The 144,179-nt window shown below is 43.6% G+C and overlaps 3 protein-coding genes and 1 pseudogene across 9 annotated transcripts; 1 reads left to right on the top strand and 3 right to left on the bottom strand.

Moving 5' to 3' along the window:
* Window positions 1-28,130: 28,130 nt before the first annotated feature.
* On the bottom strand, window positions 28,131-54,805 carry LOC135555718 (signal transducer and activator of transcription 3). Of its 7 annotated transcripts, none has more exons than XM_064988400.1 (23): window positions 54,591-54,805; window positions 45,547-45,696; window positions 38,899-39,235; window positions 38,712-38,793; window positions 38,383-38,516; window positions 37,371-37,522; window positions 36,966-37,124; window positions 36,637-36,729; window positions 36,447-36,506; window positions 36,301-36,330; window positions 35,876-35,969; window positions 35,737-35,784; window positions 35,496-35,579; window positions 34,323-34,421; window positions 34,006-34,141; window positions 33,768-33,820; window positions 33,568-33,662; window positions 33,159-33,298; window positions 32,773-32,991; window positions 32,549-32,591; window positions 31,647-31,709; window positions 30,279-30,376; window positions 28,131-30,167 (listed from the first exon to the last, which is right to left on the bottom strand). In XM_064988400.1, exons 2-23 carry the CDS (start codon window positions 45,672-45,674, stop codon window positions 30,091-30,093), a joined length of 2,424 nt encoding a protein of 807 aa, XP_064844472.1. In that variant the 5' UTR covers window positions 45,675-45,696; window positions 54,591-54,805; the 3' UTR covers window positions 28,131-30,090. The 7 variants fall into 7 exon arrangements, with proteins under 7 accessions (XP_064844472.1, XP_064844473.1, XP_064844474.1 ...); XM_064988401.1 differs by having other exon boundaries at window positions 28,131-30,143; XM_064988402.1 differs by having other exon boundaries at window positions 38,383-38,483.
* A 2,225-nt stretch (window positions 54,806-57,030) lies between these two features.
* LOC135555717 (caveolae-associated protein 1-like) lies at window positions 57,031-79,508 on the bottom strand. Its single transcript, XM_064988399.1, has 2 exons — window positions 78,676-79,508; window positions 57,031-60,554 (listed from the first exon to the last, which is right to left on the bottom strand). The coding sequence occupies exons 1-2, from the start codon at window positions 79,183-79,185 to the stop codon at window positions 59,670-59,672; spliced, it is 1,395 nt and encodes a 464-aa protein (XP_064844471.1). The 5' UTR covers window positions 79,186-79,508; the 3' UTR covers window positions 57,031-59,669.
* A 4,412-nt stretch (window positions 79,509-83,920) lies between these two features.
* On the top strand, window positions 83,921-104,402 carry LOC135555716 (V-type proton ATPase 116 kDa subunit a 1-like; annotated as a pseudogene).
* A 9,706-nt stretch (window positions 104,403-114,108) lies between these two features.
* Window positions 114,109-130,396, bottom strand: LOC135555715 (serine/threonine-protein kinase 17A-like). The gene is made up of 7 exons (XM_064988397.1): window positions 129,814-130,396; window positions 124,066-124,278; window positions 118,741-118,885; window positions 117,319-117,445; window positions 117,145-117,193; window positions 116,791-116,970; window positions 114,109-116,073 (listed from the first exon to the last, which is right to left on the bottom strand). Exons 1-7 carry the CDS (start codon window positions 129,909-129,911, stop codon window positions 115,788-115,790), a joined length of 1,098 nt encoding a protein of 365 aa, XP_064844469.1. The 5' UTR covers window positions 129,912-130,396; the 3' UTR covers window positions 114,109-115,787.
* Window positions 130,397-144,179: the final 13,783 nt, after the last annotated feature.

Here is a 144,179-nt window from a genome sequence, read left to right as displayed (position 1 = left end):
TACTACAGTCTCTCTTTCCCTGTCTTTCTCTCTTCCTCCCTTCCTCCACTCTCTGCTTAAAAATGTTCAACCCATTTCACGCTCACCCTAGTGAGGTTTAATCTCAGCTTGGACTGGACAACACACTGTTACTCAGCTGAAGGCAGAGAGAGGGAGAGAGAGAGAGAGAGAGAGAGAGAGAGAGAGAGAAAAGAGAGAGAATGTAAAAAGAAACCAATCAACACCATGGCCATCTGAAAAAGGCCACGGCACACACTTAGGTACTCATTGGCTGTGTTTGAGATCATTAACACCGCGATATATCATGGGTAAATCGTGACTGACTGATCTACAAATAAGATTGAGTCGTTTTTTAGATGCAAGGTGATTTGTCGATCAGTCAGTCTCGACTCGCCTTTAAAGTCGGCTGCAATGTTGAACGCGCCCACTTCCTTGTAGCCTACATGACACCGCACTCTGATTGGGCAACACTTCCTCATGCTCACATTGGAACCCCCTCTTAGTCCTAATATAAGATTTGATTATCCTACCCCAATAACAGCCTTTATGATTGTCAATGGTCAAACATGAACAATTTCAACCTCCTATCAACACCTCCTCCCCTTTTCCCTTTTCTTCCTCCTTCCCTCCCCCCTCCAGCGGCGTGTATTCATGGACGCCAAGAGATGCCAGACCCCCCCCCTCCATCTTCGGTCTCCCTGTGTTTCATCATTTTCCTTCAATATGTATAGGTCATCTATCTGATGCTGTCTGGTTTAAAAGAGTATGACATTGTTGCCGCCAGTAGAATTGAAAGCAAGGGAAGCCAGCGAGCATTTGGCTTCCCTTGATAAAGAATAGCCAATCAGCGTTGAGAGAAGCTGAGTGAGCTCAACTGTGCACCACCAAAAAAGTGTTCTCTGTACTTCTTTCATCTTTGCCTCAATCCTGACTAGTCTCCCAGTCCCTGCCCCTAAAAATGGTGCCAGGTTTCCTACAGACGCAATGCTTGGCATTCAGGCAAAAGAGTTCAATCTTGGTTTCATCAGACCAGAGAATCTTGTTTCTCATGGTCTGATAGTCCTTTAGGTGCCTTTTGGCAAACTCAAAGAGGGCTGTCATGTGCCTTTTACTGAGGAGTAGCTTCCGTCTGGCCACTCTACCATAAAGGCCTGATTGGTGGTGTTCTACAGAGATGGTTGTCTTCTGGAAGGTTCTCCCATCCCCACAGGGGAACTCTAGAGCTCTGTCAGAGTGATCATTGGGTTCTTGATCACCTCCCTGACCAAGGCCATTCTCCCCCGATTTCTCAGTTTGGCAGGGCGGCCAGCTCTAGGAAGTCTTGGTGGTTCCAAACTTCTTCCATTTAAGAATGATGGAGGCCACTGTGTTCTTGGACCATCAATGCTGCAGAATTTTTTAGTACCCTTCCCCAGATCTGTGCCTTGACACAATCCTGTCTCGGAGCTCTACGGACAATTCCTTCGACCTCTTGGCTTGGTTATTGCTCTGACATGTACTATCAACTCTGGGACCTTATATAGACAGGTGTGTGCCTTTCCAAATCATGTCCAATCAATTGAATTTACCACAGGTGGACTCAAATCAAGTTGTAGATGTTAAGGTTTTCTTCCGTCGAAGGAGAGGAGGACCAAAATGCAGCGTGGTTATCTTCATACATCTTTAATAAAGATAATGACGATACAATACAAAACAATAAACATAACGTGAAAAACCTAAACAGCCCTATCTGGTGCAAACAAACACAGAGGCAGGAACAATCACCCACGAAACACTCAAAGAATATGGCTGCCTAAATATGGTTCCCAATCAGAGACAACGATAAACACCTGCCTCTGATTGAGAACCACTCCAGGCAACCATAGACTTTCCTAGACTAATCTACTATAACACAATCCCATAACCTACAAAACCCCCAAGACAAAACACACCACATAAAATAACCCATGTCACACCCTGGCCTGACCAAAATAATAAAGAAAACACAAAATACTAAGACCAGGGCGTGACAGTAGAAACATCTCAAGGATGATCGATGGAAACAGGATGCACCAGAGCTCAATTTTGAGTCTCCTAGCAAAGAGTCTGAATACTTACATAAATAAGGTATTTCTGTTTTGAATTTTTAAGAAATTAGCAGAAATTCCTAAAAACCTGTTTTCGCTTTGTCATTATGGGATATTGTGTGTAGATTGCTTAGGGAAAAAAATATTTAATCAATTTTAGAATACAGCTGTAACGTAACAAAAGGTGGAAAAAGTCAAGGGGTCTGAACACTTTCCGAAGGCCCTGTATATGAATGATTTTATAAAGCCAGGCACATTTAACTGTTAGGCTATTGATTATAGACTTAATGCATTTGGGATTTCCTCACTAAGGACAATTAGACTAAGGCAATGGCTGTTTCCTCATCTCTGCTACCTCCGCCGCATTGTTCTCAATCCTAATATGCTGGTGAACTTTGCTATTATGCACCTGGCAACATAGGGAAAGGCACACTGAAGATCATCTTTCAGAAATGTGGACAGCGAATGTACCCAACGCGGGACAAAGCACATTTGTTAGATATATTAGATATATTAGTGTTGCACCATTATTTTTACATAATATAAGCATATACACTATCAGTATCACATGTCTTAGAGTGATGGACTCTCCCATCCCTGTGGCCTCCGCATTGGATTAGTCCACTGAGACAGGTGCGAATCAGATATCAGATGTCTTGTGCCCCATGAAAAAAATTATAAATTGCGACTGCTTGACTAAAGAAATCTCAGCCAACCAGCAGCTTATTGACCAAACAATTGACCAGTCGACTAACTGGGGTCAGCCCTAAAATATGTACAATATATACAGAGCTCTCTGCCTAGTGGACCTCACAGCGCCATGGAAGCTACTGAATTCAAACGTGTTACATCCATGAATTCATCACAGGCATGCATGGAATACTTCAACTAACCATCCCTTTTCACCAGCATCAGAGCAACCCACCCATGCACCAAAACAACCCACCCATGCACCAAAATCTCTCATCTTCATTCCTCCAGCACTTCCAGTAAAGACCCATCCGGTCAGTATCACTGCCATGGCTTTCCTGGTAGCAGGGAAGGAGATAAAGTGGGGGAACTCTGGCTAAGCACACGGGCATGCTGTGACCACATGGCCTGCCCCGCCTGTTGAGAGACGGGATCCTTAAACATAGGGTTTCCCCTGTTCCCCTGCTGTTTCTGGGGTTGTCTTTCTGTGTCTGTTTCTGCTCCCTCCCTGCCTAGGACAGGTTGTGCTGTCCAACTCATGTGTGCCCAGCATGGCGACTACCCGCGTCAGCCAGACCCAACACGACCTCTGAAACTTTGTCTTGGCAGTGGAAATAGCCAGTTACATAGTCCAGTTGAATGAACCATGTGGGCTCCCCAGGCAGCGCTTCACATAATGTCAAGTGGGTCAGGGTTAAGTGGTGCAAACAATCCTTGATGGTTTACCATAACGGTTTCCATTGATGTCTGACCAAGTGCTTATTTATTTTAGACAGGGAAAACACATCCCAAATTGTGCAGATGAAGCTGGGCAGACAATCCATTATGGAAAATCTACAGGACCTGGTACCACAAATTCTTTGCAGGCATCAGGACAGAAAGCCCAATACAGCAGAAATTATAAGCAGCCAAAGAGAAAATGGAGCAGAGCCAAAATGCCATGGATTCCTACGGACTTTTCTTTACGCACACCTGGCCACTATTCCAAGTGATTAGTAATTGTATAAGTGTGTCCTTGGTTTACCATTGTCCTGTTGATTATTGTTACATTGTCCGTTGGTTTGTGTGAGTACCTGTGCTGTGTGTTTTGGCTTTCGTGCCCTTGTGGATTGTGCAGATGATTATGGGTCTCGTCCTATGTGTTAATCATTGTGCGCGTGTGTTCTTTATTTGAGGTACTCCTCACTCTTTTGTTTAGGTTTCAACCCTGTGTTTTTGTTAGTGTTTGTTTGGTCTTCGTCCCCGTGCCTTTACATGGCACGTAATTTGGGCATAAATAAAAACCCTATTACGCATTCCTGCGCATGTCTCCCGAATCATTCATACCAGCGTGGCACAGAAACTTTTCAAAATCCAATCTAAGTAATAAAACATATATAGAGCCAAAGTCTACAGTATTTCTTCAAAAGTCCTCATCTACTAAAGGGCATGCAGCCCCCAGACAGAAGTAGTAGATAGCAGTGAACGTGGTATGACAGGAGCACTCGGTTCAGGAACATCAATACTGCAAACATCCTTCTTTCAATCTCTACTTCAAACCAAACAGGCAAGATGACCTGATGTTGAGTACCCAACTAGTCAGAGAGCCATGGATGGTGGAAGGGTGGTGGAGGAATAAGGAGTGGTTGTGGGTGGTGGAGGAATAAGGAGTGGTTGTGGGTGGTGGAGGAATAAGGAGTGGTTGTGGGTGGTGGAGGAATAAGGAGGGGTTGTGGGTGGTGGAGGAATAAGGAGTGGTTGTGGGTGGTGGAGGAATAAGGAGTGGTTGTGGGTGGTGTAGGAATAGGGAGTGGTTGTGGGTGGTGGAGGAATAAGGAGTGGTTGTGGGTGGTGGAGGATTGAGGAGTGGTTGTGGGTGGTGTAGGAATAGGGAGTGGTTGTGGGTGGTGGAGGAATAAGGAGTGGTTGTGGGTGGTGGAGGAGGAATATGGAGTGGTTGTGGGTGGTGGAGGAGGAATATGGAGTGGTTGTGGAAGAGGAATAAGGAGTGGTTGTGGGTGGTGAATTGTCTGGGGAAGCTACATTATGCTGTGGAGGAGATATGGGGTCAGAGAATTCAGATAGATCAGGGGTATTCAACTGGGGATCCTTTTTTAAATGAATATTAAAAATGAATATCACCAGCAACAACAGAATAAACACATTTTTATGTCAACTTGATTTCTGAACTCCTAATATTGAGCAACTTACAGTAATTGGAGCTAATTACACTCACTGGAGTATCTGATATAGACTGAAAAAAGCAGGTGAGGCTGCTTGACTTGGACATTAGTTTTTGCCAACACATGGCTACCTTTGTTTAACCAGCTTAACAGCTTCTACTAGCAAAAATGTGTTTGGAGATAGCCTATTAGCTAAAAAGGTATGTTAGAGTTTACACTTCGTCTTCCAATTATAACGAGCCTGACTACCCATCCACATCCCTTCGGCCAAACACCACACCCAGTACCATTTATTCTCCACCATGAATGTATGGAGCAATCGATAGAGCAGCAGAGTTAAATTCAGAATGAGTCGTCAGGCAAAACTATAACTGCAGGAGGTCAGAATAATGAAAACATCTACCAAATCAATTAATTTTCAAGGGGTGGTGGGTTGGGTCAAGGAAGTCTGCTAGCGCACCTGACTGTTACCCCTGGTTAGCAAAACACGCATCAAAGCATCCTGACCTGTGCTGCTGTCAGTTGGTGTGTGTATAATGTCATTACAACATGAAAGAGGTAGGATACACAGGGACAAGGTGGGGTGCAATCAAACTGCATCGCAGGAAGTAATGACTTTCTTTATCTGAGTTTCTTTAAACAAACATCAATGTCCATACTCAGTGTGGTTGTAACGCACACACACGCGGACACACACACAAATCTTATCACCACTCAAGCTCGCAGTGACATTGACATTTTAGTCATCAACACATCAACACATCAACAATTTATGGGTATTTCCTTTATACAGAGACCTGTCTGTGCTTGTAAGGTTAAGCCATATGACAGTCTAGTAAAACACTATAATATCAATGCATGTGGTGACATTTCAGCTAAACACCAACAACTATGTTTCCAATTACATACCTTTGCATGTGAGTCACACAGTGCACTATTACGGGACATGTCCATGTCTTCAGTGACAACAACCACAACCATACAGCACTGCGTTCAGTGGCATTTTAATGCAAACACATCTGTGGCTTCTGTGACATTAATTAGGGAAAGGTAAAGGGGATATCTAGTCAGTTGCACAACTGAATGTATTCCACCGAAATGTGCCTTCCGCATTTAATCGACGTCCACATCATCGATACTGTGATGGAGCTTCTTCTAACCCCAATATCAACAAATGTGATGGAAAACTAGTGAATGAGCTCCCTTTATAACACAGTGTGAATCCATTCATCTCTCTCCGGTTAGTTGAAGCCCATTGTGTACAAAATATGTTGAGCTCATTTCTCACAAAAGAGGAATAAGAAAGCAAACAGAATAACAGTTTTGGTACTAAACCGATTACTCATACAGCACGTGTTTGTTATTTGTTTTCATGTTTGTTTTCATTGTTATGACGACTGACCACATTTTACACAGCATCCTGTGTGGCCATTTTGTTCTAAAACAAGTAAAACACTAACTGACATATATCAATGAGGGATTGGGAGACTATTAGAACAACTAGATGAAGTGGCTTGTTTTATTCCAGATTTAATTAGGAATCATTGACATAAAGCCTCTTTAAATGAAATCCATTGTTTGTGTTCCAAACACCCATGTTTACTCAGTTGTGGTAAGGAGGCTTGGAGAACAACTGTCATAAAGCACTCAAATAAACAGGAGCAGAGAGAATGTCACACCTTGACTGCATCACCTGACCAATAGCCAGGCTGCCTTGCTCTCTGAGTGGAATAAGATAAACATTGGACTACTTTACCAGCATATCAACACCACATTAAAAGTCTGCAGCCAATATGGCCTACAGTAGCAATTGTGCACAGTTGTGTATTATTACATTGTTGTTAACATTTTGTCAAATTATTCAGTTAATTTATTCAGTTAATTCACCAGCAAACCTTTTTTTTTAACATTACACAATACAAAATATTCTGCCAAATAATGTGCCATATCCACAAACACTTTAGAGTGGATTATTACTCATACTTTCTTTGTTGCACTGAAAGTCATTCCAATAATATATAGCGTATTTGTCTAAATGCAAATATATATATATATATAAAAAAATATAACTGCTTGTCTTATTATTATAAATAATAATACAACTGCTTATTTTTTACATTGACAGGCAGACATCATATTTTTTTACATCGGCATTGATCATTTATTTATCTAGTTCTTATCTAATTTCGAAAGTTACCAAAATAAAATATATGTGCAATACAAGTTGAACTTTCACCTGTTAGGCTACAAAACAACTTCTTGAGAGGAGTCCCACACGCACATTCATTATACCATGATATGCGCCTCACGCTGGCTAACGGTTTGATAAAATAAACTCACATTCCAATTTGCGTTTGACCTAGGCTACATGCTATTTCAATGATCCGTATAACATGTGTTATAGCCTACATGCAAATTATGTTAATAATATAGCCGTTAAGATGTTATGTTAAAAACGTTGTGCAATGTTGAAGAAAATAAATGATCTAGCGTGTTCGAGTTCTCGCTTGACTCCCAGGAGGGGTTGGACTCAGCCTGTTGATTCAATATATATATAGGAGAAAGGGTCAACAAACACCAGTATCAAAGTAAATATTATATAACCAATACACTCAATCAATACTGTAAACGCTAAAAATATATTTGTAGCTTCACATGTGGTATTGTCGGTGACATTATAGCCACGCTTGGCTAGCCTAAAAGACGGCAGAGCCACACAACTAAACATAGTTTGTTTACAAAGCGCTGTCGGAACATTCTTTCGCAATAGAAACCGTCTGCACGAAATATGCTTTTCCAAAATCTTCTCGAAGCTGACATAGTTAACAAACCTACCTTGACAGGACGATCAATTGAGTTGTCTTTTTGCATAAAAGTAAGGGAAAGCTCCGCAACGTACGTACGACCCAGAAAATGAACCTCTCCCGTCTCTTTCTAACTGTTCGCTACGCAGTTTTTTTCATTCTCTCTCTCGTGTCTTTCGCTTGCGCTCCACTCTAGGATCGGTCAGTGCAATAAAGGATACTTGGGACGTCCATATCGTAAACCTTAACATTAACCATAAGCCTTACCTAACCCTTGCCCTTACCTTAACTATTTTAAATGTCAACTTCAATGGGGGGTATTGGCTTCCCAAGGATCCCAGATAGCAGGAACCCTCTAAGTTCTCTCCCTCTCTCTAACCGCCCACTTCCGGCGTTTTCTGTTTGACAGGCGAATATTGTCATATGAAAACATTAACATGTGCAAAATATTGTCCCTACTTCAGTAAATTAATTTACCAGCATAATATAGCCTAACCTAACAAATGTAAGGCAATTAAATGATCAAATGATCAAATTCTGTATTGATGATGAAATAACAACAATAATAATTATTATTATAATAATAATAAATAGATGAAGGAGAAATAGTTTATTATTATTATTTTCCTACATACTATCATGTTATATGCTATTGTTATAATCATCATTAGAAGTAGTCTTGTAATAACTGAAGTAGCCTTTGTAAGAGCAATGTGATCTATTTCTAAATAGCACTACAGTACATCGTCTATTGATGAACCACATTGAACCACATAACAGGTGTTTACAAGAATAGGCCAACATGTGCACATGTTGCCTTCAATGTGTCTCAATGGGAAGAAAGTGGAGAAAACCAATGGGAATTTGAAGAGATGGAGATTCCCAGTTCTAGGAAGTAGCAAGGCCAAGAGTGAGAAACCTTTCTTGGATTTGTAGGCCTTTGTACCCTCTATGTTCTGCTATGCACTCAAATAGCCGCTGACAGACAGACCTTCAACACACAGCTAAGATTCTGTTAAGTCAGATGGAAAATAGCATGTATTTTATAAGTACTTTGTTTGTGAACAAAATAGGCAGTGGCTTTTGTCTCATTTGACTAAAAGCAAAGCACTTTATAGTAAAATGCATGGTGGAGTGAAAGAAAGACCAAATGAAAGTGATTCATCTTTTGCTAGGTCCTTGCAGGCAGTAGATTTAGGCACAGCATCTTTCTCCCTTCACATGAATATAATGTTTTGGCTGCAGACCGCACCAGAGCCTGAGAGGTGTTAGCAGAGAGAGGCTGTGTGTCACTTCCCAGAGGGAGTCTTTTTCTCGGCCCTTTCCAACTGTAAATAAGTTAAATGGTCAAATATGTGCTACACGCTATTCACACAGATTTACACAGATCTACACACACCAACTGCAGACAAATCCTGCATTGTAGAATACGAAAAACCTTTTGATTGACTGTAAAACATCCCGTTGTTATTAGTCATCATGGATACTCAAACTTTAAAATGCTGCACATTGTAATATTGACACGTTCTCTAGCTGGAGGAGCACAGTGACACCTTGTGGTAGAGGGACAGACAGGGTTAAAGTGAATATGTTTTGGATCTCATTTAGGATACCAGATTTTCCATGACAGGTAAAACTTCATCCAGCAATCTCTCATTGAGCATACAATGAGTGATGAAAGTGACATCATCTGGCAGAACAACTAAAGATGGAAAAAACAGATTTAAATATAAAAAAACAATGTTTGTGAGCTCACACGTGCACATGTGATTTTCTAATAGAGATAGAGAGAATGAGAGAGAGCGAGAAAGATGTTAAACTGAGTTCATTGGGAGAGGGCAGACGTCTACCAGCTTTACAAGCAGTTCCCTCTGAGGGAGATGCATAGAGAGACTGACAGGGAGTAGAAGAGACAGAGACGTGTGCGAGTCATATCTTAGATCTGTGTAAGCCTCAGGTCCTGGTAACCTGTACACACAAAAGCAGGTTTTGATAGTTAGTTATGTGCGTCTATGTTTGTACATAGCTAAGTATATGGCTGGAGACAAAAAACAATCAGGAAATATGAATCTCATTGAATAACCTCCATTACAGATAGAAAGGCCTACATGCACCCAATCCCAGCAGTGTTGGTCCCTAGAGACTGAACAGTAAATTACATGTTGACTTGTGTGATTGATACTGCATAAACACATAAACTATTCAGTGACTAATGACTAATTTATGAAGCAGAATTTGGTCCACAGTCCATTTTCCTCCTCTAAGTAAGTGTCCTTTGGGAACGCTGCTAGGCATTTGAAATATGAGAGTTTTCCGACTTAACGACTGTCACTTGGCCAAACGCAGCACCTGGAAGTGGAAGTGTTTTTTTTTCGGAAAGCCAACATTTCTCAAGACATATAATGCATGGCAGTACTATGAACACATTTTTATTATTTCTAACTTCGGTTTCACACACAAAAAACGTGGTTAAGGCAACAACAGAAAACACACACTCCACTTGGCCCTCTGTGCACACACACAGACACACACACACACACACACACACACACACACACACACACACACACACACACACACACACACACACACACACACACACACACACACACACACACACATACAACTCCAGCCATACATCAGGCCACTCCACAGCACACCGTTAAAATGGAATCGATTCTCCAAACGGATTAGCTGCTGGCCAAGCAGGCTGGAGGGGTGACATTTTGCTTTCAGAAACTGAGTCAGCAGCTGCTGATGAAAGGCAAGGCTCTCAGTCTCCTTCTGCCTCTTCACGCCCCTTCATTTCACCATTCACCTTAACTCAGCTCCTCACGCCGAGCAGGACGGGGGAAGGCTAGTTCCTATCAGAGATAAAAGAGAGAAGAAATAGAGAGAGAGAGGAAGAGAGAGACATTGACAGACATACATTAAGAATGTAAGGAGACTAGAATGATACGAAAAATACTTTATTTCACATCTTCCATTTCAGACCAGTTTACACAAAGGAGTGACTCAACGGGACAACTATAGACAATGTAAATAAGTGAAACCACAGTGGAAGCCCCAGACCAGACCTGTGTGCATACAGTATGCTACTATGCAGTGAATGTGAGACACCGTAGCAGATGGGTTTTCTCAGGGTAGTGAAGCAGCACACATACTCAACGTGCCGTCATATTATGGGATTTCCAGTTTCACCACGTACAGTTAGGCAAGGGAAGACCACTCAGTATCATTTTGACAGATTGAGTCAAAACTCAGAGGAATTGACAAGTAACATTCCAAAGGATTTACATTTTATGCAGAATCGCTATCACATAGACAAAGTCAGTCATTTTGGTGGGGTTTTTTTGTCTGAGACTTTGCTAGTCTTACAGCTATAGATGAAAGCCCAGGGTAAAGGCAGTGTTGAAGCAAAGGCAGAGCGACAGACATCCCTGATGAATTACGTATTGGTTCAACAGACTATCACTCATACAAGTGTTTTCTGATCAACTCAGGCGTTAGCATGCTTCAGTTTGGTTAACTCCTAAACGAAACACACAGAACTCAGGCCCTGTGTGTAGTTAACCGTCCCTCTCTGCCCATTCATCTCCATTTTACCTGTTGATGTTGTCTTAGCTGATTAGCTGTTGTTTTCTTACCCGTTGTTGTCTTAGCTAGCTCTCCCAATCAACACCTGTGATTGCTTTATGCCTCGCTTTATGTCTCTCTCAAATGTCAATATGCCTTGTATACTGTTATTTAGGATAGTTATCATTGTTTTAGTTTACTGCGGAGCCCCAAGACCCACTCAAATGCCTCAGATCCCTGTCCCACCTCCCACACATGTGGTGACCTCACCCAGCATAACTAGCGCGTCCAGAGATGCAACCCCTCTTATCATCACTCAGTGCCTGGGTTTACCTCCACTGTACCCACACCCCATCATACTCCTGTCTGTACATAGAACCCTGAATCTATTCTACCACGCCCAGAAATCTGCTCCTTTTATTCTCTGTCCCCAACGCACTAGACGACCAGTTTTGATAGCCTTTAGCCGTACCCTAATCCTACTCCTCAGTTAACCCAGGCCCTGCGTGTCCCCAGGCTCTCTCATTTGTTGACTTCTGTAACCGAAAAAGCCTTGATTTCATGCATGTCAACATCAAAAGCCTCCTCCCTAAGTTTGTTTTACTCACTGCTTTAGCACCCTCCGCCAACCCTGATGTCCTTGCCGTGTCTGAATCCTGGCTTAGGAAGGACCCTAAAAATTCTGAGATTTCCATACCCAACTACAACATTTTCCATCAAGATAGAACTGCCAAAGGGGGAGGAGTTGCAATCTACTCCAGAGATAGCCTGCAAAGTAATGTCATACTTTCCAGGTCCATACCCAAACAGTTCGAACTACTAATTAAAAAAAATACTCTCTCCAGAAATAAGTCTCTCACTGTTGCCACCTGCTACCGACCCCCCTCAGCTCCCACCTGTGCCCTGGACACCATTTGTGAATTGATTGCCCCCCATCTAGCTTCAGAGTTTGTTCTGTTAGGTGACCTAAACTGGGATATGCTTAACACCCCGGCAGTCCTACAATCTAAGCTAGATGCCCTCAATCTCACACAAATTATCAAGGAGCAGGCCTTTCTAATCGACCTGGCCCGGGTATCCTGGAAGGACATTGACCTCATCCCGTCAGTTGAGGATGCCTGGTCATTCTTTAAAAGTAACTTCCTCACCATTTTAGATAAGCATGCTCCGTTCAAAAAATGCAGAACTAAGAACAGATATAGCCCTTGGTTCACTCCAGACCTGACTGCCCTCGACCAGCACAAAAACATCCTATGGCGGACTGCAATAGCATCGAATAGTCCCCGCGATATGCAACTGTTCAGGGAAGTCAGGAACTAATACACGCAGTCAGTCAGGAAAGCAATGCTTCAAACAGAAATTTGGGACACTGTAAAGTCCATGGAGAATAAGAGCACTTTTTTTTCTTTTTTTTAACCTTTATTTTACTAGGCAAGTCAGTTAAGATCAAATTCTTATTTTCAATGACGGCCTAGGAACAGTGGGTTAACTGCCTGTTCAGTGGCAGAACGACAGATTTTGTACCTTGTCAGCTCAGGGATTTGAACTTGCAACCTTTCGGTTACTAGTCCAATGCTCTAACCACTAGGCCCACTGCTCTGAGGCTAGGTAACACTGTCACCACCGATAAATCCACGATAATCGAGAATTTCAATAAGCATTTCTCTACGGCTGGCCATGCTTTCCTCCTGGCTACCCCGGCCAAGAGCTCTGCACCCCCCGCAGCTACTTGCCCAAGCCTCCCCAGCTTCTCCTTCACCCAAATCCAGATAGCAGATGTTCTGAAAGAGCTGCAAACCTGGACCCATACAAATCAGCTTGGCTTGACAATCTGGACCCTCCCTTTCTAAAGGTAGCCGCCGCCATTGTTGCAACCCCTATTACCAGTCTGTTCAACCTCTCTTTCGTATCGTCCGAGATCCGTAATGATTGGAAAGCTGCCGCGGTCATCCCCCTCTTCAAAGGGGGAGACACTCTAGACCCAAACTTTTATAGACCTATATCCATCCTGCCCTGCCTTTCTAAAGTCTTTGAAAGCCAAGTTAATAAACAGATCACAGACCATTTTAAATCTCATCGTACCTTCTCCTCAGCTACGCTCAAGGTACTAAACGATATCATAACCACCATCGATAAAAGACAGTACTACGCAGCCATCTTCATTGACCTGGCCAAGGCTTTCGACTCTGTCAATCACCGTTTTCTTATCGGTAGACTCAACAGCCTTGGTTCCTCAAATGACTGCCTCGCTTGGTTCACCAACTCCTTCTGTGACAGAGTTCAGTGTGTCAAATCGGAAGGCCTTTTGTCCGGACCTCTGGCAGTCTCTATGGGGGTACCACAGGGTTCAATTCTCGGGCCGACTCTTCTCTCTGTATATATCAACGATGTCGCTCTTGCTGCAGGTAATTCCCTGATCCACGTCTACGCAGACGACACCATTCTGTATAAATCAAATCCAAGTTTGTCACGTGCGCCAAATACAACAGGTGTAGACCTTACAGTGAAATGCTTACTTACAGATTCTAACCAATAGTGCAAAAAATGTATTAGGTGAACAATAGGTAAGTAAAGAAATAAAACAACAGTAAAAAGACAGTGAAAAATAACATATATATACAGTAGCAAGGCTATAAAAGTAGTGAGGCTACATACAGACACCGGTTAGTCAGGCTGATTGAGGTAGAATGCACATGTAGATATGGTTAAAGTGACTATTCATATATGATGAACAGAGAGTAGCAGTAGCGTAAAAGAGGGGTTGGTGGGTGGCGGGACACAATGCAGATAGCCCGGTTAGCCAATGTGTGGGAGCACTGGTTGGTCGGACCAATTGCGGTAGTATGTACATTAATGTATAGTCAAAGTGACTATGCATATATGACAAACAGAGAGGAGCAGCAGCTTACAAGAGTGGTTGGTGGGGGGTGGCACACAATGCAAATAGTCTGGGCAGCCATTTGATTACCTGTTCAGGAGTCTTATGGCTTGGGGTAAAAACTGTTGAGAAACCTTTTTGTCCTAGACTTGGCACTCCGGTACCGCATGCCATGCGGTATTAGAAAGAACAGTCTATGACTGGGGTGACTGGGGTCTTTGACAGTTTTTAGGGCCTTCCTCTGACACTGAACCTTTTGAGGATCTCAGGACCCATGCCAAATCTTTTTAGTTTCCTGAGGGAGAATAGGCTTTGTCGTTCCCTCTTCACAACTGTCTTGGTGTGTTTGGACCATTCTAGTTTGTTGTTGATGTGGACACCAAGGAACTTGAAGCTCTCAACCTGCTCCACTACAGCACCGTCGATGAGAATGGGGGTGTGCTCGGTCCTCCCTTTCCTGTAGTCCACAATCATCTCCTTAGTCTTGGTTACGTTGAGGGAGAGGTTGTTATTCTGGCACCATCCAGCCAGAAGTCTCTGACCTCCTCCCTATAGGTTGTCTCGTCGTTGTCGGTGTTCAGGCCTACCACTGTTGTGTCGTCTGCAAACTTAATGATGGTGTTGGAGTCGTGCCTGGCCATGCAGTCGTGGGTGAACAGGGAGTACAGGAGGGGACTGAGCACACACCCCTGGGGAGCTCCAGTGTTGAGGATCAGTGTGGTAGATGTGTTGCTACCTACCCTCACCACCTGGGAGCGACCCGTCAGGAAGTCCAGGGATCCAGTTGCAGAGGGAGGTGTTTAGTCCCAGGATCCTTAGCTTAGTGATGAGCTTTCAGGGAACTATGGTGTTGAACGCTGAGCTGTAGTCAATGAATAGCATTCTCACATAAGTGTTCCTTTTGTCCAGGTGGGAAAGAGCAGTGTAGCGTGCAATAGAGATGGCATCATCTGTGGATCTGTTTGGGCGGTATGTAAATTGGAGTGGGCCTAGGGTTTCTGAGACAATGGTGTTGATGTGGGCCATTACCAGCCTTTCAAAGTACTTCATGGCTACGGACGTGAGTGCTACGGGTCTGTAGTCATTTAGGCAGGTTGCCTTTATGTTCTATGGTGGTCTGCTTGAAACATGTTGGTATTACAGACTCAATCAGGGACATGTTGAAAATGTCAGTGAAGACACCTGTCCTTCTTTGGACACTGTTAACTAACCTCCAAACGAGCTTCAATGCCATACAACACTCCTTCCGTGGCTTCCAACTGCTCTTAAAAGCTAGTAAAACCAAATGCATGCTTTTCAAACGTTTGCTGCCCGCACCCACCTGCCCGACTAGCATCACTACTCTGGACGTTTCTAAAGTAGAATATGTGGACAACTACACATACCTAGGTGTCTGGCTAGACTGTAAACTTTCCTTCCAGACTCATATTAAACAAATCCAATCCAAAATTAAATCTAGAATCGGCATCCTATTTCGCAACTAAGCCTCCTTCACTCACGCCGCCAAACATAACCTCCTACCGATCCTCGACTTTGGCGATGTCATTTACAAAATAGCTTCCAATACTCCACTCAGCAAACTGGATACAGTCTATCACAGTGCCATCCGTTTTGTCACAAAAGCCACTTATACCACCCACTACTGCGACCTGTGTGCTCTAGTCGGCTGGCCCTCGCTACATATTCGCCGCCAGACCCACTGGCTCCAGGTCATCTATAAGTCTATGCTAGGTAAAGCTCCACCTTATCTCAGCTCACTGGTCACGATAACAACACCCACCCGTAGCATGCGCTCCAGCAGGTATATCTCCCTGGTCATTCCCAAAGCCAACACCTCCTTTGGCCGCCTTTCCTTCCAGTTCTCTGCTGCCAATGACTGGAACGAATTTCAAAAATCGCTGAAGCTGGAGACTTATATTTCCCTCACTAACTTAAAACATCAGCGATCTGAGCAACTAACCGATCGCTGCAGCTGTACATAGCCCATCTGTAAATAGCCCACCCAATCTACCTATCCCATCCCCATATTGTTGTTATTTACTTTTCTGCTCTTTTTTCACACCAGTATTTCTACTTGCGCATCATTATCTGGTCATCTATCACTCCAGTGCTAATTTTCTAAATTGTAATTACTCCGCTACTATGGCCTAATTATTGCCTGACCTCCTCACACCATTTGCACACACTGTATATAGACTTTCTTTATTTTCTATTGTGTTATTGACTGTATGCTTATTTACTCCATGTGTAACTCTGTTGTTGTTTGTGTTGCACTGCTTTGCTTGGCCAGGTCGCAGCTGTAAATGAGAACATGTTCTTAACAAGCCTGCCTGGTTAAATAAAGGTGAAATAAAAATATATTTTTTAAACGAACGAGTGCACTCACATACTCCCTTAAAAGACCTTTGCGTAAAGAACGAGAAAAACTCGTACTGTTTGTCCATTTTGAGATGCTGTAGCCACCTCCTCAAAATAGTCCAAATTAATTGTTACTGTCGAGATCTTACTCGCGCAATTTTACATCTTACTAAAATTTTTGGTGCAGTATTCTTCAATGAAAAAATATGCATCAAAACGAATCGTCTCTCGCTGAATGACAACAGATACAACTGTTGACCAATCACAGACGAAGGGGCGTAGATTCCGGCTCCGAACTTCGGCTTGCCTCACCAACAAATTATGTGTGCCCAAACCAAACACCTCACCGAAGTCCAAAACGTCACAAAATATCATCATAATAATATGCACGAACTCTACCGAACTGTTTCGGCTGGGAAGCATGTGGACGCTTTAAGGATCAAGCAAGATGTGTTGCCAACTAATTGTCATGGTAAGTTGCTAGAGGCAGGTTGATTTGTTGCTAAAAGTTGCTAAATTAAGTTGTGATGTCATTAAGTTGAATACACAATAACGTTACTCAAATTGACCGGCCAGCTGGAGGAGGTGCCAAGATGGCGGCTTGAACAGATTCTTTTTTACCAAGCTCCATACCAAACTTTATAAAGATTGTGAAAAAAAACAAGTTTACAGTCATTACTATTTTTAGTTGTTCAAGATATAAGACCTTTCCTGTTACTGGAATAATAATTGGATGATTTATTTCGGCATGTCCATGCAAAGTGTGAGGATTCTGTGTTATGCACACTAGCCCGTTACCATATCATATGTGATTGAATATTATCTGCTGTTGGCTTGTGTGGGTGTATGTGTTATGTAACATAGCTGACTTGAGACATTGTCAACAGTTTCAGGGTCATGGGCCTTTCTCGGGATGGAAAAATACAGAATAACATAAAAACAGGAACAAACAGTCTTTTGTTAGATAACAGGAGCCAGGTGTGTGATAACTGTATCGAGTGCATGAGCGCATAGATATTCTACACAACTACAACGACTGACCGCTGAAGCGCCTAGGGGGTTGGGACCAGCTCGTGCACCAACAATCAACGATAGGCTGAGTGAGTTTAAACCACACCCAGTCTCTACTCTGACAGGCCGGCTCGGAAGCAGGAACTACTTCTGTCAGAGTATATTATAATAACTTTGTCAGGAACAAGTCAGTTCTCTGTTTGCCCTGCGAGGTGTGACAGAGAGCCCGTATATACGAAATCCGCATTTACCACTTGCTTAGCTAATAAAAAGTACATAGTATACAATCGGTGACTCAGTGTTATACTTATCCTGATACCAGATTCGATTGACACAACCCTTAACAAAAGTCGTGACAAAAAAGAAAGGAAGAAGTTAGCCGTTCTATTGCTAATCAACAAGAGAGAAACGTGCTTATAGACAACAGCGATAACTACGCTTGGCCTATGGATAATATCATGCTTTCGAATGCTGTTGAAGATAACAAATTCCCCTCTCTACCAGTTACAACCGTGCAAACCTCCACCCTCCAAAAAACCACAACATGAAATCTGACATAGTGGCTACCCTCTCCATACTCATTAACTCCAGGTCTGACGCCATTGAGAAAATGGTTTGCGCGAACACCATGCTTATCGAAGGCTTGAAAAAGACTGTGGAGTTTGCATGTGGTGAAATCAAGGATGTGAAAATGAGAGTGGCAAAGGTTTAAAAAGGTGTGGAAAAGAATAACAATGTCTACCATAGACGTCTCACTGATCTGGGACAATACACAAGAAGATGGAACCTGAGACTCTACGGCTTGCCAGATGTGGAGAATGAAGATGTGCGAGGAGAGGCTATCCGCATCTGCCAAGAAGTTATGCCTGGCAGAGAAGAACAAAGTTGGTGATACCATTGACGTTGTGCATCGCCTCGGCAAGAAGCAACAGAAAAACGATTCAAGACCAAGGGGTATCATCATCCTCTTCACTGCCAGATTCTACAGGGATGCTGCCTGGAAAGTTGCTAGGAAGAACGCCTTCCTTTAGAGCCATGGTATGCGTTTCGCCGAGCATCTCAGCTCGGAGGACATAGAAAGAAGGAACAAGTTGTGGTCAACGATCAAGATAGCACGAAGTGAGGGGAAGGCTGCTTACTTCGTCGGAGGACGAGGCTTCATCAACGGTTCAGAAATCCATATTCCTCCCTAAAATCTCACCAGAAGGAACAGGTTGATGGTTTCAGCCATGGTATTCTCCTTTTCCTTATGTTGTTTACTTAACAAGCACCAGGTGACTATTTTTCAGGAATACTCAGGTACTTACATTTACATTTACATTTAAGTCATTTAGCAGACGCTCTTATCCAGAGCGACTTAATTTATTAGTTTGTTCTTGTATGATCGGAAGTCCTATTTGGTTTACAAACTTACGAAGAAGATTCTCACTCAATTTCGGCTGATGCCAACTTCTGGAGGTCACAGTGGGGCAACAATATTTGGCTCTCCCATGGATCTGAACGCTCCGCTGGTGTCACTACAATGAAAAATACCTTTGGTGGTAATATTCTACACTCGAAATGTGACCCCTTTGGTCACTATATTTGTATTGTGATCAGTTACAATGTCATTATGCTCATTTTTAAAATGTATTTTACCTTTATTTAACCAGGCAAGTCAGTTAAGAACAAATTCTTATTTTCAATGACGACATAGGAACAGTGGGTTACAGTGCCTTGCGAAAGTATTCGGCCCCCTTGAACTTTGCGACCTTTTGCCACATTTCAGGCTTCAAACAAAGATATAAAACTGTATTTTTTTGTGAAGAATTAACAACAAGTGGGACACAATCATGAAGTGGAACGACATTTATTGGCTATTTCAAACTTTTTTAACAAATCAAAAACGGAAAAATTGGGCGTGCAAAATTATTCAGCCCCCTTAAGTTAATACTTTGTAGCGCCACCTTTTGCCGCGATTACAGCTGTAAGTCGCTTGGGGTATGTCTCTATCAGTTTTGCACATCGAGAGACTGAAATTTTTTCCCATTCCTCCTTGCAAAACAGATCGAGCTCAGTGAGGTTGGATGGAGAGCATTTGTGAACAGCAGTTTTCAGTTCTTTCCACAGATTCTCGATTGAATTCAGGTCTGGACTTTGACTTGGCCATTCTAACACCTGGATATGTTTATTTTTGAACCATTCCATTGTAGATTTTGCTTTATGTTTTGGATCATTGTCTTGTTGGAAGACAAATCTCCGTCCCAGTCTCAGGTCTTTTGCAGACTCCATCAGGTTTTCTTCCAGAATGGTCCTGTATTTGGCTCCATCCATCTTCCCATCAATTTTAACCATCTTCCCTGTCCCTGCTGAAGAAAAGCAGGCCCAAACCATGATGCTGCCACCACCATGTTTGACAGTGGGGATGGTGTGTTCAGGCTTATGGGCTGTGTTGCTTTTACGCCAAACATAACGTTTTGCATTGTTGCCAAAAAGTTCAATTTTGGTTTCATCTGACCAGAGCACTTTCTTCCACATGTTTGGTGTGTCTCCCAGGTGGCTTGTGGCAAACTTTAAACGACACTTTTCATGGATATCTTTAAGAAATGGCTTTCTTCTTGCCACTCTTCCTGTAACGACGTTCTTCGTTTGTCGAAAGAGAGTCGGACCGAAATGCAGCGTGTTGGTTATTCATGTTTTTAATGGAACAAATGACGATACACGAAATAACAAAAACAACAAACGGAACGTGAAAAAACCTATACAGCCTGTCTGGTGAACACTAACACAGAGACAGGAACAATCACCCACGAAATACAAAGTGAAACCCTGGCTACCTAAATACGGTTCCCAATCAGAGACAACGAGAATCACCTGACTCTGATTGAGAACCGCCTCAGGCAGCCAAGCCTATACAACACCCCTACTCAGCCGCAATCCCAAATACTACAAAACCCCACTATGAAATACAACAACATAAAGCCATGTCACACCCTGGCCTGACCAACTAATTAACGAAAACACAAAATACTAAGACCAAGGTGTGACAGAACCCCCCCCCCTAAGGTGTGGACTCCCGCAGCTCAAAACCATAGGGAGGGTCCGGGTGGGCGTCTGTCCATGGTGGCGGTTCCGGCTCGGGACGTGGACCCCACTCCATAAATGTCATAGTTCCTCCCCTTCGCTTCCTGGGATGATCCACCCTCGCCGCCGACCATGGCCTAATAGTCCTCACCCAGAAACCCACTGAACTGAGGAGCAGCTCGTGACTGAGGTGCAGCTCGGGACTGAGGGGCAGCTCGGGACTGAGGGGCAGCTCGGGACTGAGGGGCAGCTCGGGACTGAGAGGAAGCCCAGTACTGAGAGGAAGCCCAGTACTGAGAGGAAGCCCAGCCCTGAGAGGAAGCCTAGCCAGGCAGTTGAATCCGGCAGATCCTGTCTGACTGGCGGATCTGGAAGAGTCTGGTTGACTAGCAGATCTGGAAGAGTCTGGTTGACTGGCAGATCTGGAAGAGTCTGGCTGAATAGCAGATCTAGAAGAGTCTGGTTGACTGGCAGATCTGGAAGAGTCTGGCTGACTGGCAGATCTGGAAGAGTCTGGCTGACTGGCAGATCTGGAAGAGTCTGGCTGACTGGCAGATCTGGAAGAGTCTAGCTGATTGGCAGATCTGGAAGAGTCTGGCTGTCTGGCAGATCTGGAAGAGTCTGGCTGACTGACGGCTCTGGCTGCTCCATGCAGATTAACAGCTCTGGCGGCTTCTTGCAGACTGACAGCACTGACTGTTCAATGCAGACTGGCAACTCCATGCAGACTGGCAACTCCATGCAGTCTGGCAGCTCCTTGCAGACTGGCAGCTCTAGCTGCTCCATGCAGACTGGCAGCTCCTTGCAGACTGGCAGCTCTAGCTGCTCCATGCAGACTGGCAGCTCTGGCTGCTCCATGCAGACTGGCAGCTCCTTGCAGACTGGCAGCTCTAGCTGCTCCATGCAGACTAGCAGCTCAGGCTGCTCCGAACAGGCAGGAGGCTCCGGCAGCGCTGGAGAGGAGAAAGGCTCCGACAGGGCAGGAGAGGCGAGGCGCACTGTAGGCCTGATGCGTGGTGCTGGCACTGGTGGTATTGGGCCGAGGACACGCACAGGAAGCCTGGTGCGGGGAGCTGCTACCGGAGGGCTGGGGTGTGGAGGTGGTACTGGATAGACCGGACCGTGCAGGCGCACTGGAGCTCTTGAGCACCGAGCCTGCCCAACCTTACCTGGTTGAATACTCTCGGTTGCCCTGCCAGTGCTGCGAGGTGGAATAGCCCGCACTGGGGTATGTAGGCGAACCGGAGACACCGAGCGCAAGGCTGGTGCCATGTAAGCCGGCCCAAGGAGACGCACTGGGGACCAGATGCGTAGAGCCGGCTTCATGGCATTTGGCTCGACGCTCAATCTAGCCCGGCCGATACGCGGAGCTGATATATACCGCACCGGGCTATGCACCCGCACTGGGGACACCGTGCGCACCACTGCATAACACGGTGCCTGCCCGGTCTCTCTAGCCCCCCGGTAAGCACAGGGAGTTTGCGCAGGTCTCCTACCTGGCGTAGCCATACTCCCTGATAGCCCCCTTACAATAAATTTTTGGGGCTGATTCCCGGGTTTCGCTCTGCGCCGCCGTGTCTTTCTTTTCGACTCCATTCTCCTATAGCCCTCTTCGCACTCTCCAGCGAATCCCTGGGGGGCTCCGGCACTCTCTCTGGGTCGGCCGCCCACCTGTCTATTTCTTCCCACGTCGTATACTCCAATCCTCTGCTGTCCATAACATCCTCCCTTCGCTGCTCCAGCTGCCTGTTAACACGCTGCTCGGTCCGTGTGTGGTGGGTGATTCTGTAACGACGTTCGATTCTGTAACAACGTTCTTTGTTTGTCGAAAAGAGTCGGACCGAAATGCAGCGTGTTGGTTATTAATGTTGTTAATGGAACAAAACACAAAATACTAAGACCAAGGCGTGACACTTCCATAAAGGCCAGATTTGTGCAATATACGACTGATTGTTGTCCAATGGACAGAGTCTCCCACCTCAGCTGTAGATCTCTGCAGTTCATCCAGAGTGATCATGGGCCTCTTGGCTGCATCTCTGATCAGTCTTCTCCTTGTATGAGCTGAAAGTTTAGAGGGACGGCCAGGTCTTGGTAGATTTGCAATGGTCTGATACTCCTTCCATTTCAATATTATCGCTTGCACAGTGCTCCTTGGGATGTTTAAAGCTTGGGAAATCTTTTTGTATCCAAATCCGGCTTTAAACTTCTTCACAACAGTATCTCGGACCTGCCTGGTGTGTTCCTTGTTCTTCATGATGCTCTCTGCGCTTTTAACGGACCTCTGAGACTATCACAGTGCAGGTGCATATATACAGAGACTTGATTACACACAGGTGGATTGTATTTATCATCATTAGTCATTTAGGTCAACATTGGATCATTCAGAGATCCTCACTGAACTTCTGGAGAGAGTTTGCTGCACTGAAAGTAAAGGGGCTGAATAATTTTGCACGCCCAATTTTTCAGTTTTTGATTTGTTAAAAAAGTTTGAAATATCCAATAAATGTTGTTCCACTTCAAGATTGTGTCCCACTTGTTGTTGATTCTTCACAAAAAAATACAGTTTTATATCTTTATGTTTGAAGCCTGAAATGTGGCAAATGGTCGCAAAGTTCAAGGGGGCTGAATACTTTTGCAAGGCACTGTAACTGCCTGTTCAGAGCAGAATGACAGATTTGAACCTTGTCAGCTCAGGGGTTTGAACTTGCAACCTTCCGGTAACTAGTCCAACGCTCTAACCACTAGGCTCCCCTGCCACCCCATTACTATATACTTCTACGGGTACAACACCAAACATGAGAATGATCAGTTACAATGACATTACACTCATGACTGTAAACTTCTACGGGTACAACACCAAACATGTGAATGATGAGTTACTTGAATCTATAGAGAAACATATACCTCATTGGTTATCTAAATTTCCCATTTCTTTATTATTGATTGGAGGGGACTTTAACATTACTATAGCTAATTCAACTGATACAGTAGATGGCCCCCAGGTAGACCAACCAATCAGAATTTGGGTTTAATACTTTTTATGGAAAAGTTTGATCTTACTGATATATGGAGAGAGAGGTTTCCGGCCGACAGATCATTCACTTGGAGTAACAAAACAGGTTCAAGACAATCCAGAATAGATTTTTGGCTTATATCCAAATGTATTGATAGTGAGTGTGTTACTACAACTATTTGTACTACTCCCCTCACAGACCATAGGGCAATTACATTGATATCAAAATATTTACCCCTGATACTACCCTTGGTAGAGCATCCTATTGGAAGCTAAATAGATCATTATTAAATAATTATATAGTTCAATTTGAGGTTAAAGATCTGCTCTCACACATTTGGGAAAGAGCTTGCGAAAAAAAATCTTATTGCAAGAACTGGGAGCTCTTTAGGTTTCAGGTGTCCAAATACCTTAGAAAATATGGTAGTATTCTTGCTAAGACCAGAAGAGCTGAGGAGGAAAAGGTGATCATAAAGATAACTTCCCTTTCTCAGAGGTCCCCAGCCGACCTATCAGGGGAGAAGAAGATGGAACTAATTGAGTTACAAAATAAACTGGATAATATATATAAATTAAAAGCAGAAGGAGCCTTTATTAGATCTATAATGTTCACTCTATCAGTGATATCGAATCTAAACAGTGTGATGAACCCATCAAAGTTGAAGAGATTAGAGTCTATCAAACATCTAAAGAACAATAAATCACCAGGTGTTGATGGAATTATATCAGAATTTTACAAATTATTTTCTGAACAAGTAGTTCCCTTCCTATTTGAAGTCTTTTTAGAGAGTATTAAAAACAATGTTCTCCCTCCTACAATGAGTCAGGCTTTAATAACACTGATACCTAAGCCTAAAAAAGAAGTGCTGCTCATCGATAACTGGCGTCCAATTTGTCTTCTTAATAATGACTACAAGATATTAGCCTTACTACTTACAAAAATAATTAAAGAAGTCCTGGATGCAATCATTGATGAAACACAGTCTGGCTTCATGGGGAACAGACATATTTCTAACAATGTCAGACTAGTATTAGACATACTTGACTACTCAGACCTAATAACTGAGGATAGCTTCATATTATCTATTGATTTTTATAAAGCATTTGACACTGTAGAGCATCAGTTTCTCTTCCACTCCCTTGAGAGACTTGGCTTTGGGGATTTTTTTTCTGTAAGGCTATTAAGACTCTCTATGCAAATAGTAACAGCTCTATCAAATTGAAATATGGCACCTCACCTATATTTGAGTTAAAGAGAGGAATTAGGCAAGGTTGTCCTATCTCTCTGTACCTGTTATTATTAATCACCCAAATTATTGCAAATTATTTAAATAATAGTCCTGTACAAGGTATTTCCATAGCTGGTAAATAAATTATTATAAGCCAGCTGGCTGATGATACTACACTTTTTTCTGAAAGACGCTAACCAAATTCCCATATCGATCAATGTGATACAATCCTTTTCCAAAGCGTCTGGTCTATATCTTAAAATTAATAAATGTGAACTCATAGCTGTCAAAGATTGTGTGACACCTTCATATTATGGTATTCCAGTAAAATAAGAACTTACATATTTAGGCATAATCATTACAAAGGATCAGAAGTCTAGAGGCTTACTAAATTTTAACCCTCTTATTAAAAACCCCCAGAAGAAGCTAAATCAATGGCTACAGAGGGACTTATATTTAAAAGGTAGAGTCCTAATAACCAAGGCTGAAGGTATCTCTAGACTAACATATGGCACTATATCTTTTTATCTTCAGTAAAATAAGCAAGGAGATAGACCAATGTTTTTCAACTTTCTGTGGAGAAACCGTACCCATTACATTAGGAAAACTGTTGTAATGAACACTTATAAGAATGGTGGACTGAATTTTCTGGACTTCACTTCTTTAAATAACACTTTTAAGATCAATTGGATAAAACAATTCCTAAGAAGACCCACTTCTATCTGGAATTTTATTCCTCATCATGTCTTCTCTACTTTTGGTGGCCTTAACTTCATGTTGTTTTGCAATTATAATATTGACAAAATTCCAGTGAAACTTTCTGCTTTTCATCAGCAGATTTTCTTGTTATGGTCCTTAATTTATACACAATTTTTCTCCACACATATATTATATATGGAATAATAGGGATATATTGTATAAAAATACTTATTTGTTTTTAGAATATTGGTTCAGAAATAATATCCTATTGGTGAGCCAACTGGTAAATGCAGAGGGTCTTTTACTCAGTTTTAAGGAATTCTTATCACTTTACAGGGTCCCTGTAACACCTAAAGATTTTGCAATTGTTCCCCTTGCAATTGTTTTTGTTACTCTGTTATTCAGGAACGTGTCAAGACCTGACCCTCAGAGCCTACCTTCTCTTGACCCTGTTGACTCATCAGTAGGAAAGATTTGTTTCTCTTTTGGTCCATTCAACAACAGAGCGATACGAACCTTGTTTCAGCAGGATGTCATGCCTTATTGGAATGGATTTATTGATCATATCTGTTGGGAAAAAGTGTGGATGCTGCCACACACATACCTACTTGTTAAAAAAATTAAGGAAGTTTCCTTTAAAATTATTCATAAATATTATCCTGCCAACCACTATATGAAGAAGTTTAAGGAAAACATCAACTCAAATTGCTGCTTTTGTAATGACCACCCAGAAACAGTGTTACATGAATACAATGCCAAAAAATATGCAAGAAAACTCTGGCAAGACATCAGTAGATGTATAATTGAACACATTTATGAAGATTGTACACTATTGTGGAGAGATGTACTGCTTGGATTCTTTACAAACGATAGAAATAAGCTGAAACATTTTTACGTAATTAATTTAATTATACACAAATGTAAATTTACAAACAAAAAACAAATTTTCTTACCCTTCAAAAAGAAATTGAACTGTATTTTAAGACAGTAGAGTATTTAACTAACAAAAAAGCTGTTACACTTACAATTCTGTCCCTTAAGGTCCTTGTGTAATTGTAATGTGATATTGTACCCCCTAGCTCGATTGTCCATTGTTTATAATCTATATATACACACTTGTGTTCCCTCATGTACTTTCTGTATTGATTTGTAAAAAAAATAAATACAAATTATTGTCTGGACAGCTCGGCAAAAATATGATTTGACATTTGTTCAGGTACAGACTCCCACTCTTTTCTGTACAATTTTGATTGAGACATGCTGATTGATGTTGTAAGTTCTGTTCAAGATCAAACATTCGTGAGCAACTAGAGTCATTGGGTTTGGCTCGTCGAACCCGTACTACTACTGCTGCAGTCAGCGAACAATGATTTGCAATTTGCTGCTGGTCTGCTGACGTCACTCACAATGCACTTTTGCAGCCAGGCACGTGTGTTGCGACAGAACATCGTTTTGTTTCATTTAGAGGGAAATCGCGTGCATTTTAGCATTTGAGTCATTTTTAAAAGTTGCCAAATTTGTTGCTAGGTGCAGTTTGGAAAAAAAAGTTGCCAAGATAGACTGAAAAGTTGCTAAATTGGCATCACTGATACTCAGATATGCAGTCAGGAGACAAATTATGTGAAGCTCTATAATTGTCCTTCTGCATATTCATGACTTGCATGTCTTGTCACAATATGGTTTTGAATGTTTTGGACTGATGGCTGACTTAGCATTCTACTCAATGCCTTGTCAATAGGCACTGATGAAGATTCTGTCAAGTGCATTAGTGGCTTGCAAATACAATGACATTCAAACTGATTAGCATGAAAATCTTTTGTCATCATTGTGATGTCACCAGATAGACTTTAGATGCAGTATGTTAGCTAGCTAAAGTTGAAGGGAGGCCACTGGATTCTAGCTAGTGTTAGCATCGTTGTTAGCTATTATTGACAAACTGCTAGCAAATGACAACACTGCCTAAAGAAATGCTGGCAAAATTGTTTCTTACTAAATATTAGACTACTTTTGCAATGTCATCTTATTTCCAGACAATATAGCATAATTTAGACTAAACAGTAGATAGCCTCTATCCAAAATGACTGTGCTTATCACCACTTTGGGGCACCACCAACGATTTTTATAGCTAAACCAAGATGGGCCACAGCCTGTTGTTTCTAACAGGAACAAATGAGCCAGTGGGCAAAACAAGCTAGTTGGGCAGAGCTAAGCACGAGCTAGCGAGACCCTATTGGCGCGTTCTACCGTCATCTGCATATTTCCTTTAGGGAACACCTACTTTGTGAAGTGCTTGTGTGCAATTCACCTTTGCACTCAAAATAATTAGTCTAACCTTTGTTCAAAACAGATTCTAGTTTTGGGAACATCAAATGTTTAAACGATGAGAAAATTTGCAGAATGTCGGCCAAAATCCATCTCGTCACTACCATATTTGACCGAGTGACAGAGCTGCAACACATGAGAGCTTGTTTGCAAACACATATGTAAAGATACATTTAAGATATGCAACTGGCTCACGGGTTTAAAAAAAATCATAAGAAGACCTCAATCAAACAACAAGATAGACAAACATGAGTCCATGAGATATGTATTTTTTTGTTTTATGATTTTTAAACAAATATAAGATTAATTACAGCATAATTTACAGATTGTTTTTTCAAATAACATCTACAGAGTGAACTCAATTACCGATTCAACTGAGCACTTAAGTCAGGAAGTGATGGACAAGTGTGGTGTTGTGGCATCACATCATGCGCATATGCAGTCAAACAGAAGTGAAATATCACTTGAAACTGATACTAACATTATGCAAATTACAAAACAAACATGGTCAACACATTCAAGAAGTGTTAGCTTAAAATAAATCATTCATACAGTATGAGAAAGGCACTACATAAACCATTTAGGCAAAGACTAGTGCAGTACTGCAGCAATGATCATCTCTATTGTCATGGTTTAATGAAAACAACAAATGGTATTCTCATTATGACAAACTATGAAGGATAAAGGGGTATGTATGAATTCAAAACACCAAAGAATAATGTACATTTCTATCTACAATAACAGGTTGGCATTCATTGTCATCAATCTTGTCCTGGAGGGAGGCTCTGCAGTGGTCACAAGCTGGTACAGCGAGTCATAAAATCAGATTTTAAACCCAACCTTAACCCACACTGATAACCCCAACCTTAAATTAAGGGGGAAAAAAGTTACCTTTTCTTTTCATACATTTTTACATCGCCAATTTTGAATTTGCAGCTGGTCCAGCTAGTGGAAATTGCTCAGGGCAAGATTCATGACAAACATCAATGTACTCTACAATCCAGGGAAGAAATCAGTATTCTTCCCTTCCCAACTGAGACATGCTGCCTGTCGGCTGAGGGTTGAGCCCAGGGGAGAAGGTCAGAGAAATATCCTGCCATTATCAATGCCATTTCAGACACCTAAAACAAAAACCAGCACCACTCACATAAATTACCTATATGAATGAATGTTCAATTAACAAATTCACTAGTCACCTTGGTTCTCGTCTCCTTGGTTTTTACAAACACATATTACTGACTCGTGTTAGTGAGATTCTAGATACAGGTTTTTTGTAATATGTAATAAGGAATAAGATACCACTGGAAAGAATGGACCAGGATATTTCTCAATCAAATAAAGATACAGGTGTCCCCTTCAATAGAGAATGACATGGGACACAGACAGACGGACTACCAAAAAGGTTATCATGTAATAGGTAATTGAGAACTATGCAGCTAACTTATCTTTGAAAAGCTAGACAGCCATCTTCCTCTTTAGACATTCTTATAAAAACAAGCGCTGGTTCATAAATGAAGGTTGGAGATCAAAACCATTTTAAAAGAAAGTAAATGACATGGGACACAGACAGACGGACTACCAAAAAGGTTATCATGTAATAGGTAATTGAGAACTATGAAGCTAACTTATTTTTGAAAAGCTAGACAGCCATCTTCCTCTTTAGACATTCTTATAAAAACAAGCGCTGGTTCATAAATGAAGGTTGGAGATCAAAACCATTTTAAAAGAAAGTAAAGGAAACAAAAATATACCTTTGTATTAAAAAATCTACAATTTAAATAAAGTACTTTGTGAAAAACCCACAGGAAGTGAGACATGGCTTTTCGAAACATTGAAACCAACGCCTCGATCACACCGATAGCGTCATTGCATTTTGGTACACCTAAAGTACATGCCTTTCCAATGGAACGCTGCATTTGCCTTTATCTAAAGTATGCATCAAACTGTATGTGTCGATGGCTTGACAGAAATGGTAGCAGAAGGTGAATGTTGAACTTTTGTTGCACACATATCCAGATGATGCTCCGTACCATTTTGCTCAATGACACTGTCGGTGTGTTTTTAGGCATTAAGGTGAAAGGTAAAGAACAAAACAAGTGGCTAAATGTAATGCATCTCGTTCCCTTTCACAATATGGGACAGAGGTACCTGTGGATTACAGATTTTTGAAGAAAACGGGGAGTTAAAAGATTTAAAATTAGTCTGGCTCATTCGTCTCTTCACATGGGTGACGCCACGTCAGAACTCAACTCCATGTCCAGAGTGAGGGAGTCTGGGAAGACAGAAAGCAAGAGGGCTGCCATTAAAACAAGTTAAACCTTGCCTCACATGCAAGCACAGTACGAGTATGTGCATGTGTGTGTGTGTGTGTGCGCGCGCATGTGTATTAGTGTCTGTCAGGACTTACCCAGCGGGCCAGGGTTGGCCTCAGTCTCATTGTGCATCAGAGAGTCCAGGGTGCGAGGGGACATGGGAAACAGGTCACTGGTGTTACCAGAGTTAGTGCTGCAACAAGACCATACAGGAGAAGAGAGACACCAAGACGACATGTTAACACACAGACGTCATAGTGATAAGACCTCTGTCCTTTTTACCACAAGCGATAAGCTAACTGTCAGTCTACTTCCAGTGCGCAAGTCCTTTTCATCGTCACTGCTGTTATGTCACCATAGACAAGGACAATACTCCACATTATTACAGGTTGAAATACATGAATCAAGTAGTTCAGTGTTGACTGGGTCGGATTAGTAACAGGTTAGGACAGTTCAGCCACTATGTGTCAATGTGCTTCCCGGTGTTAAATGAATGACTGAAGTTAGACGACAGTAGCAGAAAGAAAGGAGAGCAGTAGATGTGTGAATGAGAGAGAAATTACTTATCCTCTTGGGGGCAGCACTGAGCACATTGTCACATAAGGATGCTGGGATAGTTAGTGGGAATGTTAATGACAAGTATTCTAGACAATCTAGTTTGTTAGAGCAGGCCAGTGGGCAGAAACACACCAAAACCCCCTACACCCGACAAACATTCCATTCTAAAAGTGCAATGTCTCACAACAACCTACTACTATAAAGTCATATGTGGAGAACAGTGGAGGCTGCTAAGGGGAGACGACTCATAATAATGACTGGAACAGAGCGAATAGAATGGCATCAAACCATGTGTTTTTATGTATTTAATACCATTCCACTGATTCCGCTCCAGCCATTACCACGAGCCCATCCTCAACTTCCCGCGGTGGAGAACTAAAGGAAGGACCAATTTTAGGGCTTTAGGAGTTCATCTCCACTGAAGGCACTTCTAATGAGAACTTCAGTCTACAGGCTTTCAATCCACAGCCTCTTCTCCCCTCCTGCTGTTCTAGCCCGTTCATAATGACATTGAAATGTAGACCATTTTGATACCATCATCAAGCTGTAAACTAAACATGGCTAGCGTGGACTGATTTTAATGGACCAGTACATAGACTTACAGGGAGTTTGAAAGGTGAATGATCTACTGAGGATGTGACTGGCCATCTTTGAGTAGAATGAACCCAACTTAAAATGGCTGCATACAATATGACTGGAAGATTCTGTGGTGTTAGAACCAAGGAGAGTGACAGTGAGTTAGAAGCAAAACGGTGGGGGTGGGGGTGGGGGGGGGGGGGAGGAGGTCGAGAGACTTATTACACCATTCCTTGTCTGAGTCTTACTCACCCTCTCACACACATACGTAGAGAAACACACACACACACACACACACGGCCCTACATGCCCCTCCCCCCACTGCCTACCCAGGGAATATCCCGTTCCCAAGCAGCTCGCTGTCCGGAAAGTCCATGAACACGGAAGGGCACCTACGGAGACAGGTCAGGATCTCACTGAGCAATCCTCTCCAACACCCCCCTCCACCAAACAGACACCTCTACCTATGTAATACACATACTCATCTAATCCTACAGAGACAGGTTAGGTTCTCACTGAGCAATCCTCTCCAACACCCCCCTCCACCAAACAGACACCTCTACCTATGTAATACACATACTCATCTAATCCTACAGACAGGTTAGGTTCTCACTGAGCAAACCTCTCCGACGCTGCTACACCCCCCGTAAACAGTACCTTCAACCCTGGGTTAGCCAGTATACACACCCTTCTGATCCCTCTGCTAAACTCATACACGCCCTCTCCGTCCCGGAATAGAGAGCACTGAATGGACTTCAGAACACCTCACACACACTGTCTGTTCCCCTAGAAGTGCAAGGAAAGCTTTCTCTTTGGTTCTACTAGTGGTGATCTATATGCTTGTCTGGGGATCGTTACTTGCTTCCTCCACTCTGCTTTGTCTAGAGAGATGTGTACACTTTGCTCCTGCCTGCCTACAGCCCTGTGCTTCCTGTTCCACTGTCCCCAGGTCAGATCAATGCCTGTATAAATAAGGGAAAGACACTGACCAATAGTGAATCCGTCTGTCAGTTTGTTGGTGATCTGGGAACCACTCTTCCAGGGTAAAACTCCCACCCTCCCCACACTTACAAGCAGCCAACAAGGGGATGTTGTAGAAGATACACGTTTTACAGTTTGCAACATGACTGTCCCAGTTTCCATTACACAACCTAGTGTGAAGTCACTTAGGAGCATTAACTCCTTGGAGGGAAGTGAGCACTAACAGCTCTCAAGGAAAGTGGATACTTACGGGGTTACACAGATGAACTTTGTCTTTAAGTATGGTTGAATGGCTGCGGGAGAAAACCAGAACACGTTTTAACGTACACACAGATCAAAATATTCCCCATCTCACAAAGCATCAACCCCCAAAGCGGTAAAGAGGTATTCATTGTGGAGGTACTTCCAGATCTTCTACCGTTAACTCATCCCACAGTTTCCATGACAATACGTTAAACTTCCTGATTGACTTACTGCTACACGGGTCTCCGAGCTCCGCCTCTGGAGCAGCTTCCGGTCGGCAGTACTTCCCGAAGGCGTCCTCCTTGGGGATCTCTGGGAAGAGGTAGACCAGCGGAGACACCAGGATGTTGGTGGCGTCCATGATCTTGTATCCCATAATGATCTCCGCAAAGGACATGCTGTTGAGCTGCTGCTTGGTGTAAGGCTCCACCGACTGGATCTGAGTCTTCCCTAACGACACGCAGAGAGAATGAGAGGGATACGAAACCATGTCACAAGAGCAATAATGAGATTAGGTTGCGCATTATTTCGTTCAGACAAAGACCAAATGACACGCACAATAGGAAAGCGAGAAAGACAGACAGAGCGTCAGCCAGCCCAACACGCTGTCCTCTTACCACTGATGTCCTTCTCCACCCAGGTGAAGGTGATGCCTCCCTCCTTACTGCTCTCACTGAAGCGCAGCAGGAAGGTCCCAGGAGGCTTAGGGCTCAGGATGGCCCTCTCCCTCTCCTTACTGATGAAACCCAGAATATATCTGCACAGAGAGAAATTACATTTTTTATTGTCACTTACACCGGATAAGACAGGGAAAGACAATTTAACTGCATTACACTTGTGCATTAACCCTAAAACCTGTACTCCTCCTCAATCCAGTTTCCTGCTATGTAGGGTTCAACGGCTCAGTATTACAGTTCTCAGCAGTGCTCATATGAACTCAATGTCATGAACTCAACTCCCTCCAACTTGGATTTTGCCCAGCTGTTCCAGTAACAAGTCGGTAAACAAACAGAAGCGACCTCTCACCCTTCATTCCACAAGGCCAGGATGTACTTCTTGACCAGGTCAATGATGTTGTCCAGCCATACCCAGAAAGAGAAGCCTTTACCCACCATGTTCTCCTGAGGACAAAGGAGGAACTAATCAATTCAAACTGTGAAGCTGTTTACGACAGATAGACAGCTATAACAACAAGGTCAAGAGAGACTGATTGGGCAAGGTCATACTTTGCAGAACTTGGCCCAGGTGATCTGGCATCCAGAGTAGTTCACACACGGCCCTAGACAAACAACACAAACACATTTAGTAGGCAGTGACGCCATACAGACCATCCATAGAAATACATTTACTGGAGTGGACACTCATTCCGACTCCCATTCAATGTTCTGTGATAGACATCATTCTATTGCTTTGGAGCCATGCAATCCAGATGAAGTTAGAGTTGCAGACAGAAAGGTTCCTCGCCTAGTAGTTTCTCAGCCAGGGTGGTGAGCTGCTCGATGGTCAGGCCTCTCTTAGTGGTGGAGGAGAACTGCCAGCTCAGCACCTCCGCTACCTGATCCCACGTCCCCACTGGAGGCTTAGTGAAGAAGTTCACATTCTATAGGACATGACAACAGGAAGAGGAGGTCAAGGTGGATTTCGTACACATTTTAACCCTCTCCAAGACAGATGCCAATGCAAAGAAGGTATGACACAGGAAAGATGATATCAATGAGACTATTTGGGGGACAGAAGTTGCAGGACAGCGGTCTAAGGTGAGGAGGCGCCAGCCGTCTTACCTTGGGGTGGTTGGTCAGCATGTTGTACCACAGGATGGAGGCCCAGGCGTTGGGCATCTGGCAGATGTTGGAGATGACCACCACTGGTAGAGAATGGGTCTAATGGACCATAGAGAAAACGCATGAGGAATGTTAACCTGGACGTAGGCTCAATTATCATATACGTATGGAGCAGAAACACCTTTTGCCAGGCTTTCAACACTAACCTAGGTTGTTAGGTCATTCTATTCAAGTCTGACATGAAATGCCATTTAACACATTCATTTAATTCTATTATTTTTTGGATTGCTGTGACAAAGTAGTCGGCCGTACGGGAGGAAAAGCTGTCCATGTTCTGAGTGAAATGGCAGAGACATGGCGTGCTTAGTCCCTCACTGAGAATTAAGTCTTAAATCACACAGCAGCACCTCTTGCCTCGCTAAATGGTGTCATTTATAGAAGACGGAGTGTTGTGGTAAATTATTTCACAACGTGGGAGTGCCAAACCCTCTCTCTCAAATGCCCGCACGCTAATTTCCCTCCATTTCTCAATGCTAATGTGTTAATTATCCTGGCTAATGCATTTTCACACTGCTGTGTTCAGGGTGGGGCATCACCGCAGTGTTGAGCTCAACACAAAGCACTAAGCTCTGCAGGACATAACCATTAGATGAATGATTCCTGTGTACCAGCAGGGGGCTTGGGCTAGCTACGGTGAAATCAGAGGGAGGAACCACGGTGGTGCTAAGGGAGGTGTTGAGCGGGTCAGAGACGGATTACCCCTGGACTCTCTCCACCGGCCCCGGGGTGGATGGGACGGATGATGGGGCGAGGAGCAGCAACAGTAGGGAAGCATGGAGAACAAGTGTGATTACTGAATCAGCTCATTAGTATTCTCTGCATGGTGAGAGCAGAGCCAGGCCCCTGGAAGCCTAGGGCGCCATCAAGCTAATGATAATGACTATTTTGTCTATTGGCTCACGTGTGTGGCAGAGCCAACTCGTGGCCTTAAATATCTAATCTCTGTGTAATTGCTGCTGACGTAGGATTAAGGTGGAGTCAGGGGACTACATGCTGAGCGTTTGGTGTGGCCATAATGAGACTTGACAAAGACCACCTGGGAGTTAGGAAGCACAACAGCAACTCCCCACGCAGCCTGTGTGCACACAGGTAGAGAGCGGAGCTAGGTCTCACCTCCAGGTCGATCTTCAAGCCCTGGTGGTAGACCTCTGTCTCAAAGGTGATGAGGTGGAGCTCCTCTGTAACGATCAGGGAGGCCTGGGGGGAACAGGACAGTCAGGGTTATAGGTCGATTTGATGCTACTGCTACTATCAATACTGATGACAATTCCCCAAATTATAGGTTTAAGTTAACAGTATTGCTAGATCAGTCAAAATAAGAAAGGGGGCATTCAAGATTGAGTGTGGGACTCACATCACTGTTGGTCCTGCCACCATTGCCACACCTCTGTTCCCTCAGGGTCTGAAAGAGAAGGGCAGTTATCAGTCAAGCAACATACTGCACAGTATCACACTAGACTCCCCACTGTACTGACTAACAGACATCCACTCACCAGGTGTTTGAACTCTGCCGACAGACTGCCGTTGTTGGACTCCTCCATGTTCATCACCTTGGTGTTGGTTCCTAGGATGTTGAACTTTCGGGAGCTGGGAGAAGCAGGGTAGAGCAGGTAGGGTAGAGCAGGCAGGGTAGAGCAGGCAGGGTAGAGCAGGCAGGGTAGAGCAGGCAGGGTAGAGCAGGCAGGGTAGAGCAGGCAGGGTAGAGCAGGCAGGGTAGAGCAGGCAGGGTAGAGCAGGCAGGGTAGAGCAGGCAGGGTAGAGCAGGCAGGGTAGAGCAGGCAGGGTAGAGCAGGCAGGGTAGAGCAGGCAGGGTAGAGCAGGCAGGGTCGGTTATTCACAGGCTCCATGGCAAAAGGGACGTTCTAATATTGATAGCTTAGGAGACAAAGGGTTTCAACGTAACATAAAAGTCACTTACCCTCGAATGGCAGCCACGTCCCCAGATTCCCTGAGAAACAAACAATAGGTCAGTTCACAACTACCCTGGGACTGAGTCGATCGTTGTGTTCTACGCAAATCAGACATGATCGTGGGAGTGATGGACGCAAGGCATGCAAAACTCACTTATCAATAATAACTTTGATCTTCAGCTGGTAATTCAATTCTGGGAACTTCACCAGTAATCTGAAAAGATTTGGAAAATAACATTTGGTGAGAGCACATAAAGCAAACGCCAAAGACATCAAATAAGGCAGTTTGGTATTCAACATAGTCATCAACTGGTGGCATTGAGTTGTCCCGCAGCTCCTCTTACCTGACTTTGTTGGTGAACTGCACACCTGTCTTGATGACCAGTGGTCTGTCTGGATGCATGGGCATACAAGGCTGCCTTTCCACCACGAACGCACTGCAACACAGTGACCAGATAAGAGGTGGTGCATTAGAGCACAACGGTGGAAGTCTGTGATCGACAAAACTCTGAAGCCAAAATATCAAAATAAAATGTCAAAATATCTCCATATTTGCCAAAGGCTATGCCATGTATCCGAAACATCTGAATATTATGCAAATTCGCTCCTATAATAAATATCCAAACCATCTGGATATGTGATAGATATTGAAGCTAAAAGAGAAGCTCCCCACCTCTTCATGAGGTTCCTGAACAAGTCCACTATCTTCTCCTCCAGAGCGGGCCGGTGCTGGATGATGGGGTCTCCCTTATAGGACACCTTCTGCTGGAGCTCCTCCAGCTTCTTGATCTGCTGGCGGATCTGCAGCTGAGACTCAGCCAGGGAAGTAATCCTAGAGGTCACAAAGGTTCATCTCGGTCAGTCATTATGGCGGTGCTACTTTGTTCGTTTAACAATTCTGAAACTACAATTTAATCTTATGGTGTCTTGTATCGACTACCAATAACAGCAACTTCTCCTTCTTCGCCATTCTGACGTTTACTCTACATGAGTGTTGGGGGAGATAGTGTATGGTCATGGGGAGTGCACATAAAATGATTTTAACGTTGAAAGTAAAGGCTACTAAAAGGTAACTGACCATGTCTCCAAGCGGTCCAGGCAAATGTTGGGTGGTCCTCCGATGCAGGCAATCTGCTGCCTCCTCTTCCAGTCAGCCAGCTCGTCATCTGTCAGGTTCTTCTGGACAAAGTCCATGGCTGACAGCAGCCCTGCCATTTCAGTCACGATTTGCTACAACAGAGGGGGACAACAACACATCCTTCAGACACTGATGTAACTTAAAGTGATATTCAGGGGGCTCTGGAATTACTTTTAAGATAAGATACATTTTATTAATCCACACGAGATGGACATCAGCCGCAGTGCAGCGCCCAATGAGCAGTTTAGGGGGTGAAGTTCCTTGCACCTGAGATATTGATGCCAGCAACCCACCGGTTGCCAGCTCACTCCCTGCCAGCACTAGGATTCGAACCGACAACCCTCCGGTTGCTGGCCTGGTTCTCGAACGTCGAGGCTATGATTATATCTTGCACACGATTCTTCGGATGATTATCATGTTAGACAACATGATTAGTGAATTTGTTTTACAATTTTGGCCTCGGGGAAATTTAAACTAAATAGTCTCCAGCCCCACATTCTCCAATATTAGACAGCTATTATCACCCTCCTCATCTTGCTCATAAATATTGAGTGCCTGACAGCAGCATGAATATTAGTTTAACTCAATTGAAAATGAATGAACGAGCACACATTAATATCAACACACATATTACAGATCTCTGCATGTGTAGTGAAACGTACTGCTGCGGAGTCCAAATGTTTATGTCGGGGATGCAACAGATAGGGAAGCAGGCTGCTTGGGGCAGAGAATTAGAGAATGACTAACCCAATTCTATTTAACAAACATGTAAATATGCAGGTTTATGTAGTTTACTGCGCACACGTATGTAGTTCAAGCAGAATGTCAACTAGCCTAGCCGATGTATCGCAGAAGTTCTAACTATCCTGATTCAGGGTATTCGGACCCTCCAAGAAGGGGTGTACGATGTAGGGTCAGATGGACACTAAGGAGGGGTGTACAAGGGCCCTACCCTCCTGAGCTGGTCCAGAGCACTCAGCATCTGTTCCAGCTGAGACATCTTCTGCCGGGTGGCTGCCGCCTGGCTGTTCCCATTCATGTCCTGGGACAACTCTGAGCAAATAGGAGAGGAGTTGGGTGGGTTATCTGTAGATTTAAGAGTCAGTGATATTTGGTAGTATTTGATGGTGGGCCAGAGATTCAAAACAACAAGCAAAATAAATAGTAGTAGTAGAGTATAAAATTAGAGCCTCTAACAGACTCGTATCATATCCATAAATTCAGATAAAATTCAATAAAAAGAAATCTAGAATTGTATGTAATATTAAAAGTGAAACTTACCACCCTGACTTTTAAGGGTCTTGTAGTTGAAGTCAAAATCATCCTGGAGATTCTCAAGCATCTTCATCTTTTGCTCCATATCCTACAGCAAAGCAACGCAACGCAAAGCATGTCAATCAAATGAGGTATAAAAAAAAAAACACGCCTGTGTAAAACCACATTCTTCGGACTAAACATGCAGTCTCACCTGCACCCTCTTCCTGATGTCCTGCAGGTTGTGCTCCAGGATCTGTTGTTTCTCCGTCACCACAGTGCCAGACGGGTGAGACGCCGTTCCGTCCTGTGCGGCGGTGGTGGCGGTCTGCAGCAGCCTCTGCTCTTCCCAGAGGCAGCGGGCTACGATGCGGGCGATCTCCATGGGTTTCTCCAGGTACTTGGACTGCAGGTGCTGCTTAATGCGCCGCAGGTTGTGCTGGTAGAGCACGTTGTTCTCCTGCAGGAAGCGGCTGTACTGCTGGTCAATCTCCCCCAGCAGGTTGTGGAACACCAGCGTGGCGTGGGACTCCTTGTTCGCTGCGTACGCCCTGCATAGAGCATATAGAGGGGTTTAGCGAAAGCGTACGTTTTTTTCATTTTATTATCTTGATTTAATTAACCAGGTAGGGTATTGAGAACAACCTATAGTAACAACCTAGACTCTAATAATGTTCAAATCTCTAGTTATAAGTCAAACAAATTGTAAAAACTAAATCCACAGATAAGACATTATATACTTCCTGAATGTAATGTATTCAGACCACGTTACACAGCCTAATTCTAAAATGGATTCAATTTTTTATTCTCCCCCTCAATCTACACACAATACCTCATAATGAAAAAGCAAAAACAGGGTTTAGAAAGGTTTGCAAAAGTATATTTAAAAAAAAAACTGAAATATCACATTTGCATAGGTATTCAGACCCTTTACCCCGGTACTTTGTTGAAGCACCTTTGGCTGTGATTACAGCCTTGAGTCTTCTTGGGTTCGACGCTACAAGCTTGGCACACCTGTATTTGGGAAGTTTCTCACATTCTTCTCTGCAGATCTTCTCAAGCTCTCAGGTTGAATGGGGTGCATTTAGATTGATGAGGACATGTTTTTATTGAATCCATTTTAGAATAAGGCTGTAACGTAACAAAATGTGGAAAAAGGGAAAGGGGCCGGACTACTTTCCTGAATGCACTGGTATCCATGTCATATGGAAATATGACCCACTGAATCAAACTTGCTTTGGTATGAAACTAAGAACCATGTGGCAGGAAAGATTGCAAGATATTTGCATTAGGAGCACAGACCTTTACGGTAACAAGGAAGTTTGGGAACTGAAATAGCTTTGGGTAAAAACATTTGTAGTCAATTTTTGACAGCATCACTTTTGCTTTAAACAAAACTTTCCATACATGTCTGCCAAAGGAAGAAGCTGTCAGAAAGACTGTTTGGACCTGAATGCCAAAACATGTTCAAAGTTGAACCATTTGGGTTTCCCCAGCACACCATGAGGCATCCATATCTTCACCAATGGAAAATATCAACGGTTGAGTTTGATATAATTTAAAAGTGTTGTCAAACAATTGTTTATTATTTTATTTGTTTTCTTAATAAAAACATTTTAAAAAAAATCTTTAACCTCAATTACGTGTAAACTCCGATTTTGTTCATACGTTGTAGCTTAGACCCTACTTCAGATCCTAAAAGGTGTTTGTGTTGTGCCGTCGTCGGTTGAGACACAACATGCTGTTGAATACAGGGTGGGTGTCATTTCAATCATAGAAATAGATTTAATAGAATGGCCTGATCAACTCTATGCGAAGGAGATGTGCTGCGCTGCATGAGGTAAATGCTGGTCACATCAAATACTGACTGGTTTTCTGATCCACGCCCCTACCTTCTTTTTTTTTAAAGGTGTCTATGACCAACAGATGCATATCAGTATTCCCAGTCATGTGAAATCAATAGATTAGGGACAAATGAATTTATTTCAATTGACTGATTTCCTTATATGAACTGTAAATCAGTAAAATCTTTGAAATTGTTGCATGCTGCGTTTATATTATTGTTCAGTGTAATTACTACCACAAAGATGACTGCCGGTCCACCCACCAACGAATGTCGAATTAAAAATGGTAATGTCTACTCTATGATGTATATTTCAATAGGTTTCCTATGGATGATTGGCAGTAGAATTTAAAACATATCCCCATTAAGTCAAGAGTCTCTGATGTGTGTGGACCGACAACCATGTTTGTGGTACCATTTGAAAGTTTCTCATTTGAGCACATTTATCAGCCAAAACATGACACCCACCTGTATTCAAAGAGCATGTTTTGTCTCAGCCGATGACGGGCACAACACAAAAACCTTAGATTATGTAAAAATAGGTTGTTACCCGCAACATATGCAAATATGTAATAAAAAAATAATAATAATTATACAGTTTGACAACCCTGTTCTTAAGCGTCTAAATTAAATTAATCTCCACCGTTTATCTTTTCTAGTGATGAAGACATGTCTCATGGTATGGTGGGGTATGCAAAAATAGGTCAACTTTGAGCACCTTTATCTCTTGAACGTTTTGGTATTCAGGTCCAAAAAGTCACTTTCTGAGCACTTACACAACGGGCAAATGTGTATGGAAGGTTTTGTTCAAATCAAAAGGGGTGCTGTCAAAAAGTTATTGAATTCATATGGATTTACTCTTTTTCCTGGCAGAACTGACAACTTGAAATCATGAAATGCCAATTAGGACAATCATTTCCTGTGTGTTGTTCCCTGACGTGCTCCTTGCTAACAGTCTAGCTGTAATGTTGTTGTTGCTACTTCAAAATAAAATCAAAACGGTTGTAGAGGAAAATCAATGCCACACTGATGTCAACATTGAGCGTGATGACATATTTCCTTCCACACTACAAACAAACAGAATGAGCAAACAGAAAAAGGAGCCATGTCATCCTGCACAGTGTTGCCAGCAGCAGTGGTGTTAGTGAACTGTAGGTACTAGGTGTTAAGGATTTTTTTTTATTAAGGATGACTAATTATGTTTGATTGATTCAATCAGGACATGTACTAATCATAATACTATTATGTTACTGTATATGTACTAATCAGAATACTATTGTGTTACTGTTTATGTATGAATTTTCTTTTTAATCCTAGTACTGAATATAATGTGTGTAAATATAATCAAGAATTAGAACGATGACTGTCTGTTCCTTGGTAGGAATGAATGAACTATATCGATCGCCAGACTGGCTAGAATGCTTATCTACACAGGCTGACCTTGGCTCTAGGCGAGGTGGGAAGGCTTGAGAACTATAGAGCCTTTCTACCAGTGTCAAGAAGAGACGGAACATTTAGAAAATGCTGACGTCATTTTCAGTTTATAACCTGTTTTGTAAAATGTGTAATGGGCAGTACTCTCGTGAATAAAAGCTGCTGTTTGACTTTAAGACTGGGCTCTGTCCATTTTAATAAAATAAGGGTCATACAAATCCTTATGAATTGACAGAGTGTTTAACTTTAATTGGGTGTTAATACATAGAGGAATTTAATTCCTGTAACAATTGGTCCTTCGAACGCCGGATCTAAATATCCATTCCTGCCATCTGAAGGTACTACGCCGAAAATCGTGCACGAGCGGTTTGGGTCCCGTTATTTAAGACCTGGCCTCTAAATTGAGGGTGAAAAGACCAGGCCGGTGTACACCCCAGACCGACAGGGACGGTGACTAGATCCAACGAACAGTGCTTTTCCCAGTCGGGGGCAAGGTCAGTAGCCTTTATTCTCGAATTTGGGAGGAATTATTTGGGATATTTTTGATTAAATGTTCTAAAGGAGTTTGGATTTAATCAATGATAGGTGCTTGAATATTCTGAACAAATACAATGGGTTTCTACTTTGTGTTTTAACCAAAATTGATAGGAAGGAAACAGGTCTGAAATGGACCTGTGGTAAGGTGCACTACCATAAATAAACTAGAGCTTAATAAATCCTGGTTTTGCAAGCCGGAAGGTTAATAAGGAGAGATATAGTACGTATTGGATGATAGGACGGTCGTTCTGTACAAATAGGATAGCCATTAATTCAAAAGACATACCTAAATAAAGTTTTAACCTGAGTAGTCTATCTGTATATGGGAAGTTGTCTGACTATGAAGAAGTAGCAGATAGATATATTAAAACAGGTGAGGATAAATTAGGCTTGGTGAGAAGGCATGGTAATTCTAGGCGAACAGAAAAATTGAACCTGTACAATGCTGAAAGAAATGAATGTCTAAAGAGGAGGAGATGGAAACTTAGTCTAGAGTAGTGAGATATGAGATATTAACGTTGAAAGTCCCAAGGAGAATATCCTACGGGTGAAATGTAATGTCCGATCGAAAGTCAAATCTATTGACGAAGTTTCCAGAAAGGATAAATACATATAGAATCCCAAACACATTGATTATCATTGAAGAGACACACACATAGTCAGACAGAAGAGCAACTAAAATAACTGTGTAATGATTAAATACACTTACATAGGTCATAGAAATATATACACAGGCAATCATGAGAGGCATATTCGCCCGGGATTAAGACGGGATGTTGAATAGGTGCTGGGGGATAGGACGGTGATCTTGTACAAATAAGATATTAACTAGGCGTGAGGAGGCAGGAAGGGAATGCTATGCGGACGAGATAACTGGAATGGTAATTTGAATTGTGGGAGTATTGATCATCGTTCCGATTCAACAAATAGTACTGAAATATCCAAATGAGGAGGAGAGGGAAAACCAAAATCTAGAGAAATGAGATAAAAGCCAACTCTATAGACAAGAGGTTCCATGCGAGAGGGAAGCCTAAGAAATAGTGGCATGAGATAACGATTATTAGCGTTCTTTAAAAGCTCTCTGACACAACCGGAAAATAAGATATTAACTAGGGATTTACGACCCCTGGGCTTATGGTTGAATAGGTAAGACCTAATATCTGATTCAACAGTCAAAGCTATTGACAAGGTTTCCATAAAGGAGAAAACACAAATAGAAATCCAAAGAGGTCCGGAACTAACGGGAGATTACCATTATAGGAGAACAAAGAGAATGGAGGGGAGGCGTCCAAAATATGACTCAGACAAAGAACCTGAATAGAAGCTGATATTACTAAAATAGTCAGGAAGGGTTTTAAATTAGGACGATTCTCTGAGAATTCTCGGTGTCGAAGTTTGCAACTACAGACAAATATAATAATATAGTTATTGGCGGGGAAACTCAATCATTTCGATAGCGGGACACCGAGGTTCATATTTCAGCTTTGAAACCGATAGACTATAATTGATTTTAGATTGTAATTCATCTATTTGTATGTTTTACCTGAAAAAATACGGTCGCTAGTGTTTGTATAAGATATGAACTGAACGTTTAAATATGTTGTTTAGATTGAATTGAAAAAAGAAGTCATTAAAAATAATGTTGAGACAATTTCAATGTAATACGCTATTTTGCCCAAAATGATCTGCTGGAATAATGTATTGAGATGGGAGTCGTATTTAAATAAATGTATCATAGAAGAGAAAGTCACCTAAACCTAGTTAAATGTAGGGAATAACGGAGAGATACAATACAGGTTTGTGCCACCAGGATGATATATTTTTTTTACGAATCGACTGACATATGATAAATTTGGCACAGAACATGGTACGTTTAAATGTTAGGGTATAGAAAGTTGAGAAGTTTGGTTGGTTTTACTTTGTTGATGGAATTTAAAGCAGAACTCAATCTGAATAGGGAATATATATATTTTACAGAGGCAGGCTGACTTGTGGCGTCGTTTTACGTTGACAACACCGTTCCTCAAATTTAAACAGAGAAAATGGGTTGTGGCATTTAGAGGGAAAATGTGTGCATTATAGCTTAGAGTTACTTTTCAAAAGTGGCTAAAAGTTCCAAATACATTTTTTTTAAAGGAGCTGAATATCATAAGGATAGTTTGAAAATGTTAGCAATGGAATTGCTAGGCATTCAATTGGGCTATATAGTGCACTACTTTAGACCAGAGTCCTATTCCCTATATAGTGCACTACTTTGGTCTATAAAATAGGTAAGAATAGTTGAATCGTAAAAAGTTGTGATTGTTTTCCAGAGTATTGATTTTTGGTTAGGTAACGCCAGTGAATTCGAAGAAGAAGTTAACGTATTCTAAAAACATGATCTGTTTTCATTACGGGGAACAAGTAAATGTCTTATCTTAAAGGGACAGTGCACGTTTATCACAGTGGTTTGAGTGTATAAAATATTTTGGGGCGACAATTTGGAGATTAAATGAGTTACATGAAACATCGAGGGATTTAAAACGAATGATGTGAAGGGATTATCATAATTATTAGGTTTCGTTGTTGTAGTAAACGTTTGGGTTAAAGGGATTTCCCTGTTCCCAGAGACAAGATATCTTAATGGGGTACACTCACATATGGAATATTAGGATTTTATTTTCTGAATTTTAATTAGACAAGTGAATAATGTATTGGGAATAGAGTGGTAATTAAAATGCTAAGTCAAAGACGAGACAGTTCCATCAAAATGAATTCTAAATGATAACGAAGAGACAATTACGATTTATGCCCATCGAAATGTTTGTATAAATTTAGCGAATTGAGAGATGAGAGATGTTGATTGAAGTTGTAAATTCTAATTCAGGATTCAATGAGCGTGATGACATATTTCCTTCCCCACTACAAACAAACAGAATGAGCAAGCACAAAAATGAGCCATGTCATCCTGCACAGTGTTGCCAGCAGCAGTGGTGTTAGTGAACTGTAGGTACTAGGTACCTATTCTGTAGCGGTGTTGTGAACCACAGGAACTAGGAAAGTACCCACCAGTCCTGGCTTTCGATCCAGGGGGCGAGGAACTGCCGGAGCTCCATGGGGAAGCTGTCGCTGTATAGGTGGTACAGCTGCTCCAGGTACCTAGTCTCCAGCTGCTGCAACTGGTTCCACTGGGCCATGCTACCGGCTGCCTCCACAACCCTGTATAGGACACACATGAGGAAACAGTTCGAGGGAGAAAGGGAAAGCAGGGAAGACACAAGGAAGCTAGATACTAATGAGGGGAACAGCTGTGGTCTCTTGATACAACGATCGGCTCTTGAGAGCTAGCCAATGCAGGACGAAACCTTGAGGCCACCGTACAGTACGCCTCTACTTTGAAACATTTCCAATACCTTGATCAATTGATTTGTTCTAACTACGATTGTCTTGAATCTGATGAGAGCATGTATAGACACGTCATATTCGACCTGACAGGAAGACCTCAGAAACCGAAGACAAAGTATCTGATGGCATCTTAGCCAGCTTCCTATAAACACACAGAAACATCCTGTTCAGCTCAACACACAGCCTTCACCGAGAAACACAGACCAAAATAAACCCTGGCCTTTGGCCAGACAGAAACTCTGTGGTCTCCCTCATTACAAGAAAACTATTCAGACTTCAAAGTAAACAGCAACCACATCATTGATATTCATCACCAGCAGAATATAATGTCACTGTTGTCATCGTCAACAAACCATTGAATTATGTAGGCCATGTAATACAGACGACACAGTCTGCAAGTTGGCACAAAAATGTTGCTGCTCCTCATTCCTTCATAACAGTGTAATTATATTTTCAAAGTGAGTGATTTTCCACTAACAGCGGGCATGATTTCAGTTAGTTATTTGAGCAGCCATGCTAACCCAGGCCTGGTATTCTTCCTACATTAGTGTACTTGCTAAAAGCCTTGACAAAATCCTAATTACCACCAGTGAAAGGTAGAGAACAACAGAGCATCCCCCCAGCCCTGAGAGATCATACAGTCATCAGCAAACATCTGCCACCCTTCTCATTTTACTGGACACAGGGAGGAATACAATGTTCTCCTAGTAGCTCAAATGCACAATAACTTGCAAGGTGGTGGTGAGGCTACAACTGCCCTGATAACAAGTCCCTATACAGCAGCAAGACCATGTTGTACTGTAGGCTAGATGTCAGGACATCCAGAAGAGAGAAACATTTTAGAATTCCAGTCGATTCAACAAATATGATGAAAAGTCAGTCAAATCATTTATCTAATGCAAGCAGAGGTTATGAGCCACAAGATCACACCAAAAAAGCTTGTGATGATGTGCACTGGAAAGCACCGGTGACAAATTGCAAAATGTTTGCCACTGTTTGTTATGTTGCTAGCGTGAACAAGCATATTCCTTTTGCTAAAGCTTTTTGTCGTCGTTGTATTTTACCCCCTTTTTCACCCCAAATTTGATCTCGTCTCATCATTGCAACTCCCCAACGGGTTCGGGAGAGGCGAAAGTCGAGTCATGCGTCCCCCGAAAACATGACCCGCCAAACCGCGCTTCAGAACACCCGCCCGCTGCACCAATGTGTCGGAGGAAACACCGTCCAACTGACGACCGAAGTCAGCCTGCAGCCAATACTTGCTAGCAGATATCCACAGAGTTCCAGTCCTTGCGCTAACGCTAGTTATCAATTGCGCTACAGCTAGTTAGCAACTTCCTTCAAACTGCACGCAGAGACATAATAATGGTATCGACGAGTTTCTCTGACTCTGGAGAAGTAGATACAATGACAAAGTATCCCTTGAAGTCATTCAAAAGTATTACTGTGCGTGAAGTTTTAAATGCATTCTGTCATTACTAAGTGTGTCATGTGATAAGACATTTTAACATTACTATTTTCATTTTATTTTTTACACACAGAACTGCTTTAACTCAGCGAGTTCTCAAGCCCTGCCACAACATCTCAATTGGGATTAGGTCTGGACTTTGACTAGGCCATTCCAAAACTTTTTAACCCTTTTCATGTAGACTTGATTGTGTGTGTTTGGATCATTGTCTTGCTGCATGACCCAACTGCGCTTCAGCTTACAGACGGATGGACATTCTCCTGTAGAATTCTCTGATAATAGAAGGAACCATGAATTCTGCTCTCTAAGGCAAGTCGTCCAAGTGCTGAGGTAGCAAAGCACCCCCAAACCACATGAGGTTGAGGTTCTTACTGTGGAAGGCAGCGTTTGGTTTTTGCCAGACATAATAGGACTCATCCAAAAAGTTGACTCAAGTTTTCCAAAAGGCATCTGGTTGATCATCAAAACTCTTGGAAGAATGTTCTATGGACAGATGAGTGAAAGTATAACCGTCTGTGAGCTGAAGCTGAAGCGCAGCTGGGTCATGCAGCAAGACAATGATCCAAAACACACAATCAAGTCTACGTGAAGATGGCTAAAAATAAACAAATTTTAAGTTTTGAATTGGCCAGACCTAATCCCAATTGAGATGTTGTGGCAGGACTTGAAATGAGCAGTTCATGCTTGAAAACCCACAAATGTCGCTGAGTTACAGCAGTTCTGCATGGAGAAGTGGGCCAAAGTTTCTCCACAGCAACGTGAGAGGCTGATCAACAAGTGGAAGTGCTTGGTTGGAGTCATTGCAGTTAAAAGGTGGCACAACCAGTTATTGAGTGTAAGGGGGCAATTACATTTTCACACAGAAGCATTGGGTGTTGCACAACTTTGTTTATGAAATAAATTAAATATGTAATTGTTGCTATTTGTTCACCCAGGTTCCCTTGATCTAATATTAGGTTTTGGTTGAAGATCTGATAACATTCAGTATCAAAAATATGCAAAAGTAGAGAACTAGAAAGGGGACAAATGCTTTTTCACAGCACTGCGCCTGATTAAAAGGTGAGCCACTTTCGTGGTACTGGTTATCCCAAGTTGAACTGAGTTGACCAAAGATCTCACTAACTTCTCAAACCAGATATGTAGTACAGGGCTCTGAACTCACCACCGCGGGTTGAGACTAGCGAGACCGGGTCGGTCATGTCTGCATATATACCTAGCAGGTTTGCATGCTCAGTAATTAGTATGTTCTATGTTGAGGGACGTTTTCCTATGTGTGTCCTGATATGTTCAAATATATTATGTATTGGCCATTGATGTTTAAATTATTGAGATGTATTGACTATGGAGTGACATATTCATATTGGCTGAATACCTGCTCAAGGGCTTGCTCATTTCGAGAGAGCTTAGGCTAGAGTGACATGTTGTCCCAGGGCTCTACTAAACTCTGCTGTGAGGGTCCACTACATTACAAGGTTATTTGAGAAAAGGAAAGATAGGAAAGTTAGAGGGCACCCCTACTCATTTCACATGTTAGACATGTCTCCTTTCCTTTCCTCATTCCTCTTTCACTACACTGATGGAAACAGGGGTGTCTGGGGTGTATTCATTATGCTAATTATGTTGTGAAAACGTTTTGTTTGGTTTGCTTCTGTTTGGTTCTTAAACGGTAAATGGCTTCCATTGCAAGGTATAATGAATACACTAGAGGTCGACTGATTAATTAGGGCCGATTTCAAGTTTTCATAACAATCGGTAATCTGCATTTTTGGACACCGATTATGGCCGATTACATTGCAATCCACAAGGAAACTGCGTGGCAGGCTGACTACCTGTTACGCGAGTACAGCAAGGAGCCAAGGTAAATTGCTAGCTAGCATTAAACTTATCTTGTAAAAAAACAATCAATTTTAACATACTCACTCGTTAACTACACATGGTTGATGACATTACTAGTGTATCTAGCTTGTCCTGCATATAATCGATGCGGTGCCTGTTAATTTATCGAATCACAGCCTACTTCACCAAACAGGTGATGATATAACAAGCGCATTCGTGAAAAAAAGCACTGTTGCTGCACCAGTGTACCTAACCATAAAACACCAATGCCTTTCTTAAAATCAATACACAAGTATATATTTTTAAACCTGCATATTTAGTTAATATTGCCTGCAACATTCATTTATTTTAACTAGGGAAATTGTGTCACTGCATTCTGTGCAAGCAGAGTTGGGGTATATGCAGCAGTTTGGGCCGCTTGGCTCGTTGCGAACTGTGTGATGACCATTTCTTCCAAACAAAGACCACAACTCATTTGCCAGAATTGTACATAATTATGACATAACATTGAAGGTTGTGCAATGCAACAGCAATATTTAGACTTAGGGATGCCATCCGTTAGATAAAATACGGAACGGTTCCGCAATTCACTGAAAGAATAAATGTTTTGTTTTCTAAATGATAGGTCATTAATATGGTTAAATCCGGAAACTAAGGCTCATATTTCTGTGTGTTATTATATTATAATTAAGTCTATCATTTGATAGAGCAGTCTGACTGAGCGATGGTAGGTTGCAGCAGGCCCGTAAAAATTCGTTCAAACAGCACTTTCCTGCATTTGCCAGCAGCTCTTCGCTTTGCTTCAAGCATTGCGCTGTTCATGACTTCAAGCCTATCAACTCCTGAGATTAGGCTGGCAATACTATGGTGTCTATAACAACATTCAATAGTCAAATGTATAAGAAATACAAATGGTATAGAGAGAAATAGTCCTATAATTCCTATAATAAACTACAACCAAAAACTTCTTACCTGGGGATATTGAAGACTCATGTTAAAAGGAACCACCAGCTTTCATATGTTCTCATGTTCTGAGCAAGGAACTTAAACGTTAGCTTTCTTACATGGCACATTTTGCACTTTTACTTTCTTCTCCAACACTTTGTTTTTGCATTATTTAAACCAAATGGAACATGTTTCATTATTTGAGACTAAATTGATTTTATTGATGTATTATATTAAGTTAAAATAAGTGTTCATTCAGTATTGTTGTAATTGTCATTATTACAAATATATATATAATTAATAAAAATATATTTTATTTTTTAAATCAGCATTAATCGGCATTTTTTTGGTCCTCCAATAATCGGTATGGGTATTGAAAAATAAATCGGTCGACCTCTAGAATACACCCCTGGTGTGAGATCATGCTACGTGCAAAAACCAGACACACACACACACACACACACAAAGCAGCTGAGCTGACTCATCATCATGTGTCAAAACTCAAACTGTCACCTTCTAATTCAATTACTTGTTGTTTTCTTTCAACTTCCTCTTACTGGAGTTTCTCAAGTCATACAAAGTGCATGGGCTTAAATGGATCCCATGTTAGTTAATGAACAGCTCAGCTTGTAATTTACAGTACCTCAACAGACAACTCTTTGGCAACAGGTGAAAACCCAGTCAAAACCCATAAAAAATAGATGACAAGATAGATGAACTACTAAAAAGCAGAAATTTCCTTTGTTCAACCAGACCCTGCATCCATAGGTAGCTTTTTGCAATTTTGGGGGGATTTCTCATGTCTTACTCATTGGTAGGAAGAAGTTTGGTGTTGGGTACTATATTTGACTATTATCTGAATCTTATAAAAAAATGTTTAGCCAATTTGGGTGCAAAAAAATGTGCTTAAATTCTCAGAGATCAAATTATACTTTAACAAAATTATTTTTTAGAAATGCTAAATCGTATCTTTCACTAACTACAGATATGCTTTCAGAACGATCCGAGATGGTGGGTGTTGAAATCCTATCTCTTTTTTGACTCAGTCACACTTAGAACATGAAAAGGACACCACACGATTCAGATCATATCCAAAATGGGCATTAATAGTGCCTATAAAGGTTGCTGGCTTCACTCTAGTTCTTCATAGACAACTGAAAAGAGCAGAGCTTTTGTCGAAGCAGCACTTGTCCCATCATTGCCATTACAGAGTGGGGTGGAATGCACAGGCAGACGACAGAGAGCCACAGAAACACAGAGCTCCACCAGGGTTAACAACACAGCTGTGTGAACAGTGGCACAACACCAGACAGGCCTGGAGATCTCTACAGCCTTGGCCTACAGAAGCAAGTCAACATGAACTGACTTTCACTGAGCCTGTGTCGAGAGAACTGTAGGTCTCAACAACAGGAAACATTCCATACTGCAGCAAGGCAGCACTCATTTAAAATCAGCAGTATGTCTATAGGTAGGCTACACCATAAAAGCATTGTTTAGACATGTGACAACCGCTTGTCTGAAAGAGTGTGGTGTACTGTACAGCATGGGAGGTGGGATCAGCCTTTCAAGGAATCTAGTCTGATGTTCAGCTAAAGATGATTTCACTAGAAAGCGTCAGTCATGAGGGCCATGAAAGCAGCCACATCCTCTTGCCCTGTCCATAACTAGGCATGGGCCTAGAACTTTCTATGTAACCGAAATAATGTTACTGTAGCTTTCAGCATTGTCATTGTACTATTGTTGCACAGTGAACTGTTAAACCCCATATTTCTCTAACTCAGGCAGGGAGTAAGTATAACACATTTCTACACCTCACTACAGTATCAAAGTCTGACTCAATGCAGTAAGCAGTTCTTTTAAGTCACCAGGGCGCCAGTTTTTCCAGATCAAAATGATCCTGTGTTTTGCTCCACCTTCCGACGTGGTCCGTCCTCATTTTTGGATGTAGTTTTAAGAAAAAATGGAAACAAATCTCTAACCACATCATATGCTACAACACAGATCATGTTATATGATACAATATTTCAACCAAATGTTATGGTCTTTGTCTTTTTAAACAGGGAACACAACACATGATCATTTTGTTCTGGATTATATGTTTAGATAATCTGGGCTCAGGTAAAAAAAAAAAACAGCAATTTAAACAATGATATTTAGACATAAAATATTCAGGAAACACCAAGAGAAAAACAACTTTCAGTTATCATAAAAGCACCGCAAAAGCTGAAACAAGAACATTGGAAAGATTATTTGAGGAAGAGATACCAGGAAAATGCATTACTTTATTCCGGTAAGTGTTTCCTGGTGCAGTGTCAGTAGAACATGGGACACGTAAGGAACAACATCAGCGACACCCTTGCAGCTTTATAGTCACTCGCCAATGCTATGTAAACAACTAATGATGACAAATAGGTGATTGTATGCTATTTGGCACATGGGTTATCTTACATGTGACATGTGCTTCTGCCCATCATCAAGCAAAAGGGGCCGCCGCAGGGGCCAGAGTGCACAAAGCTGTCATCAAGGCAAAGGGTGGCTACTTTGAAGAATCTCAAATATAAAATATATTTAGATTTGTTTAACACTTTTTTGGTTACTACATGATTCGATGTGTGTTATTTCATAGTTTTGATGTCTTTACTACTATTGTAGAAAATAGTAATAACAAAGAAAACCCCTGGAATGAGTAGGTGTGTCCAGACTTTTGACTGGTACTGGAGGCCCAAAGGCTGAGACAATAGAAGACGTTGTGGCAGAACTAATTCAACCACACCTTTGTTTCATCACAAAACCGGATAGCTACCTCTGTCCAGTGAAGTCCACAAAGCATATTGCATGTAACAAACAGCTACATGACCAATAGCATGGTCAAGCAAGTTAATGTTTCCCACATTTTCAGACCACTAAACAACTATTGATTTAAAATCACAGAGTTAATGCAAGTCACAAAGAAAACAGTAGCTGCCTCCACTATTCCAGCACCATTTCAACTTCAACTAAAATATACCAAAAACAATTTAGTCCAATCAACGTAAGCTAAATATGATGAGGCTGTCCATGGTTCTGATTTCTGTGTGTGTGTGTGTCTGTGTGTGTGTGTGCACGCCTTCGTGCAAGTAGATTGAAACGCCAATGCCATCCTCTCTTTCATGTTGATGAAACAGTCTATCACTATCATACAAAACACTCTTATTTTAGGCTACATGGCTAAAATGCTTGCTCCCTAGCCTAACTTCCCATTCATGGGCAACGTTAGCTAGTTAAAATTAACCTTCTACATTTAGCTACATATTGAGTTTCCATCCTCTAAGGCCAGGGGCACAACAATGTATGAATTAATAGTTGGATCCGAATCAGCATAATAATCATTGGCCATTACTGAGAATGAAGTAAAACCACAAGTCCAAATTCCTATCTCCATCCATGGCTAATTTAGGCAAGGGTCAATTTTAGCTTGCTGGCTAACCACAGGAGGACAACAACCCAACGAAATGGAAAAATTCAAGTTTTTCAGTCAATGACTTATCCTCTCAATGGGATTTGATAGGAGTGATTCCAAATCCAACGTGGCTTCCCATTACACTTTTTTTGGTGCGCCATGCTCATTCACAGTTGAGCTCAGCGGCTGATTGACTAATTGCTTATACTTTTTTTGTCCCATCGAGGCCAGACTGTTTTGATCGCTCTGATGCTTTCATCCTGTTAGATTCAATTCGCAAGAGGCTGAGCGTAGGACAATTATGAAACAGACGAAATAAATTATTTATTATTTTTCATTTTTGGGCTTCCCCTGGAATCCATTAATACACGTCACTGGTTGTGTGTGTTTGTAATCCCTCAAACTGTAGACTGGTTGTTGCAAACCTGGAGGCATGCATGGTTGATGTGATGACTTTCCCAAGCACCGTTTGATGGATCAAATGGCCGTGACATGCCCACATGAAAGTGGTCATCAAAACCTGCACCACTGGATGTGGCTTTGACCAAAGTCAGCATCCCATCATGGTTGCACTTGCAACTTCATAAAATGTGCAATATCATCTTTGAAGAAATGGCCAGCACATCATCACAATAATTAGGCATAAACGTGTCGGCGTATGCTATTCTTTGAAAGCAAACGTAGAACATACAACCGCTGCAACGATTGGTAGGCCTAATCTATTTGCGAAACAGTGTGATTAAACTTTTGGCGATTTATGTAAAAGCATGGAGGACGTAGCTCCAGTTACTTAGTGTCGAGTGAGTTTCACCGATTGGAGAACGTAACTCCAGTTACTTTGTGTCGAGTGAGATTCCCCGATTGTGTATCCTCAATCTGATAATACATTGATGCTGCTCGCCCACCACACACAACTACAATGTGTTGTGTAACACATTTTTAGAACTTTACTCTCGGGGCCCAACCACAATATGATGTATTAAGAATACAAAGCAAAGGGGTCTGCGAACGCCTACTTACCCTACTGTCCACGGGAAAGTGTCAGAAAAAGGATCCCGTCAAATCGTAGCCAGAAACCAGCCTTAAACCACCAGAACGAAATGTCTTATTGTACAGGACAATCGAGAACTTTTAACCAAACTGTATTTCTAACAATCGGAACTACGTGTAACGTAGCCTACTTCAATGTCGCGATACTATACACACTGACAGCTAGTTGTCCAATTCCACCAGGAGTGCAGACAAACTTCGAGAAGGCGTTGATTGACATACCTAGGATGCAACAGAAGACGAGAACACAATTTCGTCCAATCTTTGTGTAGGATATTGCAAAGAAGGCGGGATTAAAGCTAAAGGGAGGTTATGTGTGTCGTGTTTATTGCGCTCGACACGGAGGCTGTTCCGTGTAAAACACACTCCCTCCGTTTGTAGGGAAAATTGCATGTACAAGCATGACCTTGCAGCGGGAGAAGAAATAATCCCAACAGAACAGCTGAACTGGAAGTCATCTGAGTTACTGGCAGTCTCTACGTCATCAGAAGTGTAATAAGAAGAAAAGTGAACAACGTTGATATTTCTGTTTTACACAAATCAATATATATTCGCCATCGACAAATACTCTAACCAAGGCTTTGAAAACAGTTTTATTGTAGTATTTGCATATTCAAATTATACTTTAACAAAATTATAGCATATAAATGATATGCTATAGCATATAAAAATGGGGTCTAGTCTTCTTCATCATCATCATCATCAATGTAGGCTATAGCAAAACAGTTCAGCAATAATTAAATATTTGATCAACATGTTTACTTGGTTTCATGGGACCTAAGAATTACAGGGTTCTATGCTCCTAAACATTCACATTTTCCTTGTGCGGCATTGCCCATCAATTTGAGAGTGGTCATATCTCAGGTAGCTAACCTTATAGGCCTAGGTCATTATAGTACATTGTGAGACTAATAGCATAATTTGAGTGTCCCTTTTCAGCAGGGAAATAACAAGAGTAGAAACATTACCGAGGTTATCATAATCGTAGAAGGTCAGGTCACATGCTGTGAAAACCAAATGAATATGATTGGTTTCCTGAGATTAGGACTAAACCTACACTAAAACACATGCCCAATGGAGTTAATCTCACTGTAGCTACAACTCTGGATCCTCTATCACTCCCAAATTTTCCGTTGTTTGTTGTAATCTACGGAGGCAAGGAAACACGGTTGACAATGTTAACTTTCATTACAAACTCACTCACACATCGAAGCAGCATGACTCAAATCTATATCCCTAATGACCAATAGCTCAAGCACTCTTCTCTTTCATTTACGGTGTTTCGCATCATTAGTCAGTGTTTATTATGGAGTAACATCGGCCTATGGAGCAATGTCATTATTTACAATGTGTCGGTTTTAATGGTTTTCAAGGAAAAGTGAACATGTTGGTTTCTTCTTTATGATGTAAATTCATTCAAAGAAAATGAATGGCCTCTGTTTACCCCATGTGACTAATCTGAGTGTAGTAATGGTCTATAATAGAGCTGTACTGGCTGCACTTCACATAGCATTGGGTTGAACTTTGACCCATTCAATCATCACAGTGGTAAAGTCTGGTGTAAATCATATGTCTTTATTGATATATGTGGTTAGACAAAAAATAGTCATTTAATTCAACAGAAAAAGCAAGCTTCATTTTTTGATCTGTCATAACAATAGGGAGATATCATCATCTCAGTTCAGTTGAAAATGGCAGTGCTACGTTCTCTATACTTGTAATCAGGATATGTACAGTACCTGCAGGGTTGAGGTCAGTTGTCTTTCAATTCCAGACAATTCAGGAAGTACACTGAAATTCAATTGATCTTAAACGCTTTTCAATTAAGAACATTTGGAATTGTAATTTGGTTTACTTTCTGAATTTACTGGAATTTAAATGGAATTGGACCCAACCCTGGTAACCTGCAGTAGTTTGTCTGATTATTTTACAAAAAACTGCATATTGACTGACAATGCTGCGAGACTACACTACATGGCAAATAAATAAATAAACAGTTGAAAGATGAGCGGTCCCTGCTTGTATCTCCATTCTCTCCCGAAGAAGGCAGGAAATGCTATAAATCTCCTGGTTAATTGGGGGAGATGAGGGGTGTTTAGAGATGGAGGTAAACTTAGCTCGTGTTTGACAAAAACTTAGTCAATCTTTAATGTATCTGTGTGTTCAGTATTGGCCTTGGCATTTATGTAATGAGAATCCATTTCAACTGACATTAAGTAAACACAAAATAAACTGAACTGCACAAAGACCTACAGATTTTTTGAGGAATAACTTAGGTTGCTTTTTGACTGCATCATCTCTCCTTCTCTCTACACTGACCTTTCCCTCCACGTGATCACCCTGCCCCCCCCCCCCACTCTGTCGCTATCACACGCGCACACACACACACACACACACACACACACACACACACACACACACACACACACACACACACACACACACACACACACACACACACACACACACACACACACACGTCCTCTCTCTGTGTCCCGTCTCACTCTCCTCAGAGGAAGCACTCTCCTTAATCAGATTCCTGCCTCATTGATTATCCTAATGGTGTTCCACAGAGACCTCCCCCCCTACCCCGGCCCTTTCATCAAGGTCGGTCAGACACAGAGAGCTATGGAGACACGTAGAAAAGCCTTCTGGAGCTTTTCTACGTGTGCTTTCAGTCCTTCTGTACATAGTCTCACTACTTTGTTTTCCAGAGGCATGTCTTGTAGGTAGAGAAAGAACACGAGACAACAGCTTTTAGCTTGTATTGCATTTACTGGTCTTACTTCACGTCAAACTCAAATAATCTATTCTAATCACCATTGTCTCCCTATATCAGACCCTTGCCAAACCACACAGGCACAAACAAGCTGACAAGTAATTCAAATAGACAGAGACTGAGGTCCAGGAACAGACATGTATTTTATTTGTTCACCTTTGTAACACTGCCGTGCCATTCACAATCCCTTGTAATTTGCCGCCGGCACAAACAAAATTGGATAGCACTTACATTTCTGTATGTCACTAGAGACTTTCATTTAACTGTCACCTGGCACATTGACATGTGCTGGAGGGGTTCCTACAAGATTCTCTCCTTTGTCTCCCCACAATTACAGCACCCAATGCAGTCCAGTGGAAGTTCTGGATATATCCTGTCGTTAGCTGTGGCCATGGTAATAGATTCAATAAGCAAGGCTCTGTCAATCTCAGACAGACTCATCTTCCAGGAGAGAAGCCTCTGGAGTAACAGTAACGTGGCAGGTTAACACAGTTATGTCTGTGCTTATTATAGCATATATGTACAGTACATGCATGATTCTTGTAGCACTGTGAGCATACATGCATACATTTGTACAATGTGTGTCAGTACAATTAAAAATGTTTTTTTATTTGTATTTTTATGAACATTATCATGTAAGCACAGTGAGAGAAAAAAAAACAGGGAAACAAGTTAACTTCTACAGAACGACGGCACTAGGAACCTTTGATTAAAAGACGGCTCAAAATGTAATTCTCCTGTCATCAGTGACCAGCCCTAGTAACAACCAGGAAGTTTGGTGGTTACACTGGTAACTTAAAACTGAGAGTAAGATAACAATTTTCCAGATATCACAATATAGTACAACTTAGAAACTTGAAAACATTCTTTAAAAAAAGGAAGGCAAAACTATGCAACTAAATTCAGATCCCTTTCAAGTCGTCACTAATCCTTCTCGTTCTCTGTTTCAAAACAAAAAAAATAAGATCTGTTGCGATCCTGTTTTTTACGTGAAAAACTTTTGAAATAATTAAAGAGAAGGATTACTTTACACACCTGGCAACCATCCACCCCATGACATCATTTAAAGGTACACTAGTTTTTCCCTGATTGGCTCAAGATTTGTGGCTGAAATGTTACACACTCACAAAAATAGTTCCATTTATGCCAATCAGTGAGTCTTTTCCTCGTCTTTTAAATATTGCATTTGCCGTGACCCTCCCTCTCGGTCCTCCAAAATGAAAACAATCAACCATTAGGGCCACACTGTTGATCAAAAATGAAAGCTTCATAGTGCTCCTCTAAGAAAAATGAAAACTAGCTTAATCTTTATCCTTATCGTATCTTTCTCATCATTTCAAAACCTTAACATGTTGACAGAGCTTGTATGCCCACTCATACAGTAGAAATCTGGCTGCTCAAAATGGCTGTGAACATTTGTTTAACTGATCTGTAAACTCTTCAGCCAAGGAAAAGGAGGGTCCCCTGTGTCACTCGCCATGCATGTTGAAACCATCTTTAGATGTTTCCAGTTTGTGCTCTTACACTTCATTTGTCAAAATGTAATTTCTCTGACCTGCACATCACATGACCAACAACCATCAAATCAGAAAATCTCAAGACATCCCAACACTGGGCACACACTGGTCGAATCAACTTTGCTTCCACATAATTTCAAGGAAATGACGTTGAACCAACGTGGAATAGATGTTGAATTGACGTCTGTGCCCAGGGGGATATTTCCATATACACTGTTATGTACTGTATATCCTACGTTAGCAATTATTGGACATCAAATCACAATAGCAACTACTATTTATTCCATTAGCATTGTGGTTATTCTATTTCAAAAACAAAAAAATAAAACACAATTATATCAACAAGCAATATCCCAGACTAGACCAACCAGAGTCATTCACAAAGACAAGAAAATATGTAAGGAAGAAACAAATATGCAAGCCTTGGTTAAAGTGTTTTGTTGTTCTTGTCTAGAACAGCAAATACTACATTGAAAGTCATTCCTGGTGAGTAATACTTTTTTTTCTCAAACAAGATGTATTTAGGCACGTATGACTGTAAGTCGCTTTGGATAAAAGCGTCTGCTAAATGGCATATTATGTTATTATTATTTTTATTATAAGATGAATAGATTGTGAACACTGTCCCGACAGTCCTTATCATGCATGCTGTGTCACTGTCATCCAAATGTAATATGTTTCTCTCCTCTTCTTTACTCTCCTCATCCCTCTATCATATCATTCTTCCAATCCTGCTGGGCCCTGTAGACAGAGTTATTTGCTGGTTGTCTTCATGCTTGTCTTCACCACAGGGAGCTTACTCTCCAGCCTGATCAGATGCTCTGCCACCTGGTCCTCAGCCACCTCCAGGAAAGCTGCCATCTCTGGGGTGTCTACTCTCACCAGCTCCTCCTCCTCTTCATCCAACTCCAGGACAGCAGCCATCTCTGGGGTGTCTACTACTCTTACCAGCTCCTCCACCTCCACATCTCCCTCTCCCGCCTGCAGGGCCTCATTCTCGGCCACCTCCACCATCTCTGTGCCCTCTGTGTGCACCACTTCCACGTCTCCATCACGGAACTTCTTCACGTGGAAGGTGAAGGGCGGCACGCGGTACACGGTGGTCTTGGAGCGGGCGTAGACGGTGTGGTCGGGGGTCAGAGACTTCTTCAACATCTCCTTGGAGCCCTTTAGCTTCTCCTTCCGCTCCATGTTGGGGGTCATCTTGTTGCCCAGCTTGCCCATCTTCTTCTCCAGGCTATGCTTAGTCTTCTCTAGCTTGTCGTGGGTCTTCTGCCTGGTCTTCTCCAGCTTGTCGTGGGTCTTCTGCCTGGTCTTCTCCAGGTTATCCCTGGTCTTCTGCTTGGTCTTTTCCAGGTTGTCCTTGGTCTTCTGCGCTCTCTTCTCCCTCTGCTCTTTGGAGAAGGCCTTCTTGATGTTGTCCACGCGCGCCTTGCTGGAGCGTTTTATCTTCTCCGCCCGGGACTCTTCGATGATCTCCTCGATCTCCACCTCCTCGTCTGAGTTGAGGCCAGTGAGCGCTGCCTCGCCCCCCTCTTCAGGGATCTGCTCCAGACCCCCTTCCACAGAGCAGCCCTCAGCTACATTCTCTGCCACCTTGGATGACTTTAGAGAGGCTTTAGCGGCCTTATTCTCATCCTGTGAAGACACAAAGGAGAGAGTGGATGAGGTTAGACAACAGGAAGAGTCAACATACAAGATAAGTATGAACGTTTATGTTTAAGGCTCCAGTTAGGGTAAAAAAAACGCAGCAGATCCTGTTTTGCAGCCAGCTGATAGACTAGGACAGTTTTACATATTTCTTAACTCTGTTTTACCATTTTATATTTTATTTGTTTTCAAGCACGAGTTTGCAAAGACAATATTAAATCTACCTCATTATATATCAGTGCTCTGAGGGAGATAAGCTGTTCCCATCCTAATGTGTTCATTCATAGGGAACAATGTGTTCACAGAATGGGATTTGTCCAATATATATATATACACACATTTTCAAATTGACTGCATGATTATAGAGATTATATTGAAGTGTCACGTTAAAGCCCGAGGCAGAGAAAATGAATTAATACCAATTCACATGAATGTGGGCTCTGAGATGGAAATGAAATTTGACATTTATGTGTGTGATAAATTATTCATATTCATGGCTTGCCTCAGATATGTAACTTTATATTTATCAGTCGCATAAAATAAATATATGAAACATGATTGCTACTGGTGGCCAGCCCCATCTAGTGGTCATACAATACAAACTGACCAAGACTCCAAAATCAGCACAGACAATGAAATACTGTCCAGCTAATAGCACAAACCTTCCATATGTACCCTAGAATGAATGACTACAATACTTTAAATAAAGTCTGCCTGAAACCTCTGTTTGTATGTGAACCTGCAGACTGTGACTGATGTAACATTTGAGAGTGAGAGACTTTAGTCAGATTGAAAGTCACACTTCGTCAGCAATGGGTTGTGGAAAAATAAGTTTAATGGTTGAGTCAAATGTCTAGTTATGTGTTTCCCTGCCGGTTGTGTGATAACCACACCAAAGGGTTAGGTTATGTAATATAATTACTAAGATGACTTGTTAGAGGTAGGACTACCAGTGACATTTGAAAGGTTGTAGGTATCCATCCTTACACTCACTAAGACTGTAAAGCCTATTAGAGAGAAAGAGAGATGCAAATGTTCTCAGTATTTCCAATGGACTGGATCATACAGTCTTGCACTCCATCTAGGGGACAAGAAAGTTCTAGCAGCCTGTAAAGGGACGCCACATCAGATAAGGCATTGTCTGTTCCTAAAACCAGTACTTCACACTGACATTCACAAATACTCACACACAACCCATCTGTCCAAAACATCCCTTCACACCTATGCTTCTCTGACAGCTGCCACTCACTCAGCATCTCAGTGATTTTTTTCTCTCACAACGTTAGAGAAATGCTGTATTGCTGAATATCCACTGAGGGAGACCAGGAATATGCAGAGCATGTTATCCCTCCTAATGCCCTATGCTAATCCTAGCATACCCCTCTGACCCTGCATCCCATAGAGATAGCCATGTCTTTGTTGTCACTGCCCCGCCCTGTCCCATCATAGCACTGCTCACGTCACACATCACACTTAACACTTTCCACTGACTCTATGCACACTCATAAGACTATATGTACACTCACACACTACACTACACTACACTCACACCCTTTTACACTCAACATATGCTGCTGCTACTCTGTTCTTTAATTTACTCTTATTATTATCTATCCTGATGCCTAGTCACTTTACCCTGCATTCATGTACATATCTACCTCAATTATCTTGTTGATCTGGTACTGGTACTCCATCTATATAGCTCCATTCTTGTGTATTTTATGTTATTCCTCGTATTACTGTGTGACTTATAAGATTGTATTTACATTTGACTTTCACTCATTCTGTAAAATTCTATAGTATCACTTATCTCTTCAAGTGTCTCTTGCTTCTCTTATCGCTCTTTCTCTCTCTCTCTAAACTCTTTAACCCTGTCTCTCTCGACACTCTCTCTGTCTCTGTACACACTGTCCAGATAAAATGTTGGGAAACTGGCCCAGTCCTGATTGTCTGAACTGAGTCACCTTCCTCTCTCCCCTGCCATGTGTGTGTGATCTCACATTGAGAGCATTGTGGGGAATGGGGATAGGTCGGCTTGTAATCAGGGAGTGAAACAATCACAACTGAGTCTGTGTTATCTGAGGGTTGTTTTTTGTTTTACTTCGAAGTTTTTTTTTACCCCAATTTCGTGGTATCCAATTGGTAATTACAGTCTTATCTCATTGCTGCAACTACCGTACGGAGAGGCGAAGGTTGAGAGTCGTGCGTCCTCCGAAACACATCCCAGCCAAGCCGCCCGCGTTGCTTCTTGACACAATGCCCACTTTACCCGGAAGCTGCACCAATGTGTCGGAGGAAACACAGTACACAGCAACCATGGCAACCGTGTCAGTGTGCACTGCGCCCGGCCAGCCACAGGAGTCACTAGGGCGCGATAGGACAAGGACATCCCTGCCGGCCAACCCCTCCTCTAACCTGGACGACGCTGGGCCAATTGTGCACCGCTCCATGGGTCTCCTGGTCGCGGCCAGCTGCGACAGAGCCAGGATTCGAACCCAAAATCTCTAGTGGCACAGCTAGCACTAAGATGCAGTGTCTTCGACCACTGTGCCACTTGTGAGGCCCCATGTTTGCTTTGTGTGTTCTCCATTTCTCTTCCTCTGCCTAAAAATAAAACGCTCATCTCCACTGTCATTCCCCTTTCCCTGTCTACTTTGCAATGTGTTGCATAATCACACCGCTTATTGATTCCCGAGGCGATGGCTGGGGGAGATAATCCGTCCGTTAGCTGGGTTTGGCCTGTTGACAGAGTTGGGCATAATTTGAGGCACTGTGATGGAACAGATCTGTATCGCTTTAGTCAACTAATTCGTTCAGGAACTGCCAATGTAAAAACAATGCCATGGCAACCCGTCACAGTAATAAAGGTTAAAGGTGGAGATTTGCATCATTGTGACACATGAAAGCAGGTTTGTAATGTTTCTTTAACATCTCATGAAAGGTGTACTCATTGTCCTCTCCTACCTCTCCACCCTGCTGTTACCACATATTAAATTGTTCTTTATCATTTGTTCCTTCCTGTGTAGGTGTACTCCCAGAGCATCTAGCCCTCCTCCACCTCAATTAGTATCACTTTCCTTTCTCCCCTTGTTATCGTCAAGGCAACAATCCCTTGACACTTTCTATTTGCTTCATCATAGTTCAAACAAGCAGCTCGGGATCACACCTCATGCAACGCCAAGGCTTTTTGTGATAGCTTTCATTACTCTTGTACCGGGGGAGATGTGAGTGTTTTTTGCAATGATGAAATACATTTTAAAAAGTACTTGACTGGAGCAGCGTGCACTGTTAAACAGGATAATGTGATGTTCAAGCCTGCAACATATGTTCTAAGACAAATTGTGATTTTGAATTCCGTACATTGGTTTATTCTGGCATACTGAACATCATACCTCATCACTGCCAGGCAGATAGTATGTTCATATGTTTCATATACTGTATTTTTGCATCAGCATTAACCAATACCACACCCTTCCCCTTATTAACCCTTGTGCTGGTCTGACGTTCACAATGGTACTAGTGGAACCTATCATAAAATGACCATCGCTTCCTTATCTGGTGCTGTGTCCTACTCTGCTTGCAGTGTGTGTGTTTATTTCGGGCTCGCCTTTCCCTCTCTCCGGATTCCATCCACCATTCCCTGGCTACTAGCCACTGTAACATTCTGCCCCCTCCCCTCCTAGCCTCTCCTCCCAGTCCTCAACAGGGCAACAGATAAACACAGGAGCATGTCACCACGGCAACCACCATTGTGGAATATCGCCCCAGGTGGGGTGTGAAGATTAGCCTGATAAACGACTATGGAGGATGATGACACCCCAGCGACACCATCGGAGGAAACTACTGTGCTAAAACGCTACGGTACGGTGTTCTATGGGACAGATCAGATTCAGAACATAACTGTCATCATCATACTAATATCAACAGTCTTGCTATAGCTAAACAGTACATTACCCCTAAGCAGCATGTTGGCCTGGCCTACCACTGATTCCATTGGGGTGATGTAATAAGATGGGTGCCACGCCCACCTCGGTACAATGCCACATAGAAACTGAGAGAACAAATTGAGAGGGCAGAGTTCTCTGATGCCAGCCACTATGTCTAGACTAGGCCCCATTAAAAAGCTCTTTCCCCCAACCAGCCTTTGGTTCTTCCAGAGTCAGACCCTGTTGACTCTCAGAACCTTCACTCAGAGCCTCACTGCAGAATAACAATCAGGAGCTGTGAAGTCTGGAACAGGAAGAGGCTGCAGGCAATGGAAAAACTGCTCAGCCGGGCATTCTGGGGATGTCATTCAAACGTAGGACGCTACATCATTGAGGGCATCGCCATCTCCTGTGTCGAGGTGGTGCCCCGACGCAGCTTGATTAAAATCATGTAGGAAAGGAAATGCACGTCTTCGCAGCCATCAGTAACTCTCCCTGTGTGTGATTAATGAGAGAGAGAGAGGGAACGGACGGAGGGAAAGAGAGAGGACGGAAATGGAAACTCCTTGAGTGTCCCTGTGTTACCCTCCTCTCTCCTCCCACTCTAGCCGTGGAAAAGTCTGGTCTACATGTGAGTGTGAATGCTAATATGCTTGAAGGAGTGCCTGTGGAGAATGTGGTTGGTTGAGTGTGTGTGAGTCTTCACAGAAAGAAAGAGGGAGCTCTGTTTGTTAATGTCTCTTTCTTTGCTCGGCTCGAAAGGGAGAGTGGCCTGGGGGGGGGCCTGAATTACAGCTCATGGAAAAGCTGGCAGATGGAGATTTAGCACTGGTTACACTGTGTGTGTGTGTGTGTGTGTGCATGCGTGTGGCACACACATGTTTGTGTGTATGTGGAACAAGAGTGTCTGTAAATCTCTATGTGCAATACTGTGTGTGTTTGTGTACAGTGTGTGTTGGCTATGACAGTGTATCCTATGCAGGGTGCTGAGTCCAGGCAAGTCGACATCTGTCTATTGCTCACGACTCGTCTCTCTGAGGGAAACACTCCCTAGGAGTTATTCTGAAAACACACAAACCAGCCTGAGGCCCAGAGAACACAGTAAACAAGTCATGCATTCTACTGACTGAGAAAGAAATAACAGAGACAGAGAGAGACAGTGTGTGAGAGAGAGAGAGAGAGAGAGAGAGAGAATGAGAGAGAGTGTGTGTGTGAGAGAGAGAGAGAATGAGAGAGAGTGTGTGTGTACTTATGAGAGAGAGAGAGAGAGAGAGAAGAAGGAAAGTTGAAGGTACAGTGGTAAACAGGCCTCTTAACATTTAATGTCTTGCAGTTCCCATCGATGCTACATGAAGCCTATCCTGTTTTGGCACCTGAATGCAGCATTTTACTATTAAAACCTTAAAAGGCTTTCTAGTTTGGTTATTTTTCTCTGAGTTTGAGTGTTCTGCCTCTGACTCATAGGCACTGCGGATCATTATTAAGCACACACTAGTTGCCATGGACGACAACAGAGCAAACAGTTGTTCAAACCACAGCTAAAAACTACAGCAGCTATGGCTATAAGGACACTCTTTCGTCTCCTAGCCAGCCCAGGGCCATCCCCTTTTCTGCAACACAAAGCCACACTCTCAGACTCTCTCTCCTTTGATATCAGTCACAGTCCTATGACATCAGCATTTTATAACGTCAATTAAATAAACCTAATATTAATGTCTGTCTGTCTTTCATGACCTATCAAAAATGTCATGTGGATTTGATAATTGTTGTAGATAAGGAATGTCACAGACCAAATTGTTTTGTAAATTACCGTCCATGCCCTTTTGGTTGGAACTGAAGGTTTTCACAACAAAAGTTTTGGGAATGTAGATGAGGACATGTTTGGATGACATTAGGATTGATGCCAACCCTTTACTCTGGTACTCTCCCACATGCATCAGATATTTCACAAGAACAAGAGGTGAAGCCTAGTGAGGTAAGAAGTGCTACTTGGGTTTTACTAGGCAATGGACATCTACCTACAGATGTAGGATCTTAATATGAGCCACTTCACTACAGCAGGAAAATAATCCTTCAGCAACAGTAAATGTGAATTATATGGATTATAATGAATTTACATTTTTTTGTAGGGGTTGATACATTTTCCAATAGGGAATATCAAGTCTGACATTTTAAAATTAAAATTACAATCCTTTTTAAGCCTTGAATATACTACAAGTTTGCATTTCATGCTGTGCAGGAAAATTCTCAGTAACAAAAGCGCAATCAAATTAAGATCCTACATCTGTTATAAATTACCTCTACTACCATCTTAATCAGATGCCCGTGACCTCCCTCCCCCATTCCTCCTGGGGCAGAGATGAGAGGCATGCCTCGTGAGTCACCCTGGCAGCTGTCTGATCCTGTCTAGCCCCAGTCTGCAGTATGCAGCTGTGCCTTCAGCTTTCACAATGACCCATCTGGGCCCCTTCTACGATAGGAGCAGAGGGTGGAGGGCCCCTGGCAGTTATAAACATGGTGCTAGCAGCTGATGTACTACAGGCTACTGTACATTTCCGTTGCTTAAGCCTGCTATAGGTATAGTATTTTGGGGCTCAACACATTTAACACACGACTATAATGAGAATCGTTATTTACAAGAAGCTGTTACAGAAGGGAGTGGGGTAGTCTATGCATCCCAGCTCACTATTTTAGTTCAATTAGACGCAGGCAAGGCACAGAGATCAGGTTCTCGTTCCGTCTACCTCGAGCATCCTGGGGAATCCTCATGACCACCATCATGATGCAGTTGAGGAGTACAAAGGGAATTATGTGCAATGACCCACGACACGTTTTGCTCCTCTCTGATCTCACCATCCCACTATGGCAAACAATGTAACATAGCCCAACTGTGATGGCTTCACATGAAATGAAGCAGTGGAAATACACTCTACACCTTTGCCACCAGGACCTCTCCCTTTCCAAACTGAATTCCAGACAGCCAGGTTGAAAAAGTTCCCTGTATTCTATTTGGGCACAATTGTGGTGTAATGGTACATCTTGTTTGACACCGGAAGGGAGTTCCTTGGGGTTTCTTTCAGAGCGATGTATGACCTCACCACACAGGAGTCTGGCGGGGATATATCCCTTTCCAAGGCTCAGCCAATCCCCTCAACCTCTCTCCATGACTACAGCCACTGGAATCCCTACAACTACAACCACTGTCAACATGGCATCACCAGCCATCATGGAACCTTTGCCTTTCCACACGTTTCTCTGTAGGACTGGCACGTCTGACTCCCTAACGTAGTGATTCTGTAATGTCTGTACTGAGATCTGCTCCCAGCGTCTAACATTAAACGCCAGGTTGACAGTTTAGATATAAAGTCTGTATCAGATCGCATCGGGCTGTAGTAATGATTCATGGAGCCATCGTTCCTGCCTAATAACATAAGACACACATCAAGCCATTAATCCTGCGTCATGTCAGTCTGCCTTGTGTTCTAACTGTCTCCACTGCGTAACTGATTCTGCTTTATCTAAAGGGCACATCCTTGGGGAAGGGAGGGGGATGTTTTAATGGGAAAAGTTTGACATTCGAGGAAGAGCTTTTGTTCTCAGCCTTTGTCTGCTCGTCAGGTGTGCGGCAGCCTCTGTTTTGGTTTACACTATCAGGCTATCCCTGGAGTTTATTGGGACCAACACAATCCAATGTGTTCTCCTTCCCCTCGTCCACCTCTGGTGGAAGGTTATGCCACCGAGACGACTGATTAATGTCCTATTATGAGATATGCCAGAGTTGTCAGAATCTCTACTGCTGAAGTTCCTATCTCATAGTTGACATCAACATACCTGTGTGCGAGGCATTAGTTCTATTACCTGCACTTAAATGTCTTCCCTCTCAGAGAGAGAGGTGTTAAGTAGTTCTAGGCAGTGGCGTGTCTTAATAAGGGTGAAATATAGGAAGAGTAATAACAACTAAAGCCAGTATCAAACCCTCCATCCACCCACGAAGGCTCCTTAATAAGAAACCATTTTAAAAGCTTGATCAGTCTAATGCCCTCTGTGTGCAGTCTGCTAGTTTAATCATCAGAGTTATGAGTGGCCATAACCCACCCAGTGCCCTGCCTAGATCTCAGTGACAGGATATAACTCACAGGCCAGTGCCAGGAACACACAGTCCGAGCAGCAGGCACATGTCACCAGCTAACACAGCTGCACCTGGAACTGCAGGACACACTCTCCGAATACACATATGTTATGCACTGTGTTTTGATGTTGACATCTGAATAGCCGCACACAAGCACAAAGACACAGGTGTGCACACACAGAGATACAGAAAGACGGAGGCACATCACACACACACACACACACACACACCACCTGTGCTGCTGCCGGTGGCTAAATCAAGTCTCACTCTATGAAACAGGAACCTCCGCCATTCCATTCCACATCGTTGCAAGAGTATTTATAATCAAAGCACCAGAGCAGATTTTCTTTTACACGGTTTCTGAGTTATTACGATCTTGGCAGTGGCCTTTGAAGTCACGGCTAGAGCGTAGGCCACAACGTACAGTAAGTAACATGTTTTCAGTGGTTGCCTCAGCTCCCACAATTCTGTTGACTGGAATTGGAACAAAATATCTGTTGACCAACCCAGGAACGTTGAGTAGCAGATGGACAGGTGCCCTGACCTTTAGCTTGCCTGGCAAATCATGTCTTCTGTTGTGGGAGCGAGGCCTGTAAGCCAAGAGGGCAGTGGGTGGTTGAGCCCAGTGTAGACGTCGGGGTCATACGAGTAGTTCATGTTTGTATATCTTAATAAGTGCAGCTCACAGTGACTTCATCTGATCCCCTTAATTTGGTCCTCAAGTGCAAGAGTAAAGGCTTTGACCCATACACTCGCTCACAAGTACACACACATGTACTCATTGACAGGATGAGAGCTGAATGAGCTAATGGGCAGCAGCAGGAAAGTCTTGTGGGTCTGCGAGTCAGACGACACAACAACAAGTGATGCTGTTTCCCAACAGGACCCCACCTCTCACCCCCAACAGCATCAAAATGAGCCCAGCGTGAACCATGCACATTGTTAACAATGCTGCATGTGCTCCAGCTGTAAAGTCTACTGCTAATATATAAATAGGCATGGACAAAGAGACACACACTACAGTGGTTATATACTGTGTATATACTGTGTATATACTGTGTTATACTGTGTTCAGGTTGGCAGTGACTGAGGGCCACTGGCCTTCAGCCTCAGGAATAGCAGGGGTCCTCTTTCTGCTGCACATATCCCACTGGCAGTGATATAAAACCCTGTACGCAAGAGTAACACTGTCTATGAGCCAATCCCTTATCAAGCCTTCACACAGCCATGACACCCAGATACTAGCTATGAGACAGATCTGTCAACCTTCATGAACCCATTGATCTTTGTAAAGAAATGATTAGAAGGAGGATAGCTTTTACCACTGGGTGTGATAGGGTGGAGCAGGGGTCTTCAACAGGTGGCCCATCTGTTTGGGCTTCATTCTGTCAATTTGCAGTCTACAAATGATTATAATTATGTTCCGTCCCCCAGATCATCCACTCAGAATCTAGTTGGGGACTCTAATGGTAGAGGGAGGTGTAGAGAAAGACAGAAGAGAGGTGGATAGAACCACCACCGCTGGGGGGCATATGTAGTCAGGTTTTAGCGGCACGCTGCACTACCACCAGACCAGACCATGGCAAAGCCCTCCTAGATCTGACGGAACTGTGTAAGCAATATGGCGGAAACTCTACCAAGCTCTCTGAGTTATTAGGTGGGGCTAAATGATTGAACCTATCCAGTCATGTCTGGTATATCTGTTTCTATATCCGTGTCTTGTGTTAGGGGCCAGGGGTTGATTTGAAATCAGGCATACATTGCATTCTTTAGGACATAAACTCTATGAATACTGTGACAAGAGAATAGAAAATAGAATAGAAAATAGAGAATAGAAAATAACTATTCTGTGATTTTGAAACATTAAGTTACAGGACAAAGCACGAAGAACCTTAACAAGGGAAGGCATACACTCCTTTTGTCAAGAGTGGAACCACATTGTTCAAATAATACACAATCCTTTTACACAAGTTAGATCAAAGGCAGAGAGAATCCTTTCAAGCCAGGGAATGATACTGTGACCTATCGCAGCGCTTTTTGATATTTCCCAAGTATAAAAAGGAAAGAAAAACAAAATGAATGACAGCTCAGTGCTCATGGCTGAACTCTTCCTAAAGCCAGAACAGATATGAGAGAAGAGGGAGATAATCATTAGAGGAACACAGACTGCTACACTTTGCCAATAGATACAGTCCATGTAGCTAGCTGGCCCCAGGCTGTTCCAGTCTGATCCTGGGCCATGATAAAGATGGTGATGATGGGAGGGAGAGCCAACAGAGAGAGCCTGTGGTTTGGAGTGAACTCAGGATGTTCAAGGAAAACCCACACCGGAGGAAAGAAGAGGAACATTTTATTTGACGCAAACATACAAGAATGTAGGATCTCCTTGTCAAAACGAGGGCTCCCCCTTTTTCCTGGCATATTAAGGCTGTGGTCTTCCTTCTGTTCTGTCCATACAACATTTAGGATCCCCTGAATACTCGGGCAGACATCTTAGAACAAAAATAACAATAAAGTGAGTGTAATTAAGGTGAAAGGGCATGAAGGGGAACACTTCAAATAAACTGTACATGAACGGCTTACCAAAACTGATATAATACACCTGAATTTGCAGTCAACATAGAACATAACGCCATGTCAGTGTGTCATTCAGAAATGTGAACAGTGCGGGAGAGGGGCAGTCAACTAACGTTTCACACACGCAAACGCACAATGAGTATTGAATCTCTCGGCCAGTGTTCTACAGAAGAGCTGACACGCAACAGTGAAATGTAGAGCCTGCCAGACATCTCTCCACAAGCTCAGGAACCCGGGGGGGTGTAGGAGTATGGATGACAGGAGAGGTTGACCCGGAGGGGAGTGAGAGACAGAGTGAGGGGAGGTGGGAGATTCCAAGGGGATGAATCAGTGCCAACTTGGTCTGCTGTCTACCTCTCCATTCCCCTCTCTCTCCACCCTACTGTGCGTTATCATCACACCCCTCCCCGGTACTCCCACAGTGATCACAGTGAGTCTTTGGAGGACAGGTTAGTCCCCGACTAGACCGTAGAGGGGTCACAAGCTTGAGGTAATTGGTTCTGAAGTGTTGCCATGTTTGGCTGGGGTTGGGGACAGAGACTGGGGGAGACAAGCTGTAACTGAGAAGCTGGATGTCTCCTGTGATACAGGACTGTCACTGTCCCTTGACTCCGTGCTAGAGCAGTACAGGGATGCTGAAGAGACTCATCCATCATAGACACACATATCCTCACAAAGTATGGTGATCTTGAGTCTTCAATAACAGATGAATGAGTGGACTGACAGTCCATGCTACACCCTCAATGCAATGATCAGATGGGCGGAAGGCCTTGGTCCACAGACACCTCTGAAGCATCCCTGGAGGAGGGGAGGAGTAGAGGAGGAGGAGAGAAAGAGAGAGAGAGAGAGAGATTGTGTGTGTGGATTGTGTGTTCTTCTGTCGATCCAGGTTTAATTATAAAGCATACCTGTCAGTATGTTTCCCTGATGCTAGTAATATGAAAGGATGTGACTATTCTCAGAGTGTACTCACACGAGAGAAGAACAGCTGTGGTTGACGCCAGCACAAACTCACACAGGCAAATCACGGAACATGCACGGACAGAAAATGGAACACTTGACTTGACACTTGACACTATCAGCAGTTGAAAACGTAAGGTTATTTGCGTAACCCCAGTTCTCTGATGATGGACATGAGATGTATCATATGTGGGGTTTGCTAGGACCGCCTACTCTCTCGAAAGTACCTATCAAATGTGTCTGTTGGGGACAGACAGGTAGAGTGGAAAATGTGGTGAGAGACCAGTCTCCCACTGTCTGGTTATTCTCAAGCATAATTATCTTCCTCACACTCTTGCGAGTGTGTATTTTTTTATTTTACCTTTATTTAACCAGGCAAGTCAGTTAAGAACAAATTCTTATTTTCAATGACGGCCTAGGAACAGTGGGTTAACTGCCTGTTCAGGGGCACAATGACAGATTTTGTACCTTGTCAGCTCGGGGATTTGAACTTGCAACCTTCCGGTTACTAGTCCAACGCTCCAAATTGGTCTACATGGACAAGTTCTGGCCTGGTTTAGATCTTATCTGTCGGAAAGATATCAGTTTGTCTCTGTGAATGGTTTGTCCTCTGACAAATCAACTGTAAATTTTGGTGTTCCTCAAGGTTCCGTTTTAGGACCACTATAGTTTTCACTATATATTTTACCTCTTGGGGATGACACACAGCTGTACATTTCAATGAAACATGGTGAAGCCCCAAAATTGCCCTTGCTAGAAGCATGTGTTTCAGACATAAGGAAGTGGATGGCTGCAAACTTTCTACTTTTAAACTCGGACAAAACAGAGATGCTTGTTCTAGGTCCCAAGAAACAAAGAGATCTTCTGTTGAATCTGACAATTAATCTTAATGGTTGTACAGTCGTCTCAAATAAAACTGTGAAGGACCTCGGCGTTACTCTGGACCCTGATCTCTCTTTTGAAGAACATATCAAGACCATTTCAAGGACAGCTTTTTTCCATCTACGTAACATTGCAAAAATCAGAAACTTTGTCCAAAAATGATGCAGAAAAATTCATCCATGCTTTTGTCACTTCTAGGTTAGACTACTGCAATGCTCTACTTTCCGGCTACCCGGATAAAGCACTAAATAAACTTCAGTTAGTGCTAAATACGGCTGCTAGAATCCTGACGAGAACCAAAAAATTTGATCATATTACTCCAGTGCTAGCCTCTCTACACTGGCTTCCTGTCAAAGCAAGGGCTGATTTCAAGGTTTTACTGCTAACCTACAAAGCATTACATGGGCTTGCTCCTACCTATCTCTGATTTGGTCCTGCCGTACATATCTACACATATGCTACGGTCACAAGACGCAGGCCTCCTAATTGTTCCTAGAATTTCTAAGCAAACAGCTGGAGGCAGGGCTTTCTCCTATAGAGCTCCATTTTTATGGAACGGTCTGCCTACCCATGTCAGAGACGCAAACTCGGTCTCAACCTTTAAGTCTTTACTGAAGACTCATCTCTTCAGTGGGTCATATGATTGAGTGTAGTCTGGCCCAGGAGTGGGAAGGTGAACGGAAAGGCTCTGGAGCAACGAACCGCCCTTGCTGTCTCTGCCTGGCCGGTTCCCCTCTTTCCACTGGGATTCTCTGCCTCTAACCCTATTACAGGGGCTGAGTCACTGGCTTACTGGGGCTCTCTCATGCCGTCCCTGGAAGGGGTGCGTCACCTGAGTGGGTTGATTCACTGATGTGGTCATCCTGTCTGGGTTGGCGCCCCCCCCTTGGGTTGGTGGTTGAAGATATCCCTCTAGTGGTGTGGGGGCTGTGCTTTGGCAAAGTGGGTGGGGTTATATCCTTCCTGTTTGGCCCTGTCCGGGGGTGTCTTCGGATGGGGCCACAGTGTCTCCTGACCCCTCCTGTCTCAGCCTCCAGTATTTATGCTGCAGTAGTTTATGTGTCGGGGGGCTGGGGTCAGTTTGTTATATCTGGAGTACTTCTGTCCAATTCGGTGTCCTGTGTGAATCTAAGTGTACGTTCTCTAATTCTCTCCTTCTCTCTCTCTTTCTCTCTCTTGGAGGACCTGAGCCCTAGGACCATGCCCCAGGACTACCTGACATGATGACTCCTTGCTGTCCCCAGTCCACCTGGCCGTGCTGCTGCTCCAGTTTCAACTGTTCTGCCTTATTATTATTCGACCATGCTGGTCATTTATGAACATTTGAACATCTTGGCCATGTTCTGTTATAATCTCCACCCGGCACAGCCAGAAGAGGACTGGCCAACCCACATAGCCTGGTTCCTCTCTAGGTTTCTTCCTAGGTTTTGGCCTTTCTAGGGTTTTTCCTAACCACCGTGCTTCTACACCTGCATTGCTTGCTGTTTGGGGTTTTAGGCTGGGTTTCTGTACAGCACTTTGAGATATCAGCTGATATACGAAGGGCTATATAAATAAATTTGATTTGATCTAACCACTAGGCTATCCCGCCTCGAGGATCTCCGTGAGATTAATCCCATCGTCATCCTCATCATCCCCTAACTCACCCTCCCCCAACACTACGTCGTCAGACAGTGAGGGAAGGGAGTCAAGGCTATCCACCATGACCTCGACCCAACTGGGCTTAGTTGCGGAGAGCTGAGCCTCAGCTATCACTGTTGGCTCGAAGACAAAGAGGGGCTATTGAGATACAAGCACGTTTCAGACCTTTTCTCGTAAGCACTCCGCAGTGCTCACAGGACTCAGGGTCCTCGAATAGAGGATGGGAATCTTTCCTGCTTGACCTATGTCACCCAAACACACACACACACACACACACACCAACGAGCTGAGAGTGTTTGCCACAGAGACAGTGGGAAGGAGTGAAACCTGACTCAGAGCCAGTGTTGATTCACCATGCTGTCACTCTCTGGCCGAGCTCCTCCAATATCCTTTAACCCGACACCATGCAGTTGCTGGCAATAAATAGAGCTGGGACTGAACCGTGTAGGACTACGGCAACATGAAGGCCACAGTTCATACGACTGACTACTGGTAGAGTCACAGTTCAGACAGTTACAGTGGTGTGGAGTGGAGTCACAGTTGACAGTTCAGACAGTAACAGCAGTGGCATTCACCATTCTGAAAGTACATTCAGTAACATAGGGGTCAAATTTCATTGGGTAATATGGGAGTCAAGGTTAACACAGTAACAGTTCAACAGTAAGTATTAGTTAGTTGTTTTGAATGGCAAAGCACAGGTGATGGAGAGGATGATGAACTAAATGTGACAGGAATTTTCAGCTCCATCCATGAAATGACAAGGCATCAGTAAACAGAGAAACCAAAAAGTGTTGTAATACTTTTCACTTCGGGTTGCTCGCACGCACACAGACTGTAAAAGAAGTCAGAAAGCCTCAGACAGAATCCAGGACTGGGCGATAGGAGCAGCGTGTCAAACAGCAGGGGGACCCTCCTTTACTGAGGTAATTTATTAAGACCGGCCGTCTCCGATTGGGTTCCTGCTAAATGCCAATAATGTAACCTAGTGCCACAGTAGACATTCCAGGACAGGGATCTGACAATAAGACCGCAAGCCAATGCGGTCTTTGGTAATCACTCTTCCCAAATATGTCAATGTTTTATAAGGCATTATACTGACCTCATCTATAGGCATTTCTAAAGATTAAAAGACAAAATATATCATTTAGGCATTAGATAAAATGTATTTTCCAAATAGATCCTTCCTCTGCTTTCTTCTCCTCTGGTTGATATACTGTACTGCCATCATGCCAGCTAATAAGAGCAGAATTGAGTTCAAATACAATTTAAAATATCTCAATTACTTTCACATGCATTCAAAGTAAGTATTCAGATATATTTTCTTTGAAAAGACAAGTAGTTTAATATTTTAATGCATTTGGAAATATACTTTGAAAGTATTTGAAATACTCAAAAACACTTACTCAAAAACACTCCCATGTATTTAACACAGGTATTTGAAAATAGTATTTGAAATAAGTATTTGAAAACGATGTCAAATACAATTTGGCAGACTATTTGGTTTTTACAAATAACCATTAAAATACTAAAATAAAAGTACTTGTTTTGGGCTGTTTATCGGAAAATCCTCAAATACACAGAAAAAGTATTTTAAATATCAAATACTCAAAGGCACACAGGTATTTGTAGCCAGGTCTGAATAGGAGACAAGACATCACTGAACTTGCCCCCTGCCAGGTTGCAAGCTACCAAAAGTCTCGCCCTGCCATGAGGCTGCCAGCTGCAAGCCATTAGACAGACATTGCAGCACGCAAGGCTAAAAAAACACCAGCCCATGGAGTAGCAGGCTGCCACAGAGAGAGGGGCTGTTCAGACTCAACTCTCTGCCACTCATTCACACTCTCTCCCTTCCCTTTCCCTCACTCATCATAACGGAATCCCTCTGCTTGACTAGGACTTTATGTATGTACACTGGAGTGGTGTGACTGGGAGGTATACAGCCTGGCAATCTGTAATTAGGCTACTCTGTATTGAGACACAGGGGAAAAGTACCCCCGCTGGTTGCTATGGAGAGGGCAATACAAAGAGACAGCCATACATGTGAGGGGGGAACGTAGGAATGCATACCAGGGCATACTCAAGTTTATATTGAGCATGAAACAAAATATGTACTGTATCTTCACTCACTGTATACGCTCAGGTAAAGCGAAGCTAAATAACCCCAAGCGCATACTGTAAACAAATCAATTATAACTCTGGAAATCAATGGTAATGCAGAAAGTGAGTACAAAAATACAAATGAATTAAAATAAACGCTTTGAAAGCAGCTTGGTTAGCCCTGCGAGGAGCATATAGTTGTAGGCTACAGCTACTTATAGTAGAGTAGAGTTGACTCTTTCCACAGTTCTATATTCACACAGAGTTATTGTGTGTTTTCCAGCCAGTTAGGCCATGATGAATAGGCAGCATGGCACCGCTTCAAGACTAAAATGACATCTTCATCTTACACTGTGTTGAGGCTTTCAACTATCTGTCACAGTCAGTCGTCATAGGTAGGGCGTTGGTTTAATCACATGTGGACCAGCGGTACTACTGTGTTTATGGTGTCATCTTCTGATTTGGTCCCACAGGTCTGGCTTTATATAGCATTAGTCGCATTGGTCAACCATGAGACACTGTGGTCTGGGAAAGGTCAATGAACTCACTCCATGTGTCATTATTCATACAAACTACCGCACTGGGCAGACGTCAATTCAACATGTATTCCACGTTGGTTCAACGTAATTTCATTGAAATTATGTGGAAACAATGTTGATTCAAACAGTATGTGTCCAGTGGGACTAAGATGAGTATCACTACTAACTAACACACTTGACATGCATAGCCAATCTGTGCAATATCATTTCCTGTTGGTAGACAGTGTTTGGAGTTTTTCAGAAAGGGCTGAATACTAAGTTGGGATATATGCACGTAACTCCAATGTTGAAATCTTTGACATTATGTTTTAGTAGAAAGTATAAGTTACACACACATCTAAAATTATAAATTACACCATCGCATCAGCATTCGGCTCTCAAGCAAGAGCTTCCTCTCCTGTATCAGTGTTTCTCTACTCCAGTCCCCGAGTTCCTCCTAACACATTTGTATTGTTGCCCCGGACAAGCACACCTGAATCAACTTGTCAACTAATCATCAAGCTCTCTAATGAGTTGAATCAGGTGTTTTTGTCTGGACCTACAGCAGAAATGTGTACGACTGCATTTCCTCAAGGCTCGGAGCTAAGAAACACTGGTCTAAATACCTCACTGGTCTAAATACCTCACTGGTCTAAATACCTCACCGGTCATGGAAAGCCTGAGGCCGAATAGCTTTGGCCAAGTATACCAGCTAGAGCAGTACCAGTTTAGGGTAAACTCCTCCTTGAGTGAAGTCACTCACTCTGGTGAGAGAATGTTAAAACAGTTGCTGTAACGTTATAATAAAGTTCAGAGTGTATTTCGCACCGGCTCATGATTTTCCCATGCATTATGGAGAATTCACCCAACCCTGTGGTGGAATCTAGTGGTCTTGTACAAGCTTTCTCCACCTCACATCTGAAGCAGCCTACGACACCCCACTGTTACAATCTACCATACACAAAAGGCTGTGTATCCATCTTTTGATCCACTCAAACACTGATACACTGCTAACACTTTCTAATAACTTTCATGGATAAGCATTACTAAACTACATATATGCTACCTTCATTTTTCCACTCTGTTACTGCAGAGAATTTTCCTGCGCAGCAGAAAATGTAAAATTGTGTTCAAGATTTTTTTTAAGTTTGTAATTTCCACTTAAAAAATGGCAGACTTGATTTATCCTAACTAAAAATGTATCAACCCCTACAAACATGTCTATGAATTATAATCCATATATTAATGAACATTTCCTGTTCCAGCAGCATTATTTTCCTGCTGTAGCAAACTGGTCAAAAAAAGATAGCACACCTGTATTCCGCCTGGCCTCGGAGCCTGTTGGTATGAATACACACCCCTCTGTTTCCCACTCTCACCTGGTAGATGAGAACCTTGAAGTGTCGTCTCTTGAGCAGCTCGTTCTCGTTGCTCTCCAGCTTCTTGATCTGGCCTGCCTGCTTCTCCAGGTTGGTGCGGACCGTCTTCACGTTGACGCTGACCTTGCGCACCTTGTCCAGCATCTTGTTGACGGTGTTGGCCGTGCCAGTGTGGCTCTTGGACAGCTTGGCCAGCTCTCCCTGGATGCAAGAAACAGACTTCTCCATGTCCTGCTGTCTGGTCTCCAGCCCGTTCTGGGTCTGCTGGATCTGGTCAACCACCCCGATGATCTTGTCTAGCAGAGTCAGCACCATGACCCCGTTGACCTGCGCCTCACTCTTGGTGCCCGAGCCCGTGGCCAGCACCAGGTCCACATCTTCTGAAAGGTCGTCTTCATCGCTGTCGGTGGCGGGCTGGACCGCTGCGGCTACCAGGGACACCTCCTCGTCGTCGTCAGACACCTCGGTCAGAGCCACTCGCCCCTTCTGCAAGCCTGCTGGATCCGCCATGGCTGTCAAGTCCAAACACACACCGCTCAGCTCTCACGCTCACTCAGGATAAAAATACACTACCGGGAGAACAAACTTTGAGGGGCCACCCTGACCAAAATTCTAATCCAAATACTTTTCCTTTCTATGAAGGGACACTTCCACTTCCTTGGCGTTTTTCCTCTTCCCAATTTCAAGTCTACTTGTCTTCTTGCTTTATTTCTTCTCCTCCTTTTTCTCTTATTCTCAGTCGTCTCAGTCTTTCTCGGTCTTTGCGTCTGCCCTGGGATGCTGGCCAACCAACGGGAGTGGAGCCTCTCACTGCTGAGGCATGTGTGTCCTGACTCAAATGACAGGACTCCCTATGATACCACCCAGTCAAACCTTTCCTTTCCTACAGCCGGCCCCCAGTCCACCCCACCCACCCCCCTGCTCCTGGGGCTCCACCCCATCCCCTGCCCAGCCTGAGGGTATAAAAACCCCAAGCCCTTGTCTCCACCCCTAGTGGTTGGGCAGAGCCTGGCAGACCCCGCCCCGAGGGGGTAGGGACTGCCAGAGGGGAGGCAGGGGAAAGAGCCAAACATGCACAAAATGGCACAAACTGGCACAGATTAAGTGCAAGGTTGTAAACTCCAGTCACTTGCATAATTCATTTAATCAAATCTGTAATTTCAAATATCATACCACATGGTTGAGTCAGAATAGAGTTTTGGCTAAACATGTTCTATAACTGGGAATAGAGCCCAACAGTGGAGGTGTCATAATACCCATAAAATCTAGCGGTCAAACAGGGCAAAGGTTCCAGTCGTTTTTCCCACCATACATTTTTCCAATAGGGAATTTTAAAAACATTTAAAATAAGAGATGTGCTTCGTGTAGGCTTACCCTGGCGTGATGTTTTGATAGCCATATAAATCTCTCTCGGACAAGGTGAATTTATCAATATATTCTATTTACTCTCAGATTTGAAAATGCTAATTAGTATCAAAGTAGACATGCAAGACTACAAATCGCTGCAAGATCCTGCATGTCATCTTTAGCTGACACCTTTGCTAACAGGTATTGTGTCAATTTAAAACTTGGACAAGACAGTTCACAGAATTGTCAATTTAAATACATTTTGCCAATTTATTCATTGTTAAACTTAGATAGTATTTTTTGTTTAACCTTTGCATTGATTCGGCAGTCTCGTCCAGATCATCATGGCATTTGTAGTTCTTTATGAGAGCCACATTAGCAGCTAATTAGTATTTCATTTTTGAGGGGGTATTTATTGATAAAAGTCACCTTGTCCTAGAGAGATTTACACGGTTTACATCAAAACGTCACGCCAAGGTAAGCCTACACGAGACACAAACCTAATTTGAATTATTTCTAAAAATCCCCTATGGGAAAAATTAATGGTGGAAAAACAATTGGAACCATTTCCTTGTTTGACTCCAACCTGTAAATGACAAAAATGTAAATGAGAAAGAGAATAGGGAGAGAAACTAGAAGGTACATTTTTTTATTAAAAAAACATGGATTAATTTTTAAATTTAATATAGCAGTACACGCACACACACAGACTTTTATCCGCCATATTTGTCCAAGTGTTATTTATGTTTAGGCGGTGGTAGACAGACCCCACCTTAATATCGTCTCCTTATAGAAATCTATTTGTAAGCAATGTGGACTCTTTTCTTGGGATCCTACATGTCTTGCATAGGGAGGATGAAAAGTATGGTGATTTACACTGTTGTTTAGATCTCCAGCAGAGGGCATATTGTCTTCATGGGCCCTCCACGTTGTGAAGTTGCACACTGTCATTTTTCAGGAATCAATTCCAATGACAGTAAGCTAACACATTCTTGTCAGGTCAATGCTAGTCAGTCACTCAACATTACATTTATGGCCATTCCTGTTTCCAAATATACATTTTCGTCATTACAGGGTTTGTGGTAAATTTTTGGACCAGTCACAATTAGGCAGGCCAGTAATCTCACATGTATGGGCACACCGGAGACCAACTTACTCACACAGGACAGGCCCATCTACACACACTAGCAACAAGCTGTTCAAAGAGAAAAGGAAATACGTCAGTATCTAGACTTCTAAGTGCACGTATTCAATTGAGGGCCACATCACAATCACAGACACTACTAGGTGTTGGTATAGTTGCCCCAAGTGCTATATATTTAGAATAAATATATGGCTCCGTTTGCCCCAAACCTCTGCTTCATGGTCAGATACAGTGCTTTCAGAAAGTATTCACACCAATTGTCTTTTTCCACATTTTGTTGTGTTACAGCCTGAATTTAAAATGTAATACATTTAGATTTTTTTGTTGTCCCTGGCCTACACACAATACCGTATAATGTAGGATTAGGTTTTTAGACATTTTTAGAAATGAATGAAAGATGTCTTGAGACAATAAGTATTCAACCCCTTTGTTATGGCAAGCCTGAATAAGTTCAGGAGAAACAAATGTGCTTAACAAGTGACATAAGTTGCATGGACTCACTGTGTGCAATGATAGGGTTTACATGATTTTTGAATGACGAACTCATCACCTCTGAACCCCACACATACAAGTACAGTTCACTTATGCCTGGAGTCCCCAAGTGCAGTTGCAAACCGTAGTCTAGCTTTTTTATGGCAGTTTTGGAGCAGTGGCTTCTTCCTTGCTGAGAGGCCTTTCAGGTTATGTCGATATAGGACTCATTGTACTGTGGATATAGATACTTTTGTACCGGTTTCCTCCAACATCTCCACAAGGTACTTTGCTGTTGTTCTGGGATTGATTTGCACTTTTCACACCAAAGTTTGTTCATCTCTAGGAGACAGTGCTCAGGAAGAAGATGCGTACTATGACGGCTGCGTGGTCCCATGGTGTTCATACTTGCATACTATTGTTTGTACAGATGGACGTGGTACCTTCAGGCGTTTGGAAATTGCTACCAAGGCTGAACCAGACTTGTGGAGGTCTACAATTGTTTTTCTGAGGAATTGACTGATTTCTCTTGATTTTCCCATGATGTCAAGCAAAGAGGCACTGTGTTTGAAGGTAAGCCTTGAAATACATCCACATGTACACCTCCAATTGACTCAAATTATGTCAATTAGCCTATCAGAAGCTTCTAAAGCCATGACATCCTTTTCTGGAATTGTCCAAGCTGTTTAAAGGCACAGTCAACTTCGTGTATGTAAACTTCTGACCCACTGAAATTGTGATACAGTGACTTGTGGCATGCACAAAGTTGATGTCCTAACCGACTTGCCAAAACTATAGTTTGTTAACAATAAATTTATGGAGTGGTTGAAAAACGAGTTTTAATGACTCCAACCTAAGTGTATGTAAACTTCCGACTTCAACTGTATCTGTAAGGTCCCTTAGCCGAGCAGTGAATTTCAAACATAGAGTCAACCACAAAGACCAGGGAAGTTTTCCAAATCTTTGCAAAGAAGGCACATATTGGTAGATGGGTAAAATAAAAAGAAGCAGACATGGAGTAGTCCTTTGAGCATGGTGAAGTTATTATTAATTCCACTTTGGATGGTGTATCAATACAGCCAGTCACTACAAAATAAAGGCGTCCTTCCTAACTCAGGGATTTCACCATGAGGCCAATGGTCACTTTCAAACAGTTACAGTGTTGAATGGCTGTGATAGGAGAAAATTGAGGCTGAATCAACAACATTGTAGTTACTCCACAATACTAACCTAATATTCCAAAACATGCATCCGGTTTGCAACAAGGCACTAAAGTAAAACTGCAAAACAAATCTCTAAAACAATACACTTTTTGTCCTGAATACAAAGTGTAATATTTGGGGCAAATCCAATACAACACCTTACTGAGTACCACTCTCCAATTTTTCAAGCATAGTGGTGGCTGCATCATGTTATGTGTATGCTTGTAATCATTAAGGACTGGGGAGTTTCAGGATAAAAAAATGAACGGAATGGAATTAAGCACAGGCAAAATCCTAGAGAAAAACCTGTTTCAGTCTGCTTTCCACCAAACACTAGGAGATGAATTCACCTTTCAGCAGGACAATAACCTAAAACACAAATCTACACTGGAGTTGCTTACCAAGAGTCAATGAGTGTTAGTGGTTGAGTTACAGTTTTGACTTAAATCTACTTGTAAATCTATGGCAAGACCTAAAAATGTTTGTCTAGCAATGATCAACAACCAATTTGACAGCTTGAATAATTTTTTAAAGAAACATGCTGTAATCGCTTCCAAATGTGCATTGACTCAGGGGTGTGAATACTTATGTAAATGAGATATTTCTGTATTCCATTTTCAATAAATTATTTTAAAAAAAGTCTAAAACATGTTTTCACTTTGTCATTATGGGTTTTGTGTGTAGATGGGTGAGAAAATAACTCAAGGGGTAGGAATACTTTCTGAAGTCACTATGTTTTATCATTCGAATTTGGAGTTGGCGGGTCTGCACCCAGATCTGTTGCTTGGACAAGTTTAATTGGTAGGTAGCATAGCGGTTAACAGAGTTGGGCCAGTAACCGAAGGTCGCTAGTTTGAATCCTCGAGCCAACAAGGTGAAAAATATGTAATTGTGCCCATGAGCAAGACATTTAAAACCTAATTGCTCCTTTATGTCGCTGTGGATAAGAGCGTCTGATAAATGACACATTTTAACGTGAATGCCAATAATTAGATGTTATCTTTATATGAGTTGAGGGGTGCATCATCATGATCATCAATATTATGCATGGGTGACGTGAAGCGCAGTAGCCAAGCCTCTGATCAGCTGATATTTCGTTGAGCGCTGTGTGTGGAACAGCGTTGAAAACTGGGAGCCGGGAACGGAAGACTTGTAGCTAGCTACAACAATAGTAAGAAATGTTTGGTGACAGTATTACTTGTTCAATACCAGCATTGTTTCCGATGTATATATATTTTCCCCCCTGTAGCTAGTAAAACAAACGTTACGGATGAGTCAGTAACATTCACCGCACATTAGTTCGCTATAACGTTATCCGTTTACCGTAGCTAGGTTTAACTTGCTATGCTAGCTATGATTTAAAATTAGTTAGATTTTTGCCAAGAGAGGGCAAATAGCCAAATAATCCGAGTGTCAGTCGAGTAAGAACGTTAGCTAGTAATTTTGTATTTTAGTATAACATTGTTTTTGCTGAACAACGTCAGCCAGCGTACGTTACCAGAAAGTTTGAGGTCCAACAAGTGCTTTGCTTGCGTCCTGGCTAACTAGCTAGCTTGCTATTAATGTTTGTTAGTTAGCTAAATTAGCCAGTTAGCCAGCGGTACAATTGTCAGTTCAAATCGTCGATATACGGTGACAATTAACTGTACCGCTGGCTACCGAATTTTATAGCGAACTGCTTTGTTCTTATGTAACGTTAACTAGTAGCAACTGTCAAAACACAAACACTAACGTTAGATCAGACTCACTGCCTGACTCGAGCTGTCAAGGATGCAGACAAACTGGTCATGCAGATATGCTAAGCAAGCAGTGACCCCACTAAAGAGACCCTCTTTCATGGACTTCAATTATATAGTTTGCTAAATGTATCCCCACTAGTTGTTCAACCGTTGTAGTTGGTGTTGATATTGACGATGTAATCCTGCTTGACTGGCAAATCAGATCACATGATACGGTTTAATCCATAGCTAGCTAGCTAAACCTGTTATGGCACTCGAGGCATTTGCACTTCAAGAACATATGAATGTGTTTAATTTACTTTTTACTGAGTATAGTGTGAACCTGTTGTCTGTCCTGAGTCATGTTGCACCCTAGACTGAGAAACTCAAAGGCTTGGCTCGAAAATCTGTCATTGATTGTACAAAATGAGATAGGGGGCCTATTGTGAGACTAAACTCAATGAGGATCGTACTGTCACATATGATGGTACTTTTACATGTATTATGGTTCTTGAAGAGTGGCTCCCCAGTTTCATGACAACAATGACTAATGAGCCAAACTGAATTCCTGCAAAGATGATGGGTGCTAGATGTTAAATGTTTTTCTGAAACATGCCTGCTCCTCGTTTAAGTATAAACCATCACATCACTAATAGTGTTTATTACTGCTGTACAATTAGGGTCATCCTTACAACACACATTAGAAGAGGGTGCAGGTCTATGCCAATATCTTTTTCTCTGAAATTTGTAATTCGCTCTGGATAAGAGCGTCTGCTAAATGACTTAAATGTAAATGTAATGTAAATTACACTTCAAATCAAAAAGTTAAGGCTATTAGTGTGAAAGGAAACAAGGGAACTCCTTTGGCAATGTAGGCCTATGTATTCTCAAAGTTGGCGGTCTTTTTGAAAACATTGGAGGCTCATTCCTTCTGTTGGAACTCAGCTTCTCCTGTTTACTGTGCAGGTGATGTTTTCAATCTTTTTGACCCTAGCTAGATATCCAGGAGGATCCCATTGATCACTGAGCAGGTGCACCACACTACGCCATCATGGGGGAACTCTTCAGAAGTGAGGAGATGACTCTGGCCCAGCTCTACCTCCAATCAGAGTCTGCCTACTGCTGTGTCAGCGAATTGGGAGAGATTGGAATGGTGCAATTTCGTGATGTGAGTTGTCCAGGCTTCTTTTTCCATTCCTCATTGTGATGCTCTAGAGCTAGACTATGCTTATTATCTTTCCTTTCTTATTGAGTGCTATTCTGTCTGTCAATCCATCTTCAGGCTATATAGGTCTAGAGCAGTGTAATATATGGCTGTTAACAAAAGACAAACTCAGGAAGGAGGTAGATGAATATGGTAGTCTGTTGTAGTAATATCGAATCAGTCAGATGGTTGTGAAAGCACATACCTTGGCGTCTGCAGCATTTATCATGTGCCCGTAGCTGATCCTTTAGGCTGAGCCTGGGAAAGCTCACACATGACATCCCTCCTGGGATCATATGGTGTGGGGGAAAACTAAGGCAGTGTTCCCCGTATTCATTTAGAAGCAGTGGGCCGCCATTTTGTTCCAGAAAAAACCCTGGAGTTAGTGTACAAAACATTAGGAACGCCTTCCTAATATTGAGTTGCAGCCCATTTTCCCCTCTGAACAGCCTCAATTCGTTGGGGCATGGACTCTACAAGGTGTCAAGCGTTCCACAGGGATGCTGGGCAATGTTGAATCCAATGCGTCCCACAGTTGTGTGAAGTTGGCTGGATGTCCTTTGGGTGGTGGACCAGTCTTGACACACACGGGAAATTGTTGAGCGTGAAACACTCCGCAGCGTTGCAGTTCTTGACACTAAAACAGGTGCAGCTGGCGCTTACTACCATACCCCATTCAAAGGCACTTAAATCTTTTGTCTTGCAAATTCAACCTTTGAATTACACACATCCATAGTCAATTGTCCCTACTTTAGCTTGTCTCCTCCACTTCATCTCTACACTGATTGATGTGTATTTAACAGGTGGCATCAATAAGGGATCATAGCATTCACCTGGTCAGTGTCATGGAAAGAGCAGGTGATCCTAATGTTTTGTACACTCAGTGTATATTTGTAGCATTTGACTCATTGAGTCCTAGGTGTTTTTCAATGAGATAAATACGGATGGGCAATGCCATGTTTCAGCCAATGTATTTGAAGCTGCTATGCTGCGTCAGATAAGCTATAGTGCTTTTAAAGGGAAATTATATTTTAGATGGTGTCAACATAATTGAACTTTAATGCATTTTGCCATAAAATGTCCTTTTAAAAAAAGTAACCAGAAGTGAATTTCTCAGTCGTTCTCCCCCATAAAACTCACGGGTGTGCATGCCCCCAGACTGCCCCAGCATAAGGACATTCTCCCCATCCCCCACACCAACGTTGCCACACGTTCTGAAAAAATCCTAGGGGAAACACTGAAAGGGACCAGCTGTTGTACCCAGTATGTTGTTATTATACCCTTTTTGGTTGTATTACCTCTCATTCATAAGATCAAATGATAGTGCGGACACTTGTTAGCTGTTTTCAGAAGATATTAGCAATGCTGTTTTCGCTCTGAGGTTTCCTGGATAAGTTATTGCATTTTTATAGAAGTAGCCTAAGCTACAATTTCTTTGAATGCATCTTAGTGTTACAATGTTCGTCTCTAGTTGTATATGACAGATAATGGCAAATGGATTGAAGGCATTTTTATCCCTGCGATGGCAAAAGGTTTTGAATAGTTTGCATGTTTGCATTACAGTTGAACCCAGACGTGAACGTGTTTCAGCGCAAGTTTGTCAATGAAGTGCGTCGATGTGAGGAGATGGACCGCAAGCTTCGTGAGTGAGCTCAAGTGTTTAACCCATTGCTTCATTCATTATACTCTCCCATATTTACAACAGTATCACTGCTATTAGTTATCCCTACTCAGACCCAGTCATCTCGCTCTCTCACAGGGTTTGTGGAGAAGGAGATCAAAAAGCCAACATTCCAATGGTGGATACGGGAGAGAACCCAGAGGTCCCCCTCCCTAGGGACATGATTGACCTGGAGGTAACTTCACTCCGTTCTCGCTAAGAATCCACTCTGGTTACAAAGTGCTCAACTCACCATGTCCCCAGCTCACTAACTCCCCCATCACCCTCTGTCTCTATAGGCCACTTTTGAGAAGCTGGAGAATGAGCTGAAGGAGATCAACACCAACCAGGAGGCCCTGAAGAAGAACTTCCTAGAGTTGACGGAGCTCAAGCATATCCTGCGCCGCACCCAGCAATTCTTCGACGAGGTCAACTCCACTGTACACAAACCAATTCACTATATATTCACAGCGTTTCTGTGCCTGCCTTACTGACTAGGCCCCTTGCGGACTTCATAGTGAATCATAGGATTATGTTAACTTAGTATGGGTCAGATGTCTGCATCCTTTGTACAGTATATGGTAGCATAAGGCTTGTGTATTTACAACGGTTTAGTAATTACATCCCCAACCCCAGACCAGTTATTCAAGTTTAAAGATGCACCTAGGTTACATAGCAGAGTAATACGCCATACACAGATAGTCATTCACATATGACAGAGACGAGACTACCTACTGTCTGTACTTTTGATCTGCATCAACTCCACTGAGTTTGTAAGCAAAGCTACTTGAACTTAGAATGTTATCACCTATTTTACAAGCGCTTATGAGGTTGCATGGGGGTAAATCATTCAGCTGAATGTGTAGCCTTTTTTGCCAAGAATTTACTGTTCATATAAACCCTATCTAGCTGTTTGCTATGCTTTATGAAGAGCCTGGCCTGTGTTCAATATCATGCTACTGCCCACTGAACTGTCAAACCTTCCCAGGATGTAAATAGTTCCCCAACAAAGCAAGCCAGTTGTTCCTGAAAACAGGGATGCATTTCTAATGCTCTTTTATCATATGTCTAATTGGCTGAAAATATCTTTGTCTAAATGTACTGGTTGTCATTCTCTCCACCCCGCTGCAGATGGAGGACCCCAATCTGCTGGAGGAGTCGTCGACCCTGATGGATCCCGCTGAAGCAGGGACCCGCCCTCCTCTCAGACTGGGGTGAGTCTTTGGTCCACTCTATTAAGGATGCATTAGCCTTCTCCTCAAGACTTAAAGGTCAATGAAAAGACTGTCATTACATTACTTCCTGGAGGTGGAGTCAGTCAGTGTAACACCTAAATGGTTTGGCCCACACAAGCTCAGGCTGTCAGATTAGTTGGGCCACTAAGGTCACTTGACGGAGTGTGCGGCGGTGCTCTGTGTCTCTCTGCGTACTCCGTCCCTAAGCTGACAGCCCACAAGCCCTGTCAGTATCGGTGGACAATTGTTTCCTAATGACTTTTAATGGTTGATAAGAGGCCAGTACTCCTACTATTGGTGCTACCACTCTAGCCTGTTGCCTGGCAGTAAGATGTAGCTCTGTTTATCAGGGTTCTGTCTTCAGTAGTGGACAGAGTGAGCAGATAGACAAATCAGACTGATGATAAGCAGTTTACATAGCATGCAAACACCAGCAACACAAAATTGATACGTGGACACATGCATTCTTGAAGAGGGGGCCATCAAAGTTTGTCATCTATTTGCAGACAGAGGCAAAGAAAATAGATTTGATTAAATGGCAAGTGTAAGCAAATCAGGGACAATTTCAACAGAAAATGGGGTGAAAAAATAATTCTCAGAAAACCGTAACTAAAATGGCTCAATACTGTGGTTGTGGCAAAGTTTAGCGCTAATTTTGTATTGGATCGCTTGGTACGGATGCAGTGCCCCAAGGCCCTAGGGCTTCCCATCTGATGTATGTTTGATGCTCCTCTATGGCTCCTATGCCCTCAGCTCCCATTCCTATATCCACCACTATCCAGAGAGGATGTTGTCATCAGTAGTGCTCCCATCACCAGTGTGAACAATCAAAATCAATGACCTCTGTCATTATTTGCCCAGGTTTAATTCTGTAATGCCATTGCATTACGGACTGATCTTGGATCAGCTCCAACTTGAGCTGCCATTTGGCGACCTGACTCATTGCAAATATCAAACACCTTATTATGAGATGCATTTTGTAGTTATTCTACTATAAATGCTGATCCATGCCTTATCATCCTCCTGTAGGTTTGTTGCTGGGGTGATCAGCAGGGAGCGCATCCCTACGTTTGAGAGGATGCTGTGGAGGGTTTGCCGTGGTAACGTGTTCCTGAGGCAGGCAGACATTGAAGACTCACTGGAGGACCCTGCCACGGTTAGTAACTGTTCACTGATACTAGTAAAATAATCTGGAGGGCTTAGGGGAACAAAAACTGTGCAGGATTTTGTGTGACCTATTCAGTGGTATACTGTTGTACCATGACCGCTTGGTGACATGTGATTGTCATATGAGTGCCATTGATCTCCTTATTCATGCTATCTCACCCATACTCTTTATGATAGTGATATTTCTGCTCTATAAGGCAATGTTTAGTCCCCTCTTCACTTAACTCCTGTTGATATGTTTCCCCTACAGGGTGACCAGGTCTATAAGTCTGTCTTCATCATATTCTTCCAAGGAGATCAGCTGAAGACTCGGGTTAAGAAGATATGTGAAGGGTAAGGGGCTATGATTGGTTGAGAAATTCAAGAAACGCTACCTAATCTAGACGGAGGAATGTTGTAATTGGTTTTCTGTTCCGCTCCAGGCACTCTGGGTTGATCAACCCCTCTCTCCTTCACCTCTCAGGTTCCGAGCGTCACTGTACCCCTGTCCAGAGACCCCCCAGGAGAGGAAGGAGATGGCTGCAGGGGTGGCCACCCGTATCGATGACCTACAGATGGTACGACCTGCCTGGCCTATTGTAACACAGAGAGGGAGTCCACACAGTCAGATAGCCAGCCAAAACGAACAGATATTTACATCATGTCTTGTTACATAAATTAAATCTAACAGATCCTTACATTTTCAAGGAATTAGTTCCTCAATATTCCATCTGTTTTCATTGTGAACTTGATCTGGGCTCAATCATGGCTTCTGATCAGTGTTCTGTTTTGCCTGTAACTGTATACTCAGCTGCCAGAGGCTGTGGTGGAGGGGAGGGGTAGGTAACCACATGAGGTATGTGGCTAACTCAAAGGTGCTTTTAGTCATTAGTTTGAGGAAAGAAACCTTCTTTCTATTTTTCAACATGATATGAGTCATCTTTTGATGTGCTTTTTGGGTAGACCTTTATTTAACTTTCTGCTAACGTTATACTTTTGCGTAGTCAGGATTCTTGCTCTGCGTCTTGCTGCTTCAATGTCTGCGGAAGTTTCAGTTCCTCTTTCTGCCATTTCCTCTGTACTGAGCCATCAAGCCCTCAGCCAAATTATGATGAAGTGGAGGGAAAGACTGATGATACCAGATTAGTTCCCCCAGCAGTGTTGCAGTAACAGATATTTTATCTATCACACAAAAGCACAGAGGATATGTTTGTTGATCACATTAGGGAGGCCTTCAAATTGAATTAACTTCTGTCTGTTTGCAGTGTTCATATCTCAAACGTTCTGGCTTCAGTTTCTGACTCACTCAACCTCTTCGGCGGCAGTGGGCGTCGGCATCAATGGGCTGGGTGGAGCTGGGTGTGAAAAAGCTACAGGGAGAGGTCAGAAACGGTTGTCACTCGTGCCGTGCCAGGCCCATGAGGTGGCTGAACTGGATCTGCCTCTGGCCTGCCTTTGGAAGAGCACCTCTAAACCTGGCACAGTGACTCACCGCTCTAAAACGGGCAAAAACAGGCACGGGACTGGGGGTGAAGGCCAATCCCAAAACAAACACCACCTCTTTGGTATTATAATCCAGTGTCTAACACCCTGTCTCCTTGTGCAAACTGTGTCTGGTGACCCAGGAACAATGCCTGTCTCAGTGTTTTCTGTTTTTTGCAGCTGTTGAGCAACATGTGAGCTGTGGTCTTTAGAAGTCCAGCCCACACACAGAACTTCAGTTTAGCCTTCCATGGAACAGCAGCAGTGTATGGTGCAACACCATCCCTATACGAAGAGAAACTCAATACTCCCTCTGGGAATACCCAGTTCTGCTCCAAAGCCCTACGTAGTCTGGTGGCGCAAACGATTTGCACTTGGATGGACAGGAGGCATCCTTTCCTTGTTTGGCTAGGAGGAACCCTCACTCGCCTTGCATATGGGAAACCAGCTGATCAGCAGGGTGGTTTAAAGAGTTCAGCCAATTAGCCACCCACACCACCCACACTCACATAGTGACCACATTTACTACTCACATTCTCAGGAATGGGCTTAGCTTGAAGTTAAAAAAATATATACAAAATAAAAATCACTCACAATGCACTTCTCTCTGATAGACAGATGCCCAGTGGTGTGTGTGTTTCAGTGGTGTGTGTTGAGTGGTGTGTGTTGAGAATCTCTGTGGTTCAGGATTAGTTACAGACCCCAGTGTGGACAGAGCGTGAGAGACTACGTTTGGCAGGCCCCCTGTCTGCCAGAAATGTTAACATCCTCTCATTGCCAGTAAGTGCCTGGGAATGCTTGCCTCGCTGTTTGAGGGTCCACTGTTATGCCCGTCGCTACGGGGGCAGGATAGTCGTCGACAGGAGAGAAGGGCGAGGGTGGAGGGGAAATGCCAGGCCCGCGAGTTTGGGAGTGAACAGTGTGTGTTTGTGGGCGTGAGAGGGTTTCGACAACGTGGGCGAGAGTGGGTGTAGGGTAGCGGCATGTTAGCAATCCGCTGATCATAAGACATTAAGTTGATATGAGTCAGTGCTGCATACCTGAGAACGCCTCCGCCGGCTCTTACGGGAAACCCTGCTACGCTGGGTCTGATATAACCCCTTATCAAACTTGATCACATAGTGCACACTGTCCAGCAAAGCCTTCTATTAATGTGAACCACCTCCACAAATAAGAAGCGGAACATGATTCATTGCAACAGCACTTGCTGTTCTGGGCATGTAGGGAAGGCACACTATGTAGACCAATGCCACTCCCCACACAATTCTAGCTTTGAGTGGAAACTACTAGAGGATTGTCCTGATTCCACAGTCTCTGACCCTGGCCTACATCTAGGCCTGCATCTGTTTTCCAGTTGTGGTCAGTTTAGTTAGGCGCATACCTTTTTTTTTTTTTTTTAAATGCTGAGTGTGAATGTGTTAATTGAGAACTGAATGCAAACTTGAACAGTCGGTAGACTGTCTAGGACAGAGCACCTGAGCTAGTTACACAGCTGGATATGTTCTGACCACAGCCACACAAGGTTTCAACTACAGTAGCATCCTAGTCGCATCTTGTCTTCATATCTCAAAACATTATCTCCCTCCCCGCTACAGGTGCTGAACCAGACGGAGGACCACAGACAGCGGGTCCTGCAAGCTGCAGCCAAGACCGTCAGGGTGTGGTTCATCAAGGTGAGGAAGATGAAGGCCGTCTACCACACCCTGAACCTGTGCAACATCGATGTCACCCAGAAGTGTCTGATCGCCGAGGTGTGGTGCCCCGTGTCAGACATGGACTCAATCCAGTTCGCCCTGCGGAGAGGCACGGTGAGTCGAGAGGACACCCGTCTCGACTAGAGGCATGGGGGAGTTACAGGAAGTTTTAAGTTGCGTCCCAAATGGCAGCCTATTACCTTTTTAGAGTCCATAGGGCTCTGGTTGAAAATAGTGGGAATGGGTTCATTCCATATCTATTTAATGGGACATTTCTATTATACTGTTTAGGTCAAGTTCATTTGATGGAGGACACCGTAGCATTAAGATATTACGAACCAGCGAGCCTCATAGTCACCAGTTAACCCAGCTTTGAGGCCATTATGCCTGAACTCTGCTAGGCCATTAAGTGGTAACAGATCCAGACTGAGAGACAGTGCTAACAGGACATGGAGAGGCACTGCGTGAGTGCTGGGTATGTGAGGATTTTACACTCATCATGAGGCTAGATTCCAGCGGTATCAGGACGTCATGCTGTCTGTCCTCTTCTGTAGTCCTGTCCTCTTCTGTAGTCCTGTTCTGTTGCCCTGTTCATGCCAGTAAGGGCTTAACCCTGTCACGGACAGCATTCAGTCTCCATGCTGCATTTATCCCACCAGGCTTTTTTTTACCCCATGTGTCTCGTTGAGAAACACAGGGACATACTGCCCTCAATATACACACAATGATTCTGCTTCTACCTCAGCCATTGAACCATCCCTTGGACTAGCTGTTGTCTTTCACACACAGCAGGCGTGGGAGATCAGATGATACATGTAGTATGATAGATTAATCTCCAAACCAGCTGTGGTAATGAACCTGTCATATTAATCTGATTTATTGAAGACGTTGTTGCAGAACTTTTAGTGATGGCGGTATGGAAGGTCCCAGTGCCCAGTCTACAGACTAATGGGGAAAGCAGGAGGATTCCTCTCATTCCTGAGTGCTGAGGAGATCCCAGGCCAGCTGACAGTCAAACTCTGGCTGGAACAATGCAACATCCCTTTGGGAGATTGACCTAGCAGGGCAACTCCTGATGTTCTCAATGCCTTGTAGGGCTGAATACCTCAACTCCCTGTAGAGGTTAACAGAGCTCTATTGTTGTGTCCTCCTGACCGTTCTCTGAGTGTCTTTCTGTCTTGGTCTCCAGGAGAAGAGTGGTTCCACCGTCCCCTCCATCCTCAACAGGATGCAGACTAAGCAGACCCCGCCCACCTTCAACAAGACCAATAAGTTCACCTCGGGCTTCCAGAACATCGTAGATGCCTACGGTATCGGCAACTACCGCGAGATGAACCCAGGTAACCACATCTGACACGATCAACCTCCTCTCTCTCGCTATCCTTTATTCCCCTTTTATCATTCAACTGCCTATTGTTCAAATGATAGGCATTGTTGTTTCATGTACCTCACTAGGCAGCAGACTTTATTTTATTTTATAGGGATCTCATAATGTCTATGTATCCAGCTGGCTAGATCACTCTGCCAAAGCAGGTGATAAATGTTCACCCCCAGTGCCAAGTCTATTTCCCCCATTATCACCCCATCACTGTCGATCATGCTGTATTGTGTATCACTGGTACGTGTGTCGGTGTGAGCTTGGGTTGGTTCACTCTCCCATTCCACAATGTGTACGCTCATGATTCCCTCCCTCCCTGTCCCCAGCCCCATACACCATCATCACCTTCCCCTTCCTATTCGCTGTCATGTTTGGGGACCTGGGCCACGGGGTGCTCATGACCTGCGCTGCCCTCTACCTGGTCCTGAGAGAGAGCCGCCTGGTCGCCCAGAAGAACGACAACGAGGTAGGGAGATCACTACCCCTGCCATCAGCCCATCAGCTCCATCCCTCACCCCTTATCCAGCCTCTAGCTCCATTACTGGGAACTAAACAGGGCTTGGTTACCTCTGCTTTAGACAGATTCTATGGCCCTAACACTGTCGTGGCATCATGATGGCCAGTTTAACTTTCAAGTTGATGCTTTTTGAGTGTGAATAAATAACCAAATCCTCTATGGCTAAAACAAAATGTAACTGAGACCAGATTCTAACAGTGTGTAAAGTATCACTTTTGGTCTCTGCGGATTTTCGGCGTGGTGCGCATTCAGCAGGACGCAATATTTTGGGACATTCTGATAAAAATATTCTATGTAGAACAAACATGCCTCTGACATATAGAATAAGGATTCACTTCGGCTCTATTTATGTTTTTTCTGTCTGCAACGTTCTACAGTGTTTTGCAACAGAACGTGGCCATAGTTTGATTCTAACAGTGTAACATGTCACTTCCTGTCTGCGGGTGTAGATGATCAACATGGTGTTAGATTCCAAACAGTATCACTTCCTGTCTGTGTAGATGTTCAGCATGGTGTTTGCTGGGCGCTACATCATCCTACTGATGGGCATCTTCTCGATCTATACCGGCATCATCTACAACGACTGCTTCTCCAAGTCCCTCAACCTGTTTGGCTCTGGCTGGAGCGTCAGGCCCATGTTCGACCTCCGCGCTAACAACCTCACCTGGTCGTAAGTATCCCTCTCTATCGGTCTCGTACTGCCTGTGGATTAGATTAGTTTACCTCCTGTACCTTGTTGGCAGTGCCCTCTGTGAAGTGATGATTCATGCCATGTTTGATGTTCTCAGGTTTCAGACACTTGATGAAAACAAGGTTTTACAGTTGGACCCCGCAGTAAGAGGAGTCTTCAATGGACCTTACCCCATTGGCATTGACCCAGTGAGTACTCAGTCTCTGTGACAACAAGCTGAAATCCCCTTACAATAAAGATGGATAGTGAGCTAAAAAAAAGTGTTATTTTGATCAATGTAATATGTTACATTTCTATCATCCTGATTTCATTGTCTTATAACTGTTTGACTGTGTTCTTCAGATCTGGAACATCGCCACCAACAAGCTGACCTTCCTCAACTCCTTCAAGATGAAGATGTCAGTGATCCTGGGGGTCATCCACATGCTGTTTGGAGTGTCTCTCAGTCTCTTCAACCACCTGTGAGTCACGCTTAGAAGCTTCAGTCCTTGTATATAGAGCACTGTCTATGAATTTGAAAATGTATATTTCTCCATCCTTATCCTTCTGCTGTCTACCAAAACAAGTGGTGGGGCACTTTTTTATTTTTGACTTATTTTTTGTATCCCAAACTAACTTTTTAAGGAACCATGACATTTTGTTTCCTGTCTACATGACTATTTTATCTGATGGTGAACATGTCTTGTTGTTTTCTGAAGGTATTTCAAGAAACCCCTGAACATCTACCTGGGCTTCATCCCAGAGATTGTGTTCATGGCCAGTCTGTTTGGCTACCTGGTCATCCTGGTCTTCTATAAGTGGTTGGCCTACGACGCTCACACCTCCAGAAATGCTCCCAGTCTTCTCATCGCCTTCATCAACATGTTCCTGTTCAACTATAACGATCCCACCAACCAACCCCTCTACAGAGGACAGGTGATCATTCCATCCATCCTTTCATCTGTCAATCTGTCCTTTAAAAAAAAAAAATTGAGCGAGCCATTTAATGGTGGGATAATGTGTGACGCCCCATACGCATCTAACATCCCTCGTTCTCTCGTCCTTCCCCTCCACAGATGGTTATTCAGACGCTGCTGGTGTTGATAGCCCTGGCGTGTGTTCCATGTATGTTGATAGTGAAAACCCTGGTTCTGCGGCGACAGTACCTCTGGAAGAAGAACTTGGTACTGTAGTAACATCTGCCCACACACACACACACACACACACACTTGTTCCATTGGGATCTGGAGTGTAGAGTTTGCGACCCCAGCAATAACCCCTGTCGTCCTCTTGTCTGTTCCTCCAGGGCACCCAGAACTTTGGAGGGATCCGGGTGGGAAACGGCCCCACGGAGGACCAGGCTGAAATCATCCAGCATGACCAGCTCTCCCAGCACTCGGAGAACGACGAGCATGAGGTGAGAGACCAGGATGCCCCCAAGCCTCCACTCTGTTGGCCTAGCACATATGAAGTATGTGACCAGAGTAGTCTATTATAATTCTGGCCCAATAGCGGACTCCATTAGATACTGCTGTAGGCAATATGATCCAGACCGAGCCCAGATGGAATAACCTTGAGTAAAAGAAGTCATCAGCCACATATAGAAACCCAACCCATTTACTTTACCAGAGCTCTCATATTCCTTGCTTCACCAACAGCAGCATAGAATATGTATTCATTATAGAAGTGGCATCTGGCAGGAGCAAATGAAACGGACCACAAAGCTACTCCAGCACCTCTTATTACTCAACATGTGCGTTATTGTAATACCTACAAAAATGTAGTTTAATTTTGCCACAGTAAACAGTCACACTGAATGAAGTCTGTGGGATTGTTCTGTGTTCTCACCATTTCAGGAGTTTCTGATAAACATATGAAACGATACAACAGGCTCCTGTGAACTTCAAACCAGATGAGCTGTCAGTTTGTTTCTGTAGCTCTCAGGAAGCAGTTATGGCTGTTAACAAACAGTTTGTTCTTTTATGGTTCCAGGACCCAGGATTTATAGAGCAGCTTTCGAAGCGCCTCACACAGATTCCTCTCCTATCATTGTTGACTTTGAAGTGGAGAGGAATTTTATTTGATTGGAGGTTACTTTATTTAGCAATGTTAGTCTACAGTCCCTGCCACTAGAAAACTCTATGGCCTTGGACTAGAAGCGATCTCTACGTGATTCAGTGGACGGGGCTGTGCTGGAACAAATCTTTTAATTCTAATATGTATTCATTTCCAAGACGTTTTAGAGCCGTGTTACATCGCATGTTGATAATGTGAGCTCTGGCTCATTAACAAAAGGCTGAATGAATTGCTGTGGTTGCATGTATCACCATGCAATCCGTTTCAAGCCATTTATTAATTGCATAGTGTATTTCCAGTTCACTGACCAGACAGCGTTTGTGTTTAGAGTTGTGCAGCTCCTCCCTCTGGCCAGCAGGTGTTCAGGCAGGCAGGGTGCTAAGTAACTAACACAGTAAATATAGCATTTCTGTTTTAACATGGAAGAAACTCATTTTAACAGGCCACCTTTAATGAATTCCTGCCTATAAACTGCTCGGGTCATCTGGTCAAGTATCCAAATTATGCTAACCGTGTTAATCCTAAACGACAGAGCTTAATTCATTAATTTGTGTTAAATTGGGAAATACCGTCTTTGGTCTGCGATTATGGTAAATGGCTATACTACCGTTAACTAGGCTAAAGCTTTAGTTAGCCTTTTTTCTAACCAGCCTTCCTGAATGGCTGAGCAGGGTGTAACCCAAACAGCCCAGTCCCACCTGCTGTCACTGTCAGAAGTGGGTCACCAACCCCATTGGTCATTACATTCCCCATCAATGTCTCCCCTAGCAACCACAGAAACACACACAACAACAATATGCCAAAGGCCTATAGATATATCTGGAAATGTCACAGTAGAATGTTGTCACAGTACTAGGCATGCACAAATGCATGCTTTTGGAGGAATTGCTATGCATCACCTAGATACCAGTGCCATAATGTTTTTATGCAGCCACTTAAGAAACTTTGTCAGTAGTTTTGATCCAGTGCCTGTGATGACTGCAACACCTAATTACCTTCTGTATATTATACATCTTCCTATGTTTAATGTCATTGTTTTCTCTTGTTTCTCTTATCACTGTGTGCTGTTGTCCTGTCACTAACAAACCTAACTCGTTGTCAATCGCTTTCAAGGCCACCGAGGAGGAAGTGGTAAGCCAAGCACCCCCCATCCCCTTACCCAAAGCGCATGTCTTGCCTAGTCTCTCTATGCCTCTGCTTGTGTGTGTATCTCTGTCCTACATGTGTGTGTTCTGTCCCCTGAGGCTGTTGATTGTGTGTGTGTGGTCTGAGTTTTTGCTGTCTCTGGGTGTTCAAGGGATTCTTTTAATGCGCAGCCACACCCTTAGACTAGTAGTGCTTCCTGTCTGTCTGGCATATCCTGCAGAGCTCCTCATTTGTCTGGTTCATGGGTTGTAAGGAAGGAGCTTCTTGGGAGACCTCTGCTACAGAGGTCTGACTAGTTGGTCAGGCTGCTCTTTCTGGAGCTGTTTTAATCTGGTGAATGTCTTCCTCAATGTGGTACCGTTTAGCCATGAACTTTACTGTCGTTAGAGATTGCCCCGGACCTCATTTGGACCGGTACTGTTGTGTCCTTGTCACCTAGGGGTTCATACTGGGTGTGTGTTTTCTCTCCCTCCTCCAGTTTAACTTTGGGGACGTGGCTGTGCACCAGGCCATCCACACCATAGAATACTGTCTGGGCTGCATCTCCAACACAGCTTCCTACCTACGCCTATGGGCCCTCAGCCTGGCCCACGCACGTGAGTACATAAATCTCTCTCTCTCACGTTCTCTCTCGCTGCGTCTCACTCTCTACCCTTTTTGGTTTCTCTTTGAAAGGGTACAGAAAAACAGTTGATTTCCTTCTCTTCCTCTGTGATCCAACAGAGCTGTCAGAGGTTCTGTGGACCATGGTGATGCACCTTGGCCTGTCCTCCAGGAGCTTTGGGGGTTTCGTTGCCTTGTCCATCATCTTCGGCGCCTTCGCCGTCCTCACTGTCTGCATCCTGCTCATCATGGAGGGCCTGTCTGCCTTCCTGCACGCACTGCGTCTGCATTGGTGAGAGACACACTGATCTCTTGCACATAGACAACATGTTTGTTCAGTCTGAGGAGTCTCAAACTAAGATCTCTAGAACCTTCCCTGCACTTAACAGCTACTGTAAGCTATGGAGGGCTCCATCTTCTGCTAGTCTGTAGTCGTCATTGACTTGGGTCAAATCACATTTTATTGATCACATATACATGGTTAGCAGATGTTATTGTGAGTGTAGTGAAATGCTTCTGCTTCCAGATCTGACAGTCTAGCAGTATCTAACAGGTAATATCTAACGATTCCACAACAACACCTAATACACACAATCTAGTAATGGGATGAGAATATATAAAATATATGGATGATCAGTGACAGAGCGGCTAAGATGCAGTAGATAGAATAGTGTAGTATACAGTATATACATATGAGATGTAATGCAAGATATGTAAACATTCTTAGTGGCATTATTAAAGTGACTAGTGCTCCAGTTATTAAAGTGGCCAATGATATCAAGTCTGTAGGTAGGCTAGTGATGGCTGTTTAACAATCTGATGCCCTTGAGATAGAAGCTGTTTTTCAGTCTCTCGGTCCCAGTTTTGATGCACCTGTACTGACCTCTCCTTCTGGATGATAGTGGTGTGAACAGTTGTTGTCCTTGATGGTCTTTATTGCCTTCCTGTGACATTGGGTGCTGTTGGTGGGCAGGTAGGTTGCCCCCGGTGACTCATTGTGCAGACCGCACCACACTCTGGAGAGCCCTGCGGTTGTGGGCGGAGCAGTTGCCGTACCAGGCAGTGATGCAGCCCGACAGGATGCTCTCGAAAAAAGAAAAAAAAAGTTGGTGAGGGTTTTCGGTGACAAACCACTTTTTTTCCCCCCCAGCCTCCTGAGGTTGAAGAGGCGCTGTTGCTCCTTCTTCATCTGCATAAGAGGACCATTTCAGTTTGTCTGATGTGTACACCGAGGAGCTTAAAACCTTCTACCTTCTCCACTGCTGTCCCGTTGATGTGGGTATGGGGGTGCTCCCTCTGCTGTTTCCTGAAGTCCACGATCATCTCTTTTGTTTTGCTGACATTGAGTGAGAGGTTATTTTCCTGACACCACACTCCAAGGGCCTTCACCTCCTCCCTGTAGGCTGTCTCGTCGTTTTTGGTTATCAAACCTACCACTGTTGTGTCGTCTGCAAACTTGATGATTGACTTGGAGGTGTGCCTGGCCATGCAGTCGTGGGTGAACAGGGAGTACATGAGAGGGCTGAGAACGCACCCTTGTGGGGACCCAGTGTTGAGGATCAGCGAAGTGGAGATGTTGTTTTCTACCTTCACCACCTAGGGGTAGCCCGTCAGGAAGTCCAGGACCCAGTTGCACAGGGTTGACGAGTTTGGAGGGTACTATGGTGTTAAATGCTGAGCTGTAGTCAATTAACAGCATTCTTACATAGGTATTCCTCTTGTCAAGATGGTATAGGGCAGTTGGATGGCGACTGCATCGTCTGTGGACCTAATGGGGCGGTAAGCAAATTGAAGTGGTTCTAGGGTGACAGGTAGGGTAGAAGAGATATGATCCTTGACATGTATCTCAAAGCACTTCATGATGACAGAAGTGAATTGCTATGGTGTGATAGTCATTTAGTTAAGTCACCTTTGCTTTCTTGGGAACAGGAACAATGGTGGCCATCTTGAACTGGGGGACAGCAGACTGGGATAGGGAGAGATTGAATTTGTCTGTAAACACTCCAGCCAGCTGGTCTGCGCATGCTCTGAGAACGTAACTAGGGATGTCGTCTAGGCCGGCAGCCTTGTGAGGGTTAACACTTAAAAAAAATGTTTTACTCATGTTGGCCACGGAGAAGGAGAGCCCACAGTCCTTGGTTGCGGGCCACGTCGGTGGCACTGTATTGTCCTCAAAGCACGCAAAGAAGTTAACATTTTTTGGAGGCAAGACGTCCACGACGGGGCTGGTTTTCTTTTTGTAATCCATGATTGTCTGTAGACCCTGTGAAGGAAGGAGCATGTCTTCAGTTGTTTCCTCCTCTATCAGAGGGCATGGAGGTGTGGCTCAGCCCTGTAGCTCCCCCTGCTGGTGAAACTATGGTAACAGACGTTTTAGCTCTAGTTTTTCGGGGCATCGTCTGAGCCCTCAACCGTGTGCGTCTCAATGGAAACAGGGCCTGTCTCTCCGTCCCACTGGTATTAAGCAGAGCTGTGGTTATCCAGCTCTCACCTCCAGCTCTTTCCTGGCCAGGAACCTGGAATCTCTCTGCATCCCATAAAGCAGTGGATTGTGTGTGTGAGATGCTTTCCATCATGGAGAAACTTCTGGTGTCTCAGAACAGCCCTGTTGAACTGGAAGGGATCATGCACTGGCACCCTCTCACAGCACTGACACAGACCCTCATCACTGTATTTACCCAGCACATTGGAATCTAATGCTCCACTCTCACTGAAGGGCAAATAAGACATGAGGCCTTCTAAATAACATTTGATTTTTTTTAAACTTATTTTTCTTAGTGGCCACTAACACAGTTGTAAATTTGATTTTGAACTGCCAAGGTAATGTCAGGCATCTGTCGAATGTATAGCAGTAGTAAATGTTTATCTAGCTGTGGCCAACATGCATACGCACTTGCTCCTATTTCAAAACCATTTGATCCAGCCAGAGCGATTCCTCCAGTAGCTGAGAGAGGAGTCATCCCTTAAACACTTCTTGGTATATTTTAGATTCTGACATTTTAGCTTCAATCAAATACTGATTCTGTACTCCAGCTCTTTGGATTTGAAAGGATACAATGACTGTAGTTAAAGTGCAAACTGTCAGCTTTAATTTTAGGGTATTTTCATCCATATCAGGTGAAACGTTTTAGAAATTACAGCACTTTTTGTACATAGGCCCCCCTCCCCATTTTAGGGGACCAAAAGTATTGGGACAAATTCACTTGTGTATTAAAGTAGTCAAACGTTTGGATCCATATTCCTAATACACAATGACTACATCACGCTTGTTGGATGCATTTGCTGTTTGTTTTGGTTGTTTCAGATTATTTTGTGTCCAATAGAAATGAATGTTTCAAAAAAAAAAAAGTTTTACTTTCTCTTGGAAGCATATTTTAGTGGAATATTCTAGAGCCCCAGCCTTCCCAGATGAACATCTACCTCCAGACGTAGGGAGGAATGACGAGCATGTCTGCTTCCTCCATTGAAAGGTTATCCAGACGTTAGTTTGCAGGGAGATTTTATAAATAGGGAGATGGAAAGAGGGTTGTGTTTCGCTTCTGAGGACCAGGTCTAGGCCTTAACGTGGGTGTGATACAAAGTGGGTTACACAGGGAGGTTGTGGAATGGAGAACAGGGGTCATCTAGCCATCATCTCCATCTGGCTTTGGCTTGATACAATCATTAAGGGCTACCTACCTATATTGCACCTCAAAGAAACTCTAGTTTAAAGGGACTCCTCAGACTTACTTTCAAAAGATCTTTGTATAACCATTGATGGTGCTAGACTAGTATTTCTGTGCAGCATTGATCTTTGCATTGATTGATGGTTCTTATTGTAATATGCCTGATGTTAACTGTCGCCTCTCTTGTTCTCTCTAGGGTGGAATTCCAGAATAAGTTCTACGTAGGCCAAGGCTTCAAGTTCCTCCCGTTCACCTTTGAAAGCATTCTGGAGGGAAGGTTTGAGGACTGAACACTGTCCTGACCACTGCTCCAAAAACTTCCTGTTCCTCTTGACAGCCAATGTGATGTTGGTGTATGGTAGACTCTACCCACCCTGGGCGTTGCCACAGGAACCTGTGTGATTAACTCTGAGCTCGCTGGTCAGGATCTTAGGTAAAATAGCTCTTTCTGAAAATCTGATCTGTATTTCATATCCTGGTGCCGTGATTGTTTTGTTTGTTCGATAAATTATTTAATGTGTTTTTTTTGTTGTGAAACCTGTCCAATGATGTGTTTGAACCTCTCTATGAAAATTGCACTTCTGATCATTGTGAACGAGGACTAGCTTTCCGGTAGTCTAAAATGGAGTTATTCTACAGATTGTCATTGATACAGTAGATGTCCATGGAAAATGAGAGAAAATGGCACCAGGCTCTAATCCAGTAAAGGCTGGAGGTCTTTAAGTGTTTTTTGTGTTTTTTTTTGTCCCTTGTCCTTACCAACATCTCCCTCTCACGTCGCTGCTCATATTAATACACAATGTTCACCCACACATTCTCTGCAGCACATAAAATCAGACAGACCTCTACTGTAAAAAAAGTCTAAAGGGATTGCGTTTTACCATACAATGACTCATGCTAGCAGTTTCTTTATGCAACGCAGTGAATTGAATCTCTTAAGTATCAGAGGTAGATCTTGACGGGTCCTATAATTTTCTGCCGTTTTGACCTGATGTGTTCTATACTGACGGCACTGTTTCGGACTACATATCTGTGATGTGCAGTGAACTATGGGTAACCTGTCTGTCACGTGTCATATTAGTGTGGAGTATTTCAGAAGTGTAGAAAGTAGCTGGATTCTCTGTGATAATCCGTGACTATGAGATTATTGGTCATTGTGTGTTGATTAGTTTTTGTTCCACACCTGTCTACGTGTTTACACCATGAGTGTAGTCCTGTATGAGGGGAGAGGGAAGGACAAACCACACAACAGGAATATGTCAAGGGGATCCGTGTATTGACATCAACTAAATCTGTGTATGATGGTGGTTGCATTGAGAATCTGTCTATATGTGTTTGTCATTAAACAGGAAAGAGCTGGTTAAACACATTTTACAATTCGTCTGGCTGGGATTGGTGGAGGGTCATATGTTTCAAGTGGACAGTTAACAGATCAAGTAAATTAGTGTTTGGTTTTGAGTGTTTAAGGGTGTAAGATGCTGTTAAGTGGATAATGAATTGAATGCTAGCACCACACTTACATTCAATTCCAAAACATTTTTTGGGGGTAGTATGGCAAATGGTTATTTCATTATGCATGCATTCAATATACATTCACAAACGCCAAAGTTTTAGCACAGGCTATATGAATACAGGGATGACAACAACCAAGCCAAGGGCACTTTCTGGTGGTTACTGAGTGTAGTGCAGGTATGGTTTTCAGCATCCGTGTCTAGTTTCTCAGCAGTCCCCATGAGGGAGCTATTGGACTGGAGTCATCACTGGTCAAGCAGCCAAACACATTCTCACTGTAAAAGCTTATTCCCTTGAATCATTCATTAAGGTAAATGTTATTTAGTAGACAGTGCTCTGTTCTTCAAAACTAGCTGTCAACGGAAGGAAACTTCATTTGCACCGTAAGGGAACTTTTCCTTGGCTGTCCGACCAGAGTCCGATATGTGTAAAAAGGTCTTAACATCAGCTAAAACGTCTCCGTGACACATCAATTATTTGAATGACCTGCTCGTCATGTGTACTGGAATGTGATATCTTAAAGCTCCGTGCTAACCAAAGGAAATGAGTCCAGAAACGGCTGGGCACTTACTGTAGCACATCAAGGTTCTCATCCGCTCTCACATAATAGGTATTTTCTTATAGTAAACCACTTTTCATTGCATAATGGATTGACCTGATTAAGATTTATAATGGCAGGGGATTGTGTTATGATATTATTTCTCCAAACATCTTAAGTGCACACAAGATATTTCTTCTGTTGTACAGCTAGCTCAGTCACATTGACCCGCTTTATCCTGTGGAAGACAGCTTGAAAATAGAAGCCCCCCCCATCCCATAATTAAACCTGACCTGGTTTATCTCGAGGAATAACAAGGACAAGGGAAGACATGTCGAGGGGCTCCTCAGTTGAACTATATCTATGGGGTCTCTGTCTACATGGTGTGGCCCTGAGGCTAGTGTGGTTCTGATCCATGTGTTTCTGTAAAGGGCCCTTTTAAACAGTAGTCTTCAGACGAGGGAACACTGTGTTCTTCTCCTGACAATATTTGTTTTCTAAGGCCCTTGACACTAGCCCCCCCCCCATCTGTCATAACAGCACAAAGTAATAATAGCTGTTTATTTGGTGTACTTTTTTTTTTTTTACAACTTTTATTTCCCAGCGTGTCATGGATAAGCAGCAGTAAGAGCTGGCTTGCGTAAGAGGCCTAGAATCCCCACTGTGTTTACATCACCAGCCCCCCCCCCCCCCCCTGTTGGTCATGTTTCAAAGCAGAAAGTAAGGACGAGTTTATTTTTCTCCTCTACCAAATTAAAATATAGTGTTCTTTAACTGACCACAAATAATCTCCTTTGGAATGTTCTTTTTCTAGTATGGTTACAAGAGATTTCTCCTGGGTCAAAATATGCTTTTACAGCTGTTGTAATTGTACTGGCTCTGATTCTCAAATCGCTTCACATCCAATGATCCAGGTACAGTAAGATATAGGGACTTACAGGCTCAAGATGTGATAATCAATTAGGTACAAATATGTGCACAGTCACAGCTCTGTGGTGGGTATCCCCCCCCCATTTCAAAGCCCAGTATTTTGTTGAATAACAGTATTTGCACAGTCTATTTTTAGACACTTGTGTGTATTGTACACTGCTTTTCTCTGTGTGTGTGGCCTGTGTGTACAGTACACAGGTCTATAGGGACGGCAGTGTACTCCAGCATGGAATTGGAACATTGTGTACCTTGCTAAACTCATTAGCCTGATTCTAACACCCCTTTAACATCCTCTTGACAGGCTTACGGAAGCTTTTTGTTTTTGTTTACCACAATCTGTGACTCGGAATTCGATCGATCATATGCTTTTCTTTAGGTCGGTACTTTTTCTTCCCTCCCACAATTAGGGCCAATGAACCTTGGATGTGACAACCCCAGTGCTCAGCCAACCACAATGTTCTTAGAGGTGAAAAACTGGCGGCACACCATATCCAATCATTTCTAGCCCCAGTTATTGTTTAGTTATTCCAATGTGCATCTGCTTCTACTGTCTGAGTTGCAGGCACATTGAAATGATGGAGAAATCCTATTCTGGCTTTCATCCAAGGCACCACTATAAACCACAGGCATTACTCAGTAACGGGAGTAAAATGATCTGTGAATTACAGGATTATTAATGACCCCGACTGTGGAACATGCCCTAACCATAGCATATTACCCATTTTGACCAGGATGACTGACCCAGAAACAGAAGATGTATCTTTCAAGTAAAATATCTGACTTTAAAACAGAAATAAACTTTGAAGAAATCAAGTCTCTCCTGTTTGTTTGCCATTGAATAACCGAGGAGGAAAGACGAGACGATTTGTCCTGGGAGTTGTAGGACTTGTTACCTCTTGACATTCCTCTGAAGGCCCTTCTCTTTCCCCACAGCAGTAGCCACCTCTTAAACTTAAATAATGTACCATCTGTCAGTTTATCCTGAGACAGGTTAAAGAAAAAAACTCCTTAAACTTAAATTGGCACAGCTGACGGATGGTGTAAGAAGGTAGAGTCGGAGAGACAGATGAGATGATAAAGGAGAGCGTTAGACACGTGAGTGACTGGTACATCAGGTATGTTAAACGCCCAGGTGAGACCGGGACAGAGAAATCCACTATTCTGAGCGCTAGGGTCTTTTCCTCGCGATAGTGTTATTACTGCTAAGAGCTCTGATAACATTGTTACAGAAACACTTTTCCACAACCTGTCTGGCCTCGCCATTGTTATCAGCTGGTTTTTCTTGTGCACAACGATTTGGCCGATTTACATCAGGAAGTTTCTCACAATATGAACATCTGACTCTAATGACGGCATTACACACGCATGCACAAACACACCTCTGTGGGAGTGAGTTACATAACAACAGAGAGGAAAGGAGGTAGAGCGGAGGAAGAAGCTGCAGACACACAAATGAAACGGTGACAGCCTTTCTTCTCGTTAAAGTGTCCGGTGGACCCCCAAGCAACCTTGAAAGTATTCTTAGAGGGTTCCAACAAGTTCTTCCGTGGAATCCTGATAAATCAGCTGGTCCTAAACTGTAAGAACACAAGTTTATTGGTTTCCCTGCCTCCTCATCAACACACCTGCCGGAACAGAACCAGTAATACCAGCTGCCATGGCCATCATATCATCACGCAGCACAACATTGTCACCATTCTCCTTTACACACACACAAAATGACAGTTCTGTCACCAAACCAGAACCAAAAACAGCTAATGCCAGCCACCAGCTGAAACCATGGTAAATAGTCTGATCCTCAACTCACAGGGGCACACCAAGTGGCAGTTATGTCACGTCACTGACGAATCGCAAGTCATAGCTTGCAATTAAATCCAGGAAGCCAGAGTTTTATTGTTCCCTTCCTCTTTGACAACTACAAGCGTGGCAGAGTAGAAGTCACAGGGTAGAGAGGTATTGAGAAAGGCCGGGAGAGGAGGGAAAGACCAACAGTATCAGCCTATAGCAGCTAGAGAGTGTGTTGTGTACTTGACTGTTCCCCGACCCCAGAACCCCAGAGCTGAAGTGAACAGTGTACATGCGATTGGGATAGAAATGACTAAGAGCTCTGAATGATCCAGACCACCAGATTCAGTTCTGTTCCCCCTCACTCTGAAACACTGGATTCCCTTACACGCTAGTAGTCACAATGAGCCCACAGAGTTCACTGTGGGTGCCTGCCTGCCTGCGTGCGTGTGTGCGTGTGCCCAAACAACTATTATTACTTAAGATTTTTTTTCCAGGGAAAGAATAAATAGCTGTGCTTAACCAAAGGCATTCCATGTCTTGGCTGAGAATGCCTCGCCATGAGAAACATATTACCCGTGGTTAGGATATGGCTTTGTGCTCTCTGAACATTTTCTTTTTCTCTCTTCAAAGCGTGACTTAACTTGTGAAAGCAATTTTCTCTTTATTTTGTCTTAGTTGATATCTACAGAGGACACAAGCAGAACGTCACTACACATTAGAGGAGCAGTATTTGCATGTGCCATGGTTGGTCTTGTTTTCAATAGGAAACACTACTGGCCATGAAACACAAAGATATGAACCTCTGGGTCTTTTCTCATTGAGTCTTCTCTCAGTCTCCTGTGAACTGCACTTGATGACATGAGATACTTGAGGTCAATGCTGGAATGTAACACAACAAGTAAACTAATTGGAGAGGGCCAGACAAACAGGCACATACCAGATTAATTGGTAAGTCAATGAACTGTCAATGTTGTAGGCTACACTTGAGCTACTAGAGGGCAACTAGAGTCATTTGCTGGAACACAGTTGGATCATTTGTGGGCCTGGGGATTGGAATGCCCTGTGATGTGACGAGGGGTTGATAGATTGACGGGCTTGTTCACTGGAATCTAATTGCTGTACCATTAACAATGCCTTAATAATTGTTCACATACAAAGCTTGCCAAACTGATACAAGTTCTGATATTTAAAAGGTGAGCAGGTCCTGAGAGAGAAGAGCGTAAAGGGGGTGGGGTGGAGAGAGGGACTATCCTAAGGCAGCCGAGCCTCCTAACCCCTCCAAGGCCCTGAGCAGGATTGTTTTGTGACCCCCCCCCCCCATCTTGACTATTCTGACATCAACATGATCACACCGAAACTTTAATCAGGAACATAAGAATCAAATCGTTTCCCCATTATGTAAGGTGTGAGGGAGCAGCTTCTAGGAAAGCTGAAAGACTGACTGAGAGATCAAGAGATGGAAGAGAACGGGGTGAATGAAAGATGAAAGAGCACCAGAGAAACATGACGGATAAAGACACAAAAAAGGAGAAAAGTGAGAAAAAAAATAAGGAAGTAGGCAGGGGTATAAAAGAAAAGAGTCTGGGCCATTTTATTCCCATGGTGTCAGCTGCTAAATGTCCTTAAGTATTGAAATAGAGCATGGTAAGGCCATGTGTTGGCTTGGTCTTTCATACGAACAGCCTTCACACTAATCTCATAAGGAAGATCTCTCGAGACGTCATATCGATATGATCTTATGGAACAAAGTCCAACATTCTATTTACATAGCATTTGCTCTTTGCTCAAACAATTCAAATGAACACCGGTCCAGTGGTCCATATCCCTAATTCCAACCTGTTGTCAAAATGGTCAGTCTTGGTTTTGTAACTGGTGATGAGTTCAGTCAATGGTGTCTATATGGGAAGACAAAAGATTACTCCTCTTCCCCACGTTCTGCTTCTCTGATTCCCTGTTACATGTTCAACTCAGGGATCAAGGTTGAGACAACTTCTGCTCTTTTAGGATGCTTGGTTACCAGGGAACAAAAAGCTCGCTGGCTGCTTTTAGCAGGAACGATTTAGAATTCAGACCTCTGACATTTTCCGAACGGAACGGCCACATTTTGTTTTGTACATCAGCAAAACAGTTCACACAGAGTACGACTAACATCATGGCTGGAGATGTGAAGGGGAAGGGCAACGGAGAGGAGTTAGATGCTGTAACAGATCATTGTATCAATTTATGTCCTGCTATGGTGGAATAAGATGGACAGGACTGATAAACTAAAGGAAAACCTCTACTCCAAAGCCTTGGCATCTGCTTCTCCTCCAGAGCAGGTTATCTTAGTGTCTATGGAAGCTTGACTTTATTCTTTTCATCTATATTGGTCCAGTGGTTTTGAGCTGTAGTTCGTCCGTGAAGGCATTGGTCTTGATATAACTACACCTGAATTCATTTGAAAAAATCCTCACAATGGCTGTCTTCCAGATATCAGGACACAATGTTCCCGCAACTGTGTGAAACCCAGCAACATAGGCTATGACTATTACCTCTGTCATGGTTTGCATAATGTGTGCGTGCGAGGGTGTGAATGTGTGTATGGGGTTGGTAGGTGTGAAAGAATAGCAATGGTGTAAATCAGAGCCACTCCTGCTGAGAAAACAAAGGCTATATTAAACACAGGTGAATAAAGTGAGAGGGAAAGTTACTAACATTTGCATTCCCAAGGTCTGAGGAGCTTATGAGGGAAACGGTCACTCCAGGCAGGGCCCGTAAGGGAAACGGTCACTCCAGGCAGGGCCCGTAAGAGAAACGGTCACTCCAGGCAGGGCCCGTAAGGGAAACGGTCACTACAGGCAGGGCCCGTAAGGGAAACGGTCACTACAGGCAGGGCCCGTAAGGGAAACGGTCACTCCAGGCAGGGCCCGTAAGGGAAACGGTCACTCCAGGCAGGGCCCGTAAGGGAAACGGTCACTCCAGGCAGGGCACGTAAGGGAAACGGTCACTCCAGGCAGGGCCCGTAAGGGAAACGGTCACTCCAGACAGGGCCCGTCTCTCCGTCTGTCCAGAGCTCAACACGGCCTGAGCGGAGCTCGCTGGACTTAGTGCCGACCCCCAGCGGAAGAGCACATTAAAGCAAGAATCCAGAATGTTGGCATGCAGGAACATTGTCTCCCTTGTTTACTTGCAGCAGATTAAACAGTGTGTGTGTGTACACACACACACACACACACACGTGAAGAAAGCGTTGCAGCATGTCCCTTTAAGTGACACTGGTATTTCCTGTGAAGAGTAGCTAGATATTTCTGGAAACCCATCAGTTCTTCTTGCTACATTTAACTTGTTTCCCCAAAAAGACCAAAAACAGGAAAGACAGACACTTGGGAAATGGTCTTCTGTGTAAACTAAAGATACTGTAGTTTGAGGAATGTTTTTCAAGTGGAGAGACTTGATATTCAGCACACAAGAGGAGAATAAGGTTAAAATGGGTCTCAATGGTTCCCCGGTCCTTTGTACAAGGAAATGCATTCTGACCAGACTTAAGCTTTGTGGTTGAGGGAACAAGACACGCAGTGGTTGTTCCAAATCAAAATCAAATCAAATTTTATTTGTCACATACACATGGTTAGCAGATGTTAATGCGAGTGTAGCGAAATGCTTGTGCTTCTAGTTCCGACAATGCAGTAATAACCAACAAGTAATCTAACTAACAATTCCAAAACTACTGTCTTATACACACAAGTGTAAGGGGATAAAGAACATGTACGTAAAGATATATGAATGAGTGATGGTGCAGAGCAGCATAGGCAAGATACAGTAGATGGTCTCGAGTACAGTATATACATATGAGATGAGTATGTAAACAAAGTGGCATAGTTAAAGTGGCTAGTGATACATGTATTACATAAAGATGCGGTAGATAATATAGAGTACAGTATGTACGTATACATATGAGATGAATAATGTAGGGTATGTAAACATTATATTAGGTAGCATTGTTTAAAGTGGCTAGTGATATATTTTACATAATTTCCCATCAATTCCCATTATTAAAGTGACTGGAGTTGAGTCAGTGTGTTGGCAGCAGCCACTCAATGTTAGTGGTGGCTGTTTAACAGTCTGATGGCTTGAGATAGAAGCTGTTTTTCAGTCTCTCGGTCCCAGCTTTGATGCACCTGTACTGACCTCGCCTTCTGGATGATAGCAGAGTGAACAGGCAGTGGCTCGGGTGGTTGTTGTCCTTGATGATCTTTATGGCCTTCCTGTAACATCGGGTGTTGTAGATGTCCTGGAGGGCAGGTAGTTTGCCCCCGGTGATGCGTTGTGCAGACCTCACTACCCTCTGGAGAGCCTTACGGTTGTGGGCGGAGCAGTTGCCGTACCAGGCAGTGATACAGCCCGCCAGGATGCTCTCGATTGTGCATCTGTAGAAGTTTGTGAGTGCTTTTGGTGACAACCCGAATTTCTTCAGCCTCCTGAGGTTGAAGAGGCGCTGCTATGCCTTCTTCACGATGCTGTCTGTGTGGGTGGACCAATTCAGTTTGTCTGTGATGTGTATGCCGAGGAACTTACTACCCTCTCCACTACTGTTCCATCGATGTGGATAGGGGGGTGTTCCCTCTGCTGTTTCCTGAAGTCCACAATCATCTCCTTAATTTTGTTGACGTTGAGTGTGAGGTTATTTTCCTGACACCACACTCCGAGGACCCTCACCTCCTCCCTGTAGGCCGTCTCGTCGTTGTTGGTAATCAAGCCTACCAATGTTGTCGTCCGCAAACTTGATGATTGAGTTGGAGGCGTGTGTGGCCACGCAGTTGTGGGTGAACAGGGAGTACAGGAGAAGGCTCAGAACGCACCCTTGTGGGGCCCCAGTGTTGAGGATCAGCGGGGTGGAGATGTTGTTGCCTACCCTCACCACCTGGGGGCGGCCCGTCAGGAAGTCCAGTACCCAGTTGCACAGGGCGGGGTCGAGACCCAGGGTCTCGAGCTTGATGACGAGCTTGGAGGGTACTATGGCGTTAAATGCCGAGCTGTAGTCGATGAACAGCATTCTCACATAGGTATTCCTCTTGTCCAGATGGGTTAGGGCAGTGTGGTTGAGATTGCATCGTCTGTGGATCTATTTGGGTGCTAAGCAAATTGGAGTGGGTCTAGGGTGTCAGGTAGGGTGGAGGTGATATGGTCCTTGACTACTCTCTCAAAGCACTTCATGATGACGGAAGTGAGTGCTACGGGGCGGTAGTCGTTTAGCTCAGTTACCTTAGCTTTCTTGGGAACAGGAACAATGGTGGCCTCTCTTGAAGCACGTGGGAAGAGCAGACTGGTATAGGGATTGATTGAATATGTCCGTAAACACACCAGCCAGCTGGTCTGCGCATGCTCTGAGGGCGCGGCTGGGGATGCCGTCTGGGCTTGCAGCCTTGCGAGGGTTAAAACGTTTAAATGTTTTACTCACCTCTTCTGCAGTGAAGGAGAGTCCGCATGTTTTCGTTGCAGGCCGTGTCAGTGGCACTGTATTGTCCTCAAAGCGGGCAAAAAAGTTATTTAGTCTGCCTGGGAGCAAGACATCGTGGTCCGTGACGGGGCTGGTTTTCTTTTTGTAATCCGTGATTGACTGTAGACCCTGCCACATACCTCGTGTCTGAGCCGTTGAATTGAGATTCTACTTTGTCTCTATACTGACGCTTAGCTTGTTTGATTGCCTTGCGGAGGGAATAGCTGCACTGTTTGTATTCGGTCATGTTTCCGGTCACCTTGCCCTGATTAAAAGCAGGGTTCGCGCTTTCAGTTTCACGCGAATGCTGCCATCAATCCACGGTTTCTGGTTTGGGAATGTTTTAATCGTTGCTATGGGAACAACATCTTCAACGCATGTTCTAATGAGCTCGCACACCGAATCAGCGTATTTGTCAATGTTGTCTGACGCAATACGAAACATATCCCAGTCCATGTGATGGAAGCAGTCTTGGAGTGTGGGACCAGCTTTGGACAGACCTCAGCGTGGGAGCTTCTTGTTTTAGTTTCTGTCTGTAGGCAGGGATCAACAAAATGGAGTCATGGTCAGTTTTTCTGAAAGGAGGGCGGGGCAGGGCCTTATATGCGTCGCGGAAGTTAGAATAGCAATGATCCAAGGTTGCGCCAGCCCTGGTTGCGCAATCGATATGCTGATACAATTTAGGGAGTCTTGTTTTCAGATTAGCCTTGTTAAAATCCCCAGCTACAATGAATGCAGCCTCAGGATGTATGGATTCCAGTTTGCAAAGAGTCAAATAAAGTTCGTTCAGAGCCATCATCCATGCCTAAACAGAGCACACAATGAAGTAAATTCATCAAGATGAATAGTTTAATACAAAATGTACATTTATTGTTCTTCGATAAATTTTTGCGAGGAATGCCATCAATATTTATTAATTTCAATGTAACGTCCACCTGGACACAAGTGCAAACCTGCCTGAAATTCATGAGCAGTAACCAGGAATGAAAGTCACAAGTACAGAGTCGAGATTTTAAAAAAAGAAAAAAAGAGGCGTACAATAATTATTAAAATGTTCATACATTATGGATCTTAAAATATTTTACAGATTATTCTTACACTATCAAACAATACACACTTCAGTAATTTGAGAAGTCCTCAAGAGTAATTTCTCTTCACTCTCAAACACCACATATCCAAAGGAGCTTTCTTCAAAGCCTTTCAATTGGTTGCAATTCATTGAACTGTCATTAAACGCCACAATTCAAAATTATGACATCATTGAATCCTAGTCACTTCCTTTCAAAAAGACATTGTTCACAAAGCCTGAAGGGAAATATAATGTGACATATCCAATATGGCAAACTGATATTTCAAAGATGAGTACATGGAAATTGTGCAACAATAGCAACAACAACAAAAGTCTTACAAGAATAAACAGAAACACAGCAGGTGAACTATATGGCACTTGGTGGAAACGGGTGATGTAAATATATTAACAACAGATGGTGGGAAGTGGACATGTACATTTGTGTCTTAATTAATCATTCAACTAAACTGTGCTTTTTGAGCCATTTCATCAAGACTTTGGTTAATACTTTGATCATTTGTGTAGTTCATTTTTAAAATAAAAAGTGCTTTAAATTGACATCAAGATTGTCCTTACACTAAACAAAGGATGTGATTTAATTAGATGTGGTGATTGAGATGGCTTTCTATGTTTGGAGGCCTGAAGTGGTCATATGAACACAAACAAAATCAGAGAAGACTATTTAACCCTTCTGACTGGTTTCTGTGAGGGCACTCCCCTAACACAGTCAGTTTTCCTTTGATGCGTAGGCAGCATCTCATCTAGGGACATCTGTCTGACCACATTGGCATCCTTCATAATCAACATCATCATGAAAGGCATATAAGGTTCAGACCTCAACAAAAAGCAAAGTGGTTCCAACTTCCTGTTGGCCAACGTCATTTCCTCTCAGCAGTTACATCCTCACAAAGGAGAGGCGAAGTCCTGGTTCAAAGGTCGGTGAGGGAGTGGAACATGAAGGGCAGCCAAGGTGAGAGCCAACAAGGGATCAACCCAGCCTAAGACAAAGCAGGAGTTCCTTCACTGAGAGTGCAGACCAGACCAAGTGATGGATGAAGTCAGTCCCACTGTTCTAGTCTTCATAGCCGAGCACAAAGAACTGGCCCACTCCTTCCATTCACAGCACTCATACAGTTACAGTACCCTCGCTACACATGCATTAAAGTGTGTCAGTGTGGCTCATTACCAGACGCCACACATCAGCACACTATCAGCACAGGGTAACATGCATCAAACACGCATGGATTTACTGCACACGGTCAGCTGAGCTCAGACAGATATCACATCCATCGCAGCAGTAGCAGCAGCACACATACAGAGTCAAACAGAGCTGGAGGCCCTGCATCGGACCAGACCAGGTCTCACTGGCTTCCAGACAGTGTCCATTCTGTGACAGCAGTCCAGTCAGTCACTACACACAGTGTCCTAGTGGAGCCCTTCCTCAGCAGATGAGCTCCTGTTGGATCTCTGGCAGTGCGGGGAAGGGCTCAGAAGTGAAGGAAAAGGCATTGCGGCCTGTCTTCAGGTCTACTTGACCGGGGCATATCAGGTACGAACCCATGCTCTCCAGCTCTGGGGAGGGTGCCGGGCTCTCAGGCTCAGACTCTGATTGGCTGGTCTCAGGCTCGTCCAATGAGGGTAGAGAGCTGGCGTGGAGCTGGGTGTAGAGGTCAGTTGGTCCAGTCAGCCAGGGGTGGTTAAGGCACTCCGCTGCAGTGGCTCTCTTCCTGTGGACACACAGACAGAGGATGCGTGTCAGACCTCAAATCAATCATCAATGTCTAGGCAGCAAGGACTTTAAAGCTTCTGTTCATCAGTTTTGAAAGTAAAACTGAAATAGCTAATGTGAATATATGTAAAGGAAAGCCAATGGTAAAAAGGTGACAAATATGCAGTTATATAACTTCCTGTCCCTCCCATTCCCTCAGACACTCTTCTTTCCCTGACAGTCTTTTTGAAAAACCACCAAAGCCCACTGTTTCATCCCAGTCTTTTCCCCTTTTTGGGAAACTCAGACACACAGGAATTTTTCCACTTAAAAAATAAATTATACTGCCGATAATCTGCAGCAATTAAATTATATTGAGTGAAGATTATGGCCCTGGATCACAGCGATAGACTACTGCTGTTTGTCATTGAGACATGGTGACATACAGTATCTAGCCCTTCTGTGCTGGAACACTTGATCAAATAGGGACAGTGGTGACACAGAATGTGTTCATAGTCGAAACGTAACAAGGACCAGTATCCTTATATTAAATTATTAATATACGTTACCACGCATCGGGAGACATAACGAGGATGTGCTGCAAACAGCAGTATGAATGACATCATTCACCTGTTAATCAGTGTTGAACTCACCACGGGACATGTGGGAGAACATCTGTCGGGCTGTGGCACTGAACTGATTGAGTGTTGAGTCTTGAACCTATCCTGTTCCTCACCTGGGGTTTTTGAGCAGCAGGGTCTTGATGAAGTCAATGGCGAGGGAGGAGACGCCCTCGAAGGCATCCTGGGAGTAGTCCACATTGACCTGGGAGATGTTCAGGAAGGTCTCCTGCTTGTTGTCCCCCAGGAACGGAGACTCGCCCGTCAGCATGACGTAGGTCAGGACCCCTATGGACCTGAGAGATGAGGAGGGAAAGGTGTCAGACTACAAGACATGGGGAGGTATTTTTCTCAGATTTCCACTGTGGAGCTGGCTGGTGATCAATATTTTATGGCTTCTGGAAAAACCAAGATGTATTGAAGACACTAGCTGATATCTGCTTGACACTGTCTCTTTAGCTCATACTCACCACATGTCTGTCGCTATGCTGATGGGTTCATAGTTCAGGATCTCTGGAGCTGGAATAGCATAGACAACGCCAATTAGTCCTGATAAACATTTTTACAGTACTGAAGTTAAGAATTGCTTATCTATCTTCCTTATTGATATAATCTGACTGCAGAAGCCAGGAGGCAGGACTCACCCACATACTCCGGGGTGCCCAGGATCTCTCGGACTTCTGTCACACTGTCCATGCTTCTGGACAGGCCAAAGTCCACGATGCGGATATCACCCAGTGGGATGGCACTGGTCAGCAGGATGTTCTGGGGCTGAGGGGCAAGACCGAGATAGACAGATAAGACCAAATCCAAAGAGTGCGTGGTAAGTGAATTTACAGTCAGAGGTCACATACCATGCTTGATAGATAGTTAATCAGTTGAGTAGTCATTGAGCCTCAAGGCCTTCCACTAAAGAGTCTAATCTACCTCTACATGAATAAGACAAACCCACAGAGTGTATAGCCTCAGAGATTCAATATCACTAAACCAGGTTCATCCCCTTAGCCTATTAGAGGATTCCTAGGAAAGGTGGGATGTCTTGGCGGGCCTATCACATTAGATGGCTCCTATATCATATACGATGCTTAACCTCTAGGTCATACTGGCTAGATTCCTGGCCTGGGGCCTTTGGCCAGGACATCTTGGGGGATCAAGTGGCACAGCGGTCTAAGGCACTGCATCGCGAGAGCTGTCATTACACACCCAGGTTCAATCCCGGGCTGTATCACAACCAGCCGTGATCGGGAATCCCATAGGGTGGTGCACAATTGGCCCAGTGTCGTCTGGGTAAGGGGAGGGTTTGGTGGGGTAGGCCATCATTGTAAATAAGAACTTGTTTTTAACTGACTTGCCTAGTTAAATAAAAGGTGAAATAAAATAGAAAAATCTAGGATAAATGAAGGACCAAGAGAGACAGACCAGAGCCAGAGACAGCAAGCCTGTGACATTTCACCAGGAATAGATTTAATATTGTCTATCACTGGGGGAGTAGAAAGGGAAAAATGGGTAGCCAATCAAATCTAGTCTGAGGACAATCGGTTCAGTCCCCCTCACCCCAAAACCCTGCTCATAAACCCGCAGGATCAGAGGAGTCCATCTATAACCTGCCTGCCAAGTTCTAACATGTTCCAAAACAGTTTTTTATTCATCATTATCAACAATACAAATGTTTTTGACATCACTGGGCAGACAAACAGACCTATAAGACGTACAGCTTTTGTTCTGTGTCTTCTGTTACACACAACCCTGCAGTATTTACAAAATAAGTCCTAAAGAGAAACCAGACCCTGACAGGGTTCATATGTAAGAGCAGGAACTACAGGACAAAAACTATGCAGCATTCACATACAAACAGTTGTCACCCGTTTAAAAGCTAACAGAGTAACTTGGATGGGCGTCTTTATTTGCTAGAATACAGGGGAGAGTTATTGCTCTGCCACGTTAAGGGGTTCTCATTGCTTAAGGGGAGAAATATGGCAGTTGAGAGTTTTTTTACTAGTCTCGCTTTGACAGCCGTAACTTGCAGCGGATTTGGTTTTGGGTTCCAAGAAGAGCTTTTTACTGACCTTCAGGTCCAAGTGGACCACATTGTTGCTGTGCAGACAGGCCACGCCGGTGAGGATCTGTCTGGCCAACCTGATCACATCCTTCTCTGTGAAGGCCTCATCGTTCTCCGCAACACACTGGTTGAAGATCTCTCCACCGGCAGCACTGGAAAACACAGAGGCAAATGAGGATCAAAATAGACCCATAGTGATGAGATGAACAACAAACAGTACATGTTTATCATATCTGTAGTTTTTACTGAGCATTTACACGCATGAAGTCTACACCCTTACTCTGTAAATCACTGCATTTGTACAACTATCAACTCAAACATGGCGACAATGCCAATCCCACCCCTATCCCGTTATCACATACACAGTGAAGTGTTACGCAACTGGCCCTGTGGTTATTGTACTTTGGGCTTGGGAACAGGGTCCGTGCTCCACATCCACACACAAAGCATATGACTCCTGTGTGGCACTCCGACGTTCCCACGCGGAAATCAGAAGAAAAATGGTGCCTCCCTGACCTCAGCTTTGACTCGAGATACGAGGACCCATATCAGTCAGTGCCAGCCCCAGATAAGGCTTTCCAGAGTTACACATTCCAGATCAGTTAAGTCAAAAACAAAAAACGAAGGGGAAAGAATTTCAAACTAGAGATCCCTGTCGTATAATAAAGAGTTACCTAAGACTTGAGACAGTGACAGCACACGGAAACAATCCCATAGTTTACAGTAGTGGATTACCACCACACTGCTGTGTCGCTCCCCCAAAATTGGAAGTTTATCCAATCTGGGCACACACTTCCAACTGCTCAGGATTAGTGTGGGCGGGGGCAGGGGGGGGGGGGGGGGTTGTCCTATTTTTTGGATCCACTTAGAAAATAGAAAGGCCAATTAACAAATTAAAATGCTGACATCTCATTTTTGTTAAGGCAAATGCCTGGTTTGTCAATTCTTGTCATGCTTGTGTAACAGTGGTAAGCAATGCCATCCGGGACATGGCAGATTTATGTTGGATGTTTCTCCAAAGCAGATGAAAAGCCTGGAGAGAGGACGTTTGCCAAATAGCACAGCCATGTGTGGGGGATTTAGTCAGCACACATGCTTTTTATCTGTGACCATGGCCCGGGCATAACTGTTACATAACCACACCATCTAATCCCTGGGTAGCTCCGCACTGTTGCATCCCTACCTTTACTGTCCTCAGCTGTGAAAATATGAGATTGTGTTTTTCTGGATATCCATCATTGCGCCATATAAATCCCCTTTCGCTTGGGGCTCCACACATTTAATGCTGGCTGCCTCTTTTGACCCCCCCCCCCCAAAAAAAAGTGTTGGTGGAAGACTACTAAAAGAAGAAAGGGGACCAAAGTCCCTACAGTACACATGTATACCAAATATGCATAGCAGTCCTAGTTGACCAGTTTTAGGATAGAGTAAATGAGACTGTCGTTGGAAGCATGGCTTTGATTTATGCTTGCTGACAACTGCATGATTTAAAAAAAAAAAAAAAAAATACATTGTGCCACTCATCGTTCTCCGTTCCATGTGCTGGGTCTCAATTTAATACAATTGACTCAAATAGGTCTAATTATCCCACCCCTTCCTTTCCCAGTTTTAACTATTTACCAAAAGGCGAAAACAAAAATACCCTCCAAAATACTTCAATAAACTCTCATCTAGGAGGAGACAAGGCTTTTAGTACTAACAAGAGCCATCCTGTAGAAATTAAATGGACTGAGGACATACTCTCCAAGCTACGGAAAGATCTGATACATCTCCTGCCATCATGTTTGTATGGTCTCATTTCTCCCTCTATGCCTCAGTGGATCAGTCTCCCCACTGTCAGTCAGCAGACAGATGACATGGAAAGGTTTCCCATCCACTTACGACAGAATAACTGTGCAGAGTCCCATCAAAGAGATTCACAGTAGCCGTCACCCACAGAACATTAGGGTTGGGCGGAGGGCGGGCAAAGAGCTACTTGAGAATGAGCTGAAGACCGACGAGCCATGACTTCTCAACGAGAGGATGTGGGACAGAGTGTGTATTTACGTATGTGCTTCACAATATTGGCTGCATTCTCACAAGCCAACTTGGTTAGTCTGGGCTTAAGATCTCCAGGAATAGGCATTTTACTCTTGCTGGCCAGCTACCAAACCTCAAAGCCTACTACTGATCACTTCTCACACGGCCTGTGTGTTGACTGCATTGTGTACTCAGCACAGTACATAGACTCTGGTTTCAGAGTTAGTCTCATCTAAATGAGGACATGCTGTGACAACACTCATCCTCCATTACAGGAGACTTGAGGTGTCAAACCTTCACTAGAACGAAGAGAACTCAGTACAAAACAGCTGTTCAAGGAGCTTTTTCCATTTACAAAATTGAAATACAATTTATTAGACAGCCCTCATCCTCAAAAACACTTACTAGTTCCTAAAAAGATTTCCTGAAGAATATATTGCAGTTTTAAATGAAGGCCAGTCCATGTCAGACAGTGGAGATGTGTGTCAAAGACTCGTATATAATCCATTTACTTAACCGAGGACTGCGTACATTTTGAAGTGACAAAGATAAATAGCTGACATGGACTGGAGGTGAGGGTTTCAATTTGCATTACGTAAGAGGTTTCAAAACCCACACAAAAACATCAGATACAGTTACACTTGAGGATGAAAGCAGAATTAAGAGGACAGATGGGGAGAAAAAACAACAACATCATCATCCTCTTTCCCAATTACAGAGGGGCTGAAAAACTGTTCTAGAAAAAATAACCTCAGGAATGATTCCACCAGCGCTGAAAGATCAAGCTTGAATGAGTCAAAGTGCTACATTTTCATCAACATACCCTGTAAAGCTTTAAAGCTGCTCTCGGGTTATGATTGGCCGGGCAATCTGTGGACCCGACTGCCATTCCCAAGACTATCCGATTGCCTGTAATTGGTTAAGATTTTGAGTTCCTCTTATCTGAAGTTACCTCAGAGTTTACAGCAGTGTCATGAGTTCAAAGACTGAGGTGAAACGGCTAAGTACAGTATTCACAAAACGTGTAACTCATATTGTTTGCCAGATAAACAACTATGTAGTGACTGAGGGTTGGACCAAACCGTCGCCGTGCGTACACTGACCTTGAAAAACAAACGTCGGTTGACTTGGTTCATCTCATTTTCCCACATATAATGTAGATCTCTAGAAATGCACCTGCACAATACTGTATTTGTCAATATGACAAAAACTTAAGATGTTTAGTCTCATCCTAGAAGGTTGTTTGATCTCTGGTAACATCATGGGTTTCCTTGACAAGACATGTAGAGAGTTGGGAACACTGATGACAATCTAATGTTTGTTGGAGAAGCATTGAAGACATTAACTTCGTGCAACTATTCACCACCATCAGAAGCAGGCCATGGACTGTGCCCCTAGTACAGAAAACCATTATGATTAAACCGTCAGAATGCGTTCTAAGCAGAGATGATGCAGGTTAATTTCTCATTAAAGTGGCATTTTCGGTTAGACTAGTCATTATGTGTGGTGCTCGCACAGACTGGGTTTAGACTTACTGATGAGGAAAAGTTTGTTTCTCGCTCCCATTTCTCATACGTTGCGTGGGGATGTGGTTGTGGCTATGTGCAGACCAATGTGTGAGTATGAGTGTGTGTGTATGCGCATGCTACTTTGTATGTGTGTGTGTTTTCTATTTTTGGGAGCATTACTAACTGCTTCTATGTAAACCCACAGGAAATGGAACATTATTCTCTGGTTTGCAGCAAAGTTAGCCCACGCTGAGGTCAGAGAGCCCTTTAACAGGCAAAGAGTTCACAGTCATACAGGCTGCAACAGCATCTCAATGGCTGCAGATTACCAGGTTAGTAGGGGATTTCACTAGGAACCATAACCTATACTGGGATCTGGATGAACATAGGCCTCCAAAGAATCTCCAAAACTTTCAGACAGTCAAAGGACGACAGCACAATGAAGCGCAAAGTTATCTGGCAGCTAGTGCAGGGCTATGGACCAGTGCCTGCCCCTGCAGGCAGGAAATAGTGGCTCTGCTTCCTCTTTCGAACTGGGGTCCAAGGCCAAGCACATACCACCACCCCCCCTATAGGGAACCTTTTGTTCTGCGGGAGCATTGTGTCTAGGACGGGAATGGGTGGAGATGTCTGGTCATAAACCACCCACCAGGGTCGGGAGGGGACACAGTCTTTTGGTCTTCTAGATTAACTGGTTGGTGGGGTGTTGTCTATTTGTAATGGGGCTTGGGGATCATTACGATGCTTGTTACCATCTCTGGCTCCTAATTAGAATGAGACCAGAGTGGTCATGGAGGACAGCCATGACACATACGCTAGATAGTAGTCATAGGATATGACACCAGACCAGACAGAGCCTTTCCTTCCACCCTGACCTCATTGCTTTGTTGATCAGATGGATGCAGCTCAGATCCTGACTGGTTCACCTGTGTTTGGATGGAATGGATGCTTTGAAGCATGATGGAATAATTTGACTGATGCTAGTTTTTCCTTAAAAATGTATCACGTGACAAATACTTATTCTCAAGAATCTTCAAAATGGAGTCATTTGGTCCATCTTCAACCGTCTGTTTATAGAAGCACTGACACAATCATAGTCAGGCAAGGTAACAAGAATCGGAGATGTGGCTATGAGCACAGCGACCAACCACAGGGGAGTTATCATTTCCTTATAAGGTTACAAGGTTCAAGCAGGCCTGCGTGTGTTTGGCGTGCGTGCAGCTGTTTTTCAAGGTGAGAAACTCTTGAGTGACACGCAGCTGCATCCTCAGCAGTAAGAGTGCAAACACAGGAAGTTGACATGTGAGGGTTAGACTGGAGAGATGTAATCTACAATTTTTCAAGAAATTCAACGCTCTGACATTCGCGTCACTCAACATCCTGTCCACGCAAGATCTCATGCGGTTTTGAAACAAAAGAGGACATTAAAAAAATCCCATGTTTTATATGAGCAGACTACATTTTTACTCAGGCGACCGCATCAAAACCTCTCGAAACTACGCAGAAAGAGAAGAACCTGCAGATACTGAAAGTTTTCGGTAAATGGCGCATAATGGGTTCTCATTTCCCTCCTCATTAGGAACCTTATCATTTCATCCCGTTTTTCCTGCCAGTGCTGCATTGTGGTGGAGCATCAACATGTACGGAGAGTTTAAGAGGTCGTCTAGATTACCATCACCAGCCTTTTCTCCCATCACTGGCGACATGAGCTAAGGGTGGTGCAGAGATCCAAACACACACTCACATACTGTGCACACCACGTTTTTCCATGGTCTTTGCGTTTTGATGCATGCGAGTTTACTCACCACTCGAGGATGAGGATGATCTCAGAGTTGGTCTCGTAGACCTCATGCAGAGCCACCACATAAGGGTTAGCCTTGGCTGACTCCAGAACAGCGATCTCGTTGAGGATGTCCATGCGGCAGTCCTCGCCCTTCCGACGCTTCCTCAAGAACTTGGCAGCGTGCTCAGTCCCTGTCGCCTTTTCAATGCACTTCTTCACCACAGCAAACTTTCCCCTGGGAGAAGAAAAATAGTGGGGGAAAGGGATATGTTGAATAATCAGAAACACAATTAAGAGTTTCATTTACAGTAGGCTTACACGTTTGATTTCGTTGTCTTCAATGTTTTAAAATCGGTAAATCTGATTGACTGTGGCCATGAACCTGCAGGGAGTAATTATGGGAGAGATAAACAGCAATTACATCACAGAGCTCCAAACAATTATGACACAACCAATAAAGCAAAAAAATAAAATAAATGCAGTGCAGTGAAACAGATTACAATAGGTAGGATGCACAGGCCACTGAAAGACCACCAAGGAAATTGAAGAGGTGGACTGAGTGGTATTACAAAACAGAGGGATACACAGAGTTATCAACCATTGTTATGCAATATAGGACTGATGAGGAGCACCAAGTGATAGGCTCCCTCATCAATGTAGTAAGATTTCCTTCTCTCCTCTTCCTCCTCGGTGGAGGGCCTGACAGGCAGGAGGTGGGCCCCAACTGTCACTCCTGCGTGGCTGTATGGACAGGCGGGGGAGGGGGGAGGGGGAAATAAGACTAATAGCACTCTTTAAAAGTCAACATAAAGAGAGGAGTGCAACAGCTGGGCTTGTCTGTCCACAAGCCCCACCCCCAGAGAAAAGAAAAGAGGAACGTACAACCACAATTCTAGAATACCATCTGAGCATTCCATTTGCTGCTGCATACATTGATGGATTCAGCAGAGGTGTTGTGGGTCAGGCTGCGGGTGTGGGCAGGAAATCCAATGTGTAGAATCACCCCACTGTGTCCAGCCTTCTACAAACACTATCCCAGGGTGATAACGGAGCCTTGTACACTTCCCATTCTTACAGCTGACAGCAGCGGGGGACAAATGGAATTCCCAAACGCCTCCACCCAGACCTTAAGCAGGACCCTAAATCTCCTCGGACAGCCACACAAAGGCCTGTGCAGGCTGACCAGCAAACATGGCAGCACCTGCACTAGGACCTGGACCACCCACTTCCCTGGGGCTAGACTCGGGGAGAAGTGGGTCCAGGAGGCCACAGCAGAGTCCTCCTAACCTCTGAAAAAACTGAGTCCGCAACTTCACTTACCAAATCATTTGGCATCCCTGTTAATGAATTTTGGCCTTCCCTCGCTTCCCTGGTTCAACTGACAACTGTTTCTGCCATGTTACTTGACATACAACAGACACTGTTTTGGAGTCAATGTCTTTGGCCAGACAGAGCCTGGCAGTGAAAGGCAACCATTCATAAAAACTGCACAGGTAGACAATGGCATCCCTACAGTTCTGCTATTAAAAGCAGTGTCTGTATGGAGAGGGAGTGTAAACTTGGTGCTGGTCATTACCTCCAGGCTGGCTGTACTGTAAACCTAAGCCTGCTATTCCTCCTGGATGTTAGCTGGCACAAGCCCATTCCCTGTGGGCTGTTCCTCCTTCCCCTTTCTTCACCCTCACTGGTTCCCAGCCCTAGTGAGGATTGCTAGGGCACATTGTTCCAAATCAAACAGACCCAAACCAGTCAAAGTCAAAGCCTTTCTCCTTTAATTAGCCAATTCCCCAAGTTCAGAGCAGCTACCTCTGTGCTGGGAACTGCCGATGATATTAAAAGAAACCACAGGCGATGCTGAGGAGCAACAGGAGGCCTTTTAAGATGGTGACAACAGGTCAAAGGTTGCTAAACTAGGCCATCATTACCCTGCTGTTTTCACACACACTGTCTGTAGTAACACACCAGAGACAAGAGCACAGGGGTTATAGGTGGATACAGACATAAAATTCAACATGCTTCAAATGTCTGACCCATGAGAGAATACATGACTTTCAGCCTTCTCCTTGAGCAGGAAGCTGCTCCTTAGAGACACTCAGACAGAAATCACATCTGCCACTTGAAGTTTGTCTTTAACATTTTGTGAAAATCCCAAATCCCACAGAAAAGGCAATTATGCAGACACACCAATGCCTGATTTGCAGATGTATCATTATGCAGCTTCACGTCATCATGTCTGCATGTATGTGGTGTGTCACTCCCCAAATCAACAGGGGATCATAAAAGGAAGTTTTCATTCAGTATGCATAGTGATGGCACTAATTTAACTGAGAAACTGTTTTTCTCGAAAGGGGAGTGACCCAGACATGAGTCACTCCCCTTTTGAGAAACACAGACAGCTGATCACCTTCAGCTGCCTCACACAGTACAGGCTGGATTCCTCTTCATAAACTCCTCTCAGACTACACAAAAACCTACACATTTTTGTTGACAACCCTTTTGCTGTCCTTCTAAATCATAGTGAAGATAGTAAAAATCTAGGCTAAGTAAACATCAGAGGACACCCATTTGACCTAGAAAACAGGCTGATCCTACTAATTCAAAGTCAATATCTTTCATGTCAACTCTTGTAACTTGTTCTCAAAGTCAAAACTCTTCTACGTTATCTAAATGCCTGATTTTTGTGAGAGTATATTTACAGAGAGGGAGGGGAGGGGGGGTCATTGAAGGGAAGCAATCAGGGCAGATTTCAGAAGCCTTCAAAAGGTGTTACTGCAGGTTTACCAGGGGCCACAATGTCTCAAACATAGTGAAGAAGAGAGAGAAGGGGGGGGGGGATCCATCCCTCCTCTTCTACTGGCCATCTAAATCTTGACAAGCTGCTCTTCTGGCATCCAACACAGCTCACATTCCTGCACTTAATGGGATTTATGAGGCCAGATCAGGATGTTGTGGGGGCGAGGAGGTAATGAGGGGAGGATGAGGAGGAGAGAGAGATGGGGGCGGAAGAAGTGCTGAGAGGAAGCTGAGCTCGCTCGGAGCTCAAACAGCTCCCCCCAGGTCCTGGCTGCTAGCCCAGGATGTCCCATGGTGTCAGACAGGGAAATCTGGCTGCTACAAACTGCCAATGTGAATGAGTCTTTATTTAGCACCCGACTTCATACTATCCAGAAAAGAGAGAAACATGTAACACCTCCCTGTCTCCCACTCCCCATGAAGTTATAAAGGACGGTTGCATGGGGTATTGGTACAATATCATCTGAGACAGAAACGATGCGATGACCCAAGTCCAGATGAGTTAATAATCCTTGTCAACAGGTTAGAAATAAAACATTTTGACCCTAGGGAAGTAGTATCCTGGCTACTGGCATTTTAACAGGAGTTTAACATCTCTGAGACCCCCCCCCCCCCCCAATTCAACTGCCTTGGAATGCACACATTTTAGTGTCTGGGTTCAAATGCATTGTAGGTCACACTCGCTGATCTGTGGAGAACAACAGGGGGCCGGAGCAGGGCGGAGGGAGACTGATGGTAATTGCACGTTATCCCCCAACCTGACCTCCAGGACAAAACAGGGCTGATTGGCAGGGAATTAGCCCACTGTAACAATCCCAAACAAACAGCCATGGGTGAGGCTGTAGGCATGGTCTGGATTCTGGAACAAACAGAATAATAGCAAACATCTCTTCCTGTGTTAATAGCTTGTGTGTGTGCCAGAGATTCCTTGGATGGTGGAGATATAGAGATAGGGAGCTACTGAGACCAGTGATGGTACATGTAGGTCAGAGCATATTTCATGCTAATAATACTGGGGTGGTAAAATGCATTGCATATTCACCTTTCTACAGAGGGCCCCCACAGCAGTAACAGTTAAAGAGGGGAGAGATAGGGTAAAATTATTATCTCAATTCAGTTTACAAGGGACAGAATGTGGCACAATTGAAGGAGAATCAAAGAAGTCTCACAAGCCATTGATTGAGGCTAGGGATAAATTACAAATGGAGGACATTTTTTGTGTGCTAGTCTTGATACTGTAGGTGTATCATGAGCATAAAAATGGTCCCGTTGTAGAATTAAGTAACATTCAACATACCATCCACCCCAAAATAAACAGCACACAGAAAAACAAGGTTGATTTAGCATCACATGTATCATCTCAAGTCCTTACTCATGGAAAATCAGCCATGAAAAGCATGTAGCCTACATACCAAAACAAAACCAGCTCTCGGACTACAAGAGAGACATAATGATGATGCTCTTTATTGCGACTGAAAATATGCGCCTGCGTTGGTGTCATCCGAACACTCCATTTAGTATGACATGTTTCATATGGTATGTATTCATTTGTGGCTGTCCATCATTCATTTAGTATGATATATTTACTTTTACTCAAGTATGACAAGTGAGTACCTTTTCCACCATTGATGCTTAACCCTAACTCCTAGCCTAGCGAACGTTCGCTGGCTGCTAGCGTTCGCTGGCTGCTAGCGTTCGCTGGCTGCTAGCGTTCGCTGGCTGCTAGCGTTCGCTGGCGTTCGCTAGCTGCTAGCGTTCGCTGGCTGCTAGCGTTCGCTGGCTGCTAGCGTTCGCTGGCTGCTAGCGTTCGCTGGCTGCTAGCGTTCGCTAGCTGCTCACGTTCGGTGGTGGAAAAGGTACTTACTTGAGTAAAAGTAAAGACACCTTAATAGAAAATAACTCAAGTAAAAGTCACCCAGTAAAATACTACTTAAGTCTGAAAGTATTTCATTTTAAATATACTTAAGTATCAAAAGGTAAAAGTATACATAATTTCAAATTCCTAATATTAAGCAAACCAGATGGCACAATTACATTTTTTATTAGGGGATAGCCAGGGCACACTCCAACATAAAAAATGTAATTGTGCCATCTGGTTTGCTATAGGAATGTAAAAGTAGTGAAAAATATAAATAGTAAAGTACAGATACAACCAAAAAAAACAGATATAGTACTTCAGTACTTTACTATTTATATTTTTCACTACTTTTACATCCTATAGAAAATGATGTACTTTTTACTCCATACATTTTCCCTGACACACAGAATTACTCATTACATTTGAAGGAACTGATAACTGGAGTGCCTGTACAGATACACTACTGCCCTAAATGTTTACATTAAGAATCACAGAGAACAACCTATCAAAAATTATTTTGTAGCAAAAAAGTAGTAAGTAGTTTCAAAGTTGCTAAAATTATCCATGATGAGAATCCAACACGCATGCTAGATGTTCGCGTTATACACCTGGCCAACAAACAAATTTTTTTTTTAACCAAAAGTAACATACACTAAATTTAAGTATTCCGGATGTACGTTTACTATATTACGTATAGTCTATGAGACAAGGCTGGTTATACTTAAATCAAATTCCAGAAATATTAGGCCTCACACAAAGAATAAATCCCACAGATTTCCCTTACAAACAACAAAATGCCAACTACACAAATCAATTTCATGGGCGCAAATCGAGTCTTCATGGCAGTGTCAGCGCCACTCATCCGGATTGGGCCGACACCGTGAAATGTTTACGTATTCCCGTTTGCACGTGCAGAGAAAAATACAAACATTTCCAATTTGTAATCTCTCACTTTAAAACACTGAACAGTGTGTTTACCCCTGCCTCCCGTGTTTACTTCGCACTGCAGCACGCATTGACACCTATTGTAGCGCATCATTTCATGATCTGGACAGGGTAACCTATTAAAAATTTCATGATCTGGACAGGGTACACTATTAAACATTTCAAGCGATTTACCTGCCCAATTCTCTGCCAAGCAACTCATAATTGCTCGTGAAAGGATCCGTCCTAATTCTCGTGTGAATCTTTGTCACCATCCCGTTCTTGTTCATCATTGCTTCGCAGTCCGTTTGGAGAGAGGTGCTAAATATATTTCCTTGACAGAAGTTATATTTGCTGTTCTATACGTTCAAGTTAATTTCATCACAAAAAATACAGAGGAAGATAAATTAAGAGAAAAATATGTTGTAATAGAACAGCAAACTTTTCAGCACAAAAAAATGCCCAGGTGAATTCTGCGACCCTCAGAAATAGACGTTGACTGACGAGAAATAGAAAGATTAATCATTCAAATATGAAGGAACTGGTAATACACCGCAGCTGCAATCAAGACAAGCGCGGTATGTTGGTTTGCGTGTGGATAGACAGTCCCAAAATTGAGCTCTGTCTCAGCGCCAGGCTTTCTCAATGACGCTATGACATGAAAGCCAATGGTAATTTGACTTTGTTAAGGGGGAGGGTTAAAGTCAGTGCGCATACTACGACACGGCTGATAGACCGGCACTAGCCTAACTTGGGGTGGCATTCAACAGGTTGCCTACTCCTACTGCCTCAGTAGATGTCTTTAAAAAATTGGACACAACTACACCTCTTATGCAGGTAGTAAGTAACCAAACATTACCGCCTACTGCTTAGATTGTGCAACACACACACGCACCTAAAAACAATAAGGGTTTGATGTAACAGAAACATGCTGTAGGCAAGTGAGCAGTCAAATGTGTCAATCATTACTTTGGGCAAGATTTTACCAATTGAGGCATGCATCTCTCCCACATATACTGCAATTATGGCAGTCAGTCAGACTGCCCATGGGGCATGATGCTAGGAACTGCTCTTCTCTCCTCCTGAACATGTGTTCTTCACCTCACCACTGGGAGTGGCACATTTTATGTCAGTGTCCCTGCCCTGCTGCCTGTCATCGAGCAAGAACGTACAACATGTCCCCATCCATTGGCAGACAGATTCAGACAAAGAACACACAAAGTAGAACTACCATGGCCTGAAATATCATGGCCTGTAACAATGTTAAAGTCCAAAATAACTTGAAAAGTAGGGCAGTCGTCAAGGATCGCAGTTTCCGCTTTATTTTACAATGACATAATTTCATCAGGACCCAAAATAATAAGAAAGCATCCCTCCCTGGGCAGCCACAGTGGAGACCCAGTAAATTGGGCAGCCACAGTGGAGACCCAGTAAATTGGGCAGCCACAGTGGAGACCCAGTAAATTGGGCAGCCACAGTGGAGACCCAATAAATTGGGCAGCCACAGTGGAGACCCAGAAAATTGGGCAGCCACAGTGGAGACCCAGTATATTGGGCAGCCACAGTGGAGACCCAGAAAATTGGGCAGCTACAGAAGAGACCCAGTAAATTGGGCAGCCACAGTGGAGACCCAGTATATTGGGCAGCCACAGTGGAGACCCAGTATACTGGGCAGCCACAGAGGAGACCCAGTCTATTGGGCAGCCACAGTGGAGACCCAGAAAATTGGGCATCTACAGAAGAGACCCAGTAAATTGGGCAGCCACAGTGGAGACCCAGTATATTGGCCAGCCACAGTAGAGACCCAGTATATTTGGCAGCCACAGAGGAGACCCAGTCTATTGGGCAGCCACAGTGGAGACCCAGAAAATTGGGCAGCCACAGTGGAGACCCAGTATATTTGGCAGCCACAGTGGAGACCCAGTATATTTGACATCCACAGTGGAAACCCAGAAGATTGGGGAGCCACGGAAGAGACCCAGTATATTGGACAGCCACAGTGGAGATCCAGTATATTGGGCAGCCACAGTGGAGACCCAGAAGATTGGGCAGCCAAGGAAGAGAACCAGTATATTGGGCAGCCACAATGGAGTCCCAGTAAATTGGGCAACATGCATGGCAGGACTTCAGGCATCCTCATTAAGTAATTGCTGTTTACAACTGTCAGTAGAGCAGAGCAGAGTGAGTTGGCCCATGATGCAGCAGCACCAGGCCTGGGCTGGGCTCCGTCCCCTGGGAAATGTGTCACCTAAGCACCAGAGGCTTGCTGACATCACGGCTGGCCTGGGCTGAGGATGTTCAATGTTATAGGGCTGAAGGCCCCTGTGTTGGGGTGGATTGCCCCCTGGACAAACAGTGCTGGTCATTCTGTATGGGGGATAGTTTTCCTACACAGCTGAGACACATCCCAGACAATAAAGGAGTGGTGGGGGGGGGAGGTTGAGGTTATGACCTCACTTTACAAATGGTGTAGAGTGGAAAGACCACATGTGGCAAGGTGCCATATTGATCTTTATCAAGCCATTCATTCACAGGACCAGTCAGCTTACAGCGTCCTGCTGTAGCAGAATGCAAATGTAATGCTGCTGTTGACGTTGAATATCAATCAATGGTGTCATAATGGTAGGAAACATAATTATCTTGAAATTGGGTGAGTCTTTGTTTTTGTACATGATAGCCCAATCTTCATTCCCTGTGTTTATACTGAAGGAGAGATATGTGAGCAGATAAGCGGGAAAGAACAGGAATGCATAAATAATGCAGAACAAAAGAAAAATGGAAAGAATCCAAACTAAAATTTAGACGGCTATTTCTGGTTGTCAGGTGGCCATTGAAAACTACCAATGCGTCTTAGAAAATCGCCACCGGTCTGGTGCACAGTATTTAAGTAAGAATGTACTTTTACTTTTTACTTTGACTCAGTTATGACAATTCAGTACTTTTTCTACCACTGTATTTCAGTACATTTTAAACCAGATACTTTTAGACTTTTAATCAAATAGTATTTTACTGGGTGACTTTCACTTTTACTTTAGTAATTTTCTATTAAGTTTATCTTTAACTTTTACTCAAGTATGACAATTTAGTACTTTCCCCACCACTGCACAGCACAGCATGACACGGCACAGCACAGGACAGCACAGACAAGGGATTTGTTTCAGGTTACCATACCAAACCTTATTTGTGTTGCCACAAACAGAGTGGTGAAAAGTAGACTTATTGAGAATTGGACATTCCAGGGGGCCTGTGAAGTCATTAAGGACCAGCGACTATGGGTTACATAACCCTGTAATGTTGCTGCCTGCCTCCTCAAATTGTTACCTTAAGTCTGGGCTGGGTGCGTTCCAAAACCTTGACCCCCATCGCTATCACCCTGCATTAAACCGGGGTCAGAGTCCATACAAGCCACGCTAAGGAGGGGGCTCTACTCGGCCCCTGAGACCTAATGAAAACATACCATTGCATTAGCCTGCCAGCCTGCAGTTCAACTCACATACATACGAGATGTTCAGCCGTGAGCTGGGGACCGTGAGCACATTCAGAGGGACTGGAACCAATCGGTCTGGACTGCTGTCGGTTAAAATAAAAAAAGCTTTGTGTTTAAGTTTTGGATCGGTACCAATAGATAAAGTGTCAAAGTTATGTGCCTGATGTTCTTCAATTGGCATTTGAATGGTTCTGTATATCAGGGAGCATCTGAACTCTTAGCTATGTACGTAAGCTCAATGGTTCCATTCAGAAAAATAATAGCTTAAAATTGTATGCAAGTCTTACATGACCATACGGTAAGCACACGTGAAAAAGAAACAAACAAGCACAGAGGTGTGGCTGGGCACGTTGTCTCAGTCACAACATTGCAAATCCAATGGCATCCAATAGCACTGAGAGACCAGCTAGAGACACAGACAAACACGTCAAGGCAAAGGGCCCTCTAAGTGAATCTTTCCTCACAAGACTGATCATGTGACACACAATCCTTCCTTACATGAGGTGTCTGCCATCATCCGTGTGGAGGGAGAAAGGGATGAGTGTAACGTAGCGGAGGAATTGGGAACTTAAGGACTGGAGGAAAGATCAGGAGGAATGTACGCTGCCAAGCACCCTTAGTTACAACAGCCGTTAAGTTAGTGAAACCTTTGTCCAATTAATCAATATGGTCATTTCTCTTATTTTCTCTTTCTTAGTGCCACTAGGGTCTGTTAATGGGGATATTTGTTATATAAGTGTTTTTCTCCCTAGGCCTAGACCCTGTCACATGCTGGTAGATAGACATCTGCTGCTGTTCCTTTATGAGGCTCCTCAGAAACCATCCTATAGTAGTTAAGTGGAGATCTTCTGCTTTGATAAACCACTGTGACTTTCCTTTTCTGTCTGAGGGAAGGAACACCATGACCTTTTCTCTCTGTTTTGGTTGTTTTTCTACAGCGAGGGAGTTAGCGTGGCTGAGGCAGCATGTCATGGACAGGCACCAGCAGGCAGGCAGGCGGTCTGAGGAGGGTGTGCCGTCTCCACACACGCCAAGTGTGGTATCAACGATGAGAGGCATCGCATTTCAAAGCCCTATCTGACACACACTGAACACGTCTCTACACTCTTAGAAAAAAAGGGTTCCAAAAGAGTTCTTTGGCTGTCCCCACAGGATAGAGCCCTTTTTTGGTTCCAATTAGAGCTCCTTTTGCTTCCAGGTAGAACCCTTTTGGGTTCCAGGTAGAACCATCTGTGGAAAGGGTTCTACATGGATCCTAAAAGGGTTCTTACCTGGAACCAAAAGAGTTCTTCCAGGATCAAAAAAGGGTTATTCAAAGGGTTATCCTATGGGGACAGCTGAAAAACCCTTGTAGGTTCCTGATAGCACCTTTTTTCTAAAGGTGTAGAACTGACAGGGTGACGATGGAGTTTCTGGCACACATGTCTTTAGACATATGTCTTTAGTTTTTTAAGTATTTTTTTCAGTGGTTACAGACAGAAGACATTGAGCTAGTGATGACTTAGGGCTGTTGGTTGAAATGAACATGGGGGGCTTTCTTGACTAGTTATAGAGTGAATATAATGTTCACAAAGACAGAGTCCTTGATTTACCCCTATGAGGAAATTTGCCATGTTAAAAGGGGTGAAAGACTTCAGTTGCAGACTTAAACCATGTTCAATCCCCATGGAGGATGATTGCTGGTTGTCGACCTGCTGTGTTTACGGTTCTTAGATATAAACTGTTGCTTACGCACAATGCGATCTTCAGTAATGAACGGGTGATGCCCCGAAAGGTTACTTTAGTTAATCTCTGCCTAAATCCATCTTGGATGAATGAGATGCATTGCCTGTCATTGCATGTTTACAGTATAATACCATACCTGCACATACAGTGCATTCAGGAAGTATTGACATCCCGTGACTTTCCCCCCATTTTATTGTGTTACAAAAGTGTGATTAAAATTGATTTAATTGTCATCTACACAAAATACTCTGGAATGTTAAAGTGGAAGAATCAAATAAAATAAAATGTATTTATATAGCCCTTCGTACATCAGCTGATATCTCAAAGTGCTGTACAGAAACCCAGCCTAAAACCCCAAACAGCAAGCAATGCAGGTGTAGAATTCTATATATGTTTTGTACTTAATAGACATTTTAAACATTAATATCTTGATTGGTGGCTATGTAATGGTCCTGTGTGTAGAGAGTTTTTATTTTTATTAAACAAGGCAAGTCAGTTAAGAACAAATTCTTATTTTCAATGACGGCCTAGGAACAGTGGGTTAACTGCCTGTTCAGGGGCAGAACAACAGATTTGTACCTTGTCAGCTCAGGGATTTGAACTTGCAACCTTCTGGTTACTAGCCCAATGCTCTAACCACTAGGCTACCCTGCTGCCCCAGAGGTCAAATGTTTTCAGTCAGGCGCAGGACAGCAGATCTGAGTAATCAACATACTTTACTCAAAAATACAATAATACAAGGCAACATAGCGAGCCCACAAAAAAACTGACCGATGTACAATGAACAATCACTCACAAACAAAACATGGGGAACAGAGGGTTAAATAATAAACAAGTACAGTGGGGCAAAAGAGTATTTAGTCAGCCACCAATTGTGCAAGTTCTCCCACTTAAAAAGATGAGAGAGGCCTGTAATTTTCATCATAGGTACACTTCAACTATGACAGACAAAATGAGGAAAAAAAATCCAGAAAATTACATTGTAGGATTTTTAATGAATTTATTTGCAAATTATGGTGGAAAATAAGTATTTGGTCAATAACAAAAGTTTATCTCAATACTTTGTTATATACTCTTTGTTGGCAATGACAGAGGTCAAATGTTTTCAGCAAGTCTTCACAAGGTTTTCACACACTGTTGCTGGTATTTTGGCCCATTCCTCCATGCAGATCTCCTCTAGAGCAGTGATGTTTTGGGGCTGTTGCTGGGCAACACAGGACTTTCAACTCCCTCCAAAGATTTTCTATGGGGTGAGATCTGGAGACTGGTTGGCCATTCCACTCTCCTAGGCCACTCCAGGACCTTGAAATACTTCTTACGAAGCCACTCCTTCATTGCCCGGGTGGTGTGTTTGGGATCATTGTCATGCTGAAAGACCCAGCCACGTTTCATCTTCAATGCCCTTGCTGATGGAAGGAAGTTTTCACTCAAAATCTCACTATACATGGCCCCATTCATTCTTTCCTTTACACAGATCAGTCGTCCTGGTCCCTTTGCAGGAAAACAGCCCCAAAGCATGATGTTTCCACCCCCATGCTTCACAGTAGGTATGGTATTCTTTGGATGCAACTCGGCATTCTTTGTCCTCCAAACACGACGAGTTGAGTTTTTACCAAAACTTTTTGGTTTCATCTGACCATATGACATTCTCCCAATCTTCTTCTGGATCATCCAAATGCTCTCTAGCAAACTTCAGATGGGCCTGGACATGTACTGGCTTAAGCAGGGGGACACGTCTGGCACTGCAGGATTTGAGTCCCTGGCAGCGTAGTGTGTTACTGATGGTAGGCTTTGTTACTTTGGTCCCAGCTCTCTGCAGGTCATTCACTAGGCCCCCCAGTGTGGTTCTGGGATTTTTGCTCACCGTTCTTGTGATCATTTTGACCCCACGGGGTGAGATCTTGCGTGGAGCCCCAGATCGAGAGAGATTATCAGTGGTCTTGTATGTCTTCCATTTCCTAATAATTGCTCCCACAGTTGATTTCTTCAAACCAAGCTGCTTACCTATTGCAGATTCAGTCTTCCCAGCCTGGTGCAGGTCTACAATTTTGTTTTTGGTGTCCTTTGACAGCTCTTTGGTCTTGGCCATAGTGGAGTTTGTAGTGTGACTGTTTGAGGTTGTGGACAGGTGTCTTTTATACTGATAACAAGTTCAAACAGGTGCCATTAATACAGGTAACGAGTGGAGGACAGAGGAGCCTCTTAAAGAAGAAGTTACAGGTCTGCGAGAGCCAGAAATCTTGCTTGTTTGTAGGTGACCACATACTTATTTTCCACCATAATTTGCAAATAAATTCATAAAAAATCCTACAATGTGATTTTCTGGATTTTTTTTCTCTCATTTTGTCTGTCATAGTTGAAGTGTACCTATGATGAAAATGACAGGCCTCTCTCATCTTTTTAAATGGGAGAACTTGCACAATTGGTGGCTGACTAAATACTTTTTTGCCCCACTGTATTTGGTTGAGAGAAACCAGGTGTGTAAGACAAAGACAGAACAAATGGAAAATGAACGCTCTCCAGACCGTGGACGTGAACTGGGTAACCCGATGGGTAACCCTCAGGCACCCCGTAGTGCCGGAAGACGTGTGTGAACAGGGCATCCGCAGTCTGTAGGGCCGTAGCAAGACCGGGCAAGGGGAGGAGATGGCAGGACTTAGAAAACCAATCCACGACCAGGATCGTGGTGTTGCCCCGTGAGGGAGGAAGATCCGTAAGGAAGTCCACCGACTGGTGCGACCACGGCCGTTGGAACTAGTAGGGGTTGTAATTTCCCTCTGGGCAGGTGTCTGGAAGCCTTGCACTGGGCCCACACCGAGCAGGAAGAAACATAAACCCTCACGTCCTTGGCCAAGGTGAGCCACCAGTTATTCCCACTAAGGCAATGCACCGTCCGACCGATGTCAGGATGACCAGAGGAGGGGGATGTATTGGCCCAATAGATCAAATGGTCACGGACAGCAGACGGAATGTACAGGCGCCCAGCTGGATACTGGGGGGAGTGGGCTCTGTGCGTAATGCCCGCTCGATGTCCGCGTCCAGCTCCCACACCACCAGTACCACCAGGCAAGAGTTCGGAATTTTGGGAGTAGGATCCATCCACCGCTGCTCTGTTTCATACATCCGGGACAGTGCGTCTGCCTTAGCATTCTGGGAACCTGGTCTCTAGGACAGAATGAAAACAAAATGCGTAAAGAACATAGCCCACCTTGCCCGGCGAGGGTTCAGTCTCCTCTCCGCCCGGATGTACTCCAAATTGCGGTGGTCAGTCCAGATGAGAAAAGTGTGTTTAGCCCCCTCAAGCCAATGTCTCCACGCCTTCAGAGCCTTGACAACAGCCAACAGCTCCCGGTCCCCCACATCATAGTTTCGCTCCGCCGGGCTGAGCTTCTTAGAAAATAAAGTACAGAGGCAGAGCTTTGGTGGCGTGCCCAAGAGCTGAGAGAGCACTGCTCCTATCCCAGCCTCGGACGCGTCCACCTCAACTATGAACGCCAAAGAGGGATCTGGATGAGCCAGCACGGGAGCCGAGGTTAACAGAGCCTTCAGGTGACCAAAAGCCCTGTCCGCCTCAGCCGACAACTACAGCCACACCAGTCCCCCCTTCAGCAGTGAAGTAATGGGAGCTGCTACCTGACCAAAACCCCGGATAAACCTCCGGTAGTAGTTGGCAAACCCTAGAAACCACTGCACTTCCTTTACCGTGGTGGGTGTCTGCCAATTACGCACAGCTGAAATGCAGTCACTCTCCATCTCCACCCCTGACGTGGAAATGCGGTACCCTAGGAAGGAAACGGACTGTTGGAAGAACAGACATTTCTCAGCCTTGACGTACAGGTCATGCTCCAACAGTCGACCAAGCACCCTGCGCACCAGGGACACATGCTCGGCGCGTGTAGCGGAGTATATCAGAATGTCGTCGATATACACCACTACACCCTGCCCGTACAGGTCCCGGGAAATCTCATCAACAAAGGCCTGGAAGACTGATGGAGCATTCATCAACCCGTACGGCATGACGAGGTACTCATAGTGCCCTGAGGTGGTACTAAATGCCATCTTCCACTCGGTCCCCTCCCAGATACGCACCAGGTTGTAAGCGCTCCTGAGATCCAATTTTGTGAAGAAGCGCACCCCGTGCATTGACTCGATCGCACTGGCGATGAGAGGCAGCGGATAGCTGTACCTCACAGTGATCTCATTGATAAATCGTTAGTCAATACACAGGCGCAGACCTCCATCCTTCTTCACAAAAAAGAAGCTCGAGGAGGCAAGTGAAGTGGAGGGCCGAATGTATCCCTGCCCCAGGGATTCGGAGACATATGTTTCCATAGCTGCCATCTCCTCCTGTGACAGATGATACACGTGACTCCTGGGAAGTGCTGCGTCTACCAGGAGATTTATCGCACAATCCCCCCATCGATGGGGTGGTAGTTGAGTCACCTTCTTCTTACAGAAGGCAAGAGCCAAATTGGCATATTCTGAGGGGATGTGCACGGTGGAGACCTAGTCTGGACTTTCCACCATAGTCGCACCGATGGAAACACCTACACACCTCCCTGAGCACTCTCGCAAATGAACGATCAATAAAATTCCCAGCTGCGCCTGAATCTACGAGCGTCTTATGCTGGGAATGCGAGGAAAACTCAGGAAAATTAATAAACACATACATGTGAGCAGCACGGGGCTCTGGGTGAGCCTGGTGCCGACACACTTAGGGTGACACAATAGTGCCTTGCCTGCTGCCTCGACTCCCTGAGGAACCCCCCCAGCACCGACCAGCAGTGTACCCTTTGCGGGCCACAGATGGTGCAGGGAATGGCCCCTCCTCCGGTCGCTCTAAGCGCAGCACCTCCATGGGCGTCGAAGCGGAGGTGCTGGGGGATGGAACTGACAGGCCCCGATCTGGGTGTCTGTGGGTAGCCAGGAGGTTGTCCAGCCAGATGGACAGGTCCATTAGCTGATCCAACGTGAGGGTGGTGTCTCAGCAGGCCAACTCCCGACGGACGTCCTCGCGCAGACTGCACCGGTAGTGATCGATCAGGGCCCTGTCATTCCATCCCGCGCTGGCGGCCAGGGTCCGGAAGCCCAAGGCGGAATCCTGCACACTCCTTGCCCCCTGCCTCAGGTGGAACAGACGTACCCTGCGTAACGGTCACTCCATACGGCGTTGGCACACTCCAGGGCTTTGCCTGAGAGGCAGGAGACGAGGGCAGACTCGCCCCCGAAGGAGCCGGTTGGACGGTCGCCAGGTAGAGCTCCATCTGAAGTAGGAGCCCCTGGCATCCGGCCGCTGTCCCATCATACTCCCTCGAGAGCGCGAATCGAATCCCGCTGGGACCGGGTGAAGGAGGGGTGGACAGTGGGACCTGCTGTATTGGGGTTGGTGGAGGCGCTGGAAAATCTTCTCCTCTCTCCCAACGATCCATCGTCTGCAGCCCGCGATCCATTGAGGTGCCCAGACGTTGCAACATGGTCGTGTGCTGCTGCCACAGGGAGGGCGTCTGCGTCTGCTGACTCCTTTGTGGGTGAGAGATTCTGTAATGGTCCTGTGTGTTGCTGGTGTAGAGAGTCAGGCGCAGGACAGCAGATATGAATAATCAACGTACTTTTCTCAAAAATACAATAATACAAGGCAACATAGCGAGCCCACAAAAAAACGGACCGATGTACAATGAACAATCACTCACAAACAAAACATGGGGAACAGAGGGTTAAATAATAAACAAGTAATTGGTTGAGTGAAGCCAGGTGTGTAAGACAAAGACAGAACAAATGGAAAATTCAATGTCATCTTGGTAAGCAACTCCAATGAATATTTGGCCTTGTGTTTTAGATAATTGTCCTGCTGAAAGGTGAATTTGTCTTCCAGTGTCTGTTACAATCAGACTGATTCAAGTTTTTCTCTAGGATTTTGCATGTGCTTAGTCCTATTCCGTTTCTTTTTATCCTAAAAACTACCTAATCCTTGTCGATGACAAGCATACCCATAACATGATACAGCCACCACAATGGTTGAAAATATGAAGAGTGGTACTCAATGATGTGTTGTGTTAGATTTGCCCCAAGCATGACACTTTGTGTTCAGGACAAAGAGTTACTACAATGTTGTTGATCCATCCTCAGTTATCTCCTATCACAGCCATTAAACTCTGTAACTGTTTTAAAATCACCATTGGCCTCATGGTGAAATCCCTGAGCGGTTTCCTTCCTTTCTGACAACTGAGTTAGGAAGGACGCCTATATCTTTGTAGTGACTGGATGTATTGATACACAATCCAAAGTCTAATTAATAACTCATTTTTTTTACCCATCTACCAAAACTATAGGTGCCCTTCTTTGCGAAACATTGGAAAACCTCCCTGGTCTTTGTGGTTGAATCTGTGCTTGAAATTCACTACTTGACTGAGGGACCTTACAGGTGTGGGTTAAAAATCATGTTAAACACTATTATTTCACACAGAGTGAGTGTAGATTGAATGTTGAGTGTAGTGTGTTGATCAGTGACACAAAAACTCAATTTAATCAATTTTCAATTCAGGCTGGAACACAACAAAATGTGGAAAAGTCAAGGAGTGTGAATGCTTTCTGAAGGCACTGTATGTCCTTCTGGCCTCTCAGTATTTGGGAACCAAAGCCATCTATCATCCAGGGGTATTTGAAACCCTTGGCAGATGGGACTAGAACCAATATCTAAAGGTTGTTAGACTTGTAAGGTTTGTAGGATTGGTACCTAAAGTGCAGAACAATTGGATGATATCATATCATATATGGTGACACTGCAGTGATGAGGGTGGGCCCAGGTCACACACTGTTGCTCTCGCAAGATGCCTTGAAGGAGCAGGAAGGTCTCACACCCCATAAAACCACATTTTTTATTTAATTGGGCAAGTCAGTTAAGAACACATTCTTATTTTCAGTGATGGCCTAGGAACCCCTTGTTCAGGGGCAGAGGGACAGATTTTCACCTTGTCAGCTCGGGGATTCGATCTTGCAACATTTCAGTTACTAGTCCAATGCTCTAACCACTAGGCTACCTGCCGTCCCACATAGGGCTAATAGCTTTTGTTGATTTAGATCCTTACCACACACACCTCTCATGTCTTGCCCCCCAGCCCCTCTTTCTCCAACTAGTGGTATTTGTGGCACATCTATTGTGGCTAACAAAAGCAACAAATGTCCCCTCCATTGGGCTGGCGGGGAGCCGTTGTACTGTCCTGATCACTCGCCGGCCACACAATGGTGCTGTGCGTCACTCGCCACAACAAAGCTTGCTGACGTACCGTGGTGACGTTCAAGTGATAGAAAAGGCACAAAAAGACTGATTCCAAATACCGTTGGAAGCTGAGGGTAGAGAATAAAACAACAAAGGGAAAGAGCAAATTAAAGAGGAGAACGTCAAAGTGATATCATTCACTCATTGGTAATCGGAGGAACAAAGAGCAGCCAGGTCCAAAAGTAGTGTAGTTTCATCAATGTTTATTTACCAGAAGAGGCTGGTAGGAGGAGCTATCGGAGGATGGGCTCAGTGTAGTGGCTGGGATTGATTAAATGGAACGGAGTCAAACATGTGGTTTCCATATGTTTGATCTGTTTGATACTGTTCCATTATACCATTCCAGCCATTACAATGAGCCTGTCCTCCTATAGCTCCCACCAGCCCCCACTGGTATTTACTCATGTTAGATTGGCTTTGAAGTCACTTCTTCATGGAGACAAACATGCAGTATAAGCTATAGGAACTTAGAATTGGTGACGACAAAGGTAGGGTAGCTAAATTGAGATTTAGATAAAGCTGTCAAAGTGAGATGCCTGATAGGATTATTCACCACTATCTGAGGGGGTGACTGATACTGAGAAATATTGACTAGCCTGTTTAACACCAAATGACCCTTGACATGCAGACCATCAACTTTATCCTAAAACTGCTTTCATGCCCAATCATCTTGTTTTGGATGATAACAGTCAAACCATTGTTGTTGCATTTTGATCAGTGAGGCTGAATAAGAATGGGGTCAATCACCTATAGTGCAATCTCCTTCTCCTTCGTTTACTGCTGCAGCCTTTCCAACTCTAAGGATGAAACGTGAAGAAACGTTTCCTCGTGAACTCTGTGACTTTGGTCAATCATACAGGAAGAGGGGGTCACCCAGGTGCCTGCTTCTAAGTAGTTATCAGACACATGCTGTTTTTAATCAGTGTGAAAAATAGGCTTCCCATACAATTGTTCACATGCTTCGTAAACAACAGGTGTAGACAAACAGTGAAAGGCTTATTTACGGGTCTTTTTCCAACAAGGCAAAGTTAAAGAGAAGATAGAAAATAAAAATAGAAATAATGACACAAGAAATAAATACACAGTGAATAACAAATAACATTAATGAGTAAAAATCACATGGCTATATACAGGGAGTACCAATACTGAGTTGATGTGCAGGGATACGAGGTAATTAAAGTAGCTATGTACATATAGTATGGGTAAAGTGATTAGGCAGCAGGATAGATAACAGACAATAACAGCTGATGTGGTGTGTGTGTGTGTGTGTGTGTGTGTGTGTGTGTGTGTGTGTGTGTGTGTGTGTGTGTGTGTGTGTGTGTGTGTGTGTGTGTGTGTGTGTGTGTGTGTCGTCAGTATGCATGTGTGCACGTGTAATGTGTGTATGGGCATCTGTAGTGTGTGTGTGTGTGTGTGTGTGTGTATGTGTGTGTTGGGGTGTTAGTTTAAGTATGTGTTAGTGTGTGGGTAGTGTCCGGTGTGTGTGCACTGCAAGAGAGTCACTGCAAGAGAGTTAGTGCAAAAATGGGTTAATGCTGGTAATCCGGGTAACCATTTGATTAGCTGTTCAGCAATTAATTAACTTCTTGAGTGTAGGGGGCAGGATTTTTGTTTTTGGCTAAACCCATCTGTTGGGGGCACACCTGGGAACGAATCGCCGCCTGGTTCCACTGGCCCGGGATGAGGTGGGCCGTGGAAGGCTATTGTCACAGCTGCCCAGAGTGTCAAATCACTGCCCCAAAAGCACACTTCCGAAACCCACTGGTCCCCCTACAGATCATCGGTTGCCATTTGAACGCTTCGCCATGGATATAGTGGGACCCCTGGTAAAAATGGCACGAGGACTCCGGTACATCCTGGTAATAGTAGATTATGCCACCCGATATCCCGATGCCATTTCCCTATTTTTCTTTATTATTTTAATAAACACCCTTGAAACTGAACAATCACACGTGTCCATGTCTGATCAGTGTAAACATTTTGATAAAACCCCCTGCTCTGCCACAGCACTTATTAATGAAGCGGGTGACTGATGTGGTAAACTCCTCAATGTTATCGGATGAATCCTGGAAC

This window comes from Oncorhynchus masou, chromosome 15 (genome assembly GCF_036934945.1).
Source record: "Oncorhynchus masou masou isolate Uvic2021 chromosome 15, UVic_Omas_1.1, whole genome shotgun sequence".
Taxonomy (NCBI): domain Eukaryota; kingdom Metazoa; phylum Chordata; class Actinopteri; order Salmoniformes; family Salmonidae; genus Oncorhynchus; species Oncorhynchus masou.
Note: the sequence above shows the minus strand (reverse complement) of the source record. Positions and strands in the feature narration are given on the sequence as shown.

Coding starts and splice junctions, on each gene's coding strand:
- LOC135555718 (XM_064988400.1), bottom strand. CDS start 45,674: ATGGCCCAGTGGAACCAGTTGCAGCAGCTGGAGACTAGGTACCTGGAG. Junction 38,794..38,898: donor ACATCAGGAAGAGGGTGCAG/GTGAGACTGCAT, acceptor GCTTTGCTGTAG/GATATGGAGCAAAAGATGAA. Junction 35,580..35,736: donor GTGGCAGGACCAACAGTGAT/GTGAGTCCCACA, acceptor TGTTCCCCCCAG/GCCTCCCTGATCGTTACAGA.
- LOC135555717 (XM_064988399.1), bottom strand. CDS start 79,185: ATGGCGGATCCAGCAGGCTTGCAGAAGGGGCGAGTGGCTCTGACCGAG. Junction 60,555..78,675: donor TCAAGGTTCTCATCTACCAG/GTGAGAGTGGGA, acceptor GTGTCTTCACAG/GATGAGAATAAGGCCGCTAA.
- LOC135555715 (XM_064988397.1), bottom strand. CDS start 129,911: ATGATGAACAAGAACGGGATGGTGACAAAGATTCACACGAGAATTAGG. Junction 117,194..117,318: donor GGGCACCCCGGAGTATGTGG/GTGAGTCCTGCC, acceptor ATGCTATTCCAG/CTCCAGAGATCCTGAACTAT. Junction 116,074..116,790: donor CTGCTGCTCAAAAACCCCAG/GTGAGGAACAGG, acceptor GTGTGTCCACAG/GAAGAGAGCCACTGCAGCGG.